General features: G+C 43.7%; 8 protein-coding genes and 1 long non-coding RNA gene across 16 annotated transcripts in view; 6 read left to right on the top strand and 3 right to left on the bottom strand.

The window, feature by feature from the left end:
• LOC127008987 (hydroxylysine kinase-like) overlaps window positions 1-9,003 on the top strand; it is a 9,741-nt gene extending 738 nt beyond the window's left edge. Inside the window, exons 1-7 of one of the 3 annotated variants that reach the window (XM_050881547.1) lie at window positions 310-407; window positions 1,733-1,908; window positions 5,485-5,701; window positions 5,946-6,082; window positions 7,060-7,231; window positions 7,388-7,644; window positions 7,841-9,003. In XM_050881547.1, the coding sequence (XP_050737504.1) occupies window positions 1,747-1,908; window positions 5,485-5,701; window positions 5,946-6,082; window positions 7,060-7,231; window positions 7,388-7,644; window positions 7,841-8,026 (1,131 nt within the window). In that variant the 5' untranslated portion in view covers window positions 310-407; window positions 1,733-1,746 and the 3' untranslated portion in view covers window positions 8,027-9,003. Of the gene's footprint in view, window positions 1-309; window positions 408-1,732; window positions 1,909-5,484; window positions 5,702-5,945; window positions 6,083-7,059; window positions 7,232-7,387; window positions 7,645-7,840 lie in introns of those variants that run through there. The other 2 variants (XM_050881549.1, XM_050881546.1) reach the window with 2 other exon arrangements.
• Window positions 8,993-17,318, bottom strand: LOC127008986 (UDP-N-acetylglucosamine--dolichyl-phosphate N-acetylglucosaminephosphotransferase-like). 4 transcript variants are annotated; one of them, XM_050881544.1, is made up of 8 exons: window positions 16,882-16,927; window positions 16,548-16,647; window positions 14,871-15,018; window positions 13,688-13,891; window positions 13,335-13,462; window positions 12,725-12,956; window positions 12,241-12,429; window positions 8,993-9,541 (listed from the first exon to the last, which is right to left on the bottom strand). In XM_050881544.1, the coding sequence occupies exons 2-8, from the start codon at window positions 16,588-16,590 to the stop codon at window positions 9,238-9,240; spliced, it is 1,248 nt and encodes a 415-aa protein (XP_050737501.1). In that variant the 5' UTR covers window positions 16,591-16,647; window positions 16,882-16,927; the 3' UTR covers window positions 8,993-9,237. The 4 variants fall into 4 exon arrangements, with proteins under 4 accessions (XP_050737501.1, XP_050737500.1, XP_050737499.1 ...); XM_050881543.1 differs by lacking the exon at window positions 16,548-16,647 and adding an exon at window positions 15,788-15,878 and having other exon boundaries at window positions 16,882-16,899; XM_050881542.1 differs by lacking the exon at window positions 16,548-16,647 and having other exon boundaries at window positions 16,882-17,315.
• Window positions 17,319-26,134: 8,816 nt separating this feature from the next.
• On the top strand, window positions 26,135-35,969 carry LOC127008985 (peroxisomal sarcosine oxidase-like). Of its 2 annotated transcripts, none has more exons than XM_050881540.1 (10): window positions 26,135-26,200; window positions 29,549-29,646; window positions 30,444-30,595; window positions 31,884-32,006; window positions 32,365-32,449; window positions 32,766-32,950; window positions 33,167-33,290; window positions 34,542-34,688; window positions 35,204-35,279; window positions 35,532-35,969. In XM_050881540.1, the coding sequence occupies exons 1-10, from the start codon at window positions 26,167-26,169 to the stop codon at window positions 35,675-35,677; spliced, it is 1,170 nt and encodes a 389-aa protein (XP_050737497.1). In that variant the 5' UTR covers window positions 26,135-26,166; the 3' UTR covers window positions 35,678-35,969. The 2 variants fall into 2 exon arrangements, with proteins under 2 accessions (XP_050737497.1, XP_050737498.1); XM_050881541.1 differs by lacking the exon at window positions 26,135-26,200 and adding an exon at window positions 26,275-26,428.
• A 1,067-nt stretch (window positions 35,970-37,036) lies between these two features.
• On the top strand, window positions 37,037-53,215 carry LOC127008983 (separin-like). The gene is made up of 13 exons (XM_050881538.1): window positions 37,037-37,088; window positions 39,452-39,554; window positions 40,168-40,294; window positions 41,025-41,140; window positions 42,354-42,487; window positions 44,606-44,743; window positions 45,826-45,987; window positions 47,992-48,180; window positions 48,678-48,773; window positions 50,576-50,781; window positions 51,064-51,231; window positions 52,100-52,354; window positions 53,067-53,215. The coding sequence occupies exons 2-12, from the start codon at window positions 39,452-39,454 to the stop codon at window positions 52,347-52,349; spliced, it is 1,689 nt and encodes a 562-aa protein (XP_050737495.1). The 5' UTR covers window positions 37,037-37,088; the 3' UTR covers window positions 52,350-52,354; window positions 53,067-53,215.
• Window positions 50,645-55,749, bottom strand: LOC127008984 (uncharacterized). Its single transcript, XR_007761498.1, has 6 exons — window positions 55,732-55,749; window positions 53,463-53,546; window positions 53,097-53,206; window positions 52,157-52,338; window positions 51,022-51,195; window positions 50,645-50,792 (listed from the first exon to the last, which is right to left on the bottom strand). It is a non-coding gene; the product is annotated as an uncharacterized LOC127008984 (long non-coding RNA).
• Window positions 55,750-64,281: 8,532 nt separating this feature from the next.
• On the top strand, window positions 64,282-87,801 carry LOC127008982 (nose resistant to fluoxetine protein 6-like). 2 transcript variants are annotated; one of them, XM_050881536.1, is made up of 22 exons: window positions 64,282-64,630; window positions 65,150-65,412; window positions 66,218-66,378; window positions 68,377-68,548; window positions 69,230-69,404; window positions 69,885-69,991; window positions 70,954-71,045; window positions 73,398-73,506; window positions 74,383-74,467; window positions 75,546-75,706; window positions 76,614-76,776; window positions 77,794-77,890; window positions 78,244-78,340; window positions 79,754-79,883; window positions 81,115-81,316; window positions 82,808-82,950; window positions 83,494-83,605; window positions 85,435-85,987; window positions 86,436-86,879; window positions 86,954-87,027; window positions 87,250-87,323; window positions 87,398-87,801. In XM_050881536.1, exons 1-18 carry the CDS (start codon window positions 64,556-64,558, stop codon window positions 85,485-85,487), a joined length of 2,397 nt encoding a protein of 798 aa, XP_050737493.1. In that variant the 5' UTR covers window positions 64,282-64,555; the 3' UTR covers window positions 85,488-85,987; window positions 86,436-86,879; window positions 86,954-87,027; window positions 87,250-87,323; window positions 87,398-87,801. The 2 variants fall into 2 exon arrangements, with proteins under 2 accessions (XP_050737493.1, XP_050737494.1); XM_050881537.1 differs by having other exon boundaries at window positions 64,547-64,781.
• Window positions 87,802-94,061: 6,260 nt separating this feature from the next.
• On the top strand, window positions 94,062-118,174 carry LOC127009124 (uncharacterized). Its single transcript, XM_050881911.1, has 19 exons — window positions 94,062-94,154; window positions 95,855-96,053; window positions 96,915-97,067; window positions 97,803-98,060; window positions 98,517-98,642; window positions 99,132-99,224; window positions 99,899-100,057; window positions 101,196-101,324; window positions 101,915-101,940; window positions 111,873-112,032; window positions 112,334-112,486; window positions 112,957-113,083; window positions 113,589-113,716; window positions 113,967-114,092; window positions 114,257-114,340; window positions 114,992-115,141; window positions 115,527-115,667; window positions 116,589-116,759; window positions 117,499-118,174. Exons 1-18 carry the CDS (start codon window positions 94,149-94,151, stop codon window positions 116,693-116,695), a joined length of 2,325 nt encoding a protein of 774 aa, XP_050737868.1. The 5' UTR covers window positions 94,062-94,148; the 3' UTR covers window positions 116,696-116,759; window positions 117,499-118,174.
• An 8,949-nt stretch (window positions 118,175-127,123) lies between these two features.
• LOC127008981 (uncharacterized) lies at window positions 127,124-131,919 on the bottom strand. Its single transcript, XM_050881535.1, has 3 exons — window positions 131,561-131,919; window positions 129,398-129,592; window positions 127,124-128,906 (listed from the first exon to the last, which is right to left on the bottom strand). Exons 1-3 carry the CDS (start codon window positions 131,810-131,812, stop codon window positions 128,109-128,111), a joined length of 1,245 nt encoding a protein of 414 aa, XP_050737492.1. The 5' UTR covers window positions 131,813-131,919; the 3' UTR covers window positions 127,124-128,108.
• A 3,983-nt stretch (window positions 131,920-135,902) lies between these two features.
• LOC127008980 (choline transporter-like 1) overlaps window positions 135,903-141,614 on the top strand; it is a 17,177-nt gene continuing 11,465 nt past the window's right edge. Inside the window, exons 1-5 of the mRNA XM_050881534.1 lie at window positions 135,903-136,047; window positions 137,648-137,765; window positions 138,481-138,638; window positions 138,948-139,082; window positions 140,915-141,025. Coding sequence (XP_050737491.1) covers window positions 137,664-137,765; window positions 138,481-138,638; window positions 138,948-139,082; window positions 140,915-141,025 — 506 coding nt within the window. The 5' untranslated portion in view covers window positions 135,903-136,047; window positions 137,648-137,663. The remainder of the gene's footprint in view (window positions 136,048-137,647; window positions 137,766-138,480; window positions 138,639-138,947; window positions 139,083-140,914; window positions 141,026-141,614) is intronic.

Here is a 141,614-nt window from a genome sequence, read left to right as displayed (position 1 = left end):
ATCGCTCACACACTTCCTTCTCAGCGGGAGGGCGTGAGGCAGTAGGGGAGGGAAGACCGGGGCGGGAAGGAGGAGTTATGGATGAGACGAACTAAAAAAAGACTAGCCTACAACAGATAATAAATATAAGACAACACGCAGTCAGGGAAGCAGATCGAAACATATAAGAGAAGAGAGGAAAAAGTGCAAAGAAACGGAGGTGAAAAGGAAGAAGAAGCAAAGTAAGCGAGATGACGGTAGGCACAGAAGGGAGGCGAGTGAGAGGAGCGAGTGAGGGGAGGATGCTGTTAATGGAAGGGAGAGGGCGGACGGAGGAAGAGGCAGATGACAAGGTTAGCGTGAGGATTGTGGCTGGAGGGAGTGATTATTGTCGTGTTCTGAACCTCTGTAGACTTGCTGGTGCTGGTGTGAGTATGCTGTAGTAGTAGTAGTAGTAGTAGTAGTAGTAGTAGTAGTAGTAGTGGTGGCGCTATTCGTAGTCGTAATAGTAGTAGTAGTAGTAGTGTAGGAAGAGAAGGATAAGTGGTAGTATGTAGGTAAGTAGTAGAGGTTATTTTTCCACATACGAGGCGCCTCAAGGGCAAAACACATACATAAGAAAAGCCTGTCGTTGTTGCTGTTGTAAGAGTTGATAAAGCGCTCAAGATATATAAGCCTGCACTGCGCTATCTATTCAGTGGCGATAATGGCACTAATAAGGTGTGTGTGGGTAGTTTATGAGTAGCTATAAGTAGCAGACTAACGTGTGATAAGGGTTGATACGTGAGTACGAAATCCATAACCACCAATTCCGTTAAATTTACTAAGGGCCCTACTTTTTTTTTACTTATTAACTTTTATTTTACATCTCGTGAATATATTGTAACTATCAGCATATATTTTTCTTATGCTTTTCATCGGTACGGTTTTTTTTCTTCTTTTTTTTTGCGAGTTTTCCATATCTTACTGGAACTGTTTATTTTCAGAGTGCTGTATCAGGATTTAGAATTATCTTACCTTTACTTTCATTTCTTTCCCCTATCTCCAAACCCTGTCAAGGACTCTTCATTATCTAAAACCCTTTGCCCCACAACCCATCCCTCCCGCAAATACATCAACGCCTCTCATGAAGGTATTATAAGATCACAAGTCTTTCCCTTTTCTACGGATTGGTCTCCATTATATAAAATCCTCTGGCGCCTTCCCTCCCTCTCAAATACGTCAACAGATTTTTTTGTACTTTTTTATTGACCTATTATGAAATCACAAGTCATTCCTGCTGATCCTGCTTGACATTGCCTACATTTCGCCTTTATTACAAGCACTTCATCCACCTTGACCCTATTTTGTATGACCCTTTTCTCTTCTATTCTGGAAATTTTACATTACGAGGTTCTCCTATGCGCATGATGTAACTAATAATGCCCTCATGTCATCCATCGCAAGTGCTCCATTAATTTGTGCATGAGTAGACCACTTGTAAACCTTCTTGGCCGGTCACTCTATTACGTACACAACCCTTTCATACTTTTTGGATCTTCTACATCATTACGAGACCTTCGATCGTATACCACAATTATTACCTATTTACGTTCCTGTTCTAAATTTTGTACGATCTTTTTCTCTCCTTCGTCGGATCTTCTGCAACATTACGAGGCTTTCCTATAATCCTCTTTTCTTCCCGGTGTTTCGCCCGTGTATGTTCTTGGCCAGTCGCTCTCGTAAGTATCCCCTCCCTTTTCCTCCTATACAGATAAGTCAGCAACCATGTCACAGGAGGAGGCCCCAGGTGTGCTTCAGCCCGGCCAGGTGATCAAGCCCGTGATGGAGGAGGAAAACGCCAAGGCCTTGGCCCTCAAGCTTTTCGGCCTCACCGTCACCTCCATCAAGGAACTCAACAGCTATGACGACAGAAATTTCCTTATACAGGCAAGTTTTGTTGCGTATGTCTTGTTGTGTTCATATGTGCTGTAGTGTTGCTGGTGGTTGATAAGGTTTTTCTTTCTTTTAGGAGAATATATATATATATATATATATATATATATATATATATATATATATATATATATATATATATATATATATATATATATATATATATATATATATATATATATATATATATATATATATATATATATATATATATATATATATATATATATATATATATATATATATATATATATATATATATATACACACACACACACACACACACACACACACACCTAGATTTACCCATAAAACTTTATCAGGAGTTTTCCTATGAACTTGCTACCCCCCTTGCCTCCATCATAAATGCCTCCCACACTCAGAGTAAATGCCCCACAGATTGGAAAACCTCATTCGTCACTCCCATCCCCAAAGTCACCAACCCCACCTCACTTAATGAACTAAGACCCATTGCCATCACTCCAATCCCGAGCCTGCTTTGTGAAGACTTTGTATTTAGCTGGGCATATGATACTATTCATTACAAAATTGATCAGAGGCAGTTCGGCAACGTTAGAGCCTCCTCCACAACACATTGCCTCATTAGTTTCCTTGATTTCATTCTTAAAAACCTGGAAACCAGAAAAACTTCCTCTGCCCTCGCCTTTATTGACTTTCGGAAAGCCTTCGACCTGGTTGACCACACCACTGTCATCACCAAGGCCATAAACATCGACCTGCCCTCCCACCTGACATCCTGGCTGGCGGACTTCCTGACGCACCGGCACCAAGCTGTGCGTCATCAGGGCTGCACCTCCACCCTCCAGCCCCTATCTGCTGGGGTGCCACAAGGGACGCGCATGGGTCCTCTTTACTTCCTTATTCTGATCAACAGTGCACTGTTAGACGCCCCTCATCGTTGGAAGTACGTAGATGATTCTACAGTGGGCATCTCCATCAACAACACAGCCCCTGACTACACGCCCCTACAACACATTCTGGACCGACTGCAGAGCTGCACGCAAGACAACCACGTCACCATCAGCACCAACAAGACGGTGGTGATGCATTTTCACACCTCCACCACTGCCATCCCACTGCCAGCCCTGGAGGTTGGCCCTCACCAGCTGCAGGTGGTTGAATCCACCAAACTACTTGGAGTCACCCTAGACAGCAAGCTGAGCTGGGGCAAGCACGCCACCAACATCATCAGGGCGGCTTCCTACAAACTTTTCATGTTGAGGCGCATGAAAGCACTGGGAGCCCCCCAAAGGTCGCTCAAGGACCTGTATACCACCTTCATCCTTCCCAGACTCCTTTACGCCTCTCCTGCTTGGGCTTCCTCCATCAACAAGACCCAGCAACGCCAATTAGAGTGTGCAAAGGCGTGCATGCAGACAGATTCTGGGCAATTCTTACACTAACTACGAGCATGCACTCACCCAGCTGAATATGCCCACCCTACTGGACCGATACCAGACAAACCTAACCAAATTCGGCAAGTCCCTCCTCCACAACCCCCGGTCAAAACTCGCACGGACAGATATCGGCGATACCGACACTTGTGAGGGTCATTAACACTTCCAGGACCACATGACCCCTCCACTCCAACACACACACACACACACACACACACACACACACACACACACACACATCACCCTTCCCCACTTCCCCCATTACTCACCACATGAAACTCATTGTATGGTATTTTTGTGTATTTTCAGCCTTATGGCTGCCTACAAATGAATAAACCATTTCTTATTATTATAATTATGATTAAAGTTTAATTGAGATTTAATTTTACTCCAGATTCTGAATTAAAAAATCTATATACTGATGATCTGTTCATAAATAGTAGTATTTTAGCACGTAAACTGAAATGCAATTAAGTAAAACGATTTTAATTATCTGGAGAAATTGTAGTGACTAAAATATTATATATATATATATATATATATATATATATATATATATATATATATATATATATATATATATATATATATATATATATATATATATGCTTGTCCACGTTGTCTGTATAGCCGCACTTGGCGATGGACTGAGTGGCACCGAGGCCTCCAGGTTGGCAGTTTGGCCCTGCTGGGGGGCCGTATTGTTAAGGGTATAGGTAAAATTGCGCCCATCTCGCACAGGTAGACGAAAGTTTCTTTTTTTTTGTAGTTTTCGGGGTGTTATGAAATAATCTAACTTTCTGTCACAAACCATTGAATGATTGACTTTTCAATGCCTGTTGTACACCCGCCGCAGCCCGCAGCTGTGTCGCAAAATAACTCGAAGAGAGTTTGATTGATTGATTGATTGATAGTTTATTGTTGCAGGTAAACAACAAAGGAGAAGGGAAGAACATGCCGTCCCAACCCCCAGGCAAAACATAATGTGATTATAGAACTAGTAATACATGTGGAGATAACACACTCTCTCTCTCTCTCTCTGTGTGTACTGAACTGCGTAGCGCCGATTACCCCACCTCCCTCCCTCGTTCTCTCTCTCTCTCTCTCTCTCTCTCTCTCTCTCTCTCTCTCTCTCTCTCTCTCTCTCTCTCAGTAATATCAATAGCCCAGCCTCAGCACCAGATCATAGGATGCACTAACCCTACCATAAGTTTGGGTGCAGAAACTTGATACTTGGGCATTGTGAATGCTGGAGGGACTACCATCCTGACACCTCAAACAAGCTGATTGGTGACAGACTCACTAACAAGGGATCTAAGTCTACTCTTAACATAATTATAGGTGTACTCAACACCTGGGTGTACAGTGAGATCATCAGAGGCAGCAAGAGCAAGTCTGTCTGCCTTTTCATTATGGGGCAGCCCAACATGGGAGGTCACCCAGATGAAGTGTGCAGTAGCACCACAGCGCTCTAGCAGGCTAAGGGCACTAAGGCACTTATTGACTATATCACAGTCAGAGGGGGAGGAAGTTAAAAGTGCATACAAGGCACACTGGCTGTCAACAAATAGGTAGGCTACACAGTTTTCCTTAGAGCACAGTGATGTTCAACTTGCTTACAGTTTCTACATTTCACTCACCGTTTACAAAGATCACAAGTGGACAGACTAGAACAAATCCAGGCAAATTAACGTTTTTTTTCCTGAAGTGTATCCCCCTATTGCGCATTCATGATGGACAGCAGAGCGACTTATTTCTGCGAGGAGGTATTTCTCGTAACACCAGCCGGTGAACTGGCCCACACACACCGCTGCAATGTACCCGTCCTGCGCTGCGTATTTCCGCGCCCCACACCAAGTGCCGAATAAACCAAACATTATATAACACAACCTACCTAACTGGGGGGCTTAGCCCCCTCGACCCCCATAAGCTGTGTCAGTACCGACACTAACAAACACTTGGCCATTTTTTATTATAATTACGTCCTGGATTGATGCATAAGACTTTTTTGTGGTATAAATACGTTCTTCATTTGAATGGAAAAAAAAAAATATATATATATATATATATATATATATATATATATATATATATATATATATATATATATATATATATATTTGACTTTTCGTTATTCTTTCCTAACTTCAAGGTTGAGTCTGACAGCACCAACCCTCACATCACGGCGGGTCGTGCAGATGGCTACGTCTTGAAGGTAACCAACACTCTCGACTCCAAAAACGCAGGGGTGATGGCTGCACAGAACGAGATGATGCTCTTCCTCCACGCCAGAGGCATCAGGGTTCCGAAACCAGAGAGAAATGTGACCGGCTCTCATTTGATTTTTGCAGAAATCAGTGGTGACAAAGGTACGCACCTATCTACGGTATTGGGAGGGTTTTAATAATTTGCTACTTGTGGTATCTTTTATGTAGTAATATTTCCATTAATGTACACATCTCATCGATCAGGTGTGTAAAATCTGCCTCTATTGGCTGATACTACATTGTATATAACTATAATGGAAAGGAAATGACGTCAGTTTTCAAGAAGTGATTGCGCCGAAGTAGAGGACAGCACCGTCACCTTCTTTCTTCCCTGTGGTATGAGCAGCAGGCGAGGCGGGCGGGGAGAATATCGTGAGACTGCTGACCTTCCTCCCCGGCAAGATCCTCTACCAGGTGCCGTACACCGCCCAGCTCTTCTTCGAGGGAGGAGCCTTTGTGGCGAGGATGGACAACGAGCTCAAGGTAGAGTGGAGGCAGGGCCGATGCTGTCCAGGGGGTTCAGCTCTGCTTCAGCCAGAGCTTCTGTCCAGTTTTACTCTTTATTGCCAAGTAGAACATAAGGTGTGTTCACCAAATTTGTAGTCCCTTACATTTTGGTATTTTTCGTTAATTATATAACCCAATGGAGGAAGGCGGAGCATGCCGCGCAACCCCCCAGACGGCTGGTAAGTTGATGGGAAAAAAATACTCAATCAATCAATCAATCTACTAAAGCATAAAAAATAAACTGCAAAGTATTGCCAAAATAATATTTATGAGCAAGCATTCTTTTTATATTTTTTTTTATTTTTTTTTATATTTTCCTGAGTATAATTGTTTTTTTTCTGATACGGGCATTATGTGGAATGGTGCTGACGAATATTGGACGTTATTTATTTATTATTTATTTATTTATTTGTGTGTCTGTGTGCCCTTGACCACTGCATCTGCTGTAAAAAGAAAAAAAAAACGCTACCTCGATCATAGTTTTCAGCGGTGGTAAAAATGTATGTGTGCGTGTTCTCTCAAAGAAGCCACACATTAAGCTTGTATTTTCCAAGGCCTTTTGAAGAATATTTGCTTGCAGTTAGTATGGAAATTAAAATGCGGAGCTTTCCTTCCTGAACACACAGCTGTCTTATTCCATGGGATGTAATATTGGCTGCAGATTCCCTTTAATTCTTTGGTGTCTGGATGTGTTTGTCCCCGTATTACAATTTTGGGTATGTTTGCCAGACCATATGTGGTATTCCAATTAGTACTGACATCAAGAGAGTTATAGTCAAAGTGATGAAGGCTTACAAACCCTCAGCTTAGTATTCCAGAGTAATATTTTTCTCCTGACTACTCAATCAAATGGTATGTAGGAACTAGCGAACTTACTCTAAATTATTGAACCATGCCAGTTACCATTAATCAGAGTCATCATCACCTCCATAACGAGCCAAACACTTCCTCAGGACTTCACCAACGAGGCCCTGAGGCAGCGACGCTTCATCTGGAGCCTTGAGAGTGCTCCCGGGTTGTCCAAATTCCTGTTCGCCGTGAATGAAGGAAGGAGGCAGCTGGTAGAGGAGGTGCTGGAGGCGTGGCAGAAGATAGTTGTGCCGCTTCTGCCCACACTGGAGAGAGGTCAGTCACCTTACCGACAATGGCAAATTGGAAATTTTTCTATATAAATATAAAAAACATTCTCATTTTAATTGTTTAAGGTCTTGGAAGTTATTTCAACACTTAGTAGTAGTTAGAAGTCTTCCAAACATTCTAGCATTATGCCTTTGTTTCCAGGTTTTATTCACGGAGACCCCAATGAACAGAACATCATTGTCAGTGCCACTGATGAAGACCCTTCCACCTACCACATTGATGGCCTCATAGACTTTGGCGACATTCATCATTCTTGTTACGTCTTTGAACTGGCCATCATCATCATGTACCTAATGCTGGAGGTCAGAATAATGTCCCCAAATGAGGTTGCAGGACACATACTTGCTGGCTACATCACACAAAGAGCTGTCACAGAGGATGAATGGAGCATCTTAAAGGTGGGCTGTCATGGATGCTGTACTGCAATGCTGAATACCTTCACTTAGACTTGGATTAGATGCATCTCGTGGCTCCCTGCAATATAAAACTAGACTGGTACTTTGAATAATCAAATATAACAGCACTTATCATGTGATATCAGTAATTACTGAGTGAACTTTTTTTTTTTTTTTTTTTTTTTTCTCTCCTGCACAGGTGTGCATTGCTGCTCGCTTTGCCCAGAGCCTTGTTTTGGGCGCCTACAGCTACATGCAGGACCCGGGTAATGAGTATCTGCTGACATCAGCAGCACGAGGCTGGGAAGTGCTGGACTCTTTTTGGCAGACACCCGAAGACCAACTTCTTGCCCAGTGGAAGAGCACACTAAAGAGTTACCAATAGAAGGATACATGTCAGCTAGCTTCAGTCCAGTTTTCTACCCGGTGTGTATCATGGAGCGTTTCAGTATATCAAAATGGAACTTCAAAAACTGTTGTCTACTTTTCATCAGACATAATAATGGGGAATGTAAATCAGCAGTCCTGTTAACCAGGAAGTGGGAAGTATAATAAGAGCTCAGTAAACCTCATTTTGCTGAAAGTTTTTAGTATAAAATTGTCAGTTTTTATGGTATGACTGCCTTAAGTGCCTTAGGATTACCTAGTTGCATGAGTCTTTTCTAGACAATGGCACCAAGAACAGAGGCCACAAGCTTCCCAAGGTGCACGGTCAAGGTGAACATATTTATCTCCCATGTACTTGTAAAAAAGAAAGGTGAAAAGAATGTTTATAGACCTTATGACTTTTAAGTAAAAAATGAAAATTCCATATCCATTCATGTTGAGAAATCAAAATGCCTGGTTGCTATATTTTTTACTTGCATGCTGTTGACCATGTGTTTTATAGAAATTTTACTCAAGTGGAATATTAGGGTACAGACATACAGCATAGGTCAACCAGCATGAAATTTAACTAAACTACAAAAGTTGAGCCTCTGTCCCTACTGTGCTGATGCCAGTCCTCACTGCCCCTAAAGATGGCCTAAAGGGCATTGTGCAGAGTACCAGAATGGGGCATGGATGGCTTTGGTTGACACACAAGCTTTTCTTTAACTTGAGGAACAAAAAAAGGCCTTTATATCTCGCCTCAAAAAGCCTTGGCATGCATAACCACTCCAAGGCTACCCAGAATACAAAACTATGCCAACTTAATGGCATGGACATTTTCTTCCCTCTTATAATGCATCAAATCAGTATGTTCATTGTGTTTGACAGGACAAAATAACTTGGAAGTTTTATAATAGCTTAACAGCTACTTTTATCTCATTACATACTGATGCGATTCAAAACTGGATGGTAAACAATAAACCTATAAAAACACTTTTATTAACAAACCTATCACAAGTGCATACAGTGGTTCTCCACACACTACACATATATAATCCCTTAGTGCCAAGGGAAGTCCTAAATATGCTTCATATGAGCCCTACTCATATTTCCCATGTGCTCATTTAATTGCATATTAGTCATTTCTCTATAAAATGATAAGACGACATAGGTCAAGGTGTGATGATATGTGATGTCGGTGAGGTACAGAAGCTGCCCAGCTGTCTCCTAGAAGAACAGGTCTGCCAAAGGGTAACGGATGAACAGTGCCAGGCCTGAGCAGAGGGCCTGCAGCACCAGCAGCTTGGTGGTGAGGGAGCCTTCGTGCTGGGGACCCAGCAACACCAGCACTAGGTTGATTAGAGTCAGGTTGTTCATCTGACATAGCTCCCCATCCTCCCCTAACCCTTCCTGTAGGTCCACCAGCTTCAGCCACCTCAGCAACCTCAGGGCTGCCATGACCTGCCACCTGATGCTGCCACCCTTGAACTCCACCACACTGGGCTCCAGCTTGTCCACTTTCCTGTTGTACCTGAAGAGGCAGGAAAAGGAGCTTTAGCAGAAGTCATCTTGAATAATGCAAAGGACTAATCTGTATATATATGACTAAAAATACTCTTTTACCTGGATATCTTATCAATTTGTTCAACATTTGTGACCAGTTAGAAAAATTGTATCCCTGCATCTGGTGAACTTTTTGAATACTGACTATAACTATATAGTGCTAGAATGTTATGGGACTGTAAGGAATGCAAAAAATATAGTAGGTGCCTCCCCAAGAATGCAAAAAACAGCTGTGGGTGTCTCCCCAAGAATGCAAAAAACAGCTGTGGGTGCCTCCCCAAGAATGCAAAAAACAGCTATTTTTAAAGTTTATTTTTTGTAAGAGCTTGTCTAATAAAAGTTTTACAGAAATTCAATCAAGTTCTTATGGTATAAACAGGTAATAAATTATTCCAATAAAAAGTGTGGAATTATGGTAAACTGAAAATAAGTTGAATTTGCAAATTCATTTTGACAAAAAATTTCATAGAACAAAAGTTGTTTATCAAAGATACAAACACAAATACAGTATGTAAAATTTGGTGAAAAAATCCATTTATGGAAGTGGATGACTGAAGAGAGGGTGGGGCCATGTGTCCTCCATCCATCAAACTTGCCCTGTGACTAAGCTCAGCTGCAAGGCATATGACTGTGTGTATCTTGGCCTAAGATTGCCAATTAGTGTATTTCCAATGCAGGAAAATAAAGTAACGAGGAAAGAATGGAAATAAAATAAAAAAAGAGGTGTCTGCACACGGCACACTTGTCATTTTACAGAACCCACCAATATTTCTGTCTGCAGGTCACTCGTTCTTTAACCCGTGCAGTGTTTTGTACGTATACAGGTACTTAAGGAAGTGTTTAACGCATACTTATACCTTTGCCCTTTTGAACAGTTAAGCTGGTGTCATTTATGTTTTTTATCTTTAATTCGTTACTCCAGGAGTATTAAGGAAGATACTGGAAACTCATAAAGGCAATGTTTTTCATATATATGCATAGTTATTGAGAAAATTCATGCAGGTTGCAAATTTCAAGCATATTTTGTGAGTGCTTTATTCCTATTTCCACATATATGGTTTTACTATTTGAAAAAATATTGAGTAAAGCCTACGAATAGAGGTTAGATTTCAAAATAATCGGAAATGAGAACTGGTGATTGGAGACAGCATTGTGTTATTTCACCTTTGTGGTGTCGTAAACTCCACCTTGCACCGTCTGCTGTTGCTGACTGACCATCCAGCCATTTTATGTTACGTTTTTTCCCATATATTTCTATGAATTTGTTATGTAAAGAGTTATGTATTAATCATATTTACTATATGCTTGAAGAAAGTGTGTAAAAGAAGCATAATACAGGTAACTCTCGATTTACGCGAGTTTGATTTACGCATTTTTAAAATAACGCAGGGTCCAAAATCCAAATAAATGTTTAATTTACACATTTTTTCACTTATACGCGATATTTTATGGAGTGGCCACCAGATGTCTCACGCAACTGGACTCACACTGCACCGCGGCCACACAGCTGAGCTCAGTTCTTCCCGTGCGCCAGTTGAACAACAATACAGTACCCACGCTGCCACGCTACACAACAATAGGGGAGTGCAGGTACCAGCTATACAGTACAGTACTGGTACCAGACTGCTCGGTACCAGTACCAATACTAGCCAGTCGCTCATGGTGTCCCTCATTTCCTCACACGAGTGAGGCTGAGACTGCGTGCCTGAGTGGATATCTCGGTGATATGGATATTCTCTCTCTCTCTCTCTCTCCACTGAATGAAGTGAATATTTATTTTTCGATAGAAGCCTACCTCTTGTTTGATTTACATTGTTTTTGATTTACGCGACCTCTTCAAGGACACAATACTCGCGTAAATCGAGAGTTACCTGTAACAGCGTACAAAACTCTATACATAAATTTCACAGTTTTTTGTGTGACATCTTGACCTCCGAAACGGGGAAATAATGCAAATAAGAAGCGCTGGGAAGCAACACTTTGAGTTATCACATGATATTAACCACATCAACACAAGGACGCGTATACTTCGTCCTTGCGTTCCCCATACCATATCCAAGGACACGCATACTGCGTCCTGGCTTGCTTTTGCCAATATACGAGTTATTTTATCTCTATATTTATGCTTATATCTCAAAATTATCAATTAATTTATGTTTCATTTAATTCTGCATGTTTTCATATATAATAAATGATGATTATGTTGAGTTTATGGCTGAAAACTTGTTATATTCAATAGCGACATTTGAAATTTGGTGCGTGTGGCGATCTCAGACACGGCGCGGGGCGCTGTTTTGGCCCGGCCGTAGGGAAGGGGTTAATATATAAACATCAATGAATTTGTAATTTTCTGGAAATTTTTTAGGAAAAAAAATAATGCAAAAAAAAATTAACCTGACATGACCCATTTCCATACCCAAAGTCAACACTCTGTGGGTTAAGGGTTGATGTCCTCACAAGAAAAAACTACAAAAATCAATAAATCCTAATGGGGATGGGATTGTTCTCTTGAAGTGGAACACAATGAATTATTGCAGATTCTCTTTATCAAGAAAAATTTAACCTGGTGATGAGAAGTAGCCCCCTTTTGAGTTACTTAAGGATAACCATATGCTGAAAACTGAAAATTATCTATAGTGTTAAAATATACTGTGTGTAGACACCTACAGTGGAAGGCGATGTCTTGGGCACGGCACAAGGTGGAAGAGCTGAGGGACTGAGTACAGGAAGTTGAAGATCTGTGGGATGAAGAAGAGCAGCACAGTCTTGCTGAAGTGTCCAATGATGGCAACTACAGCAAAGGTCATGCCAGCAAAGTAGGTGAAGGTGTCTCCCACAAAGGCTCTGGCAGGATAACTGTGTGGATAATATGAACTGTAAGCTATACTGGACAGCAGGCAGCACTGTACATGCTGACAGGATGGTAAAAATGCTTTCCATATCATACATTGGACAAGGAAAACTGAGCCTTTTTACCTTGAAATTTTTTTTTTCAATGCTTCAAGAAGAAATAAAATATATGATGAAAAACTGCATCAAGTTTGTGATTTCACGTTTTTGTTAATAACTAAGTTAATAGTCAATACTAAAAAATCTACAGGGATGATGCCAACACATTAACCAATGCAAGTAATGCAGCGGTCATGCTCACCGGTTGTAGTAGAAGAGGCCCAGTGAGGTGGTGATGAAGGGAATGATGACACATACAGAGAAGAAATGGGACCTGGCCTGGAAGCCCCCTAATTCCATGATGTTAAACACTGCCACAGATGCACCCACTACCACAGCCTGCCCACTCTCTAGGCCATTGATACCAGCATAGATGTTGATGGCATTGGTGCAAAACACAGCCAACATTGACATGTAAATGTAGTACAGCACACCTGAAGAAGGGGCAATCTATGAGAATGCCATTTCAATGTATCATATGTATGTTACAAACAAACTGGACCAAAGTGTTTTGTTTTACAGTGTTCCAACAAAAAAAATTCAGTCACCATGAGCTTAATAATCTAACAGTTAAAAAAAAAAAAAAAAAATAAATAAATAAATAAAAAAATAAATTTGGTTCTATGCATATACATACATAAAATAACAATTAAACCGTTCTCTTGCAGTGACATGAAAAAAAAAAGTGAAATGAACCAAGCAAATAAGCTTGACAGCAGAAGAATAGGGAGTATATATTTGTCAATCAACAGATTATATTTCATTCTACACTATGTACAATGCTTCATAGCAATACCAGGTATGGAACTCACCTATGTTGAGTGTCCCACCCATCCAGGCACGCAGCAGGCGGGGCACAACAACAGTGGTGGAGCCCTGGTTGATGTAGTACACCATGAGGAGTGGCAGAGAGGCAAGTGTGGGCAGCACCAGCTTGTATCTGAAACATGACAAACACTGATACAAACTTTGCATGTGTTAAAATTACCGAGTCATCAGATGCAGTTCGTTTTATTGCAATTAAATGTGATTACAGTAACAATATGCCATTAGTCTGCCTGCAGAGCTATCTACAAATAACAATGTCAATTGAATATCATGTATTTACACTTACAAATCTAACTTTGGCAAAAACCTGTAAGATAAACAATCCCAACATTCTCACCTCCATTTGAGATTGAGAACATCATCAGCAAATCCAAGGAACAACATGCAGCAGATGGAGAGCAAGGAGGTGAGGTACTCGGAGAAGGCTGCATGTGGGAAGGGCTTGGATGAATTTATGAAGTGTTGGCCGAATGGAACACCCAGGAACAGAAACATGATCACCAGGAACACTGACCCACTGACCATCCCCATGGATTCGGGTCTGCCAAGAAGATAAAACATTATTATTATAACATTTCCCTTCCTTCTGAGGTTGGATGGATTACTACATGAACTACACTTGTTTACCTAGTTTTGATGAAAATGAACCTGATCCTATGGCTCCAGCAACTTACCATAAATGAAAAGCTAATAGCTAACAATTGAAATAAAAATATGTTAGCTCATAGTAAAACCTTGTTACTAAAGTCATCCTGTTCATTATCAAAACAAAATTCTCATTACTTAATAATATTAACCCTTTCACGCACCACAACGTGAGTCGCGGCAAAATGGAATTGTCTACATGAGCTTTTGACTCGAATCGCATCAAAAACTTTTAAAAATTCACCAAAAATAGTTTTTTTCAGAATCGCGTCAAAAATTTTTGCGTCGAAGATCCTAGCTAGCCCTATAAAATAAAATAATTGTCAACTCTTGCATGCCGTTGGATTTGAAGTCATAATTGTCCATGGTTTAGTTGCCTCTCAGCAGGCAGCCTGTGAGCGCGACTGTCGTCATTTAAATTGTTTTTTTCAGAGTCAATAAACTTCTCTATTTATTTGCATTTCTTGATATTTTTTTCTTTCATAAGGCAGAATAATCTCTTCCAAAACCAAAGATCTATAATAATGCCAGGAAAAAAGAATACTCGTGGGTGAAATCGATAAAATTTTCGGCACACGGTCAGGCCATTCCGTGAGGCCTCCGAGGGAGCCCCAGACGGATGTCGCAGTGGAAAGAGAAACTTATTAAACTTTTGGTGCATGAAAGGGTTCATGTTGTCTCATACATATTTGGAAAATTCCTTGGGATGTGTTCAAAGCAGTGACATTACCTTTTATTTTTATGTATGTAAGGTCCATTTTACTAAAAAAAAAAAAAAGGTATTGTTTTGTATCGGGAACACTAGATCTAGGCCAGGCTCTTTCAGACCTTTAATTACACCTATAGCTTGAGTGTACTGAGAGAATGTGACTTACATTTTCTTGGTGCGGTCTGCCTTGCAGAGGTCGCGGCCAAAAAGTCCTGCATCAATGAACATGGAGGAGAGTGCAGGGATGGCCCTCAGAACCACCCCAACCCCCACCGCTGACAGCACTACATTTATGCACAGTGGCACCAGCATTTCTGAGGTGAGATAATTTTGGTTAATGTTCAGTGTTTCTCTTTCTCATTCAAGTTTACCTCCACATCTTTGTTGCAGGAAACCCTTTCATACTATTATAAATTTTGTATGTAGTTTCCTACCCATTTTTCAATTCTTTTCTGTAAATAAAGGTAAAACTTCAGAATAACACCCAGATCAGGGTAGGCCACCACTGAATCAACTTTGGATGTGCCACACTGCATTTTCTTAAGCTAACAGCACCCCAAGAGATAGTAACCTATCACCACAAAAATAGTAACCTATTGTCACTAAGGGTAGTAACCAACTGCTGGAAGAGTAGAAACCTATCACCAAAACTTATAAACCTATTGCCACTCAACAAGTTACTTATATCTATTAAATTAGTAATTTGTGATGGAAACAATGATCAAAATGGTGATGAGCACATTAAAATCCATTTAAAAAATTGTGTCAACCACCTGAGTAAGTTTAATGAAAGGTATACGGTATATATCTATATTTACACCCTTCACAGCCCAGAGTTTGACACTTTTTTGATAGATCTTATACTATTGATCTTTCTTTTAACAGTCTCTTGCAGAAATAGCTAAATGAGGGTGCTGAAGGAGGCTGAAGCCTCCCCTCATAGGTTTTGTTGGGTTTGGTTGGGGAGGGGGGGTCAATGCGGAAAGCTTGCCCCGTTAGGTAAGGTTAGGTTTGTCTGGATTTGTTGAGTTTATATATTTTCAATAAATATACAATTGATACACTTTGCAACGCAGTTTTCACCATGGCAGTTGAAGCGGTGGCTCATTTCAGTAGTGGCTGGGTCCGCCTTCCCCATGACCTTGTGAGGGCTCGTGCTTATTTTTCCTTGTTCCTGCATAATGTGAGGACAAAGTTGTTGCATTTCTGGTGAGTGCTGATGTTTGTTACTGATTTGCATGTTTTCACAAAAATCCAAAGTTGGGGAGGGAACAGGGAGATTCATGAAAAAAATTACTTCTGCAGGGAATAATTAGCAGATTAATCAAAACACGTCAAGACTTACCTAAATATCAAGTTTTGCCTGTCCTTGAAAGACATGCGAACTAAAGATATTTACCGGGTGTAATTCTAGTAACACCAATATAATATATAAGTATGTAGTGCCACGGCAACTAAGCCTGATGGGCGAGCCTCCCATAACTCCCTCTGCCAGGGGGGTACCTCTTTGGCCAACTGATTAAGGAGTGGCTCTCCCGTTATGCTGGTCGCTGGTTCGATCCCCGGCGCCAGCAAACCTTTCCTTGTCTGGATTAATTTCTCAGGTGTTTTGTTACGTGCAGGTGGTCGTTTGAGTGTAGAAAAGATAAAATTCTGGTATTTCAAGTAGACATGGCAATACACTCTGAGCCAAGACTTATGTGAAAACTACAAGCAATTTCTGTGTAGGAGACCATTCTGTTACTCTGAATATTAGCCAATGCTTTAAGTAAACATTTTATTGCTATGTTTTCTGTAATCTTTCCCCTTAGAATATCCGAAAGAGAGATTAAGTAAACCTAACCTTGCCAGGGTATACAATTGATCTTCTCTTCTCTGAATGCCATTGAGCTGCTTATTCACAGTGGTCTGGTTCCTCCGGGCCACTCTTGCTTCCATGTAATCTGAGTGATGGAGGTGCTCAACTGTTTGGCGTGTGTTGCATAATGAGTCAAGTGACAGCTCTTATCTGCCGACCACCTGAGTCAGCGAAGAGCACAACCAATATCGATGTGGAGATAGTGTTGGTGAAGACTATAATCCATGACAGTGAGGTAATGTGTTTCAAAAGGTGCTATACAAGTAAACAGCATCCAGTGGGTAGTCAAAGGCAAGTACCCGAGTCAGCCTGTGCTCACCATAGTCTGAGGGTCGGTGCCACGCGGAGGCCAGCCAGGCGCCGAGCAGTGCCACTCCCCCCCCGCCCCCGGACTTATCGGCACTGTGGCCCATCTCTCCTCCAGTCACAGCCTCAGACGTGTCCACTGGCCCATCTCAGGCACTGCGCACCCCCTCCACTTCCTCGCTGGTCAGGGCTGAGGGTTTGTTTACATCATGCCCAGTGTTGCCAGATGCGCTTCTTCTTCTTGACATCTCCCCTCTATACGCATTCTTTTTTGGTCCCACTTTATAGTAGGCGTGGGATTGCCTTTGTAACGGCTCCCACTTATGGTCCTAGTTCTTGATTCTTGATTATTGATTGGCGTTGTTGTGATAGGCCGCTTTCACAGTCACTTTGTTTATATTGATCGTTACCAATGGCGGCGATCGGCTCTATAGTTTTCCACGTGAAACTGGCCGATGGGGTAGTGGCGGCTGCAGGAAGGGAGAGGTGTTGAGAGTGTGTGGCAAGGTGCGGGGCTAGGCTAACCCCCGCACCGCCACCTACCCATCATTGTGGAAATACTATAGCGGCGATAACAGCCATTGGTAACGATCGAAGCAAACAAAACGACTGTGAACGCGGCCCGTAGTCTTGGTGAATTTTCTTTTTTCTTCTGATCCAGATTTTTGTGATATTTTTTTTCTGTCTTCAATTAATATCTTCTAGTGTTAATGGTTGGAACACTAATATATTGACTATTAGTAGGTAGTCTCTGCTTTGGTTTTCTGGTGTTCTACATAAAGTTTTGGTTTTGTCTTATTTCTTTCTTTATTTTTGGGGGGTATTGATCGTTGGGGATATACCCCAAGGGAGGAAGGCGGTGCATGCCGCGCAACCACCCAGACGGCTGGTAGAGAGATGCCCAATTCTTTCAAGGAGGAGGCCCAACAACCTTCCACTCCCATGGCACCGGGCAGGTCTCGAACCCATACGTTCCAGCACCCCGCCGGAACGCAATGCGCAGACTCTACCACGGGAGCCCCCCCATTATGATGTCAAAATGCAGATCGATCGAGGGTGTGTTGACATTATGATTAGAGTCCCTTGATAGAGAGAGTCCCGACAACTGAAAATTTGGTCGCCATTATTGACCCTGTTTTCTCCGCGCTTTTCAAACGCTAGCACACGCTCTCTCTTTGTATTTATGTTTCACAGCAATAAGGATCGTCCACTGAAACTGAGCGCACTTGTGTCAGACCTGCACGCTTCCCCCTAACAGCCAGCAGCCAGCGATCGAGCTGAGTCAAAGTAAATAAGAGACAATTTTGTGTCTGCATCAACAGGTGTCGCCAACACACCATTGCGCCCTTATACTTTACCATAATTTGGTCACCAGCCGTTGGAATGTGCCGTAAGGTGACAGGAGATTATTATTAGCCTTACGATCAGCCACTGTCTCAGTGTTGGCACTCAGTAACCCGTGCAGCCTGCGATACAGGCGCGTCACGGCGGGTTGCTGACGACCTTGAGAAGCGGCAGCGCTCCGAGGACCCCTGCCTGCAGCCTGCAGGTAGGGACGCTGCCTCCTGAACGTCATGAGCCGTGATATACTTGTCATGGGCCACGTGGCTGACACACTACCCAACCTCCATCAATGCAAAGGCTTTTGCTTCCTTTCCGATACCCGCTTGCAGTAAATTTTATCATATGGAGAGAAAATGAGTGTAAACTAATTATCTAGGGGTGGAGGGGTCCCTGATTCCATTACTCCCCGTGCTGCTCTCTTTATTGTATTAATACACACACACACACACACACACACACACACACACACACACACACACTAGGAAGTAGTTGCTGCAATATCTTCTGTGCGATTCCAAGGTATTGTGAAGATAAGTCATCAATGAGTTCAATAACATTTAATTTAATTTAATTTAATTGAAATACTTATTTTTTATCAAGAAATAATACAGTAAAATACTAAGGCCATGTAAACGTGTTTCATTTTGCTTGAAGGTCAAAATAGATTTAGAGAATATTGTAGGAAAATGTCTTCAGCATATCATAATGACAGTGGTACCAGTGAAAATGAGGACTGTGCAACCTTACACTTTAGGGTATTAAATAAAGATGGACTTATAACCCAACCTAGAGGAGTTCCTAGCTGAAGAGCCTTCACATGAGCAAATAGTAATCTAACCGATCACCGCTGAAATAGTAATATTTCCCCGTATTTTGAAATCTCAGAAACGAGTAATAATAATGGAAACAGTTACCAGAGTGATGAATAGCAAATACAGTCTAAAAAACTAATTTGTTAATTTTTAGAGTGAGTTGTGTGTAATGCTTAGTTTTAAAACAGGTATGGCTCACCAAAAGCTAGCTTCTGTTCATCTAAATTCTTGTAACACGTCCAGTCTATTAGACTGTGGCCTTGATGAGACTGTGAAATATCCATTGTGAGTCTGTTATAACAGCTAGGGCCCTGTGGGAGAGATCACATCCAATAATTTTGGCTGTAAGGGCGGCAGCTTCCCTCATCAGGATCGATGTCTGGACCTGAGGTGAACGATTGTTTCAGTCCGTATAGATGTGCCTCTCTCACAATGATTTCCATTGACAGTACAAAGGGAGGGCGGTTATTACAGTAAGACACACACAATGGCAGTATGTGTGTCTTGCTGTCATAACCGATGGTAAATGACCCGCGAGACACCGTGCTTTGAAGTCGGCGCGGTGCTCGAAGGGTCAATAATGTCCCAACACAACACAGGGCCGCCTATGTCGGGACTCTATTAAGGGACCCTAATTATGATGGGCCAGAGCTGTAAAAATAAACGCCTTATCAAGGATTTGTTTACATTATCATGACCAAGCGTTTCCAAAATACCTGCAGGGTCAGGGTTTGTTTATGTTTTGGCCCAGCATTGTCGAAATATCTGGCGCACCTAAAATTAATGAACTCGAGCAGTAGTTCTCAACCTTTTATGTTCAATGCACCCTTTTCACTCTTTGATAGTGGAACGTATTACAAGTCAAACCCGAAAAGTTTCGGGTCCCTACAAAGGTCGGTTTAGGGGCCAAACTGTAGGGACCAGAAACTTTTCAGATTGGACTTGTAAGGCCCCTAAACCGACCTTTGCAAGGAGTCGAAACTTCTCGGGTTTGACTTGTAATACGGCCCAGTGCCGTTCTCCCTTTTCAAGACTGACTTTCGGCACAACACGAGCATGAATCGCGCCTCCCCTGCAGGAGGGGGTACAGCGGCGTCACTTCATCGGAGGGGGCGGGGTGGGGTATATAGCTACTCGTTGCAGTTAGACCTGACATTTTAAGTTTCTGGGGTTCATGATTATGTTCCCTCGAGTTCCCTTAAGTCCCGCATGCAAACACTTTGGACGCGCCGCGCTTTTCAAACACTCAGCACACGGTCAAAACGGGGAAGACAGGCCGCTAACAATTCAGAAAAATCAGCTTGCTCTACTTTGCTATCACCCAAGGACTCTGAAGATAAGCCTATATAAGGAAAGCGTAAGTTCCACAGTGTTTGCACCTGAACTATAACCTACGTATGTCTATTCATTACGGTCATAAATTTTTCTACATAACACTAGATAATAAGTAGATTTCCTATTTAGTGTCATCTAACTCCTTACTTTCCATGTGAGTAACAAACAATGTATAAGGACTATATATTTGTTGTATTTCGCGTACGGCTTCCAAGCTTACAAACCCGTTGAGTTGAACTGTAGAGCTGGAGGTGGTTAGAACTTGATACCTCCATGGTGTCACATATGTTCTTGCGGAGAGCAGGTGGACGGGCTGTCCTTGGCATTTCCCAGGCAGGGGATAGGTGGGTTATCGATGCATCATGCCAGAGTTATTCCGCTCCCACCTACCATCTCGCTTATTGGACTCGCTATCAATCCAGTGTCGCCGTTTTTGGTACCAATGTACCAGATTTGGTACTTTTGGGTCTTCAAAGTACGACTTCCACTAAATAGAGATGGTATTTTTGTTCTATACATTGTGGAAATAAAATAAATAGCAGCCCAAGAAGAGTTTTTGTTTAAGACTTTACATTTTTGTTGGTATGTAGACCAGTAAATAATCGGCCGTACCATAAGGCAGCCTCCTCGACTATAGAAGCTCTTCGGCCAACATCTCGTACCATAATCTTCGAGGGGCCCTCTCCGTAAGCGAAGGAAAGGTGTTGAGGGGCGAAATTGTTGGAATCTGGCAAGGGGTCGAGATAGGCACATCTTCGTCAGCCCCTTCGCATATTTAAGCGTCAATTCTGCATTTCTCTCATTAATTGATATGGTAATAAATGATCCAGGAATTATAATAAAACGTATTTGATCTAATATGAATCTGCAAAAGTTTTTTAAATAAATGATTTAAAATTTTGTTTAAGACTTTAGGGTTGTATCATGATTTTTAACCCTTGCCGAGTTGCCGTGTCAACACGCCTCCTTGGTCAACTCAAGGAGCTAGGTAGTCTTTTCCTATAGCTCCGATGGGGCTCGAGTACTTTTCTAACGTGCCCTTGCTTGACGGGATGGTAGCGAGGGGCAGAGAAGTGATAACGCCGGGCACATGTGGACTCCCTGGCTGTGTGCGTGGAGAGAGGTGGAAATCATGAGGTGCTGACGTCACTTCCCACCCCCTATAGGCCTCCCCTCTCGTAGGCCTCGTGGAAACACGGGCCGCGCAGGGATGCCAACCCTATCACTCACGCTATGTTCCCAATTATACCTATATTTGCCTTTCAATCAACCATTTTCTTCGTGATTATACATTGAAAAATATGTATGATTACACTAATATATGTAAAATGCTTCAATTATCAATATTTCCGTGTAGAGATGTTTACAGAGGCTACCAACCCAACTCGGAAGGAGCTCTAGCGGAGGAAGGGGCCGAGATCACCTTATAGCATCCCGCAGAAAGGGGACACCGTTTAACCCTATACGTTCCGACCCCTTGATTTCGCTATACGTTCCGACCCCCTGAGAGCCACCTCGTATAGCCAGCATCGTATTGATTTTTCTGAACAACAATAACGCTCGTGAACCTAATCAATGGTGTAAAGCAATAGTGAATAATGAGTGAAAAAACTCCTCAAGAAATAAAATTCTTTCTCCCTCCTCCTTCTATCCTTCCTTTGAGTGAAAAGAACTCTCAGAAAAAAATCCTTTCTTCCTCTCTTCCTCCTATTCTTCCTTCTTTCTTCTTCTTCCTCCTCTTTCCTCTTCCTCTGCTTCCTACTTTTCCTCCTCTTCCTAGCTTCTCGTCCTACTCTTCTTCCTCATTCTTCCTCTCACTCTTCCTTTTCTTCTTCCTTCTCATCTTCTTCTTCCTTTTTCTTGATTTTGCTATTCTTCTTCCTCCTCTTCCTCTTTCTCTTCTTCCTCCTCTCCCACCTCTTCCTCTATTTCCTCCTCTTCTTCCTCTTCCTCTTCTTCATCCTCTTCCTCCTTTTCTTCCTCTTCTTCCTACTCTTCCTAGTCTTCCTCTTCTTCCTTCTTCCTCTTCTTCCTCCTTATTGTCCCCTTCACTCTTTTCCTCCTCTTCTTCGTCTTCTTCTCCTTCTATACTTTTCCTCCTCTTCCTAGCTTCTCGTCCTCTTCTTCTTCCTCTTCTAGCTTCTTCCTCCTTTTCCTCCCCTACCTCTTCTTCTTCCTCCTCTCCCTCCTCTTCCTCTATTTCCTCCTCTTCTTCCTCTTCCTCTTCTTCATCCTCTTCTTCCTCCTTTTTGGTGATGATGGTGATGGTGGTGATGATGATGGTGGTGATGATGGTGATGATGGTGATGATGGTGGTGATGATGATGGTGGTGATGATGATGGTGATGATGGTGGTGATGATGATGGTGGTGATGATGATGGTGGTGATGATGGTGGTGGTGATGATGGTGGTGATGATGGTGGTGATGATGATGGTGGTGATGATGATGGTGGTGATGGTGATGGTGGTGATGATGATGGTGGTGATGGTGATGATGGTGATGGTGGTGATGATGATGATGGTGGTGATGATGATGGTGATGATGATGGTGATGATGGTGATGATGATGATGATGGTGGTGATGATGGTGGTGATGATGATGGTGATGATGATGGTGATGATGATGGTGATGATGGTGATGGTGGTGATGATTATGGTGGTGATGATGGTGGTGGTGATGGTGGTGGTGATGATGATGGTGGTGATGATGATGGTGGTGATGATGATGGTGGTGATGATGGTGGTGGTGATGATGGTGGTGATGATGGTGGTGATGATGGTGGTGATGATGATGGTGGTGATGGTGATGGTGGTGATGATGATGGTGGTGATGGTGATGATGATGGTGGTGATGATGATGGTGATGATGATGGTGATGATGGTGATGGTGGTGATGATGGTGGTGGTGATGATGGTGGTGGTGATGATGATGGTGGTGATGATGATGGTGGTGATGATGATGGTGGTGATGATGGTGGTGATGGTGATGGTGGTGATGATGGTGGTGATGATGGTGATGATGGTGATGATGGTGGTGATGATGATGGTGGTGATGATGGTGATGATGGTGATGGTGGTGATGATTATGGTGGTGATGATGGTGGTGGTGATGATGGTGGTGGTGATGATGGTGGTGATGATGATGGTGGTGATAATGATGTTGGTGATGGTGGTGTTGATTATGGTGGTGATGATGGTGGTGGTGATGATGGTGGTGGTGATGATGATGGTGGTGATGATGGTGATGATGATGGTGATGATGGTGATGATGATGATGATGGTGGTGATGATGGTGGTGATGATGATGGTGGTGATGATGATGGTGATGATGATGGTGATGATGGTGATGGTGGTGATGATTATGGTGGTGATGATGGTGGTGGTGATGATGGTGGTGGTGATGATGGTGGTGATGATGATGGTGGTGATGATGATGGTGGTGATGATGGTGGTGATGATTATGGTGGTGATGGTGATGGTGGTGATGATGATGGTGGTGATGATGGTGATGATGGTGGTGATGATGATGGTGGTGATGATCGTGATGATGGTGATGGTGGTGATGATTATGGTGGTGATGATGGTGGTGGTGATGATGGTGGTGGTGATGATGATGGTGGTGATGATGATGGTGGTGATGATGATGGTGATGATGATGGTGATGATGGTGATGGTGGTGATGATTATGGTGGTGATGATGGTGGTGGTGATGATGGTGGTGGTGATGATGATGGTGGTGATGATGATGGTGGTGATGATGGTGGTGATGATTATGGTGGTGATGGTGATGGTGGTGATGATGATGGTGGTGATGATGGTGATGATGGTGATGATGGTGGTGATGATGATGGTGGTGATGATGGTGATGATGGTGATGATGATGGTGATGATGATGATGTTGGTGAAGATGATGATGGTGATGATGGTGATGGTGGTGATGATGGTGGTGATGATGATGGTGATGATGATGATGGTGATGATGGTGATGGTGGTGATGATGATGGTGGTGATGATGATGGTGGTGATGATGATGGTGGTGATGATGGTGGTCGTGATGGTGGCGTTGATGATAAGTGTCAGAGAGAGAGAGAGAGAGAGAGAGAGGCCAGTCATAGGCTATTTGACCGTTTGAACCTAGCTCCCCTCTCTTCCATCTTTCATAGTATTTTTTTTATTACGCTAAATTTCACTTATTCGTCTTGATATCCCAAAATAATCTCTCTCTCTCTCTCTCTCTCTCTCTCTCTCTCTCTCACCCTCTCTCTCTCTCTCTCTCTCTCTCTCTCTCTCAATGCATCCAGGTCCCCCCCAAAATAAACCATACGAGGCCAGTGATTTATAGAAAGTAATTTTTTTTTTTTGCCGATAAGAGTATATTTGCTTATATTGAAAGGAACTGAATATGAATGACATGAATATTTCGCAGCAAGTGACACTGGCATTGATATTATTTTGGGTATTATCATTGTTGCCTGGTTAATATGTATATATATATATATATATATATATATATATATATATATATATATATATATATATATATATATATATATATATATATATAGAGAGAGAGAGAGAGAGAGAGAGAGAGAGAGAGAGGTCATAGGCTATTTGACCGTTTGAACCTAGCTCCCTCTCTTCCATCTTTCATAGTATTTTTATATATATATATATATATATATATATATATATATATATATATATAGAGAGAGAGAGAGGCCAGTCATAGGCTATTTGACCGTTTTGAACCTAGCTCCTCTCTTCCATCTTTCATAGTATTTTTATATATATATATATATATATATATATATATATATATATAGGCTATTTGACCGTTTGAACCTAGCTCCCTCTCTTCCATCTTTCATAGTATTTTTTTTATTACGCTAAAAAAATTTTTTGCCGATTAGAGTATATTTGCTTATATTGAAAGGAACTGAATATGAATGACATGAATATTTCGCAGCAAGTGACACTGGCACTGATATTATTTTGGGTATTATCATTGTTGCCTGGTTATATATATATATATATATATATATATATATATATATATATATATATATATATATATATATATATATCTATGAAAGATGGAAGAGAGGAGCTAGGTTCAAACGGTCAAATAGCCTATGACTGGCCTTCTCCAAGCACGTACGTTTTTTCTTTATTAGCTATATATAGGAATTGTCTGGCCAAAGTACAAGAAATTAACATATGTACGAGACACAGTTATCACCTTATGGTAGTGTCAAAATAAGTATTGTATGTGCCATAATTCGTCATCGCCTCGCCGCAATCACAAGCTCGTGTCGCCAACTGCCGTTGAATAACTCTCGTACACAGCGGGCTGTGTACGTTTTATTATGTTTTTATTACAGCTAGCTTGTTTGTTGGTCTGTTTAGTGTATCAGCTAAAGCTTTGTTAACATAAAAGATGCAGAACATGCAGTATAGCACTATACAATACAGGTATATTAATACTTATAACAGTAATAATATCGTCATCCGGAGGCGTTTGAACGTTGGGTTTTTTTTCACAGCGTATCGCCGTGCTTCAAAATGATTCGCGTCGGTGTTTCTAAATATTCGTGTTTAGCAAGATAACGGGCTATGGTTATTTTTGATATCGCATCTTAATCTACGGTATTTTCTACGTTTATCAGTAGGTCTGTTTTTCTTTTAAACTTGGTAATAAAAAAAAAATGATCGTTTTGACAAAAATCCTCAGGGGGGGGCAAATGTGGCCCGGGTCGGAACGAATAGGGTTAAGGGAAGAGGAGGAGGAAGGTTTAGAGGCTGCCTAATGGTACGGCCGAATGTTATATTTACTCAATCTGGTACGTTTTGTCCTCATTTGGTACTTTTTACTGGTGCAGTCTGGTTTAAAACTGAGTGGCAACCAAAGAGATTATATAATATAGTCTCCTTGGTGGCAACCAAAGAGACTATATACTATAGTCTCCTTGGTGGCAACTGTGTATCAGTCATTCCTGCTGGGTACCCTGTCACGCGCGCATCTCGTTGCTATTATCTCCGCCAATAAGAGACAGTTATCATGGATAAAGGTATGTGCGGTTATATTTGCTTACAACCTTGATTTTCAGTAAGAAAAAAAGTCAGTTTAATTAATCGCTTCTCCATTAGGGCTTTTCCATGCTGGCCTTTTTCTTGAAAAGGTTTGTTAGTAGCAATCGGTCTGTCAGGACGTGTCTTTAGTTATAAACAGTTTGGTTTGATCCACATTCGTAAAGCTATTCAGGTGTGACTCAGAGTTTTACCGCTTACTTTAATACTGTAGGTGTGATACAACTGTTGGACAACTAATGCCTCGATTTCATATGACATTAGATTGTGATTAGAGATAGCAAGCTGTCCTGAATACTGATTATTTAATCAATATTATATATATATATATATATATATATATATATATATATATATATATATATATATATATATATATATATATATATATATATATATATATATATATATATATATATATATATATATATATATATATATATATCATAATCCTCTTTTGTTCTCTCTTTTATCTTAGTTTCATCCTATAAAGTTTATCTCAACTGTTGACTCGTTTAATTGGCTAATTCCTCCTTTGTCCTACAACATGCAAGGCTTCTCTCCCCACTTTCTTTTCCCCATCCCCTCCCCTCTTCTGGACATTGACGCATATAAATTGCATGTATTAGGAAATAAATAAATCCTTAAAACAATAAATATATCAACATGACCGAGTAGCCCGACCAGAGCTATGGAGAAAAAAAAAGTCCCAGGATTAGGCTGCTACGTACTCTGAGAAGGCAACTCAAATGTTTACGTTAAAATTGAGTCATTCAAATTATACTCATTTCTTGCTCGCTAGTTCAGTTGAGGTGTGTTTGGTTATCACAGTAAAGAGTGCAGTGTAGTATGCAACAGTGGCCAGGTGGGTAGAGGCATGTCGGGCGCCATCAAGGAGTCTATAGTCTATCTTTGGGCAGCGTTGGACCGAGACTGGCGCCGCCCACCGCGAGACAGGAACATAGATAACTACTCACTGTTGTCTGTTGCTAAGTCAGTTTACGAAATATTCATGGACTTTAACTTCAACAGAGAGAGAGAGAGAGAGAGAGAGAGAGAGAGAGACCAAACACTTGTGGCGTTACACTACATAAAAAAAATCTGATCACTCTACAGCAGTTGTTCTTAACCTGGGGTAACCTGTACCTCCAAGGGGTACGAAACCTAAAACCTGGGGGTACGAGACGATAGCCAGTGCAATGGTATTGTATATTTACCACGATGATGTAAAACATATATTTTCCTATTTTTCCTTTTACTATAATTGTCTCAGTTACTTTTTTGAAGTCAAATGACATTATCAATTCAAGGATTAATTATATGAGTCGAGATATCTTGCAGCAGGTGATAACAGACCTGAAAGCTAGTCCTGTCAAAGTGAGTATTCAGCTGGATGAGTCAACTGACGTTAGTTTTTGCAGTCAGTTGATGGCATTTGTTTGGAATGTGAAGGAGAAAGAACTGGTGGAAGAATTCTTATTTTGTAAATCTCTGAAAACTACTGCAAAAGCAATCGATGTGTTCAATCTTGTGAAAGAGTTCTTCTTGGAACATGAAATGACTCTCAACATGTGTGGGTCAGTTTGCACTGATGGAGCCCCTGTCATGCTTGGAAATAAATCAGACCTTGCTACCCTGGTGAAAGAAGAGGCTCCCATGTAACTGTCACTCACTGTGTGTTGCGTTGTCATGCACTTGCTACAAAGACACTGCCAGAAAAATTGAAGACTGTTTTATCAGTTGTTGTGCGTGCCGTAAATTTCATCAGAGGACGGGGAGTGAATCACCGTCCTTTTGCATCTTTTTGTGAAGAAATTGGAGCTGAGCACAGTGTTCTTCTTTACCACACAGAAATGAGTTGGCTTTCCCGTGGCAGGGTGCTAACACGTGTCTTTGAACTTCATGAAGAAATTATGTAGTTTCTTAGAAATCAAGGAAGTGAAATTGCTGACCATTTTGAAAACAGGGGGTCCATTTTGTCTCTGGCATATCTGGCAGATGTATTCACGCACCTCAATTAACTGCATGTCTCTATGCAAGGAACAGGGATGAATATGATAACTGCCAGAGAAAAGTTATCTGCCCTCACCAAGAAGCTTCCAATGTGGACAAAGCGAATTTAAAGTGGAAATTTTGCTAACTTCCCTTCTCTTGATGAAGCTGCTAGTGCTGAAGAAGAGCTGCCCATCGTGAATGAAGTAAAAGACATTTGCACATTCAGTCCTTCCAACGGTAATTTCACCTTGAAGAAGTTTCTGTGGTACAAAGATGGACGTGGGATCCATTTCTTTTCAACCTTGATTCCATTGATGATAATGATATGATGAAAGATGATCTTGCAAACCAATGACAAAATCCGAATGGAGTTTGAAAAAAAATGCAACTGGATATGTTTTGGTGTGCACAATTCAAAACATTCCCAGTTAGCAGGGAGAGCTTTGGAGGTCCTCGTGCCATTTTCAACTACATAGTTATGCGAGAGAGGTTTTCAACGCTCCTACACATCAAGACAAAGCCAGAAACCGTTTGGATGCTAGTGATGACATGCGCCTGGAACTTTCAAAGAAAGAACCTCGTTTGAACATCATCATTAATGAGAAACAACAACAAAAGACCCACTAAAATGTGTTGGTGTGCATTATGTAGTATTACTAATAATTACTGTTATATTATAATGTGCATTGATTGTATCCTACTAATTGACACTTTTCATTTGAAATAAAAAGTACCTTTGTTCAGTAATTGGATACATCTAATAATTTTTCAGCAAGGTTTGTATCACTAATCCTTTTTATATGTTTGTATTGTATTTATATTGGATGGGGGTACGAGAAAATATTCTGAGATTTCAAGGGCACTGAAAAAGGTTAAGAACCACTGCTCTACATTAGCAAGAGTCAAGATTCATCACAAGTGGCGTTGTTTGGTCAGCTTTCATGCTACTCACTGGCGTATTCTTGTATTATGACGTTTTTATTTAGGTTTTGGACAATGTGTGTGTGTGTGTGTGTGTGTGTGTGTGTGTGTGTGTGTGTGTGTGTGTGTGTGTGTGTGTGTGTGTGTGCGTGAGTGTGTGTAACCTTGTTCCTTATCTTCCCCAGACATAGTAGACGTGGTGGTGCTGGGGGCGGGGGTCATCGGCTCGTGTGCTGCCCTCAGTCTTCGCCGGGCAGGCCAGAACACGCTCCTCATTGAGCAGGTACAGCCCATAAAACAGCGACCGCGGGATATGAAAGACAGAAAAGGAAGTGAACGATAACTTGTGAAACCAATAACAGCTAAATGTATACATGGATAGCGTACATTTGTCATGTTTTGCATTAGTAATTTCGTGTTTTGTGGTAGCATTAACTTTCTTGATTGACTGTCCTAAGTATTGCTAACGTTGCCTCCGTACATAATACCAAAGGATAAGTCTGATTGGATATACATATACTATGAAAAATATGGTGGTGCAAATATATGTGAGAGGTGTGCGTGGGGGTGGGGAGAGAACCCAAGTGTAACCTCTTTTTATTATGACTCGTGCTAATAGTCAAGATTTTCCATCTACTACAGGTGTGCCATAAGCATGCACATATTTTTTTCACAGTGGTATGATATCTGGTGAGTTGGTGGTCATCTGGCAGAATATAAAGTAGTACAAATAAGAAATATACTGTACGCTTACAATTTTTTAATTTTATTTTGAGAGGTTCCTAGAGTTATTATCAAAGTCATTATTATTATTTTATTATTATGATTTCATTATTATTATTATTATTATTATTATTATTATTATTATTATTATTATTATTATTATTATTATTATTATTATTATTATTATTATTGTTATTATTATTATTACGGAAAGACGGTACATGATCATGGCCCTGTCCTTGAAACCACAATCGGTGTTGAATATTCTAGGTGGGTAATAATCCCGGCAAGCAGCATTCACTTCAAAGACTGTTCTCTTATCCCTCGCCCCTCACTCGATCCCCTCGCCCTCGCCAGTACCGCCTGCCTCATGGACGCGGCAGCAGCGGTGGGCTGGCGAGAATCATCCGCCTCGCCAACACGGGGCCGCCGCAGCTCACGCCCATCATGGACGACGCGTACAGGCAGTGGATGAAGTTATCTGACATTGTCAAGGAGGAGCTCATAAGGTGAGGAGCCGGAGCCGCACAGTAAATCGTGTTGGGCTACATTTATTCCCTGAATCTATAGTTGTTTGTATTTGTCATGAAAAAGACCACTAAATGTGATATTGCGTCAAGTTTATTATATATATATATATATATATATATATATATATATATATATATATATATATATATACATATATATATATATATATATATATATATATATATATATATATATATATATATATATATATATATATATATATATATATATATATATATATATATATATATATATATATATATATATATATATATATATATATATATATTTATATATTTTTTTTTACAACAAAGGAGGCAGCTCAAGGGCACAAAAAAACAATAATAAAAAAAAGCCCGCTAATCGCTGCTCCCATAAAAGAATCAGAAGAGGTGGCCAAAAGCAAGGTCAGATTCGGGAGGAGAGGTGTCCTGATACCCTCCTCTTGAAAGAGTTCAAGTCGTAGGCAGGAGGAAATACAGATGAAGAAAGATTGTTCCAGAGTTTAACAGCGTGAGGGATGAAAGAGTGAAGATGCTGGTTAACTCTTGCATAAGGGGTTTGGACAGCATAGGGATGAGCATGAGTAGAAAGTCGTGTGCAGCGGGGCCGCGGGAGGGGGGGAGGCATGCAGTTAGCAAGTTCAGAAGAGCAGTCAGCGTGGAAATATCGATAGAAGATAGAAAGAGAGGCAACATCGCTGCGGAATTTAAGAGGTAGAAGACTATCAGTAGGAGGAGGAGAGCTGATGAGACGAAGAGCCTTACACTCTGTCCAGAAGAGCTGTGTGGGTGGAGCCCCCCCTACACGTGAGATGCATACTCCATACATATATATATATATATATATATATATATATATATATATATATATATATATATATATATATATATATATATATATATATATATATACATATATACATATATATATATATATATATATATATATATATATATATATATATATATATATATATATATATATTTTTTTTTTTTTATGCATCTATTATTTTCATCCTCCTAATTATTATTATTATTATTATTATTATTATTATTATTATTATTATTATTATTATTATTATTATTATTATTATTATTATTATTATTATTATTATTATTATTACAACTACTACTACTACAATTCTTGCTGTTGTTCTTGTTGTTGTTATTGATATCACAGTTAGTATTTTATTGTCTAATATTACTGGTTTTTAAACTCATGTTATAAGGGTCATCGTTTTCCTTTCCCGGCGGTGCGTGTCAGCCCCGCCCCCTTCCTGGTGGTGAGCCAGAGGGAGGAGTCCATCAGGAAGGCGGCGGCCTCCGTGGAGTTGGGCGGGAAGGTCCCGATCTGGCTCACCCCCGCCCAGGCCAACGCCAAGTACTCGTGAGTGGTCCATATCGTTATCCTTTTCCATACTGAATATTTGTGGTGTGTCAGATGAATTAACATTAGAATAATCAATAGATAATTGTCATGTGTAATGAGACTATACTTGTTTTTGCTATGGAAAAGTAAAGAGTGGGTATACAACAATGATTACTTAGTGTGTGGTTATGATCGAATGCTAATTGTTGAGTCTGAGGGTGAAATAATGCCTTTTGATTGCTGGGTGGTGTGTGTGTGTGTGTGTGTGTGCCGTGGCCTGCAGTGTGCGCGCAGAGTGCAAGGCAGTTATGGGACGTTGAGTGCCGAATGTCAGCAGTGACGTGACGGCGTAATGTAGTGTGATGCTGCACCGCAGAACGCGCTTCACGGATGACTTCAGGATCTTCGAGGACACAATGGCCGGCGTCATACGGGCGGACCGCTGCGTCGCCGCCGTGCAGGTGGGTCAGCCCGGCTGCACTGATTGTAGGATTCACAGGTTGCCAGTCTGAATGCCTGGACGGCCAGTCCGGTAACAGCTGGCACCGCATTGTTGTCTGTGCTGAATATGATTAAATGAAGTGACAATACGCCAGGAGGTGAGGGACCAGGAAAAGTGTAAAAAAAATACTCTTATTGAATGTATATTTCTGTTTTGTTCTTAAACTGTTGGAAGGCTGTAACGGTCGTATAGGTGTGGTAGCATATGACTCATGAAGTCAACGATCTTGATTCCCATGCACGCACGCCATGAACAGCTGTGTCTGTCCCCCTCAGAGGCTCTACCGCGAGGCCGGGGGCCGAGTGCTGGACGACTGGCCGGTGACGGAGGTCCGGGGCGGGCAGCCACTGCTCACACTCAAGGGCCCTCGCGGCGATGTTCAGGCCCGCGCCCTCGTCCTCTGCGCTGGGCCGTGGACTGCCTCGTTGTTGGAGCCCCTCGGCGTGCATCTTCCTCTTAGGTGAGGCATCTCTTTTGTTCTATTGATGCAAGACATGACTTGTAATACTGAGTAGCTTTTGTATTCAGCTTCAGGGTCATGTGTTGCCAACAAAAATTTATCCATTGAAAGTTTATCAAGTATTAAACTACTCTCTCTCTCTCTCTCTCTCTCTCTCTCTCTCTCTCTCTCTCTCTCTCTCTCTGTGTGTGTGTGTGTGTGTGTGTGTTCTCTCAGGCCGGTGAGGACCAAGGCTATGATTTGGAAGAACAAAACCTTCCCCCACGCCTGCTTCGTCGACCTCACTGACCCCAACTACTTCTACGTCCTCCCCGCCCTGGACGCCGCCGGTCGATGCAAGGTGGGAACTGAAGCTACTGAAGGGGAAAAGGGAGGAGGAACAGAGGGAGGGGAGGAGAGGGGATTAGGAGAACGAAAGAAAAACATATGCAAAGTAACAGAGGGAAAGGAGGAAGGGAAAAGAAAAAATATGCAGGGAAGCAGGGGGAAGAGTGGAGAAAGAAGGAAAGGAAGAGCATATGCAGTGAAACAGCAACATAGGATGAATAAGTTATATAAAGACTTGGCTTGTAATAGACTGCAAACTTAAGCAATTGTGTGTATCATATTAAGTTATCACCAATATAAGTTTCAGAAATGTAGAGAGAAATGAGGTACTATACTTACATGAGTTAAACAATAAAGAGTGAGATTTGGTATATATTCACATTCTCTACAATAACACACACACTCACACACACCACTCCATGGCGCATCTGGTTAGAGCGCTGCGCTGCCAGGTTTCACAGCCCAACAGGACGGCGGTTCGAGCCTGGAGCCTGCACTGGCCGGATTCTTTCCGTTGACTATAGTCTATTCATTTGGGCAAGGCCACTCACAGTACCTTAGTCCCCGCGACTCCACTTCCCCCTTCTGGCTGGGTAGCTCCGAGCTGGATGATGTAACCTATTTGTCATGTTAAGTAGTCAACATAGTAAAATGGTAAGTAGTAATGATAAAATGTTAAGTAGTCAATAAAATGCATATCTAACACAAACTGTTAATTTATGTTCAAGCACTGCCCAAGGTGATTTAATCTAATTATGCATTTTATGTTGACTACTTAACAGTTTATAATTACTACTTACCATTTTACTATGTTGATTACTTAACATGACAAGTAGGTTACATCATCCAGCTCTGAGCTACCCAGCCAGAAGGGGGAAGTGGAGTCGCTGGGACTAAGCTACCGTGAGTGGCCTTGCCCAAATGAATAGACTATAGGAGTGGTTACTGTCTCCCTTTGGGCAAGGGGGATGGGGTGTGTGGTGTGTGAGGTCCTGGCAGTACCCATAGAACGACTATAAAAGAGCACTTGCTGGCGATTACGAGTCCAACTCGTGATCTGGCCGTGATGAATTACACACACACACACACACACACACACACACACACACCAAGGGTTAAGAGATAAATAAGGAAGAGAGAGGGGAATGGACCATCTTCAGGAGCTGCTATGAGTTTAGGCCGTCTGGCATCTTGTAGTTTCCTAGCTTATATCCTTGTGCATCCTTGTGTGTGTGTCTTTGTGTATATCTTCGTGTTCCCTCAGGTCGGTCACCACGGAGGCATCGTCACTTCCCCTGGAGGCGCCGAGCCTGACTTGAGTCATCTGACGAAGGACTCTATCGTTTACTTCAACAAGTTCTTCCCCTTTGAAGAAGCTAAGCCGGAGGAAGAGGAGCTGTGCTGGTACACGGTAAGGGAAGCTTGTGTTCTGATGCTCGGCTGAAGAGGAGGACGAGCAAGTAAGGGAGGGAGGAGGAGAAGGGACGAGTAGGAGCTTTATATTTCTGAGTGAAGAGGGTGAGGAGAAGGAAGTGTTCCCATCCGGCAAAAGGAGGCAAGAAGGAGGAGGAGGTGTCTTCAAAAGGAAAGGGAGACGAGATGGAGAAGTTTTCCTAATACACGATAATGAGTAAGAAGGAGGTAAAGGAGGAGGAGGAGGAAGTGGGCCGAGAATGAGGAGCTTTAGTGATACACAAGAATGAATGAAGAAGAGACAAGGAAGAACGGTAATGATACAGTAAGGAGGAGGAGGAGGAGGAGGAGGAGGAGAAGAAGCTTTACAGGTATTTGCTGAGAATAATAGGAACAGTAGTAGGAATTTTAACAGGAAGAATAAGTGGGATAAAATAGCTTCATTTAAGAGGCGCTGGAATAACTTTTTTTTCTGGAACCCTGACCCAATAATCTTTTTCTCCGCTCCTGAAGGTGACGCCGGACAAGGAGTGCATTCTAGACCGCTGCCCGCGCCACTCCAATATCGTCTACGCCGCGGGCTTCACAGGTGGGAGGCGTGGGCGATAACGACTCATTAATTCATCGTAATTCACGTTTATACTTGTGGTGGATGTAAATAATCGCTTCTCCACCTTTTTATTTTGCACAGTTGTTCGTCCACAACTATTATTATTCCTCCTCTTCCTCCTCCTCTTCCTCCTCCTCCTCCTACTACTACTACTACTTCTACTACTACTACTACTACTACTACTACTACTACTACTACTACTTCTATATACTACTACTACTACTATTGCAGGCACGGGGTTCAAGCTGGCCCCCACCGTGGGTAATATCTTGACTGGCATGGTACTTGGACATGATCACGGGTTCGATATCTCGCCCTTCGCAGCCCAGCGCTTCGCCCACTTCAAGAACCCCCTTCCCCTCAACAGCAAATACTGATGCCTCAAGCCTTGAAGCAATCTTATCTTGCCCCTTGATCATTTTTGGTTTCGTTTCATTATTTTCAATTTTAGATGTTAACTTAAGACCCACGACCGTCCGTTCCGCTCCTGTTTGCGCCAGAAAATTTGCAATCAAACGAGTAGTAATTTTTTTTTTATCCTGATGGGTTTATTTTACTGATAGATGAGTTAACTACCGTCTTCGCTTCTGGTTACTTTTGATAGCTAAACTTTTCAGCTCTCAGTGTTTTTTTCTCTTTTTTTCTTAATAAAGAGGATAGCGAAGATCATGTCCGCTGTGTTATTAACTTTTGCTGTATTCTTTAAGTTTTGCCATTTATGAAACATCACTTGTGTGTGAAAAAGGTTCAGTACCATCTTCTCTGTGATTCCACGGGGTTAGGATAACATTCACAGGATAGAAACTCTCTGATTAAAATTGAGGACGACAACGACTCAGTGAATTTAAACGAAAGGTAAAATTAAACAACAACTTTAAAACATTTGAAAACATGAAGGGGTTCTAGAGTTGCCAATATGAGTATAAAAGGATACATTGTCTAGACGATTTTCTGCCGACGACCAAATCTTCGCTTAGGTTTTTAAGATGCTATCGAGGATTAACGTATTTTCTTGTATAGTTATTTATTTAGTAAAAGGAGAGAGAGAGAGAGAGAGAGAGAGAGAGAGAGAGAGAGAGAGAGAGAGAAATATAAACAAGCAGAGACGGAAAAAAGACAGACAGAGAAAGACAGATAGAGACAGAGAAACAGATAAAGAAACAGACACAGAAGAGGCACAGAGAGACAGACAGAAACACACACACACAGAGAGAGAGAGAGAGAGAGAGAGAGAGAGAGAGAGAGAGAGAGAGACTGAGGGAGAAAGATAACGAGGGAGGGGTTTACATAGAAAAACAGAATACACAGACCCCATGGTTCAGACTAAGGTGATTCTACATTAATCAGATGGCCCCAAAACGTTGCATTTCAACTCTAGTTAATATTAAGTTGAAGGAAGTGACGGTCGAGCTTGTTTTTAAAGGAGTCAATCGTGTAACACTGGACCACTGTCGTACTCTGCCCCTTATATTTTCCGGTTTCTGACCCAAAAACTACTTTCATCACCAAAATAACTGCCTTCATATATGGTTATCGTTTAGATGGTTAATTATTGGTGCTTCTTGGCAACAGAAATAGGCCAGAAACCGGTAAATACGGGGCTCTGAGTACGACAATTTGGCAACGGTGATCCTATACACACGATCCCTTCCGCCTCCCGCCATGACGTCACGGCCAGCTGGTGGGGGCGTGCAACTTCAAAGGCGTGCAAGGGGGTGCCATGGACTCTGATTAGCGGCACTGGCCCTACTGTGTGCCGCTCGTCGCCTGGTGCCGGCCCTCGTAAAGGTGAGGCGTTGCTGGTGCCTGTGTGCTGGTGGGGGGCGGGACATCATAAGGAAATCCGGGGAACATTTTATTTTTATTTATTTATTTTTTTACATCAAGGGAGACCGCTCATGGACAACAAAGAGTGCAGAAAAAAGCCCATTCCTCACCGCTGTTATACTTTTTCTGACGATTTTGTGCTATTAATTTTTTCTTTATACTTGAAAATGAGTAAAGGGGGAGGGTTCAAAGCCTGCCTGTTACGTCTGCCTTCATGGTTGTGTGAGGGCCAAAGAGCTTATTTTTCACTGTTTAAGATTTGGGTAATTATCCAGTAGAGGTCAGTGTGTTTTATTAACCCGTTAGCTGCGGGGATCATGTTTCTTAAAGGTCCCTCTAAGCGAGAAAAAAAGAAAAAATCATCACTCACGCAAACCATTTCATAATATACATTAACGCATTTGTGATCAATTTAAGCATCATCTGTTTTCGGGGGAGGTTTATATCATGGCAAAAATTTGGCCCGTCGCTGGTACACGGTAAAGCCACAAATTCGGCCCATCGCTGCTACCGGGTTAATGAATTGGCCTACTTAACCAACTACTCTATTGTTCTCCTTATGGCTTCTACTAATCTTCAGACTTCCTGGAAAACCAAAGGATAGTGTTTAAAAATATAGGTAACAAACTATGAAAATGGCCATGGAATGTTCGTGGGAACCTGTGCAGCTGTGGGTGTCACAATAGTTTGGTGCGATGAAATGTGGCACGGTGGGTTGAGGGGGGCAAAGCTCCCCTGTTTGGAGTTTGTTTTAATCTTCTTTGTTGCTGTGCATGGGGATGAAGCAAGTTCTTACTTCTGGTGAGCTTTGATGTTTAATATAGATTTACATATTCTTTTCATGAAAGTCACTAATTTTGTGGGAGGGAAATTTGGGAAACTAGTAATTTTTGCAGGGAATATTTAGTAGATCATTAGTAAATGTGTGGTTTAGACCACCACCTCAAAATTCCATATTATATTATGGCTGAAGGGCAAAAATAAATGTTCTTTAACCATAATGTAATCTCTATTTATCTATAATGTATAAGTATAACTAATATGAAGGTACACATGGCTAGAAACTTTTAACCTAAGCAAACCTAACATAATCTTTGCCGATGTGTGGGAGACAGTCCGGGAAGTGGCTGATCTCCAGGGTGCATTGGTTAACTTTTTTTTTTGTTAGTTTTGCATAGTTTGGCTTTCAACCATCTGCAACCTCACATTATGGTTAAAAGGCATGTATTTTTGCACTTTAACCATACTATGAAGGTGCATTTGGTATTTTGAGGTGGTGAAGCTTAACTCAATGTGAAAAAGAATGCAAAATAATTTTGAATGGTGAAGAAATGAAGGAGGTAAATAAGTTTAAGTACCTTGGATCAGTTATGTGTAAGCATGGTGGTACAGAAGGAGAGACAAGAGAAGGGCATTGCAAGGAAGAAAAGTGGTGGGGTATTTGGGACATATCATGAATGGCAGAAGTGTGAGCATAGAGGTAAAGAGGGATTTGAGAAATACAGTATTTATTTATTTATTTATTATTTTTTTTTTTTACGTTGCTGCCTATTGCACCGGTAGGCTTCTTCCAGGTGGGGCCTGGTGGTCGGCCCAGCCCGTTCTGGCACAGGCGAGTGTTTATAGTGGCACCATCTTGCATAATAGTAATAGTACCAACCCTCACATATGCAAGTGAAACATTGGCCTGGAATGAAAGTCAGAGGTCTATAGTGCAGGCAGTGGAAATGAGTTACCGTATTTGAGGAGTGCATGTGGTGTGAGTAGAATGGATGAAATGAGTAATGAAAGTGTGTATGAGAGTTTTGGAAAGTGTCACGTTGGTGAAGGAAAGAAGTGTGGAGCGGTGGAGGAAGTGAAGCGACAGACTTTAAAGTGGTTTGGCCACATGGAGCGAATGGGGGAGAGTAAGATGACCAGGAGGGTGTGTGTGAGTGAGATAGAGGGAGGGAATGTTAGAGGACGACCTCCAGTGAAATGGAGAGATAGGGTACAGGAGTATGTCAGAGAGAGGGGTGATAGATCCTTGAGAAACTTTGAACAGGCAAGGAGGGAGTATTTGGATAGAAAAAGATGGAAACTTTCTGCCGTGGCCATCCCCTGGTGGGAGCTCCTAGGAGCAGGCGTCAAAGATGAATGAATGAAGCTTAACTACACATTTACCTGCTTAAAAAGTACACATCAAAACTTACTAGAAATAAACTGTTTTGTACACCTGTGTGAAACAAAAGTTACAATTATTTGCTGTTAGGGCAGGATCCATCATCCATTATGCAATATGTTTAGCATTTACCTTAAAATGTATTCATTTGATAAATTCACAGATGCCACAGACAGTGAAGAGCTTGACGGATGAGGTCCTTGCTAAACTGGGGGCCACCTCCCTCACACAAGTGGTGTCCACCTTGCCCAGCGCACTCACCACAAGTCTGTCACAGATTCGTTGCACCATATTGTGTCTTATATTATTTCTGTTTTTAGTAGTAAGCTGTAGATATGATCTGAATTTGTAACAATTGAAAGTTGTTTGATTATGATATATATATCTTTGAAAATAAGGTGTAGTATAAATTTTCCCTATGCTTTTTCCTCAGTAGAGTTTCAATAGGTTCTGACTGAATAACCTTATAGGTACTACCAGTATACTATATTTATTCTTTGTCAATGTCTAGTGAGTTTTCATTGTTATTGCTTATTTTTTTTTTTATCATTTGTCTCTTCTGTTCCATGTTGTTTTGATGTTTGTTTTACTTTGTCATGAGTTTATGTAGATATAGAATGTGTTTTTGAATGTAGTACATAATAATTGGATATGTAGTTTGTGGAAGATGCTAATTTTAGTACACATGATGTTAGTTATTTTTCTAAGTTGTTTAAAATATCCGTAACTTAAGAGTAGGACACTGATCTTGTTGATGAAAGGATGGATAGGCAAGGTAGTGAGGATTAAAAAAATAAATAAATAAATAAATAAATAAATAAATAAATAAAAAATAAAAGTAAGGTCAATGGATGCACCAATGATGGAAACATCTTTCAGGCGCACATGTGAGTGATGCAGAGGCAGCCCTCGCAGCAGGCAGGGAGAAGGAGGCCTTCCACCTGCTTTCCCTCACTCATTCCACGCTCCTCCACCACCGATTGGCACAGAGACTCTACAAACCAAAGTAAAAGTTTTGCAGTTGTTTCTTTCTTGTTTTCCTCCTAACCTTTTGTATGTAACATGATGACTGACAGTATATTCACATATGTGACATTGTATTGTATTGTGCCATAACTTTTGGATAGCATGACCAGTTACTCATTTGAATATGATAATTAACTTCTCTGTAGAATTGTGTATAACTACAAAATTCTGGGAATGAATTTTGAGATACCATCATAGATGGATTTGTTAGTCTTCACTGAGGCCCCAGCAATTTGCCTGCCCACTGCTCCTCTTCATACACTTCCTTGGAATATCAGTATCTCTTCTTGTTATATGTATTCCTTAACTTTATCAGTGTATATCTTATTTATTACTTCCCAACAATTCTGCTTGACTACATTCCCCTCAAACATTTTGCTTTCTTGTCACATATTCTTACCCAGTGGTGGACTTCACCTATACTGCCATTCCATACTCAACACCAATTTGCATTTTGATGTAGAGCATTACATATATTTATCGGTGCCTTGCTACCTCTTCTTGCAAAGTAGCTCTTCTTTGCATATAACAGCATGTCTTTCAGTCCATGTTCATGTCTCATGAGACATGGGATACAATACCTCCCATGAATCTCCCCTTTTACACTCCTTTCTTTTAGTTCATGATATTCAGAGTCTGCCATCCAATATTAACATTTCTTCATTCATAATCTTTTTTATTAATTATATACTTCAAATTTCACTTTGCAGACAGTCAGAAGAAGATATTTTGGATGGCCTAGCAGAGATGCATGAAGGGAAGAAGAACATCCTGTCCACCACCAGCATGGAGGAGACCATGAAACTTCTCCAGAAACTGCCTCCAGGTGAAGACACTCATGCACTGTGTCACTCCATCTGACTGGTGGGCTACTTCAGTCTCCCATGCTGCACAAACCTTTACTTTGCTCCTGTCAACTTACACTCTGATTTTCCTTTTGTAACCTCTTTTCTCATTTTTGGGAAACTAGCTGCATCCACACATTCTTTTTTAACCCATTGGCTGTGATTGGCACGGATTTGGCTTTCACTGTTAGCCTGGCAACATATACTCCCAGATCTTTCTCTGCCTCTGTGTTGGATAATGGAGTGTTTCTCATGTGGTATTGGTATGTTGGATATCCCCTCCGAAGGTCCATGACTTTACATTTTTCTTCAGTGAATTGTAGCAGCCACTTTTTGTTCCATTCCTGTAGGTTGGTGATGTCTTATTGTAGGAAATCCACAGTCAAGGGGTTAATTATGATTTGCCTTATATTTTGTATTTGTATATGGTAGAACTGAAGGGTAGGGTGGGTGCAAATCCTTTGTTCAATCAGCACATCCACAGTCTTCTTCATGCTATTCCACTTTTTATATACTCTCAGAAATTATTGCATTCCCTCCCATGGCCATTTTTGCTGCTTTGATGAAATTGAATTGAATACTAAATACATACACTAATTTCACTACTTATTAAATGAAAGTGTCATCTAGCATCATCTTTTTCTCTTTATAAAAAAACACTTCACTACTGGTCTCACTTTTCTCTTTTCTTTGCTTGTTTTAAAGTTTCATTAGTTCACATATATATATATTGGGCAAAAGCCTTTGGCAAATCTGTTAAAGCACTTCCATTGAGGAGAGACTGGGATTTTAGAGATCTTGTTTGAAGAAGTACAGTAAGTAAGGAAACAGAATGTGTGTGGAGTTGGGAAGGTTAGATTTTTTTTGGTCAAAAGTGGAAGATGGAGTCGTAAAAATAATCTGATAGATATGTTTACGGTGTGTGTGATGGTGTGGTGTGATGTGTGTGGGTGGGTGTGAAGGGTGAGTTTGATTTCCGGACCTGGAGTTAGGAGTCAAGGGGGGAAGGAGGGTGGAAGGAGAGGAGAGTTGCCTCAGGATTTCCTTTTTTTGAAGTCAAATTTAATATACACCCAAATGGTTATACACCCAAAATTATCCTTTTTCTGCTATAGAGAGTCCTGTATCTGTTAAGTCAATGTGGATTTTTCTTTAGATTAAACATTACATGCTAATGACCAAATGTTTCACTAGAGTGGACAGTGGTTCAGCTCACATCTCAGAGGGACGGCACGGAGCTGTTCAGAGTAGTGGGCAGCACAGCCACCACACCCAGTCTCTACCTGTCCCGCTGCGTGTGTGGACCTGACCCCAAGGTCTTGGTGCAGGTACTGTACCCTTCTTCTTTATCCCTTTTTTATTGTTTGTTATTTGCAGCATCTAAGCTCAGGACTTCTGTCCTGTAGTTTATGCTTAAATATTTCTTCATAATAAAAATTAAATATTCTCTTTATACATGGTTCATATAAATTTGTATAATGTACAGAATTTGACTGACTATTTATGCAGTATGTCCTTTTTTATGATATTTTTTTTGTAAGTCAAGGTCTTGTATTATTATTGCCATGTTTTGCATGCATTTTTTATTCCTATTCTTTCCTTAATATTATCAGATTAAAATTAAATTTTGTGCATTGGTAGTATGTAGGGCTTTACCAATATGTTGGTACTTCTCTGTTCACTCTCCTAGCAACAGAGGTGAAGTTGCTGCATCTCTGAATAGGGACTTGGCAATGATCACCGCTTGGTGTCAACTTTGGGGCATGAAGCTTAATAGTAATAAAACGCATTCCATTACCATCAGTAGATCCCGTACCTTGGATCCACCTCATCCTTGTTTGCATTTTTTGGTGAACAGATTAAGGATGTTTCTAGTATTTGTTTGTTGGGAGTCACTCTTGATTCTAAACTGACATTTGAGAAGCACATTCGTTCCATGTCTTCCACTATTGCACAGAAGACAGACTTACTTGGCAAATGCTTCAAAATATTTGCTTGTGACTCAACTGTAATCAAATCTTTTTATGCATTCATTTTTCCCTACTTTGAGTATTGTGCTCCTGTTTGGATGTCTACTGCCAATTGCCATCCAAAACAGTATCGTACATGCAGCATTTATTTTGTTAGCATGCCACCCGAATGCCCTGCACCGATGCTGACACATGTCAGTCTTTATTGCCCTGGACTTGGCAGTTTTGCCTGTAATGGATGCCCAGCCCTTCCAAAACTGGCCAAAAGTTTGCCCAGCTGGCCATCCCAAGGATGATGTGCTGCAATTTCTCTGGGGAAAACATAGAGGTAGCAGCAGATGGTATTGAGGGCCTGGAGTCATCACAAAAAGACAAGTAAAACAAAATATTGTTTTGAAGCAAATGGAGAGAATTATATATCAAAGAAATATGAAGTAAAAATTATTTATGAGAAAATCGATGGTTGAATTGGACAATAATAAATAAAATGAGGGTCATACACTTGCTTGACCCAGGAGTTTAAGGTAAAGAAATGTTTGTGTGGCAGCAAGCAATTGCCAGAAGCAAGTGAGGTTGATTCTCCTGGGCTCAGCATCCAAGAAACAGAACATGAGAATGGAGAACTACATGAGGATCTTATGAGGCAATAGTCTTGTGGAGAAAGTACAGGTCATGACATTGGTGGTATATAGGGCCATATTACAAGTCACACCAGAGAAGTTTTGGGTCCCTACAAAGGTCGGTTTAGGGGCTGTACTATAAGTCCAATCCTAGAAGTTTCGGGTCCCTGGGATGAATAACTCTGCAGGGACCCGAAACTTCTCGGATTGGACTTGTAATATGGCCCATAATTTTTTATAATATACTTAGGGCAGCGTTGTGGTGTCAGTTTGATTTTTTTTTGTAGGAGCAGTGAGTAGCAGGCTTTTTTTTATTATTGTTTCCTCTTTTTGTGCCCTTGAGCTGTCTCCTTTGTTGTAAAACAAAAAGAAGAAGAAAAAAGAAAAAAAAAAGAAAGTTGGTATGGGATGATACTTAAAGACAGTGTTGAAATATGATGGCATGAAATTGTTCATATGAAAAAGTGATTGTGGGGTGACTATATAATGTGTATGAATATCACATGATGGTGGGGATAACTATGTGAGTTTGTATTTCCTCATGTGATGGTAGTGATGAGTATAAGTATATGTCAATGTTATCAATGTATCAGTGTATCAGTATTGATATCAGTTCATAAACAAGTATGGGTATCAGTATCACTTCACAAATGAGTAAAGGTGTCATTATTGGTATTGGTACAGCCCTTGTAGGATGGATAGCTGAGTTAAAGAAAACAAGAAAATGGTTAGCCAAGAGACCTCACCACCATTCAATTGTTATTTTTGTTTAATGCTGCTCAAGCATATTTTTATAATATGTAGTTTGCTATTATTGGGATGCTGTGAAAGCTTAATTTTGATAATCTTCTCCCAGCCTGTGGCAGCTCCCCTGGATGCAAACGTTAGCAGCATCCTTCAGGAAATGACCAACATCAGAAATGAGATTAAGAGTACGTTTGTTGCTAAGCAGAGAGCCAGTGATAGGAAGGAGGCCTTGAATAGCAGGATGAGGGTGAGTTGGGACTGGAATGTCATATTTATTCTTATACTACAGTTTTCATCTTTGTATGCTGCAGTTCTCAAGCTGTTACTCATCCTCACTCATAAGTACTTTCAGATAATCTTGGAATTCTTCAAAGATTATGCTTAGTCTAGTGATTATAACAGTAGGGACAGATGTTATTGTAATATTCTTTATCTAAAAGTATTTAGATCTGGTTACTTTTTCCAATATTCATTTTTCACTATTCTCTTAACACCCTGTCAAACTCATCCACTATCTTCTGTAGCTCCCCTTCATTCTCTGCCAATAATACTGTATCATCTGCAAACAGGTCTGTCACCAATGCCTCCTCTACCTCTCACTTTCAACCTTGGATCTAGCTCCCCCATTCTTGCTTTCATTTCTCTCATACAACTGTCCAATGTCCATGTACACATTAAAAAGCCATGGCAACATCACACACCCCTGTCTGACACCCACACCCCTGTCTGACACCCACACCAACAGCAAAACTCGCACTCAACTTACCATTCATGCACAAAGAGGTACTAGCATCCTTATAGAAGGATCTGATTCCCTTCACTGAATACCCTACCACACCATACATCCTTAGAACATCCCATAAACCTTTCCTGTCAACCCTGTCATATGCCTTCTCTAGGTCCATAAAAGCAGCAAACAATTTCCTATCCTTCTCTAGGTACTTTTTAACCAGTTTTTAACTAGCATTTTCAGTGCAAATATTTGATCTACACAACCCCTCCCTTTCCTAAAACCACTTTGTTCATTGCCAACACTTTTTCCTTTATTTTCTTCATCCTCTCCTTTAAAACCCTCCATACACTTTTCCTTCTTTACTGAATAGACTTATTCCCCTGTAACTATTGCAATCACCTCTGCTTCATTTCCCTTTGTACAGCAGCACAACAATAGCCTTTCTCCAGTTCTCTGGCACCTCACTCTGTTCCCATGATAGGTTACATATCCATAATATCCATTCTAAAACTACATTTCCTCCATACCTCAGCATTTCTGCTGTTTTGTCATCAGCTCCAGGGGCCTTTCCTACTTTTAACTTAGACTTCTTACAGAACTTGGTGAGAAGCATGGAAGTGGCTTGGCTGCGCCATTGGGGCTGCCTCTTAGTAGGGTCACTACACCCTAATGAAGAAAAGGTACTGGAGGAGGTCACCTTACGCATACTGTCAGCCCACCACCTCTCCCTCACAGACTCGCAGAAACAGTGCTTGAAGGTTGGTGTATTTTTAAGGTTTGATAGGTTAACTTAGGTAAGGCCAGGGTGTCATGTATAAGCTTGTCACTCAGTTTGTATCTAAGATTGAATTTCACAATACATTGAAGCCTCTGTGCATCTGTCAGGGTTTTTCATTATTTTTGTATTCATGATTTGGTGAGAGTAGGTCATACACCATCACTTCCATGTGTATTCAGCAAGAAATTATTAATATTAAACTGATTTGTGGGTAAGGTGGAATATCTTTCAATCCACTGTATACTTCTATCTCTATTTTTGTGAAGAAACTTGAAATATAGTCTGCCTTATCAATGTGTATTTACCAAGCAGTATCAGTGGACATTATTACCACCCTCCGTGGTTGACAGCGAAACTGATAAATTTACATCTTTTGTCTGCCAGTGTGGGTTTTATTCACTTCAAGAGGTCACATAAGTTTGATTTACCCTCCTCCATCAGAAAAATAAAAATATGAAAGGATTGACAAGAAACTAGTCAGAAACAGATGGAGGTTATATAGGCTGGCCCATTGCATGTTGTAGCTCATGTTTATTTAGAAGGAAACCAGTACAGATGTTAGTTGGGTTGTAATTTTGTTCTCTAGAAAACTGAGCTGCAGTTACAATGCAGCTTGCATGTCAGGAGTTGATACTTCTGGCTTGCAGGGATGCACTTAGGCCCTGTCCACATTAGGGAAGGGGAGCTTTGCTCTTCATACTTTACTCACTGTGATGCCAGAAATGGAGAAACCGGGAGCAGAGCTCCGTGAAAGTTTACCAACATACTGAGGCTTTGCTTGTTGGTGGTCAAGGTTGGGTGGTGGGTTTGGGGTGAAGGTGCTGTATATTCTCATGTAGTTGTCAAAATCTACTTCTGGTTCATGTTTCAATTTCCCATAATATTGTTACATGACTCCATGTCTGCTCTTCTATGTAGCCACTCTTAACACCATATCTTCTGCCTTGTCTTTTTTATCTTTGTGCACATTGCTTTAATGATACACAGTGCAATTCTCTTCTTGTGTGTCCTGTGATCCATGTTATCGTGCAGCACTTGATCTTACTCTTGTCACGGCCAGCCTCTGACTGTCCAACCAACATCATTTGGACAGCAGCAAAAATATGCACGACAGGCATCACCCATTAAAGCCTCGTCCACACAGCATGGAGACATGTTTTGAAGCATGTTCGAAACATTGCTTCAGCCATGTTCGGATTCATGTTCAACATGTCTCGTTTGGACGTTCAAACCCCGAACATGTTTCGAGACTGCAGTGTGGACGTTTCGTGGCCGGAAACAAATGTGCGGACAACCACTCGTGTGAAACATTCCCCCCGTGATCGAATGTACACTGCAGTATACTGCGTTGCCATAGAGTGGCTATGTTAGTAGCACCTCAAAATCTGATGCACACATACATAGAAAATTTCTAAATGACCCACTGTCACTGATGTGTTGAGGCAATAGTCCGTCATCGTCAAACACCATCTCCTTATATAACCTCTCCCTGTGTTCATTTCCCAGCCTTAACGAGGGACGCACCCAGTATCGGTGATGCCGTTTGTGTCTGTAACCACATATAATAACTGTAGCAGCCGCTGCTAGTAACAGATCCTCCTTGTCTGACATGTCGACAGTAACTGCCAGCTGTGCCCTCGTGTGGACTGTCATAATGTTTTGAACACGTTTGAAGCTGTGTTCGCACTATTTTGAAACTAACACTGGACGGCATGTTTACCATCATGTTTATGGCTTGTTCACACTCATGTATGCAGCATGTTCCAGGCATACTACCAGTCATGTTTTGTGCAGTGTTTTGGGCATAGTGTGGCCGAGCAAAGCCTGCCCGTGTGGACAGGACATTAGAGATTTATGATGGAAGAGATTCTAGTATCATCCAATATCTATGAAATCATGAGTTAGTTTAGTTTAAACAAGAGGAGGAATGAAGGAAGTAATAGAGAGATTGCAGGATGATGATGATCAAACTTTTCTCTTTCAGTGTGCCATCAGCTGTCCAGTGGCTGGCCTGGAGCATGAGGTGGAGGACCAATTGCATGCTGGAGTAGCAGCAGTACTAAAGGGAAGCAGCATCGTGAAGGACGTCTGCGCCTCCATTAGAAAAGAGAGCGATGTCCTGAGTCCCATAAGGAAGGCTACCAGAAACCCACTAATTCTGGTGCTTGATAAGGTGACTACTTTTCTCTGCTTTACATAATATTTTTTCTCATTACATTTTTACAGTAACACCAGAAAGAAGGCCATCAGAAACCCTTGATCTTGGTGTAAGATAAAATGATATTGTGTTTGTTTGGGGGTCTAAAATCCTGAATGACTATTTTTTTATTTTATGTTTTCTGGTATTTAATTTTTTGAGCATAAAAGGGCATGGGAACACCCTTCTAAAGGTGGTCTCTGTTGATTCAGACATGAATCATTAAGGCAAACTTGCATTTTTAATTATGCTTAACCTGAAATAGATGACACTGTTCAGAATTTTGTAGTTGATTAGGGTTGTAAATACATTTGGTTGAGTGGTTAGCATTGTTCATCACTTGTCATTACCCTAATCACTTAAACTACTCTCTGCCAGACCTCTCATGGTAGATGAATGTTTACATGTATCAGGTTAATGTAAGTGTGTAAAAGAATTTCATTATTGTCTTAAGTGAACGTATTGTCCAATAGAGCACAGTGGCACTTCCATGGGAGATGATGGGTGTGTTCAAGAACCAGCCTGTCACCAGAATGCCAAGTCTCTGTATGCTGGCACTGCTGTATGAGGTGAGCTTTATTGAGTCACACCAAGAGGGAAGAGTAACTAGATGACATCTTCATCTCTGTCCTTATACTTAAGATTGACATTCGCTATTGTCTTCATTATAGTATTGATTAGTACATTATTTTTTATACACCACATGTTCAGTTAATTTTGTCACCATTTCTTCAGTTGCATTTTTGTGCCATTTAGTTGTGCACAGATTGTATTTAGGCAGTCCTCTGCTGACACATTTTTTGGCTTCATAAAACTGCCATAATATTGTCACTTAAGCATTTCACTTTAATTGCTTGCCAACCCCAGACAAATCAGTTCAACGTATTTAGAAGACCAAGAAGAATCATGATGGCTTGGAAATGTATTGATAGTGACTAGTGATGAAATGGCAAGGCAAGCTCAAGCTGTTATTGAGATGTTATAAAATGTGTTCTTGGGTAGGCAACACCAATAAATCCTATTTACATGTATTTTAATATTACACAACATTTTTGCTACTATGGTGTTTTCATTCACTCACTAACTATTATTGGGAAAAACCTACTGGGTGTACAAGACGTGTTACAGTGATGAGGGTGCTATTCAATAGTTCAAATAGATAGCCAATTCAATTACACACTGGTTCCTGCTATTCACATTGATTGTGTTCAGATACAGTCACCTCTTGATTAACATGAGTTTAAATAATGCGTTTTTGATTTAACACGAGTTGATATTTAAGGAGATAAGTTTAACTAACGCGATATGTTCGATTGAACACGAGTTTCATCGATGATGTCATCAAGAGTGACATCATCAATGAAACATTATTAATACATTGGTGGGTCATGGAAACAACAAAAACACACACTCCCACTCTACTCAAATTTGCTCCTCACCCGCGCCGGCCACCTCCCCTCCCCGCCCCGCGACCCCGCCAATGGCTGTTCCCCTCACCTCTGCCTCCCTGCCTCCTCTTCCCCCGACCACCCATGCTATTGGTGACAAAGACAACTCCCCCAAGTTAAAGTTTCCTAAGAAAGAATTGCTACGCCACACTTGCAAGTCAGTGACACAACAAAAACGTGTCCCCACACTCACTATCACTGCCCTGTTGATGCGTCGCCAGTCGGTGCCGCCGTCCACTGAACCCCCGCCCCGCCCTCCCCCCTCCCTCCCCACCCCGTTCTTCCACCTCCTCACAGGAGGTGGAAGGGCAGGGTGGGGAGGGGGGAGGGAGAGCGGAGCGGACGACAGCAGCGACCGGCGATGCATCAACAGGGCGGTGGTGGTGATTGCGAGGACGCGTCTTTGTTGTGTCAGCGACTCACAAATGCAATGCAGCAATTCTTTCTTTAGAAAACTCAAACTCAAAGGAGTCATCCTTGTCCCCAACAGCATGGGCAGTCAAAGGAAGAGGAGGGAGGCAGGCGAGGCGGGGTGGAGGGGGTGGGGGCGGGGAAGGGCCGTGGCCGGCGCGGGTGAGGAACAAATTTAAACAAAATGAGAATGTGCGCCCTTGCTGTTTCTGTGACCCATTAATGTATTTTTTTTTTTTTTTTTAAGGTTAGAGTAACAAAATCCCCAAAACAGGCAGACTTTCCCAGTATCCAGGAATGTAACCCCCCCTATTACCATTGTTTCCTATGGGGAAATTATGTTTAAATAACATGATTTTAAATAATGCGACATCTCCAGGAACGTAACCCTCATGTCAATCGAGAGGTGACTGTACAACAAAATCTTATCAGTTTTCCACACTGTTACAGCATCATATCACAAACAACATTTAAGAAAAATTTCAATAATTGTGGGGAAATTGTCATTTCAGCACCACTCCAAAATGGCAGACAGTGTGCTGGTGCAAGGAGTGGACGTGAGGAAAGGCTTCTACCTGCTGGATCCAGAGGGAAACTTGCCCAGGACTCAGGAGCGTCTTGGTGGGGTGTTGGAGGGCACAGGCTGGCAGGGGATCACTGCACGTGTCCCCTCACACCAGGAGTTCTCTTCAGCTCTCACCAGCAATGATGTGTTTCTGTGAGTAATGTCTGAACAGATGGGGAGGGTCTCTGCTAAACAATGGATGCCAACAGATTAGTAATTATAAATATTTGAGTAAAGAACATTATAGAAGCATTAAAATGCAAGACATATGGATCTAATATCCCTCACTATATAATTGGGTTTTGTTCCTCAAAAAATCAGTCTTTTACTGATAACATATACTTAAGTTTATATTGTGCATTAATCTAGTTAATGAACTGGAAGTATAGGTACTCAGAATTGATTCCCATTTTGTTGAACATTCCTCTTCATCAGGTATGCTGGTCATGGGTCAGGCAGTCAATACCTGCCGGGGGATCTGGTGGAGAAGGTGCTGTGCCGTGCGCTGGTGCTGCTGTATGGCTGCAGCTCGGCTCGTCTGGCACCACGCGGCAGAATCCCCGACCCCTGGGGAATAGTGATGCACTACTTCATTGCTTCCTGGTGAGATGGTTGTTCTGGATCATGCTACCATTTTCCTTCAATCAGTTATATTTTACATTTTCAGATATATATTAATTGATATTTAGTTTTTCAGATATTGTACAGGTTAAAGAATTTATATTGGGTAAATCGATAAGGCAGTACTGAAAAAGGGGTTGAGGAGTGGTAAAAAAAAAAATTGAGATTGGGCATTTTCTATCATAATCCTAAGTTCTTTTCCCTCATAAATGTTAACTGAATACAAAGGCCTTGTATGTATGCCCCTGTATGGAGTATACGACCCTGAGAATATAGCTAAAGGCTTTTCACCTCATCAGCTCCCCTCCTCTTTACACTCATCCTGTAACTGACACACTAGACCACCTTCCTTTTTAGTTTGCAGGAATCAGTTGACAGGATGTGATAGTGTGAACTGTTAAAGTGGTAGCTTCAACAATATTTCAGAGGATGGCACAGCTGACAAGAGATGGAAGTGGAATATGTATTTATGATTTATTGTGAATTGATGTTGTCATCTTGCTTACTGTGAGGGCCTAAAAAGACGAGAGTAGTTTGGTGATGGTATGAATGTAGAGGTATGAGTGTTAAATCCAAGTAAGAGTGATGTATGTGGGAAAAGTAAAGAATTTTTACATAAAAAAATTCAAGGAAGAAAATTTTGTTTTAGGTTGTATTCATGGATTTGGAGAAAGCATGCAATAGTGTAGATGGGAATCTTGTAGGATGTTTTCAGACTTTATAGAAAAGACTATGTCTTCTCTTGAACTACAGCCTAATTGTTAAATGGGGCTTTGACTGATTATTTAGCAACTAATTTCACTTGTACAATGCCTGGAGAGCAAAACTAACACACGTCATCTGATAACAGTCCATGTGTGGTGGGGATGCTGTGGGAGGTAACAGACCGTGATACTGACCACCTCACGTCTGAAATGGTCCAAGTTCTGCGAGGCACCGCCAAAGACCCTGCGTCACCGCTGGCCAGCCAGCCCTCAGACGTGGCTCTCTTGGTGGCCCAGTCTCGGGCCCTCCCCAAGCACTCTGTGATGGCCTCAGCCCTCTGTGTGTATGGTCTCCCACTTCACCTAGTTCACAGTGGGGAGTCTGCTGAAGATTGATCAAGGTAAACTTCTTTTCAATAATGAGATTTCTTGAAAGACATTAGGAAATTTTGAATCTTGGAATACTATAGGTAACAGTGTAAGGATCAAAACAAGTGTGAAAATAAGAATGAAATGTGCAAACACATGGAAGTAGAGAATATCAGAGCCCCTTGAAAAAGGTAAAGGTGGGTGCATGTGCTAAAGCTTCACATGGCCTCGGTTTTCCAGTCCATCACATTGCCCTTCTTAACTTGTGGGAAGAATCTATTTCCCCGGGACACGGGCCATTGTGAAGTCTGGGATTGACATAGTTTCTGTTGCAAAGGTTTCCCCAGGTACCCAATTATTGACCAGCCCAAAAGGGAGGACATACAGCTGGGTGAGCTGCACACTGACTGCCTGGGCTGGGATTCAAAGCCAGGCCTGTGGAGGGTTGAGGGGAAAGATCTCCCTTGTAGGAAACTTAACACTTTATCTTTTTCTTCTGCTCCCTGGTTTTAGATGGAAATCAATACAACGAAATATTGTCTTGTCCTTACTGATTTGAACATCCCTGTGCAACACAATACTATACCATTTTCACTGTACATCCTTGTATGGAGTATACCACTTTATCACAATATGCAATTTCATGAAATAAGAACACATGAAATGCAAGTGAACACTGAACATAGATACATTTTCTTATTCAACTATCAACTCAGTACCTTACATTATCCCTTATCTTTACAGGCATGTTGCTCACTCCATGCATAAGGTTACCTGTTTGTGGCCAGATCTTCATGGAGCAAGGACACGCTGGAGAACTGCCCACCTTCAATTATTTGTGGTCTGGTTTGAGTTTTCCCTTTCCTTGGATGGAATTCTCAAGCCTGTAAATGTTCAAAATAGATGATGTACAATGTATATATAGTTGATCTATCTGATCACAAACAGACTCATGTCCAACAATATTAATATTTTATTGAATTTTTACATATTTTTTATGAAGAGTACTTTATGAATATAGATTGGTATGGAAAATGGGTATTTTTCTCCCTTGCAGTTTATATTATTCAAAGCTATGTGGGAAGAAGACCAGTAATTTGTAATCATCAAACTGTATAAACATATCATTCAAGAAACTACTTGCTTCTCCAACACAAACTAGTGTTTTGGACATAACTTGACACCCATCCCACGATGTGTCGATGGGTCTGCATAGATGTGAACCTGCAACAGGGTATGAAGCATTAATCAAAGCAAGGAGATAATTTTCTGTAATGGCTGCTGCTTGGGTTCATGATTTTTAAGGAGTCAGTTTTACAAAAAAAAAAAAAAAAAAAATTAGCATGACAGGTATCAAGGCCCTTGCCATTACTCAGTTGAAAGGTTTACAGTCAAATACATCACAGACTCAAATATCTACTTGGGGGTAAAGCACTTGTATGGCAAAAGCAAGACGTTAAAGAACTTGCATAAGGAATTGTTGGACAGTATAAGGATGAGCCTGAGTAGAAAGTTGAGTGCGGTAGTGCCACGGGAGGGGGGGAGGCATGCAGTTAGCAAATTCAGAAGAGCAGTCAGCATGAAAATATTGATAAAAGATAGGAGATGCAACATTGCAGTGGAATCTAAGAAATAAAAGCCTGTCAATAAGAGGAGGAGAGTTGATGAGACAAAGAGCCCTCTGTCCGAGAGTGCTGTGTGTGTGGAGCACCCCCACACATGAAATGCATATTCCATATGAGGGTGGATGAGGCCCTTGTATATGGGGAAAAGAACTGGTGGAGATGATGAAGAATGCCCAACTTTGAGAAAGCTGATATACTAAGAAAAGAAATATGAGATTTCCAGTTGAGATTTTGATTTAAGGATAGACTCAGATAGATAGGATGCTTATTGTAGAAGGTGACAGCTGAGTGTTATTGAAAAATAAGGGACAGGTGTTTGGAAGATTGTGTCGAGTTGACAGGTGGAGAAATTGAGTTTGAGATGTTGAAGAACGGCAAGTTCCTCGTGCCCCATCCAGAAATGATAGCAAGGTCTGAGGTTAAGCATTCTGCAGCCTCCAGCCTAGAATCATGTAGTTCCTGTTGGGAGGGTCTTTTGTCAAAAGATGTTGAGTAAGGCAAAGTAGAGTCATCGGCATAAGAGTGGGTAGGACAGTTTGTTTTGGAAAGATCATCAATGAACAACAGAGTGGGAGACAGGACAGAGCCCTGAGGGACACCATTGTTGATAGGTTTAGGGGTAGAACAGGGACCATCTACCACAACAGAGATAGATTGGCCAAAATGGAAACTGGAGGTAAAAATACAGATAGAGGGATAGAAATAGTAAGAGAGTAGTTTGGAAACCAAAGATTTGTACCAGACTGTTATCAAAAGCTTTCAAGGTGTCTAAGGCAACAACAAAAGTTTCACCGAAATGGCTAAGAGAGGATGGATGACTAGAAGTTCGTTAAGAAAGAAAAAATCACCAGTAGAATAGCCCTTGCAGAGCCTAGTGATCAGAACGAAAGTCAGAAGTAAATAGATGCTTAAGAACTTTACTGTTAAAGATTGTTTCAAAAGCTTTAGAAAAACAGGAAAGTAAAGCTATTGGGTGGTAGTTTGAAGGATTAGAGTGGTCACCCCTCTTAGGCACAGGCTATATGTAGGCATACTTCTAGCAGGAAGGAAAAGTAGATGTAAAGAGGCAAAGATGAAAGAGTTTGACCATGCAGGGTGTCAGCATGGAAGTACAGTTTTAAGGACAATAGGAGGCACTCCATCAGGTCCATAAGCCTTCTGAGGATTGAGGCCAGAGAGGGCATGGAAAACATCATTCTTAACCCCTTGACTGGAGTTTCTACAAGAAAACATCACCAAGCTACAAAAATGGAACAAAAGTGGCTGTTACAATTCAATGAAAAAATGTAAAGTTATTCACCTTGGAAGGGGATATCCAGCATACCAATACCACATTGGAAATACTTCACTATCAACCACAGAGTCAGAAAGTGACCTGGGAGTATATGTTGCCAGGGTACCATTGAAAGACAAATTCATCCCAATTGCAGCAGAAGGGTTAAGAATCTTAATAACAGGCATAGTGGAGTCAGAGGGAGGATGAGTAGGAGGGATATGCCCTGAATCATCCAGAGCAGAGTTTTTAGAGAAAGTTTGAGTGAAGGGTTTAGCCTTAGAGATAGGTGTGACATCTGTGCTGCTATCAGGATTAAAGAGAGGTGGGAAAGATGAAGGTGAATTTGTTAGAGATTTTTTTGGCAAAGTGCCAGGAGTGTGATGACTGGTACCTTTTGTGAGCTGCCTCTCTATCTTTGATAGCATGAGAGCAAGTGTGGTTGAACCAAAGCTTTTTAACAGGAGTATAGAAAAAATGTAATATGTGCCTCCATTCCAGTAACAATCACCTCAGTGATGAGCTTGGCACACACAGAGGGGTCTCTCTCCTGGAAGCAGTAATCAATCCATAGGAAATCAGGAAAGTACATTCTCAGGTCGTCCCACTGAACTGAAACAAAGTGCCAGAAGTACTGCCTCTTTGTTCGGTCTAGAGGCTGTACAGGAGTGATAGGACAAAATGCAGAAATAAGGTTCTCTCCATTGGGCTAATGGAGAGAACAGGTTGATAGAATATGCTGAAGGATTAGAGGATAGGAAAAGGTCTAGAATGTTGGATGTATCTCCAAGGTGGTTAGGAATATGAGTAGGGTGCTGAACCAACTGCTCTAGATCACTGAGGAGAGCATAGTTGTAGGCTTGTTCACCAGGCTGGTTGGTGAAAGAGGATGAAAGCCAAAACTGGTGGTGAACATTGAAATCCCCTAAGATGGAGATTTCAGCATGGAAGAGTGAGTCAAGATGTGCTCCACATTAGAGTTCAAATAATCAAAGCATTTTACGTGGTTGGTAGAGTCAGGTTAGAGATAAACAACAAAGACATGTTTAGTAATAGAATAACAATTAAGTCTTAGCCAGATGGTGTAAAAGTCTAAAGAATCAAGGTCTTGGGCATGAAAGCAAGTGACACATTAAAATTTAGGATAGAGATAGTAGGAGGGAACAGAGTAGAGATTATTGTCAGCAGCCTCCGAGACCTGTGTTTCAGTGAGGAAGAGAAGGTGAGGTTCAGAGGAGGGGAGAGAAAGGAGAGATGGTGCTCCACAGAAGGGAAATCAAAATGAAGAGCATGAATGTTGCAAAAGTTGATTTAGAAAAAATGGAAGAGCTATCACGACACCTCTTGGGTCTTAAGTGAAAAGGGGAGTCTGCTCTGGGGGCATAATAATGTTGAATAATTATGTTGAAAATGTGAAGCAAAGCCGCACAGTAGATTATATTGTTGTGCTCCACTTGTCTACCCCTCACACAGGCAGACAGGTGCTCTCCCAATTACTTAAACTGGGCTCGCTATGGAAAACACAGTGCTCCCACGAGGCGGACAGCAGACACAAAGACACTCCGGCGGACACACTCGCACACACCCACAGAGCACACAGCGAGGCACAATTAAATACAGGGCGGACTTTCTTGGGGTTTACTAAGCAATAGCACGTTGTACAATCCTTATAGTCCAAGGGGGAGGCAGTCAAGGCACAAATCACAGGCGATTAAGTCCTAAGGCACAGAGCACAGGCGAGCGCGTCCTTTCCTTTCTCTCCGTCTCCACTCTTCCTCGCCGCATGGCGTCCCTCTCCAGCCCGCCCCCTCAACGGGGCCGCAGGGAACCCTCATTACGTCACGTGGCGCCAATTACAATTTAAACTAAGCTAAGCCTTGGCGTAACACTACCCCCCCCTTAAGCGCAGGCGACCCGCCTCGCCAACTTAACAAAACAAATAAAACATAACTGGGGAACTAAACAAATCATTCTGTATCAAAATCTGTAAGCCATCCTGGCCTCCTCCTCTCACGTCTTGGTCGTCGCGGTGGAGGTGAGGGCGAGGGAGAGGCAGCGGGCTGGTCCAGGTCACCAGCAGAGCCGGCCTCCAGGTCGGCGTCTCCACCTGCCTCCTCCTCCACATCATCCGCGACCTCGACGTCCACCGGGTCAAGTTCTGCCCGGTCCTCCTCGTCACTACTGGGGTAGTCAGGGTCCTCCTCAGCGCCAGTACCCCAGGAGTAACGGCCCGGCCCATGGTAGCGCCAGAGCCGGTCAACGTGGACGACAGAGGAGCGTTTGCGGCCCCTCCTGATGCGGTAGGTGACAGCGGACAGGACTGCAATCACCGTGTAGGGCCCCTCCCAGGGACTCTGCAGCTTCGGTGATAACCCTTTCTTCCGGCGAGGGTTATGCAGCCACACTCTGTCACCCACCGCATACTTCACGTCCCGCATGCGGCGATCGTAGTAGTCCTTCATCGCCTGGCCTGCCACTCTGAGCTTGCCGCGCACCTGGTGATGGACCTCGACCAGGTTCTCCTGCAGCGCGGCAGCGAAGCCAGAGGTGACAGTCGGCAGGCCCACGTCCGGCCGCCCCGTCGCCAGATCCACGGGGAGTCTGAGCTCGCGGCCAAACATAAGACGTGCGGGTGTATAGTCAGTGGCCTCGTGCACAGCGGACCGGTACGCCATCAGCATTGCGGGCAACTTGACGTCCCAGTCCTCCTGGTTTGCCCCGCAATACTTGGCCAACTGCTGTGCGAGTGTCCGGTTGAACCGCTCCACCATCCCGTCCGACTGCGGGTGGAGTGGCGTCGTTCTGCTCTTCCGCACTCCCAGCAAGTCGCAGCACTCACGGAACACACGGGACTCGAACTCACGGCCCTGGTCTGAGTGCAGTTCTGACGGCACACCGAACCGGGTGAAGCACTCGTTTACTAGGACACTCGCCACTGTTTCAGCCTCGTGGTTCGGGAGCGCATACGCCTCAGGCCACTTCGTGAAGTAGTCCATCACGACGCATACGAAACGATTGCCCCGGGGCGTCATGGGCAGCGGGCCAGCAATATCTACAGCAACCCGCTCCATTGGCGCCCCACGCTGTACAACTGAAGCGGAGCCCGATTCCGGCGTGTGGGGCCCTTTGTCGCACTACAAACGTCACAGGCCCGACACCACTCGGAAACGTCGTTCCGCATACCGACCCAGTAGAAGCGCTGGCGGAGACGTTTAAGGGTCTTTTTCTCGCCCAAGTGGCCACTAGTAACACCGGCGTGCAACTCCCGTAACACCTCAGCACGCTTTGCACGGGTACCACCACTACCCAGGCGTCTCTGCCCACTCCGCCTAACACCTCCCAGCGCTTTACTAGCACTCCCCACCGGTCCAACCGCAGCGTCTCCCACTGGTCGACGAGGCACTTAGTGGCAGGACTCTCCGCCGACACTTCCTCCCACCGGGGTCGCTCCCCGCTGGCCCTGAGCCAACGCACTACAGGAGCAAGAGCGGGGTCTGCGCTCTGTGCCTCACGCCACCGGTCGTTGCCTTCAGTGGCGTTGGCAGGCACTGTTAAGCGTCGGCAAACAGGGTCAGGGTCCCGACGCGCCTGGTGTGAGTAGCTTGCCTCACACGGGCTCTGACTCACGGCGTCAGGTCCTTCAGGGACGGAATGTGAGATACCTGCCTCCCACGGGCGTCGAGTCACAGGGTCGGGGTCCTTGCTAGCACAGTGAGAGCAACCTGCCTCACACGGGCGCCGGCTCAAACTATCGGCGTTGCTGTGCACACGACCCGGGCGGTGAACAATCCGGTAGTTGAACTGCTCGAGCCTTCCCAACCACCTCGCCAGCTGACCCTCCGGCGCCTTCAGTGTTTTCAACCACTGCAGGGCAGCGTGGTCGGTCCGGACGGTGAACTCAGCGCCGTAGAGGTACGGCTGGAAGTGCTCGAGACTTTTTACTACTGCCAGCAGCTCCTTCCTGGTCACGCAGTAGTTGCGTTCAGGCCTACTGAACTTGGCGCTGTAGTAGGCCACCACGTGCTCCCTTCCATCCTTCACCTGCGACAAGACAGCCCCGATGCCCTCCGCACTGGCGTCGGTGTCAAGCAGGTAAGAGCTTCGGGTTGGGGTACGGCAGGACCGGCGCCTCCACTAGGGCCCTCTTCAGGCCGTCGAACGCAGCCTGGCACGCCTCGTCCCACTCGAAAGGCACTCCTTTACGAGTGAGGCGGTGTAGGGGCGCCGCGATGGTGGCGAAGTCCTGCACGAAGCGACGGTAGTAGGTGCACAGACCCAAGTAGCTCCTGACCTCAGCTACGTTAGTGGGCCGAGGCCAGTCTGCTACTGCTGCCACTTTCTGCGGGTCTGTGCGCACGCCGTCCTTGCTGACGACATGCCCCAGGAACGGCACCTCGTACTGGAAGAGGGAGCACTTCTTGGGGCTGAGCTTGAGGTTAGCCTTCCTCAGGCGTTGCAGGACCTCCTCCAGCCTCCCCAGCTCCTCCTCGAAGGTGCCTCCGTAGACGATGACGTCGTCGAGGTAGATGAGGGCCGTCCTCCACTGCAGGCCGTCCAGCACCCGCTCCATCAGACGTTCAAAACCGCCAGGGGCGTTGCAGAGGCCGAAGGGCATGACATTAAACTGCCACAAGCCCTGCCCGAAGGAAAAGGCTGTCTTCGGCTTGTCCTCTTCGGCCATCTCCACCTGGTGGTAGCCCGACTTCAGGTCGAGCGTGGAGAACCACCTCGCCCCTACCAGCGCGTCCAAGGTGTCGTCGATCCTCGGCAGGGGGTAGGAATCCTTCACAGTCACGTCATTCAGTGCCCGGTAGTCCACACAGAAGCGTTGTGTGCCGTCCTTCTTTTTAACCAGGACTACCGCTGAAGACCACGGACTGTCGGACTTCTCGATCACCCCCTGATTTGCCAGGTCGTTGACGGTGCGCTGCATCTCCTCTCGTCGGGCAGGTGCGATACGTCGAGGGGGACACTTGATGGGCGCGCTGGTTCCAGTGTTGATGCTGTGTTTCACCAGCGACGTGCGGCCCAAGTCCAAGTCGCCCCGGCTGAACACGTCTGAGTACTGCGTCAGGTGTGGCGCACCCTCTCCGCCTGCGACTCCGTCAGGTTAGCGGAGCCCCTGAGCGCCAGGTCTTCAAGGAAGTCAGGCAGCACTCCCTCCGCAGGCGTAGACGCACTCTTCGACGGCTGTTCAGTTCGCTCCACCTCTTCACATGTGCCTAGTCTGGCACCAGCGGGTAGTCGCCGAGCCTCGTCAGAGAAGTTAGCAACGAGTACTGTCACTAACTCCTCCCCCGCTCCCACGAGGCTCCTCCCGACTGCCACACCGTCAGTCAGGTGCAGGTTTTCTGAGGGTTCTACTATGCCTTCCGCGTCGTGCATCACCCTCGACAGTCGACACTGGACTCGTCGCTCCGTCCTGGGGGCAAGGTGCAGTCGCTCGGCCGTCACTACCTCGGCACAACCGACTTCCGGAAGCCAGGGCACCTCTTGTCCGTGCACCCTCATCCGCTTCCGTCCAAAGTCGATACATGCGCCAGTCTGCACCAGGTAGTCAAAACCGAGCAAGCCCTCTTCATCCAGGTCGGCGGCGTACACTGGCAGCCGCTCTTCTGCGCCGCCCACGCCGACACGAGCCACTACAGGCCCCTGGAGTGCCACGCAATGCCCGTCACGCCGCACAATCTCTGCGGGGCGTCTGGGAGCCGCTCAGCGTCCAGCAACTCGGGGCGCACCAGGGTCTTTTCAGCCCCGGTGTCGACTGTCAGGCGGCAAGACTTACCGTCTACGTTGCCCTCCACCTGCACCGAACTAGTGGTATGGCGGCATCTTACACAAGTGGGGGCGTGTCGACCTTGGCAGGCTGGGTAGTCGCCCCCTTGTCCAGCCCGCTGCTGTTTCCCGCCTGCGCCACTTGCTTCGGCTTGGGGCAGGCGCTGGAGCGGTGATCAGACTTGCCGCAGTCCTTGCAGCAAGTCTGGAAGCCCCAGACTTCGGCCGGTCGAGGAACGCGTCTTTCGCCCCTCGGACACCGGTCGCGTCTGGCCCTTCTCACCGCAGCCCCAGCAACGGCCACCAAACTCGGGGCTCGTCTCCCTCGACGCCGCCTTACGCTCGAACTTCGCCTTCCGGCCTCGCACGTCGTTCCGAGGCTTGGCGTAGTCAGCGAGGCGGCTTGACGTCTTGAGAAACGCCTCGAACTCCATGGCCCTCGCCAAAGCCACCTGCAGGTCACCAGGGTGGGCTTGCTTTACGTAGATCTGCAGCTGGTGGTCCTGCAGAGCATCTACGAAGGCGTCACGGGCGAGGACGGTCGTCATGTCTTCACCAGCAGCCGGATAAGCCCGCCTCACAAGGGCCTCCACATCTTGCGCCAGTTGTGACAGCGTCTCGCCCTTCTGCCTCGCCCTCTTCTTCAGCTGAGCCCTGTACACCTCAGCCTGGTGACTGTGCCCAAAGCGGCGCTGCAAGGCTTCCGACAGGCTGGTAAAGGAAGCTTGCTTGGTGGCTGGAAGGTGGCTGAGAATCTCGAGTGCCGGGCCTTGCCAGCTGCAGCGCCTTTTCTTCCTCAGTCCACCCTTGAGCTGTTGCGAGCATGACGAACTGAGCAACGTAGGCCTCCCAAGCTACCTTGCCGTCATACTCAGCCGGCTTACGCCTGCGGTGGTCGTGGGAAGGAAACGAACGAGCAGGGTAGAAGGCAGGCACTCGGGGCAAGAAAGGAGGCAGGGTAGGGTTTAGGTGAGGAGGCGAGGGTGGCGGGCTGGTTGGCAACAGTGGCGGGGCCGCCGCTGCCGCAGCCCACGCCAGCCGCTGAACCCCGACCGTGACCCCCGGCCGGACACGCCAGGCCCAGGCTCAGAGAATGCACTGCGTGGCCTCAGCGAGGCTTGACACTGCCCCAATCACACAAAGGCTCACTCTGCACTTCCTCTGGGGCAGCACACGGCAGCCTGCCTCGCCTCAAACCTTACCTCCTGCACCTCACCTCTCAGTGCCTCTAGGCCCCTCTGTAGCTCACCCCGGACCTCCTCACAGGCCTGATCGGTATACTGCCGTGCCTCCTGCCGCACAGAAGCCAAGCTTGCTTGTAGTGCCTCCTCAAGCCTGCTGGCCTGTGCCTCCAAGCCTGCTGGCCTGTGCCTCGGAGCGCTCGGCCTGCTCACGGGCCTGCTCCTCAAGCCTGCTGGCCTGTGCCTCGGAGCGCTCGGCCTGCTGTGCCTGCTTTTGACCTTGAAGCGTTATTTCTTGCCTCAAGCCAGCCAACATTGAGGCAATTAACTCCAGCTGGCCAGGCTTAGCGTCTTCATCAGCCTCAAGGTCACCACTACCCCACCACTCGCTCCGCCAGCCGCACCGTGCTCGCCGAGCTCCATTGTGCCCGAGGCGTCACTCTTTGTCTGCCCGTCCACTCACAGCACAATTTCCATCCCACTCCTGACACCACTGTTGTGCTCCACTTGTCTACCCCTCACACAGGCAGACAGGTGCTCTCCCAATTACTTAAACTGGGCTCGCTATGGAAAACACAGTGCTCCCACGAGGCGGACAGCAGACACAAAGACACTCCGGCGGACACACTCGCACACACCCACAGAGCACACAGCGAGGCACAATTAAATACAGGGCGGACTTTCTTGGGGTTTACTAAGCAATAGCACGTTGTACAATCCTTATAGTCCAAGGGGGAGGCAGTCAAGGCACAAATCACAGGCGATTAAGTCCTAAGGCACAGAGCACAGGCGAGCGCGTCCTTTGTCTTCTCTCCGTCTCCACTCTTCCTCGCCGCATGGCGTCCCTCTCCAGCCCGCCCCCTCAACGGGGCCGCAGGGAACCCTCATTACGTCACGTGGCGCCAATTACAATTTAAACTAAGCTAAGCCTTGGCGTAACAATATGTACATGCATGATTAGAAGGTGGTGTAGGAAAGGTTAAGAATGCAGGAGTCATGTGACAGGTTCATAAAAATGTATGTTGAGGTTGATTTTGGCCACATTAAGATCTTCCTGTAAGTAGAACTCTTTTACTATATATATTTTTTGGAGGGGTTTCGTCACAGCCCGCGATAGACACAGACGCCGATTACAGTCTGTCAATGAGCACATGACGAGATAAAGTGTTGGTGACGCAGCTACAGGAGGGTGAGGAGGAGGAGCAGGGATATGGGGCGAAGGTGAAGAGGCGGCCACTTGTATCGCCTCGAGGTGTGGTGATGCAAGACGTGTGTGTGACCATAAGATTAACAACTACAGCAGGGGTGTTACTGTCGCTGCTGCTGTTCATGATGGTAAACTGCAACTACTCTAATTAATACTACCACTATTACATCAGCTATTACTGCTGCACGCCTCAACAAAACAACTATTACAACTTTTGCTGTTTTCGCTGTTGTTCCTGCTGCTACCACTACATAACCACTACTAACATTAATACTTTTGTCACCACTGCGATACTGCTACTGCTGCTGGACTGGTGATATCCCTTTCACTGCTGCCTGATAGGATAGCCGTCACCACCACCATGACCTGCACACACTGAAAGCCTTTGAACACCTTAGGGTAGAGTGCCGCGCCGCGCTGGGACAAGCGGGCGGGACACAATCTGAGCCTCACCAAGCAGCTCATTCGGCGTCCCCACGTGCACGCGGACACGAGTGACAAGAGGTTCCGGAGTATAGACGTACTTATCACTGCTCGGCTGTAATCTGGATTCTTCTTGCAGCGATCTCCTTATCCAGCAACTGATATTACTTTTTCATCTAGCTGGGCGTTCCCCTGGCCACATCTGACACGATAGGTGTTTCCGACGAAGTGACTCAATGACTTGTCTTCCGTTACTGATTCGTTATCTATTTCTTGTAAAAGTGTCCAGGTTTCATGTGTTCTGATGATAAAGGATTCTCTCTGGGTAGAAGAGTTACGCAAGGTTACTGTTATGATAAACACAAGGTTGTGCAAGGGAGGGGAGAAAGGGATAGATATGGCAGACTGATTTACTAACTAACTAACTAATGGGGAGCATACGTCCGGGGGGCATCGCTTCACTCACTCGCCGTCCATACTCCCGGCGGTCACCCCGAGCAAGCTCCCACGCAGCTGCCCTATCCATCCCAAGTCCCTCCCGGCAATATCGGCTGACTTGCCTCAGCCATGTGGGCAAGTCATGAAGGTTGTCTCGCACAGAAACAACCCTGTGAGCAGGTTCGACGTACGGGAGACGCTCCGCGTGCCCATATAGCCGGAGTTAACGTTCACGGGCTTAGCTTTAACAGGGCTCGATTCAGTTTCACGGAGTAGTCGCTGGTTCTACAAGGTCATTCCAGCGATACTCCATGATCGTGCGAAGGCACTTGGTACCAAAGGAATCGACACACCTCTCCCAGGTCTCCATGTCTCACAGCCATACAGTAAGACAGGGAGCACAGGCGACTTAGATTCGAAACTTTGTCCGCCTGCATAGACATCGACAACGCCGTATACTCGTATCGAGCAATTAGGCCAGTTCAATCCGTCGAGTGACTTCTAAGACTCGCCATTGTTATGCACTACGCTACCAAGGTATGTGAAGGTTTTGGTGACTTCGACTTCCTCATCACGTGCATGAACAGACTGAAATGTGTCATCCAGCAAGCCTCCAAACGGCTGGACCTCGGTTTTGGTCCAAGAGACCTTCAGTCTCAATGAGGCATGATAAGGATAAATAGATAGAAAGGGATATATGGAGGTAAGGAAGGAGGGATGGAGGTAGCTAGCTAGATGAATAGGCTATACTGTATATTGATGAAAGAGAGAGAGAGAGAGAGAGAGAGAGAGAGAGAGAGAGAGAGAGAGAGAGAGAGAGAGAGAGAGAGAGAGAGAGAGAGAGAGAGAGATTGTCACTGATACAGAAACCTCACCTTTCTTCCACTTTGGTCTTCTCGCCGCAGCTCAGACGGCCAAAGACAGGCTCAGGGGGCGCGAGGATGAAGGAGCGGTGGTGCCGAGGAGCGACAGGGACGGCGGCAGCGATGGTGGTGATGGTGGGGCTGACGGCGGGGGTGATGGCGGAGGGGGACGGGAACACCACGAGATCCTTCTGGCCCCTACCAAAGAACCCGGAGGTGAATCTTGAGGACATGTTTCGTGCGTCAGCTTACAAGGCGTCGCAAGGAATGTCGAAGCTCCTGCTGGGGAAAGAGAATACGAGAGCGTGAGTATGATATGTTATTTTAATTTGTTTCAGTAGACCCATGGACTTTGTATTTAGTAGAGGATGTAACTTTGGATTAGAGAAAAAACATCTATCTATGTATCCATCTATCTTTCAATCAATCTATCTATCTATCTGTTTCTATATTTCTAACCGTTTTGTATGGTTACGACTAGCTATGAATTCGCTGACCTATATTAGTAGATTCTTGACCCCTTTGCCCACTTGCCCACCTCCTCCTCCTCCTCCTCCTCCTCCTCCTCCTCCTCCTCCTCACCTACTTGATCAACCTCGTAACATCTAAGTCAATATCCTTTAATGACGGCCATGTTCCCCTCTCACAATCTCATCCTTCCCAACGTATATTATACCTTCTATTTCATACACTTAGCTTAAAATTCCTCACCCTTCGGTCCTTTACTCACGTGCCATTCTTCCTTTTACATAATTTCCTCAAACCATAATACTTGCACATTCTCCCTCAACATGATGTCAAGAGGGTTTCGGGACGCCTTCCTATCCTGTCATCTCTTCCATCCCTTTCTTATCAATCCCTCTCGTCCTGTCCACCCGTAACCTCTCCCTCCCTTATGAGTTTTCTCGTTTTGACTGCTCACCACCGGCCTTCTGCAGACTCCTTATGCTCTTTTGGCCTCTGTGTGTTGTGTGTCGCAGAGGCATGGAAAGTGTCTTTGGCCTGTTCTTTATGTTCTTATGGCCTCTGTGTGTTGTGTTGCAGAGGCATGGAAAGTGTCTTCGGCGAGTACCTTATGTTCTTATGGCCTCTGTGTGTTGTGTGTTGCAGAGGCATAGAAAGTGTCTTCGGCGTGTACCTCCCCACCCCTGTGCCCGGCGTGGTGAGCAACAGGGAGTGTCGGAGGGATGTGCTGAGTCTCATTCGGACCTGGATCAACCCTAACATACTGGAGGCGGTGTTTGCTAAAGGAAGGTTCTGGCCGTCCACGAGTGAGTTCAGTTATTATTATTATTGTTATTATTATTGTTTGACATAGTGGGTGGGGTTGTAATCGTTGTTGTTTGCAGGTTTGTTTGTTTATTCGTTTATTTATTCATATTTTTAGCTTCGTTTTTGTTTTGTCATTTTTCAATCGTCGTCATTTTTATTTTTATTTTTTCATTTGTTTTTTTTTCTGTATATTTCTTTCACCTCTCGGTTTTAATATATTCTTTTAACTTATTTTTCCTATTGTTACTGTTTTTCTGCACATTTTTCGCTTATTTGTCAAGCACCATTACCAAAAACACACACACACACGCACACACACATACACCCACAACAAGCACACACACACACATTTCTTATCAGTTCAGGTCGCCTCTTTGTCTAGTATCAACCAAACCTCTAAAGAAAGGCACAACACTGAGATGAGCCGCGTGCTTACGAAACCCACAAACATCTCCTACACGAAATAGATGTGTGTGTGTGTGTGTGTGTGTGTGTGTGTGTGTGTGTGTGTGTGTGTCAATGGAAGTCAAGTGAAGTGGAAGTAAAGATATTTTAGCTTAAAGAAAACTAAAAAAAAAAAAAAGCGAGCATGACATTCTATAATATGAGCGGGGAGAGCGTAAACATAGAAACAGTTATCAGTCGCTTATGACACCCCCCCCACACACACCCCCACACACCCCCACACCCACACCCACACACACACACACACACACACACTCAAAGTACGAACGTAGTTTATCAAGATGGTGGCTGATTACTTTGACAAACCGAGTGGCGTGGATCGAGTGACCGCTGATTGCTGATTCATCGCATTACAAAAATCCTCTCAAAGCTTCTCACGTTTACTTTTAGTCTCTTTTCTTGTTTGTCTTCATAACGGTGGTGGTTCTTTTTCTTCGCTCAGCTTCGTTTTTTATATTTTTGTTCGTCCATGCATTTTATTCTTCGCTGTATGAGAGGAGCCAGTTCAAAGAGTAATAATGACATGATGAAAGCGCTCGTAACATGCTTCTCCCATAGTGTACATCAGTCTCTGTCCGTTTGTCATCGTGAAGGTGGTGGTGATTCTTTTCCCTTGCGTAGTTTTCCTTAGCTTTAATCACGTTTTATTTTTTTCAAGTTAAGTGGAGGCAGCTCAAGGCCTAAAAAATATGTAATAATAAAAGCGCTCGTAACATGCTTCTCCCATAGTGTACATCAGTCTCTGTCCGTTTGTCATCGTGAAGGTTGTGGTGATTCTTTTCCCTTGCGTAGTTTTCCTTAGCTTTAATCACGTTTTATTTTTTTCAAGTTAAGTGGAGGCAGCTCAAGGCCTAAAAAATGTGTAATAACAAAAGCGTTCGCAATATGCTTCTCCCACAAAGAAAACACTGAGATCCTCCCTCGGAATCGTTCCTCACAGTAAAATACGTAACTCAACTAAACTATGACCATCATCTTTATCTTATTAACTGCACCACCTCCACACACACGTGCCGTCCCCATCACCACCGCCTCAGTCCTCACCAGCACCAGAGCCATCTATCGGGAGAGTCTGGCCAGCTTGATCACAGGCGCCATGTTACCAAAAGAAATAAAATAAAATAAAAAAAATGCCGCACGTAATACAAACTGATGCTGAGATTTTTTTTTTTTTGCTGCTGTTACCAAAAGAGACACGCGATATTAAAAGTGACAAAAAAAGTAAAAGAAAAAAAATACCGCAAGTAATACAAATTGATGCAGATTTTTGTTTTTGTTTTTTTGCTGTTGTTACCAAAATAGACACGCGATAATAAAAGTGATGCTGTTAATACAAGTGTTTTTTTGTGCTTTGGGTATCGTCAGGATCTCGTAGAAGTACCTGAAGCACAAACGCACACACAAAAAAACACTATCTCATCATCATTTTGAATTTCTTTTTTTTGATATGGCGCTTATGATAGTTCACCAAATTCTCTTAATCTGCGGCTCTCACCAGCGCCACCCTCAGGCTCCTTCGTCTCCCTCTGCAGTGCCTGACTCCTGGGGGAAGGTGCCGGACGGGATACTCTACGGGAACGTCATGCCGTGGGGGTTACAGGAGGAGTGTACCCACATAGTGGCCGACGAACACATTGGCTCCCCGGTCGCCGTGCCGCCCTTCAACGTGATCTTCCGCGGCCGCTACTGTCTCGTCTCCGTTGAGTGAGTTTATCGTAGACGCCGCGTGTTTTATTATTATTTTTTTAAACAGGGAAGGCAACTCAGGGGGAAAAAACAAAAACCAACAAAAAAAGAAGCTAAACTGAGCCTCTTTCTTGCCCTCGCTACCAGGGTGATATATATATTTTTTTAAACAAGGAAGGCAACTCAAGGGCAAAAAACAAAGACAGCAACAAGAAAGGAAGCTAAACTGAGCCTCTTTCTTGGCCTCGCTGCCAGGGTGATATATTTTTCCCCATTGTTTTCTCACTCTTAATGAATCGCCCTTCTCCTCACGCTCGCTCTGTGCCTCGATCTATCTGCTGTGCTTTTTCCACCATTTCAAGACTTTTTAAAAATATTTTCATATGTATTCTTCGATTGCTGCTATTTTTTTTTTTTTTGTGTGTGTGTGCCATAATCATCGACTGCATAGCACTCTTATTTAATTACAGATACCTTTTAGTTGAGGGGAATTTATCATAACGAACATCAACAGGAAAACGAATTCAAATGTAGCAATACCACAACCAATAAAAATATAATAAACCCACCAACTACAACGCTGCATTTCTCAAATATGTTAATTAATTTATTCATTACTATTATACGTATGGATGTATGATTTTACTAACGACAAAAGCTTCTGATCTTCCTCTTCCTGCTTTCCTTCCGTCAACGCAGAGAGTTCAAGCAGTCGCCGAAGTCCGATGAGGCAATGGACGAGAGCGCTGGCATATGGAAGGCCCTGGGCATGCACGACCCCAGAGTGGGCGTGGCGATGGTCAACAAGGAGGTGCCGCCGATCTTTACCTATGGAACCTGCATGCCGTCCTCCTGCACCGCTGAGGACCTGAGGGTGAGGCGGGAGGGGGTGAAGGTTGTAGGGGGATGAAGTGTGAGGGGTGTCGGGGTGATGGAGTGAGGGAGGGGATGAAGGTTGTAGGGGGATGAAGTGTGAGGGGTGTCGGGGTGATGGAGTGAGGGAAGGGTTGAGGAATAGAGGAAGGGAGAGAGGGATAAGTTGATCGAGTAAGAGAAGGGGTGAGGAAAGGAGGGAGTGAGGGGTGGAGGGGTCGGGGAGTGAAGTTAGGGAGGGGCGTGGGGAGGATGAAGTCATGGAAGGAGTGAGGGAAGGAGGGAAGGGAGGAAGGTGGTGGGATTAAGTAACTGCCTGATATACTTAATTTAACCAGTCTTAAAATTCCTCATCCTCTTCCTCCTTCTCAACCTCCTCCTCTTCCTCTTCCCCCTCAATCTTCTCATTTTCCTCCTCCTTTATCCCTCTCCTCTCTGGTTAAAACACTATAGACCTAAAAAAGTAACCCCTCTGTCTCAGGCGAGCATTGACGACGCCCTGCAGCCGGTGGGGAAGACAGCTAAGTTCGTGGACTGTCACTTGGAGGACGAACCCATCGAATTCACTAACGGAGACATCTTCTTTATGTGAGTCTAATGTCTGATGGTGGTGGTGGGGGTGGCGGTGAAGGGAAGGGGGTTAGAAAGAGAGAGGAAGGGGTTTATTTGAAGGGCTTGGTTGTTGGAGGCGTGTCTGATTCGCTTTATAGTAGACAATAGATTCTTTTAACAGAGGAGCGTCAAGAATCCCTCCTTCCGAAATTGACCTCTCTTCTGGCCGCTCTATTCTACTTTCCCTTCAATACTTGGTGGGTTCTTTGTCTATTTTGGTTTTGCCCTTTAGCTATTCCTTTGCTATAAGGAAAAAAAAAGTAGACAGGTAGATTACTAGATGTACGAATGGATGGATGGGAACGAGGAGAGGACAGTGAGTGAATAAGCAATAGATTGAGTGATGAATAAATGGAAACCTGCGTATCTCTCCTTTCCTTCTTCCTTTCTCCTTTACCTTTCTTTTCCACCCCTCTGTCTGTTAGGTAGATGGATGGCTGAATGAATGGGAAAGAGGGGAGAATAGTGAATGAATAGGCGATATAATATGGTTGGTAGGACTGGTTGAACAGCTAAATGGATGAATATATGGGAGCCTGTCTCTTTTCCTTCTTCCTTTCCCCTCTTCTTTCTCTTTTCCATCCTTCTTTCTGTCTGTTTGTCCGTCTCTCCCTATCTTCACAGCCTCTAAGTTCCTCCCCTCTCCCTCTCCCCCTCCACAGTTCCTTCCTCTCCATGCTATCCGTCCTGTCTGTCTTCCTTTCTCCTTTCCCTCCTCTCTTCCATCATTCTTTCTTTCTGTCTGTCCGTCTCTCCTCATCTCAACAACCTCAGATTTCCTCCCCTCTCTCACCGTTCCTTCCTCTCCATTCTCTCCTTTTTTCCCCTTCTAGTGTTCCCCTTTTCCTCTTTTTTTCCATCCTTCTTTCTCTCTATTTGTCCGTCTCTCCCCATCTCAACAACCTCAAGTTCCTCCCCTCTCCCTCCTCCCCACACAGTTCCTTCCTCTCCGTTCTCTTCGCCGTCCTGCTCGCCGCTGCTGTCGTCGACCTGTGCATCAACCACCTCGAGAAACATGAGCTACGGAAAGGTAAAAACTATCATTTGTCTTCTTAGCGCGTCCAATTCTTCTCGCGGTCTTCTGTATCTTCCTTTTCCTCTTGATCACCCTTTTCTTTTTAACCCCGTCTTTCATCTTAGTCCACTTGTTCCTCTTACCGTCTCCGTTCACCTCTTATCGCAGCCATTTGTATCTTCCTTTTCCTTTTAATCACATTCTTCATCGTAGTCCACTTCTTTTTCTTCTTCATAACCCATTTCCTTTCTATCTTCCTCTTCCTCTTGGCAGCTGAGTGACGACGTGCTGGATTCTTTATAAGTTTTTTCTTCCTCTCATGCAAGTTCACTATCGTCTTTGTATCCATTTGCTATCAACACTAAAGACAAAAAACATGTTATCTTGTTCCTGCATTTAAGTTTAATCTTTTGTTTTTTTGTTTCGTTATTCTTTGGCGCGAACTGCTTTGATCTGTTAAAAAGGGTTTCGTTCAAGCACTCTGGAAGGTTTTGATTCGGAATTCATGACTGATCAAAATTTCCCGTTTCCTTTATGTCTTTACTCACACGAAAACAAACAAACAAACAAACAAACAAACAAAAAATCCCGCTTTCTTTTATGAGTGCTAATTCATTTGTATTTTTACTCACACGGAAACAAACAACAACAAACAAATCCCACTTTCTTTTGTGAGGCCAAGTAAGTAATTAATTTCTGTCTTCATTTACACAGAAACAAACAAACAAACAAACAAAAATCACTCGCACATAATCTTATTTCTTTCATTTTCTCCGCGCACTGCAAAATATAGTTTCCTTTTCTCTTTTCTGCACACAAGCGCTAACTTTTTTTCCCTCATGCAAATATTGTGATTTTTGTACCTTTGCATATAGGTAGCATTCATTTTTTATCCGCACAGTCAATGGCATTTTCTTTTCTTTTTGCATTCATACACACACACTTGTTTCATGAGAGTTTGTGTGTCCAAGAATAGACGCAATGGCCTCCTTGTTTTCTTCTTCCCGGGATCATTCATGTTTGTATTTTTATTTCTCATCGCCCTCAAGTTCCAGCTGGTGTTCATGTTTATTGTTTTTCTTCTCATCACTAGGACCCCTCAAGTTCCTGCTGGTGTTCATGTTTATTGTTTTTCTTCTCATCACTAGGACCCCTCAAGTTCCTGCTGGTGTTCATGTTTATTGTTTTTCTTCTCATCGCCAGGGCCCCTCAAGTTCCTGCTGGTGTTCATGTTTATTTATTTACTTCTCATCGCCAGGGCCCCTCAAGTTCCTGCTGGTGTTCATGTTTATTTATTTACTTCTCATCACTAGGACCCCTCAAGTTCCTGCTGGTGTTCATGTTTATTTATTTACTTCTCATCGCCAGGGCCCCTCAAGTTCCTGCTGGTGTTCATGTTTATTTATTTACTTCTCATCGCCAGGGCCCCTCAAGTTCCTGCTGGTGTTCATGTTTATTTATTTACTTCTCATCGCCAGGGCCCCTCAAGTTCCTGCTGGTGTTCATGTTTATTTATTTACTTCTCATCGCCAGGGCCCCTCAAGTTCCTGCTGGTGGTCATGTTTATTTATCTACTTCTCGTCACCAGGGCCCCTCAAGTTCCTGCTGGTGTTCATGTTTATTTTTTCTTCTTCTCATCACCAGGGCCCCTCAAGTTCCTGCTGGTGTTCATGTTTATTTATTTACTTCTCATCACTAGGGCCCCTCAAGTTCCTGCTGGTGTTCATGTTTATTTATTTACTTCTCATCGCCAGGGCCCCTCAAGTTCCTGCTGGTGGTCATGTTTATTTTTTCTTCTTCTCATCACCAGGGCCCCTCAAGTTCCTGCTGGTGTTCATGTTTATTTATTTACTTCTCATCGCCAGGGCCCCTCAAGTTCCTGCTGGTGGTCATGTTTATTTTTTCTTCTTCTCATCACCAGGGCCCCTCAAGTTCCTGCTGGTGGTCATGTTTATTGTTTTTCTTCTCATCACCAGGGCCCCTCAAGTTCCTGCTGGTGGTCATGTTTATTTTTTCTTCTTCTCATCACCAGGGCCCCTCAAGTTCCTGCTGGTGTTCATGTTTATTGTTTTTCTTCTCATCGCCAGGGCCCCTCAAGTTCCTGCTGGTGTTCATGTTTATTTTTTCTTCTTCTCATCACCAGGGCCCCTCAAGTTCCTGCTGGTGGTCATGTTTATTTTTTCTTCTTCTCATCACCAGGGCCCCTCAAGTTCCTGCTGGTGTTCATGTTTATTTTTTCTTCTTCTCATCACTAGGACCCCTCAAGTTCCTGCTGGTGGTCATGTTTATTTTTTCTTCTTCTCATCGCCAGGGCCCCTCAAGTTCCTGCTGGTGGTCATGTTTATTTATTCTTCTTCTCATCGCCAGGGCCCCTCAAGTTCCTGCTGGTGTTCTCGGCGTACAGCAACATGAGGAGCACATTCACCATCAGGCCCAAGGAACACCCGGACGTCATTTCGTGTCTGCACGGCTTGAGGTAAAGACACGACCGTCCAGCCTTGTACTCCTGAGAGGCCAATTCCTAACCTTTGCCTCGAGGAATCTCACTCATTTGCTCTTAATTCATAAAGACACCCAATACTCTGCCCTTGTGTTTCCTAAGAGGTTGAAGTTCTTTATCTTTCTATTCCCGAAATTTGAAGCATAGGCGTAATACGAGGGAGAGCTGAATGGATCGCTAAGTCACAGAGGGATAGATAGATACTTCAGCATTCTCGTTTCTATGGACAACGCACCATCTTATTAGCTCTTGCAGACTCAAAGGGGTAATGGGACGGAGATGAGACCGCTGCCACGCGTAACTATTGTGTACACTCCCAATTATGCTCATTATTACTGGATCTTTAATTAACAACAACAATTTACTCCATACTCCATTCTCTTCTCATCTACATCCACCTCTTCTAGCAGCCTCTCATTGTATTCTCATTTTCCTCTTGATAATCATTCCTTTTCTTTCTCCTGCTCATCCTCTTCCTTTTATTCCCATTCTCCATTTCAGTTTACCTGTTTCTCTTCACTCACATTGTCATCTACATCCAATTCTTCTCGCGGTCTTCTGTATCTTCCTTTTCCTCATGATCAGCCTTTTCTTTTTAACTCCATCATTCATCTTTCTTCTTCTCCCTTTCCTCTTACTCTATGCACTTACTAGTAATGGGTTCTTATGAATGACCAAGAATCAGTTTAGTGTCCTCTGTTTGCTTTTGCAGGAGGAGTGATTAGCGGGCCTTACTGTTTTATCTTCGTTTGTTGCCCTTGAGCTATTTCCTTTACCGTAAAAACACTTGTTCGCTGATCCTATTACTCTCTCTCTCTCTCCCTCTCTCTCTCGCCATCCTTCCGCCTGTAGGGTCTTCTCCATGGGCTGGGTTGTGTTGGGTCACGGCTACATGTTCCTCGCCAGTGTCACCAGCAACGTCGTTCACTACACAGAGGTAAGTGATGAAGGTCTTTCTGTTGTTTCTCTCTCCCGCTCTACCCATGATCCTCCTCCTTCGTCTCCTTCTCCCTATAAGTTTCCTCTTCACGGCATCCAATCGTTTCTCGCCGTATCCTCCGTTCTTGTCTCTTGTTTCGTTCTTCCAGAGTGCTCCCGTGTTTTCTGAACCTTCCTCAGAATTCTACACCTTCTTCTTTTAATCTAAATCCTCTTGCTTCGTCTCTTCCCTAATAGTCTCTTATGAATCTTCCTTCCTCTGCATCGGATTCCACATAAGCTTCCTCAGACCAGATTTTTAGTCCTCTGAATTTAACTTGCTACCCCTGATTCACTTTCCTGCTGAACCGACTTTTTTCTCTATAATACTCGTAGTCCAATGAATTCTTCTCTTCCTTTTCCTCCACCTCTTCTCTTGTAGTCTTGTGAATTGTCTTTGCCTGTATCCTGTTCTTCCTCTTGATCAACCTCTTTCTTTCAATCCCATGTTCCATCTTTGTCCAAACGTTCCTCTTCATTCGCCTCTCATTAGTTAATCTACTTCTTGTCGCAGCCTTTGTATAATCACTTTCCTCTTGATGATCCTCTTTCTTTTAATTGTATCCTCCTCTTTTTCTTGATCAATTTCTTCCTTTTAACCTTATCTTCCATCTTAGTTCACCTGCTCCTCTTCATTCTCTTCTTATCTACATCCACCTCTTCAAGCAGCCTTCTGTATCCTCCCTTTCCTCTTGATCCTCCTCTTTCTTTTGATTATATGTTTCTCTTCTTCTTGCTCATCCTCTTCCTCTTATTCACACTCTCCATTTTAGTTTAGTTGTTTCTCTTCACTCACATTATCAGCTGCGTCCAATTCTTCTCGCGGTTTTCTGTATCTTCCTTTTCCTCTTGATCACCCATTTCTTTTTAACCCCGTCTTTCATCTTAGCCCACTTGTTCCTCTTACCATCTCCATTCACTTCTTCTCGCAACCATTTGTATCCTCCTCTTCCTTTTAATCACATTCTTCATCGTAGTCCACCTCTTTTGCTTCTTCATAACCCACTTCCTTTCTTTCTTCCTCTTCCTCTTGGCAGCTGAGTGACGACGTGCTGGACCAGATCGTCGTGAACGCCTCCTTCTCGGTGGACACGTTCCTCTTCATGAGCGGCCTCGTCGTCGCCTACACGCTGCTGCTTGAGAACGAGAAGAACAAACGCGTCAACTGGCTCATTTATTACGTCCATCGCATCATCAGGTGAGGCGAGGGACCGGGGCGAGAGGAGTGGGTGCCTGGGTGGGGAGTGGGTGCCGGGGGGTGAATAGGTTATAGCGGAGTAACGAACGACACAAGTACTGATTAAAGTAACTGATTAAGTACTGATAATGATGACTAACTTTTTTCTGAGTGCTGTCCATTGCGTCGGTAGGCTCTATTGAGGGACCTATTGGATGACCCCAGCCCAAATGTGGCGAAGGCGAATTGTATTTATAGTGACTGCCATGATGTATGACTCTGGCTGACTGACTGACTGACTGACTGATTAAGGTAACTAAGCAATCGATTCACTAAACTAAGACTAGGCAAAGACGGAGAGACTGCCACAAACAACAAAGACGACGCACAAGACACAAGACTGGCAGGACTGATTAAGATAACTAATTAAAGACTGATTTAGGTAATTGATTAAGGACTGATTTAGGTAACTGACCCCAGCCCGTTAGTGACGCAGGCGAAATCTATTTACAGTGGCTTCCGTGACTTATGATTTTTTTCAGACTAATCGGCTGACCAACTAACCAACTGTCATCTATGTAACTGTAGCAATCGATTCATTAAACTAAGGGTCATATTCTTAAACATTTCGGCGCACAAACACACATTTGACACGGCTTTCGTAGGAGTTTTGAGCATTTCCAGAGGTAGTTTTTTGACCCTGGTGGTAGTTCGATCCTTTTTCTGCACCCTGAACCAAAAAGAATTCGCATAAGAACCCGATCAATCTCCTTTTTTGGACTTTGGAAATTGTCGATGTGAGAGGCGGATGCGTCTAAGAATACGAACCAGACTAAGATGGAGAGACGACCACAAATAACGAAGGTGACACAAAATAACGATAACAACACAGACTGATCAAGATGGTGACGGCGCCCTTCCCCCTCAGGTTGTCGCCGCCCATCATCATCACCGGCGCCGCCATGGCCACAGTGTTCCGCTTCGCCATGGTGGGCCCCTACTCGGCCAACATCGAGAGGTCCTACGTGGAGAACTGCCGCAGCAACTGGTGGGTGGACGCGCTCTTCATCGGGAACTTCGTCAGCCCTCCAGTGAGTACCTTCGCGCGGCAAGGGTTTGGTGTTGTCTGTTTTTTTTTTTTTTTTGCCTGTGTTTGTTGTGGTTATTCATTCTTTATTGCTGTTCTGTTTCTTTCTCCTTTTTCTTTTTGTTTCATATTTTTTCCATTTTTTTCTTTTAAATTTTTTTTTCTATTTAATTTTCTCTTTTCTTTTTGCTATTTTTCATTTCTCTTCTTGTCCTTTTCTTTTTAATTTTCTTCTCATTATCTTTTTCAGTTTTTATTTATATTATTTCATCTTACGTGTCCATTTTTATTTCATTTTCTTTCTTTCTTCATTTTCACGTCCGTTTGACCAAGTGATTGTCGCCATCATCACTGAGCTATCATGACTAAGCTCAGACTTACACGAGAGCTGGTAGAGGAACTGTGAAGCCTCGTGTGCACCGAATCTGTGTTATCAATCTTAAACTTGCGTTGTTACTTTCGAGTCACCTTTCCATCTGAAACTGATCCTTCCTCTGGCCACTCGTACCGACTTCTTTTTGCTGCAACATCGCTTAACGGGCTATTTTGTTTCCTGTTTTTGTTGCCTTGAGCTGCTTCCATTGCCGTAAACGTAATGCAACGGAGCGTGGAGCGGGTGCCATATTATTGCTTCCTACAGTGTGACTCTCCATTCATTCCCCCATCCCAGTCCTGGTTGCATCTGTCCAGGTCTGACGCACGCACGCACATACTCAGTGTCTATCTTCCATCATCAGGTTTTCTTCCTTAGTTTAAATTCCTTCCCTCCACTCTTTTCCTTCTCTCCTTTTCTTAGTCTTTTCTTTCATTAACTTTACCGTTTTTCTACCTGGTGTGTCTGACCAGGCTAGCGCACGCACACACATACTGTCTTTCCTTTTAACTTTTTTTTCTTTAGTTTCCTTTCCCTTACTCTCTCTTCCTTCTCTTTCCTCAGTTTCTCCTCACCTTTCTCTCTCTGTAACTTACTTTACCTTTTCCTGCAGCCTCAACACCTTCTCCCTTCTTTTCCCTCCCACAGTGCCTGCCCCAGTGCTGGTACACGGCCGTAGACTTCCAATTGTACGCAGTGGCCCCGCTGGTCCTCGCGCCGCTGCTCACGAAGAAGAGACTGAGTGGTAAGTGCTATTCACCCACGATCTGAGCACGTGCTGGATTCGTGAAAGCCTTTAGCTATATGCCTTCCCATAATGTGTGTGTGTGTGTGTGTGTGTGTGTGTGTGTGTGTGTGTGTGTGTGTGTGTGCGCGCTATACAAAGCTTTCTGCAAGACAAATAGAAAACGAAGCAGCTGCAACAGGAGATAGATTTCCTTTACTACCTGTGTGTGCGTGTGTGTGTGTGTGTGTGTGCGTGTGTGCGCGTATGTGTGCGTATGTGTGTACGTGTGTGTGTGTGTGTGTGTGTGTGTGTGTGTGTGTGTCAGACCTTCAATTACAGAACAGTGTGACCCCTTGACCACCCTCCCTCAGGTCTGGTGTGGCTGGCCGTTGTAACCCTCGTGTCTGTGGCCGTCCCCATGATCACCATAGCCGTCAACGACCTCAACCCGCCCGGCGTTCCCTTCGTGTGAGTGTTATCTTTACGCCAGCTGAATAATTGTCTCTCCGGCCTCCCGTTACTTCTCGTCTCCTCGCCATTCTACCATTCACCTTTTCATCTTTCTATTCTCTGTCTATTTCCAGTTCCGTCCACACTGCCTTCATTTCGAGATTACTTTTCACTTCACTCATATTTTACAGTTCTTTCTCGTCTCCTCGTCATTCCACCAATTCACCTTTTCATCTTTCTATTCTCTGTCTATTTCCAGTCTTCTTCACTTTGCATGTTCCGTCCACACTGCCTTCATTTCGGTATTACTTTTCACTCAGTCATATTTTACAGTTCTTTCTCGTCTCGTCTTTCTAACTTTTTATCTTTCTACTCTTCATCTGTTCAAGGGTTAAAAGAGTCCGTTCCTCTGTCTTCACCTTATCGTATATCCCGTCCAATCTGCGTCCTTATCGAGATTACTCTTCATTCAAAGTAATGGAAATCAGCCATATCTTACGGTCCCTTCTTCTCCTCTCCTCGTTTTCTCAACCTTTCACTTTTCTACTTAAGATATCCATTTCTTTGAGGGTTTTATTACAGCAAAGGACAGCACAAGGGCACACAAAAAAAGGAAACAACAATAAAAAAGCCCGCTACTCGCTGCTCCTGTAAAGAATCCAAAGAGGTGGCCGAAAGAGATGATCTAGAATCCCTATCGCAAGTGCTCTCCTTCCCATTCTCCTACTTTTTTCTCTCCCTCTTCCTTTCCTGTGTGTTCCCGGCATTTTGGTGAACCTAACCATTCGCCTCTTAACTTTCCATTTCCCCGACTCCAAGCCTCACTGATACCCCCCCCTACCTGTACTATCCTTTAATACTAAAACGCCTATTTTCTTCCTCTATCTCCTCGACTTTTTTCCTTCCCAGTCACTCTCCTTCCCGTCTGGCTGTGAAGGATAGTTATCACTCCAATGTTTCCTTCTTGATAAACCCTCGCCTTTCCCTCCAAATCCCTTATCTATCCGTCATCTTCTTGTACTCTCCCCTTCTACGTGTTCATTTTTAATCGTTTCTTTTACTTGCAAGAACATCCAGCAGGGTTTTCCTTTGCTATCTGAACCTTTATCCGAGTTCCTTCATCCGAGTTCATGAATCTAAAACCCTCTGTTGCAGTGTTCCGCTCCGTGTCGTCCTTTTTTGTCGCTTCTTTTACTTGCAAGCATATCCAGAGGTTGTTCCTTTGCCATCTGAACCTTTACCGGAGTTCCTGAGTCTGAAATTCTCTGTTGCATAATTCCTCCCCGTGTCCTCCTTTTTATCACTTCTTTTACCTGTAAGAATATCCAACAATGTTATTCCTTTGGCCTCTGATCCTTTGCCATGAGCTTAGAATTATGTGTTGCGCTGTTAGCCTGTCCCTCTCTTAGCTCACTAACGGACCGCATACAGGCAGGGCGAGCCGAAGAAGACTGTGGACCTGTACGGGACTCCCTGGGCGCGCGCCAGCCCCTACCTCATGGGGATCTGGACCGGCTGGCTGCTGATGGAGGTGCGCGGCAAGAAGTTTAAGTTACACCCGGTGAGTTGATGGTATTGTCTCCACTGTCTACGATGGCTAAAACTGAAGTTCCATCTATCACCTCTTCCACTATTTTTTTCTCATTCTCTTCCTGTACTTCCTTCTCTTCTCCCTCTCCCATCTCTTTCACATCCCAGACTTTCGTAAGCTTTCCATTTTTAGTCAGCAAAGATTAAGATAATTCTTATACCTCTAATCTTCATCTCTTGTTTATGTTCATGTTCTGGGTTTTGTTCTTTTTCCTCCACTTCTTCCTCCTTTTCCTCTTCCTCCTCTTCCTCCTCCTCCTCCTCTCTTTTACGTTGAAAAAGAGACGACTGCGAGGGGATCTGATACAGGTCTTCAAATACTTTAAGAAGTTCAGTTAATGTCGATCACTCCAAGCTTTTTGCGCTTGCTTCTAACTCGAGAACTAGAAACAAAAAAATGGTCAAACAATTCAAGCAAGGCGATGCAGTATAGATATCTGCAGGATCTATTTCTCAAGCAGTTATCAACCACTGGAACAACCTTCTTGCTTAAACTGTTAGTGAGAAAACAATCAAACCTTTTAGAATCGCATTGATCGCCACTATGCTTCGTCAGGGGTGTCTAGGTTTTACAGGAGCTGCCTCTTGCTGATCTTTTTCTCATGTTCCAAGTGTCCGTCTCTTCTTGGCTCAATTCCACCTCATCCTCCACTGAACACCATTCTTCCCCCTCTCCCTTAATACCCCCTCCTTGTTTTCGCTCTTTTCCTTGTCCCTCCTCTTAACGTCCTCCTCCAGCACTCGACATGTAAGTTTTCTCTTCCAAGTTTCCATCAAATTTTCATGTTAGTCATTCCCTCCGTGCATCCTTAACACGCAAAGCATTATCATCCACATCCTTTCCCTGAACGACATCCTTAACTCCCTCAACGAAAGCACCAACGTCTTATCTTCTTGTTTTTTCCTCTCATTTTCACGCCACCCTTTTTCCCTTCCAACATTTTCTCCAATCCTCCACCTCCGCTTCCTTTTCTCTATCATGCTCTTCTTCCTCCATACACCAAAACACACTGCTTTTTTTCTGTTTCCTCCACCTCCCTGCAGATCTTCATCGTCTTCAATCCATTCTCTTCCTATCCCTTTCATTCTGCCTCCCTCACCTCCCTTCACATCTTCCTCTTAACAACATTGTCTCTCTCTCTCTTTCCTCCCTTCCTATTATCTGCTCCTAAATTAACTCCCTCCCCATTCTCCTTCCCCAGGTGGCCGTGGCTGTAGGATGGATGGTCTCCGCCGCTATCGCCCTCGCCGTTCTCTTTGGCATGGCAGACTACAACGTTTTTACCTTCGAGAAAGATAACTCCATCCCCCAAGCCGCCAGCATCCTCTACGGAGGCCTCAGCAGACTGGCGTGGGGCGTGTCCCTCCTGTGGGTGGTGTTTGCCTGTCACACGGGATACGGGGGTGAGTGAGTGAGAGATTGAATGTGTGTGGGGGAGTTTGTGTAGGAAGTTGTGTTGTGGTGTGGTGTGGTTGTGTGTTTTGTGTGTGTGTGTGTGTGTGTGTGTGTGTGTGTGTGTGTGTGTGTGTGTGTGTGTGATTTTGAAATTCAAATATAAATAGAGACACGGAGACCATTCCTACTTTCAATTTTGATAGTGAATAATTCATTCTTCCGTTCATCTATATTATCAATAGTTATTTTCACCTGTGAGAAATGGAAGTATACAAAGACAATGTTTATCTTTATCACAAAGATTGCAAACTCGATTAAGATGCCATCTATCGGAATGCAGTTCAGTCACACCGACACGCTGTTGCTCTGAAGGGCGGTGAAGTCCTCCTCCCAAATCGGGCTCAAGATGAACTCTCTAATTTTTAAAGAGGATCAGAAAATGGGCTCCGGGAAGCAACATGAGCCAAGCAAGATGGCGCCACTTGAAACACTTGCCTGCGCCATAGTGGATTGGGGTTGACCAGTCCCCATCAATAAAAAGAAAAAAAGCGTTCGCCGGTTCGTGCACACCATCCCAATCAAACATTCCATTTCTAGCCCTCAACTTAGCTTATGAGAGTGCCTTTTTATTGCTATGGCCGCTGAATGGATGCTCCGTACGAACTATACTCCGACTCAGTTATGGAGTCAATTGAGACGGGGCCAGCTCGGGGAATTCCCTGGCCACAGCTCTCCCAAATCTTATTCAACCCGGTAGCAGTGACGGACCAAATTTGTGGCTTTACCGTATAGCAGCGACGGGCCAAATTTGTGCCATGATATAACCCCCCAAAATAGATGGTGCATAAACTGATCACAAATGCTTTGATATCTATTATGAAATGGTTTGTGTGAGTGAGGATTTTTTCTCATTTTTCTCGCTTAGAGGGACCATTAAGAAATATGATCCCCGCAGCCACCAGGTTAATGTATACCGAATATTTGATACACAATTTCAAATAGTACGTAGATGATATATGAGGGAGACAGTGACGTATTGGGCAGCGCTGTGAAGAGGTTCGAGCCTCACCTAAACTGACCATATTTGTGGCGGACTATAGCAAACATTCACGGGATGGTTCTCTCTCCCTCTAGTCATCGCTAACTCAAACTTGGCGCAAACATTTATTTTGTATTCCTCACTTCAGTTTTAAGGAGTACTTTTCTTATGTCATGAGTACTAAATGGATGCTGCGTACGAACAGGCGAACATGATGTTTTAAAAGTTGATATTCTCAGACGCTTCCGCCTCTTATACCATCTCCAAAGGCCAGAAAGGGCATCAAAGGCGTTCTTATGAGTTTTTTTTCCACGTTCATGCTACAGAAGCCTTGTCAAACTATCACCAGGCTCATAAAACTTCCACTAAGAAAGGTCCAAAACTCCTACGAAAGCCTTGTCAAATATGGGTGCCAGGGCGCCGAGATGTTTAAGAATCTGGAACATTTTTCTCCCTCTAGGTATCGCCAACTCGATCTTAGCGCACCCGAGTCTACAGCCCGTCAGCCGCCTCACCTACAGCCTCTACCTCGTCACCATCTGCATCCAGATCGTCTACTCGGGCACAACCTACGTCCCCCTCTACGTGAACCATCTCAACAAGGTTAGTACTGTTCGTGGAGTGTTCGTAGAAGCATACCAACACACTCTGTCTCTTTGTTTCCGTGTGTTTCTCTCTCCTCCTTCTCCTCCTCTTCCTTTCTTTATTTTTTTCTCCTTCCTTAAATTAAACCCTCTAACTCTAAATTCTTTCTATTTCTATGTCACTCATTGTTCCCTTGTATTCCTCCTCCTCCTCCTCCTCCTCCTCCTCCTCCTCTTTTACTGCTTCCTCTTCTTCTTCCTCTTCCTCTTCCTATCAGCTACTTTTCCTCTTCATGGTCATATTTTTTTTGTTCATGTTCTTGGTTTTGTTCTTCTTGTTTTTCTTCTTGCCCTTGTTTTTTGTTGTTTTTTGTTCTTGTTCTTCTCCTCCTCCTCCTCCTCCTCCTTCTCCTATCACGGCTCTACACCAGACAACCTCGAAATGAACCAGTAGGCTTTCTGTTGTCTGTCTTTCCATGTTTCCATGTATTTATGTTTCCTTCTCCTCCTCCTCCTCCTCGATCTCCTCCTCCTCCCTCACCAGCTCCTTTGCTTCCCTCAGGCCATCGAGACGTGTGGTTACCTCTTCCTGGGCGGCCTCGTGGCCATCCCCCTGAACCTGGCGGTGGAGCGGCCCATCCTCGGCCTCGAAAAGCTGCTCCTTCCGCGTCCTGGTAAGTCTTCGGGCGCGTGACCTCAACTTATCTCGAGATTAGCGCTTGGCATTAAGAGAGTTACGCGTATAGGGTGTTTTGAAGAGATGAAGAGTGATGGAGCTGCAGAAAGAGGAAGGGGAAACATGGGACAGAGGGAAAAGTGAGGAAAGAGAAAGGGAGGACAGGAGGAAAAAGTGAGGAAAAACGGGAAGGAATGGAAAATGAAGAGCTGGGAGGAAAGAGGAGCAAGGGGAAACGACGAAACAGGAGGACAATGGGAAGGAAGAGAAACGAATAGATAGAAGGAAAAAAGGAAGCAAGGGAAGAGGAAGAGACAGGACGAAAAAGGAAAGGAAGGGAAAACGAAGAAACAAGGTAATAAAGGGAAGGAAAGGGAAACAAAGAGGCAGGAGGGAAAAGGGAAGGAAGGAAAACGGAGTGAGGAGGATAAGGAGAAGGAAGGGAAAACGAAGAGAGAAGAGGAAAAAAAAGGAATGGGTAAGGAAGAGACATAAAGGAAAGGGAAGGGAGGGAAAACGAAGAAGCAGGAAGAAGGAAAACGAAGAGAGTGGAGGATAAAGAGAAGACAAGAGGAAAAAGGAAGGAATGGGAAAGGGAGAGACATAAGGGAAAGGAAGGGAGGGAAAACGAAGAAGCAGGAGGAATAAGGGAAGGAAGGTCAAACGAAGAGAGAGAAGTGGTAAAGGAAAAGACATTAGGAAAAAGCGAAGGAAAAGTAACGAACATGACTTAGTACTGGTTCAAGGGTAAATTTAAGAGGTGACTAAAGGGATTCCCGATTTAGAGATTAAGGAAGGCAAAATCTGGACTGACTTTGAAGGGAGTGAGATGGCTTCCGTTTTTTTTTAAAGTTAGAGAGGACTAATTTCGGCTGACTAACGGATGAATTATGGATGCTTTAAGAGTAACATAAGGGTTGAGAACAGCTGATAAAGACTACTGAACGACTGAAGAAGGATGGAGAAGTGGCAAAGTGACTCTCTGTTTGGAACTAAGAAATGAGAAGTTGAAAAATGTGGAATGTTGAAGGATGTGGATGGATGGAGGAGGAGGAGGAGGAGGAGGAGGAGGAGGAGGAGTTACAGGTGGAGGAGGAGTTACAGGAGGAGGAAGTGTTACAGGAGGAGGAAGAGTTACAGAAGGAGGAAGAGTTACAGGAGGAGGAAGAGTTACAGGAGGAGGGGGAATTACAGGAGGAGGAAGAGTTACAGGAGGAGGAGGAGTTACAGGAGGAGGAAGAGTTACAGGAGGAGGAGGAGTTATAGGAGGAGGAAGAGTTACAGGAGGAGGAAGAGTTACAGGAGGAGGAAGAGTTACAGGAGGAGGAAGAGTTACAGGAAGAGGAGGAGTTAGAGGAGGAGGAAGAGTTACAGGAGGAGGAGTTACAGGAGGAGGAAGAGTTACAGGAGGAGGAAGAGTTACAGGAGGAGGGGGAATTACAGGAGGAGGAAGAGTTACAGGAAGAGGAGGAGTTAGAGGAGGAGGAGGAGTTACAGGAGGAGGAAGAGTTACAGGAGCAGGAAGAGTGGCAGGAGGAGGAGGAAGAGTTACAGGAAGAGGAGGAGTTACAGGAAGAGGAAGAGCTACAGGAAGAGGAGAAGTTACAGGAGGAGGAAGAGTTACAGAAAGAGGAAAACAATTACATTCAATCATCATTCAATCCTACTACACCTTATCATAACGCAACAGGAAGACAAAGAGTTACATGATAAGGAAGATATATATACCCTCAGTCATCACAGCTTATCGTGACGCCCCAAACAAAAACTACAACGCCAATGATAACGTGTGAATTTTACCACTTTGCTTCTTTCCTTCCTTTACAGGCCGATCCGTAACCGAACAGCAGCAGGAACAGGAGGAGAAGAAGGAGGAATAAGAAGGAAGATGGAGGAAGGAAAGTATGGAGAGCAGGAACAGAGGAGAAAAGGAGGAATAAGAAGAAAGGAAAGTGTGGAAGGGAAGGAGTAAGGAAGAAGAGCAGGAACAGGAGGAGAAAAGGAGAAATAAGAAGGAAGATGGAGGAATTAAAGCATGGAAGAAAAGGAGTAAGGAACAAGAGCAGGAACAGGAGGATAAAAAGAAGAAACAGTAAGGAAGATGACGGAAAGAAAATAGGGAAGGGGAGGAGTAAGGAGGGGAAGCAAAGAACACACAAAAAAAAGGATGCAAGTTGAGAATGAAAATCACGAAAATGCAAAGAAGATGGAATGAAGAGGGAAGGAAGATGAAAGAAAGACAGCAAAGTAGAAAATAAAAAAAATGAATGTAAACGAGAAAGTAAGTATTGAATGTAGGATAATAAAAAGGTAAATATTAATAGTGAATGTTAGGTATAAAAGCAGGTAAGGAAGGGACGAAAGTAGGAGAGTAAGAAAGGTGAATGTTGATGATGGATGTTAATTAAGAGTGGAAAGAAGAAAGGAAATAAGGAAAGTAGAAGAGTAAGAAAGATAAATGTTGATGATGGATGTTAATTAAGAATGGAAAGAAGGAAGGAAGGAAATAAGGAAAGTAGGAGAGTAAGAAAGATGAATGTTGATGATGGATGTTAATTAAGAACGGAAAGAAGGAAGGAAATAAGAAAAGTAGGAGAGTAAGAAAAATGAATGTTGATGATGGATGTTAATTAAGAACGGAAAGAAGGAAGGAAATAAGAAAAGTAGGAGAGTAAGAAAGATGAATGTTGATGATGGATGTTAATTAAGAACGGAAAGAAGGAAGGAAATAAGAAAAGTAGGAGAGTAAGAAAAATGAATGTTGATGATGGATGTTAATTAAGAATGGAAAGAAGGAAGGAAATAAGAAAAGTAGGAGAGTAAGAAAGATGAATGTTGATGATGGATGTTAATTAAGAATGGAAAGAAGGAAGGAAATAAGGAAAGTAGGAGAGTAAGAAAGATGAATGTTGATGATGGATGTTAATTAAGAATGGAAAGAAGGAAGGAAATAAGGAAAGTAGGAGAGTAAGAAAGATGAATGTTGATGATGGATGTTAATTAAGAATGGAAAGAAGGAAGGAAATAAGGAAAGTAGGAGAGTAAGAAAGATGAATGTTGATGATGGATGTTAATTAAGAATGGAAAGAAGGAAGGAAATAAGGAAAGTAGGAGAGTAAGAAAGATGAATGTTGATGATGGATGTTAATTAAGAATGGAAAGAAGGAAGGAAATAAGGAAAGTAGGAGAGTAAGAAAGATGAATGTTGATGATGGATGTTAATTAAGAATGGAAAGAAGGAAGGAAATAAGAAAAGTAGGAGAGTAAGAAAGGTGAATGTTGATGATGGATGTTAATTAAGAATGGAAAGAAGGAAGGAAATAAGAAAAGTAGGAGAGTAAGAAAGATGAATGTTGATGATGGATGTTAATTAAGAACGGAAAGAAGGAAGGAAATAAGAAAAGTAGGAGAGTAAGAAAGGTGAATGTTGATGATGGATGTTAATTAAGAATGGAAAGAAGGAAGGAAATAAGAAAAGTAGGAGAGTAAGAAAGGTGAATGTTGATGATGGATGTTAATTAAGAACGGAAAGAAGGAAGGAAATAAGAAAAGTAGGAGAGTAAGAAAGGTGAATGTTGATGATGGATGTTATTTAAGAACGGAAAGAAGGAAGGAAATAAGAAAAGTAGGAGAGTAAGAAAGATGAATGTTGATGATGGATGTTAATTAAGAACGGAAAGAAGGAAGGAAATAAGGAAAGTAGGAGAGTAAGAAAGGTGAATGTTGATGATGGATGTTAATTAAGAACGGAAAGAAGGAAGGAAATAAGAAAAGTAGGAGAGTAAGAAAGATGAATGTTGATAATGGATGTTAATTAAGAATGGAAAGAAGGAAGGAAGGAAATAACGAAAGTAGGAGAGTAAGAAAGATAAATATTGATGATGGATGTTAAGGAAAAGTGGAAAGAAGGAAGGAAATAAGGAAAGTAAGGAAGACAGAAGGAAGGAAGGAATGGTAAGGAGCAACGATCAACAAGTTCAATCGACCATCGAACGCCACACCAAGTCGCCAGTTCGATTCCCTCCGCATGGTGATTCTAATTAGTGGCTTATTATCTCTCCCTTTTTTTTCTGTTCTGTCCTATTCGTGCGCGCAAGACAAAATCCGCCCTCTCTTCCTTTACTGTGTGTGTGTATGTGTGTGTGTGTGTGTGGTGTCGCTGTGAACAATGATAATAAACTGGTTAAGAACTCATTTATGGCAAACGATAGGCCTATGTTTTCCTTCCATCCCCCTCCCCCCATCTCTCTCTCTCTCTCTCTCTCTCTCTCTCTCTCTCTCTCTCTCTCTCTCAAGGCGGAAGTAAAATATAGGTTACGACTCTTCTGGCTCTCGAATTCCGATCCTCTTTTGTCTTAGTTCTGCAGCGTCACGGGGGCCCACGACGACTTTCTTTCTCCTTATTATATTTCTTTATCCGTCTCCAGCCTTATATTTTTGCTTATTTTGAAGAGAGAGAGAGAGAGAGAGAGAGAGAGAGAGAGAGAGAGAGAGAGAGAGAGAGAGAGAGAGAGAACCCTTGAATAGCTACCGGGCAAGCCATAAAGGAAAACGACAAGATAAAATGCAAGAAAACGAGAAAGACAATGACGATACGAAAGAGAGAAAGACAAGAGGAAAAGAAACAATAAGAAAAGAGGAACTGGAAAAGAAAGACGAAGAGGAGGAGAAGGAGGAGGAGGAGGAGGAGGAGGAGGAGGAGGAGGTTCAAGGGGTGACTCAACAATCTTTAGTGTGTGTCGAGCAAACCGTTAGTGGGAATCAGCTTCTCGCCATCTGTCTGTCTGGCTTTCTGTGTCTGTGGCCATCTAGCCGTCTGTCTCTCTGTCTGTGTGTCTGTCTGTATCTCTAACCGTGTGTATGTGTCTTTGTTAGTTTGTCTGTTTTTTCTCATATGGCTTTTTTTTGTATCGCTAACCGTGTGTAAATGTCTGTTAGTTTGTCTGTCTCCTCATCTGCCTCTTTGTCTATTATTCCGTTCGCTCGTCTATTCGTCTGTCTGTCTGGGCGTGTGTCTGTCTGTCTGTCTTTGTTTTAACTCCTCAGATTTCACAGCCAACACTAACTCTGTTTAACTCAGTCGCATCTTACCTTTAAATGAAAAAAGAAAAAAAAAAAAACGGGAAAAATTGAAAACTGTATAGTGCCTCAATTTTTTCTTGTCACATTTTATCTTTTTTTCCTACTTTTTTGTTTTTGCTTTAATAGCCACCTCCTGCTGCGATATATTTCCTCCTTCTGGTAACCTTCTCTAAGTCTTGAAGCCAGCTCATCGTGTATCCAAGACTGGGGAATGTAAATTGTGGAAATCCGGATGTTACACCTGCCCTGTGTTCCGTGGTGACGAGTTCTCAATTTCTTAGGTTCCCTTCACACTGTTCCGACTCTGGCCCACGACAACCCACGACTGCAGGGTACACGAAATCTTGGGTGTGAAATGTTGATGTGAAAAGGTCGCGCATGGTCGGAAAGAGGTCTAGAAAACGATCGCCGGATGCTGATTCGACACAGTGTGATGGGGGCCTAAGAGTCGCTGGGTTGTCGTGGCCCACAGTCGGCACAGTGTGATGGGGGCCTTACCCACCACAGGTTCAAGAGCTAAAGAGATTTTGATGAGCACCGACACCACGTGCAGCTTAACGTATGGTTCCCACTTTACTTTTCACCTCGACTTGCCGCAAACAGGGCAGACGTGATAGTCAACAAACAGCAGAGAAGAGTGCACTAGGCCGGTCAAGGCAGCAAACGGTGAATGGATAGAAAGCTTACACTCGATCTGCTCGATTTACTCGTGAGAAAACTGTTCCAAAACAAACCACTCACGTATGTAAAGTTGAGCAAGATACATTAGTCACGACATCTCAACGAAGAGCTGTGATAATTTCGGATGTGAAAGCAAGCTAAACAAAGATTTTTCCACGCATATAACGCTCCAGAAAGCAACTGTGCAACACTCTTTGAATGAATAATTAATAATATACGAATAACAACTTTTTCAAGGGCAGCTGAGGGTACGGGGTGGCTGAGTAATAGCGTGCTGGGCCCACATTCATCGCGCGATGGACGACGCGAGTTCGAATCCCCACGCTACCACCTCGGATTCTTCAGTCACCGCCGAGTGGCTTAAAACTACCCACATGCTGTCCTGAAAACCACCCATCAACCCGGACTTAAGAGGAAGCCGTCCAAGTGAATCAAGAACGAGTTCCGGGGAGCAGCATGAGCCAAGAGAAGATGGCGCCACTATAAACACTTGCTTGCCTGCGCCAATACGGGCTGGGTTCGGCTACCATCCAGGCCCCTCAAGCAAGCCTACAGGCGCTATAGGCGTAGACGTTAAAAAAAAAAAGGCAACGACAACAACAGTGTAGGGTAGGTAGAAGATTAGGGCAAGAGAACTTGAAGGAGAGAAGAAAAAAAAGTAGATTCAATATTTACTCTTTCTCCTCTTCAATTACTTTCTCCCCACCAACTTTCTAACATTCTTCTACCACTTTCTTATCCTTCTTTCGCTGCTCCTCCGCCTCGGTCATGCGCCTCCCACATTCTCACTCCATCGTCCACAACGCGGAACCGAAGGAAAACAATAAAAGGACTTGGCATAGACTACGAACTTTCCCACGAGCGCAAGGAAAGAAAAATCCACCCAAAAAGGACACAAAAAACTATTCTGAATATTATAAAAAAAAATCCGTATTCGCACAAACATAAGAAGCCAAAACTGAACGCAGAGTTAACTTCAGCCTGCTTTACATGCACTCGAAAAAAAATGATAAAGTGCGCCGTGGGTATATCTGCGGCAGGCTCATCCTCATCCCTACCTGTTTTGTATTTTACCCCATCCATACCGTAATCCATTTTACTTGCAAGGGAAAAGTAACAGCTTGACCGATATTCTTATTTACTCCCTTCTATCTGGGACTTCACACTACGGTCTAAATTACCTAAGATCCATCTACGACGTGAAGTTTTTCAGAAGGGTAGTATCAGGACACCTCATCATCCGAAATTGACCTCTCCTCTGCCCACTCGTATTGATTTCTTTTTGTTGCTCTTACGTTTTTTTTTTTTTACAACAAAGGAGACAGCTCAAGGGCACAAAAAAAGGAAACAATAATAAAAAAAACCCGTTACTCGCTGCTCCTAAAAAAAGAATCAAAAGAGGTGGCCGAAAGAGAGGTCAATTTCGGGTTGCTTCCATTGCTGCAAAAAAACACCCGAAGTTGTTTCCTTGCTATGATTCGAGTAACTGTCCAAATTCCTTATGCAAGTGTTAACCAGCATCTTCTTTCTTTCATCCCTATCACTGGTAAACTCTCCACCCGAAACTGACCTCTCTTTGGGTCACTCTTCTGAACATTTTTTTTAATAAGGGCAGTGTTTAAAGGGCTTTTTTTCTCTAATTTTTGTTTGCCCTTGAGCTGCTTCCTTTACCGTAAGAAAAAAAAAAAAAAAAAAACCCCGACTACACAAACACTCCTCAGAAAGACAGGCGGTAAAAACACTAACAAAAATCCTAATACTGTTGATTTATCTCATTACTGTTAGTCATCGCACCGGGAGGAGGAGGGTCGGGACGCGTAGGTAAGTAGGGTGCAGCGGCGGCGCGGCCTAAACCGTCGGCGGAGGGGAGATGTAGGTCGGCTAATCATTATTTGGGGTCAGGCGAGTTGCTTCACAGAGGAGAGAAGCTCGAGTCCGCGTCTTGTGTTTGCCCGCCACACTTTTCGGCTCTCAGGGAAAGCGGCGATTCGAGGGGGGGAGGGGGGAGGAGGGGAGGAGGGGTTGAGAGAGAGAGAGAGAGAGAGAGAGAGAGAGAGAGAGAGAGAGAGAGAGAGAGAGAGAGAGAGAGAGAGAGAGAGAGAGAGAGAGAGAGAGAGAGAGAGAGAGAGAGAGAGAGAGAGAGAGAGAGAGAGAGAGAGAGAGAGAGAGAGAGAGAGACTAATCAACTTTCCCCACTAAAGACCTGCTACACACCCAAGTCAAACGAAAACTTTCTTCTTTGCTAACTTCCTTTTTCAAACTTTCATTCATCTCTTCGACACCACCACGACGTGACGAGGAAAAAGTTATGCAAATGTGTCCCCCTCGAGTGTCTTTCAGCGGGAGGACGAGGGTCAGGTCAGCCTTCTATGTAAACACACCGGAAAGTTTGTTATTGTAGTTTTCTGTCAGGCACTCGTAATGAAAGAGCAAAAGTTAAAGAGAAAAAAAATCGTGAATGTTCCCTAAACGACACTGTAAAATGTTAAAAAATATAAAAGTTTTCGATATAAGCTCTTGATGTTGAAATCCGAAAAAAATAATTGGGGACTATTTTATGATAATTATTTTCACCTATATTTTCCTGGATTTTTTTCTCCAGTCACGACGAAATTCTCATCAGTCATTGTTTATGTTGTTCTATATACGGGTTGCCTGTCATTTATATCACCTATTTTTTATACGAAAATAAAAAAAGAATAATCGTGTGTTCGAATCTTATCTGAAAGAGAAACAAAATATTGAAAAACAATTGTTAATAGCACAAAAATTGTGCTAGATCGGCGTCGCATGACCCTCCAACACACCCCAAACAATTTATATTATGCAACTAGGGGCCTAAAATGGAAAATGCTGAAAAGTAAAGATGGCGCCACTATAAACACTTGCCTGCGCCACAACGGGCTGGGGCCGACCGTCAGGCCCTACTATGAAGGCCTACCGGCGCCACAAGCCAAGACGTAAAAATAAAAAATAAAAACAGCTGACTTTGTTTGTAATGACATGTTGTAGGGTTCATCAGGGCTAACAAATGTTATTATACAATGTCATGTCCATGGGTAGGCCAGGAAAACAGCTTGAAGAGAACAACAACAGGATGGGCAATCTGTTGATCGGCGTCTGTGACGCCGATAAAAATTGATTGTGACTTGATTTATTTACTTAGCCGCACAGAAAATTTCACCATTCCACTTGTTGGGCGTCGCTGCATCAGTTTACCGGGAAGGGAACAACCGAGACACACTTTGTGACGTTTTATCTTTAAGTTTGGCATCCTTGAGTTTATCAATACTTCTCCTTCAATAATTCCTCCTATTTCCATTCCTCTATTTACATTCTCTGATCTCACCTCCTCCTCCTTCTCCTCCTCTTCCTCCTCCTCTGACTCCTCTTCCTCCTCCTCCTCCAGTTAATACTATTTAAGCAGAGGGTATGAGGACATCCTCCCTTCACTACCTCACCTTTTCGCCGCTGATGGCCACCACGAAAGACTGATTCATATCGCCTCGTCTGGGTCGTTGAGGCACACACACTACACTCGGGACTCGTTTAAGAAATTATATTGGCGCACATTCAGGTAACGTTTACGACTGTACTTCTTGCGCCCTAATAAATTTATGGCAATAGTAAATCGTGCTATCTTTCACATATAGAGCAGTGGTTCCCAACCAGGGGTTCATGGACCCATGGAAGAATTTCAAGGGGTCCAGAGAGATTCTATTATTTTTTAAATTTATTATACTGGAATTAGGTGACATGAGGCTCGGAATAAAATTCATACTACTGTGCGCAATCCTTAAAACTGAATGCTTAACTGCTAGAATTGCTTTACATTAGCTAACGGTACTAGGGGTGTCAAACTCACGGCCCACGTGACAAATTTGACCATTGAGATGGTCATGAGTGGCCCGCGAGATGTAGGGCTCCACAGGTGAAAAAGTGACTGGAAAATGGGGAACGGTACAAAAAAGGTTGAGAACCACTGACCTAGAGTGCGTTGTCTATTTTTATTTATCTTTATATTTATAAGTTCTTTTTTTTTCGTTGCTACACCAAAGGCAATTGTCTCCTTGGCCCAAGAGATACAGCGACATGTTGGGTGACGAGGCGCAACGCTGATCAAGACTCATCGGATACAATGAAAATGGCTGGGCTAATAGAACAGTACAGGGCATTGTCCCTTTTGTATGCCGACACAGTATTGTTGTTTGTGTTTACGGCCCTTGTGGCATGTTTACCATCTATATTTCACCTCCTCGTCTCCCCATTTCTCGGGCCCTTCCTCGCGCTGGTCAAGGGTGTTGTTGCCTCGGTAGCGTGCCATTGTGTCGGGTACTTGAGAGCCGCGATGATGACAGGCACGGCACGGAGGAGGTGACTTGCCATTCCTCGCGACTCATCCGCCATTGAAACCTTTTGTGCCACGTACGATACCATTTTGCCTTTACTCAGGACGCTCGCTTATTGAAATTCACTTTAATATATAACAATTACGTATTTCTGAGCTTCTCCTGCGCCCGTCTGCCTGAAGAGTGTCGTTTCGTCCCTCCTCGTTTCAGTGTGATGACGATGACGGGTCGGCGTACGGGTGTCAGGGCTTAGTGGACTCCAAACGCCTGATGAGCTGCTATTGTTAAGCCGCACCGGAGGCGAGGAAAGGGTAGGCATAAGGAAGGCGAGGGAGGTGAGAGAGGGATTTAAAAGCGCCACACACTCGCCCTTCCTTGAGCAGTGTTGGTAAGCGGTGAGCTGGAGGAGCAGAGGAGCTTCTCGTCGCCATGAAGGTAATGTGAGGGCGTGTGAGGGGAGTGGCGCCGCAACATGAAAGCCGTGACATTTGAACATTTCGGAAATCAGAGGGAAATAAGACCACTTTTTTTTTTTTTTTTTTTTTTTTTACGTTTGGCCTGTAGCGCCGATTGGGTTTCTTGATAGGGCCCGCTGGTTGGCCCAAGCCCCAAGTGGCGCTGGTAAGTTTTTTACAGTGGCGCCATCTTGTTTGACTCATGCTTCCCTTGGAACTTCAGTTAATCCTCTTTTGAGGGTTTTGCAAGAGCCCGGTGGTCATCAGAGCGTGTGGGTAGTCTTAGGCCACTCGACGATGACTAAAAATTGTCAGCTTGGACTTCAACCCGGGTCCTCCATGACACCGCTCCCACACGCTGGCCACTCAGCCACTACCTACCATAGTTTGAAATGCCATTCCCAGACACAGACAAACAGGAGAGAAAAGCCGTGTAAGATGTCGACCGACCTAAATTGAAACAATAATCCAGTTCTTCTTTCATTTGAACGAAAAAAAGTACTACACGATAACGAACGAGAGGAGTGTAGGGTGTTTGAGGTGTCATAAGGCGTGGAAATGATCCAAAACGTGTCCTTATGAGACTCAAAAAGACTCGTTGTGTGTCGAAGACCTTTATGCTTCACTTTATGCTTTATGCTTCACAGGTGCATGTTAGTATACTTATTCTTTTATCGCTCTTTCGCACACACACACACACACACACACACACACACACACACACACACACACACACACACACACACACACACAAACAAAAAAAAGCATTTGGTGACTATATAAAGAAAAAAAAGCGAACGGTGAATATTATCTGGTAGAAATAAAAGCAGTTTGGGCCCCAGATAAGCGCATACGCGAGGCCTTGCCTTGGTCCGCTGCGTTATCTCTGCTCTGACCTTGCGGCTCTACGTTATCTGTATTTACATAACATTACCGTTGTCACACACACACACACACACACACACACGTCTTCGTAATGCGCGTCCAAATACACTTCCGTCCACATTAACATTGTGTTATACGATTTGGTTTATTTCCCCAACGCTTTTCTCACGCATACGGGACCAAGGATGGCTGAACAACAGTTTTTTCGTTTTTTCCTACTCTTGAATGAGAAACAATCTCCACAAACACTTAGGGACGTTAACCAAAATATTTAGACCATTCTGAATTGTGCATAAAATTAACTGCACATATTACTCTGAAGGACATATTAAAAGACGCATACATACAAACAATGAACGCTCACTTACCCCCCCCCCCCCACACACACACACATTCAAACACACACATAAACACACACGAGGACGGAACAGGCTGTGAGGGGAGCTGGACAGTTATTAACGTACGGCAGACTAAGCACTGAGCGCGTCAAAGGCCTTGTAAGTAGATTGAGGCAGTGAGGGCCATTGCCATTTGTAGGTACGTTTGTAAACCTACTTGGCTGGTGGTTTGGCTGGCTAGTGTGTGTGACAGGCGCTGGTGGTTGTGAGGGTGGTTGTGGTGTTGGTGTTCTTTGTGTTGTCTCGTACTGTTTTGTTGATACCGTTAATGTATGGAGATCAAGTGTTGCCTCATCCCGTACGGTTGAGTGCTGCATCATCCCATATGGTTGAGTGCTGCATCATCACGTATGGTTACCAGTCAGGCTAAGATTAACCTTTATTTGTTTGTCCTCAGATAACAGCGATAAGAGGCGGCCTGGCGTGGGCGTTGCTGCTGGTGGGCGTGGCAGCGGCGGCGCCCTCGATACCTGAAGGCGTGGAGGGGCTGCCGGGGAAGGTGGAGGGCGTGGAGGAGCTGCAAGTGGTGGAGGAGGAGCAGGAGGAGGAGGGGGGGCGATACAAGCGCATAACCGCGACCGACAGGGAAGGGAAAAGTAAGTCTTAAAATATGGCACGGCCGCTTCCTCGAGGCCCTGACACACTTCCATCAGATGCTCAGGATTACTACGACTCACTCAGTTTCTTTACATTTAGCCTATGGCACTGGTAAGCTTTCTTGATGAGGCCTGATGGCTGGCCCTAGCCCGTAATGGTGGCGCAGGCAAGTGTTTTATAGTGGCACCATTTCACTTGGCTCAGGCTACCCCCGGAGCTCAACTGATCCTCTTTGGAGAGATACTGACACTCATGACTTAAGTAATAATTAGACAGCTCCTTAAAACAACATCCTCACTGCACGCACGCTGACACTCACGATTTACATCACAACATAATTATATGCGTATGTGCACACACTTACTATCATTTTGCTATATTTTTTTCCCTTTATTTATTAATCTGATGAGAAACAGAGGCCTGCATTGGTAGCTAGGTTGACACCCAAGAAACTTATTAACGCTGTCAATCATGCCCTCGAATATCTTACTTTTTTTCTAATCGGTACTCAGCGACTTCCACCCAAGATATGATTCTAAGCAAGGCTCAGAGGAGATCGATCTAGATTCTAAAGTTGGCATTAGGAGACACTTTCAGTTCTCACATCAGCTATTTCTAAAGGTCAAAGAGAGGGTCAGTCTGGTTCTAATAGGTGTTTCTTTAGGTTCATTGTACAGAAGGGTCAAACTATACCACCGGGCCATAAAACTACTCTTGGAAATGCCCACAACTCCTACGAAACCCTTGTCAAATATGTGTTCTTGAGCGATGAAATGTCTTATGATACGACCCTAAGAACACAGTCCGACAAACGTAACACAACACACCCTCTCATAAGCCTCCTACATCGCCCTCTGCAGTGTTCGTCCTGAGGTGGCAGATCCGGCAGATGGCGTGCACCACCCAGAACACCACGCAGTCGGAGGGCACGTGTCTGCCCTTCAACGACTGCGACCTCAACGGCGGCATCACCTCGGGGACGTGCTCCAGCGGGTTCGCATCCTGTTGCCTGCGTGAGTGTTCTTCGAGTTTTCATCCGATTCGACTTAGAACTTTAGTGATGAATAATCCTGGTCAGCTGGTTGTTCTTTTTTTCATTAGCCACAACATTTATAACTAATCAATGACTATAGGGTCCGTATTCTCAAACGCTTCCGCCGTTAACATAATTTCCAAAGGTCGAAAAAGAGATTAATCAGGTTTTCATGTGTTATTTTTACGTTCATGATACAGAAGCTTTGTCTAATTACCATCAAGGTCATATAATTACTTATGGAAATGCCCACAACATCCTTCGAAAGCATTCTGAAACCTCTGCACATCCTTCGAAAGCATTCTGAATCCTCTGCACATCCTTCGAAAGCATTCTGAATCCTCTGATCATCTTTCTAAATCATTCTGAAACCTCTGATCATCCTTCGAAAGCATTCTGAAACCTCTGAACATCCTTCGAAAGCATTCTGAAACCTCTGATCATCTTTCTAAATCATTCTGAAACATCTGAACATCCTTCGAAAGCATTCTGAAACCTCTCATGTGCATGCATAGGCGCCAAAATGCTTGAAAATATGCCCCTATAATCATCTAAGGCGAATCATTAGCATCCAAACATTTCTTTTCCTCTGTTTTCATTACCGTATAACTAAGACAGTCGCCATAAGCTACTGGCAGTATCAATTTTTTTCTTTCAAAACTCACGTTCCACCTCGCCTGAATGATGGTTCCTCTCGCTTTGCCTCGCCATATAGTTCAGCGGACCTGCGGAGGATCGACGAGGTACAACAACACCTACTTCGTGAACCCCGGCTTCTCGGACGCTGACACGGGGACAGGCTCGTGCACACTCAACGTCAACCGGATCAACAATGACATCTGCCAGCTCCGCCTCGATTTCCTGGACTTCGAACTCGAGCAACCAGACGCGGCCGGGAACTGCATCACCGATTACCTCTCCGTGAGCCCTTCCCCCGCCCCTCAGATCTGCGGCACTAACAGTGGCCAACATAGTGAGTGCCTTAGAGGGGGAACGGCGTGCTTTATGGTGGAGTAAGACGGTGGAAGAATGGGAAAGGGACAAGAGAGACGGGAAGATGGCGGAAAGTTGTAGAGTAAAGGTATAGAAAGGAGCTGTTGAACGTCGAATGGGGAATATATATAGATATATATATATATATATATATATATATATATATATATATATATATATATATATATATATATATATATATATATTTATATGATAAGCAGCGAGAAACAGCCCGGAATGGCCCCAGGAGGAGGAGGAGGAGGAGGAGGAGGAAGAAGAGGAAGAAAGGGAGGTAAAGTAGGAAGGCAAGTAGGTAGGTGTGGATGAAGAGAGAGAGGGAAGAGGAGGAGGTCGGTAAAGGAATACCTTAGAAGAGAAGGAAGAGGAAAATAAATCCAGCTTCTGAGGAGACTGATCACCTTCTTCGTCCCCGCAGTGTACATCAACGTGCAGTCCATGAGCGGCCCCGTGCAGCTGATGGTGGACCGCTCGGCCGCCTCCACGGCGCAGCGGCGGTGGAACATCAAGGTGGCGCAGATCCCGTGCAGCTCCCAGTTCAGAGGTGTGTGTGTGTGTGTGGGAGGGGGAGGGGGGGGGGGGCGTTGCGTGTGCATGTGCGTGTGTGTGTGCGTTTACGTTCTGCCTATGGCGCCGGTAGGCTTTTTTGGTGGAGCCTGATAGCCGGCCCCAGCCTGTTATGGCGCAGGCAAATGTTTATAGTGGCGCCATCCTGCTTGGCTCATGCTGGCCCCCGGAGATCATCTTTGATCCTCTTTTTAGAGAAATAATCTAGAGTCTGGGCTGATAGATGGTCTTCAAGATAGCATGTGGGTAGTCTCAGGCCACTCGGCGGTGACTGAAAAATCCCAGCTTGTGGCGGCGAGCGGGATATATGTTATGTGTCATTATCATTATCATCTTCGTCATTATATACATTACTAAACCCCAAAACGTTAAGACAAGCTTTTATCTCGGTATAACAATTTTCATGGCACCACTACCGGCGCCTCCATCGCCTTCGCCGCCGCCACCGCCGCCACCGCCGCCACAGCCCCGAACGGATGTCTGCAGTACTTCACGGGCACGTCAGGCAACGTCCGCAGCTTCAACTACGACGAGTCGCCTTCAGCACGAGACGCCGGCGGTGAGATCCTATTTCAGCCTTGTGTCCATGTCCTACTTTCCTTCCCCTCCACTTCCTCCTCCTCCTCCCCATTCTCCTCTTTTTCTTCTTCCCCTCATTCCTCTTTTCTTCTTTCCCTCTTTCTTTTTCTTCTTTCCTTCCTTCTTCTACTCATTTTCCCCTTTTTCTCCTTTCTCCCATTCTACTTTTTCTCCCTTCCTCCTCCTCCTCCTCCCCATTCTCCTCTTTTTCTTCTTTCCCTCATTCCTCTTTTCTTTTTTCCCTCCTTCTTCTCCTTCTTTCCCTCCTTCTGCTACTCATTTTCCCCTTTTTCTCCTTTCTTCCATTCCACTTTTTCTTCCTTCCTCCTCCTCCTCCTTCCCTTTTTCCTTCTCCTCCTCGTCTTCTTCGCATCCTTTTACTCTTGCTTCACTGCATCCACCACCCCCTTTTCCTCCTCCTCCTTTTCCTTCTCTGTTCTTCACTATCTTTTCCTGCCATAAACGCATCTAATCATTCCTGCGTCCCTTCCCTCACCATTTATCTGGCACTTTTTTCATCTTCATCACTTTTTCCTATTTCTTTTTCCTTTCTCTTAGTGATCTTGCTCATGTGTTTATTCTTGTTTTCGATACTTCCTCCTTCTTACTACTTCTCCTCCGTTAACAACACCTTCCTTCCTCCCTCACCCACAGGCGTTACAGGTACCCGCCAGATTGCCAACAATGACTACGGCGTCTGCGTGGAGATGGCGGAGGACAACTGCGGTATCGTCTGGACACGCAACACCTCGGGCGGCCAGTACGGCTACTCGGTCTCGGGCAACGCCAATATGGTTCTCAGGAGCATCATAGGTAATCGTGGGAGGCTGTTGTTTTGTTCAGGTATGGGAATCGTAACAGGTTTTAAATGTGGAGTTCGTTGCAGGAGGGAAATGATAAGGGGTCGGATGCAATATGAGTTTAGTCTGGTATGAATGCACCTTTTCCTTTCCTTTCCATTCTTTTCTTTTCCAGTCCTTTATTTCCTTCCCTTTCCTTTCCTTTCCTTTCCTCTCCTCTCCTTTTCTCTCCTTTCCTTTCCTTTCCTGTCCATTCCTTTCCTTTCTTTTCATTTCCTCTCCTTTCCTTTCCTTTCCTTTCCTTTCCTTTCCATTCCTTTCCTTTCCTTTCCTTTCCTCTCCTTTTCTCTCCTTTCCTTTCCTGTCCATTCCTTTCTATTCCTTTCCTTTCCTTTCCTTTCCTTTCCTCTCCTTTTCTCTCCTTTCCTTTCCTGTTCATTCCTTTCCTTTCCAATCCGTTCATTTCCTCTCCCACTATTATACTTTTCTTTCCTTTCCCTTCCTTTCCTTTCCTTTCTTTTCCTTTCCATTCCTCTCCCACTTCTCTACATTCCTTACCTTTCCCTTCCCTTCCTTTCCTTTCCTTTCTTTTCCTTTCCTCTCCCACTACTACTACTTTCCTTTCTTTTCCTTTCCTTTTTTCTTTTCTTTTCCTTTCCTTTTCTTTTCTTCCCTTTCCTTCAGTGTAGCGCAGGGGTTTGTTTGCGAGTAAGGGTATGCAGGAAAGAAATATTGTTTCCAGAGAGTTCTTCCACTTATTCCCAGATGGGTGGAAATAAAAGGGTATGCAGGAAAGAAAGACTGTTTACAGAGAGTTCTTCCACTTATTCCCAGATGGGTGGAAATAAAGAGTTACTTGTTACCTTACAAAATGGAAACAAAAGAACGAGGTTTGTCTCTTCAAAACTCATGACAAGCTATCCTAAAGACTAACAGATAAATAAACTCACCCACCCACTCACCCACACCCACAAACCCGCCCACCCACCAAACCTCACACCCACCCCACACACCCACACAGACACAAAATCACGAACACCAAACAGTCAAGTCACTTTCGTACTCACTCGCTGATGGACCGATGCAAGAAGATACGGGCGTGACCTCGAGGGCTCTCCAAGCGTTCTCCTCATGCCTTCTTTCCCTCGCAGGCACCAGGGACGCGTCTTCCATTGGGGACCAGTGCACCACCGACTACGTGCTCATCCCAGGTGGAAAGACCGACACGGGGGAGCAGGTGGATAGACTGTGCGGCCTTGGCTTCCCCGACGCTGTAGTCTGTAAGAACCTCGAGTTACCGTTGATTCTCTGTTAGTGTTTATTAGTGGTGGTAGTGGTTATGGTGGTAGTAGGGGATGTAGGAGGAACTGTGGTGGTAATTGTAGTAGTTGTGATGGTAGCAATAGTAGTAGTAGTGGTGGTAGGAGGAAAAGTGATGGTAATTGTAGTAGTTGTAGTGATAGTAACATTAGTTGTAGTAGTAGGAATGGTGGTAGTAAGAGCAGTTAGTAGTTGTGATGGTAGTAATAGTTGTAGTAGTTGTGGTGGTAGGAGGAATAGTGATGGTTATAGTAATAGCAGTGGTAGTAGTAGGAATGGTGGTAGTAAGAGCAGTTAGTAGTTGTGGTGGTAGTAATAGTAGTAGTAGCAGTGGTGGTAGGAGAAATAGTGATGGTTATAGTAATAGTAGTGGTAGTAGTAGGAATGGTGGTAGTAACAGCAGTCAGAAGTTGTGGTGGTAGTGGAAGTAGAAGTTATGGCGATGGAAATGGCAAGGGTAGTTTCGAGGACATGCTCCTCAACTGATTAAAATTCGCCTTAAATGTAAATAGAAGATATATTTAACACTCCCCCCCTTCCCATCCTCCAGCCACCACCAAGCCCTTCGCCATCAGCGTGAAGACAGACGCCAGCGAGGAGGGAAGCGGGAAGGATGGGCGCAACGACCTCGGAAACAGAGGCTTCAACCTGAACTATCGGCAGATCACCAACTGTTAGCCGCTGACTGACGCTGAGCCGGCGACTCCTACATCCAACAGCCACATCAGCGCCCCCCCACCTCCGAGACTCGCACACATACATAAAGACACATGCAAAAAAATAGAACATTGTTAGGACAGGAGGTTATTTTTTTTATATATTTAACTTGGGTGGTTATGTGTATGGTAAAAGGGAAGGAATTGCTGTCGTACATGAGATTAACACACACACACACACACACACACACACACACACACACACACACACACACACACACACGCACTCACACACACACACACACACACACACACACACGCACACAGTCTATTGTAGTTTATTTATTTACATTCTTAAGACTTAAAATTCGTGTCGTTTGGTTGATTTCTCGCACTAATTGACAGGTGCGGGATAAGGTAAACTTCGGTCACACACAAAAAGCTAACCGTAAATATTATTCGTTCAGTACAAATGTTTCAGTGTACCCTCTCTTCTCCTTCCCTTCATCCCTCCTCTCTCTCCTCCTTTCCTTCGGTCAATAGTTCCTCTTCTATTTTCCTTCCTTCCTCTCCTCCTCTCACATCCACATTGCTTTTTCTTTCTCTCGTTTTTTCTCTCCATATTTTCCTTCCTCCCTCTCTTCCTCCCACTCTGTGTCTCGTTTCTTCCCAATTTTCCTTCTCCTCTTCCTTCCACAGTCATTTCCTTTTCCTTTCCTTCTTCTCTACCTCCTCATCCTCGTTTCTTTCTATTGCCTCTCCGTTGTGTTCCCTAAATTCAGAAAAGCGGCTCGTGTCAATGATTCATAGAGATAAGATAAGGAATTGTATGTTTTATTTATTATCACCATTATTTTTATCATTATCGTTGTTGTTATTGTTGTTGTTGTTAATGTTGTTGTTATTACTAAGATAAGCTTTTGGTATATGAATAATTATACGTCAGAGAAATTTAGTTTATTATCGGTAGGAAATATAAGATGACTTTTAGTATTTAGTTAATAAAAACGGAAGTAGACGTTTTTGTATGTTATCGATGAACACGAAGAAGCTTTCCATAGGGGTTAAACTTTTAGGAAGATGCAACACTTATTAATGTTAAGATGTGCAGAAGCTTCGTATAATAATAAAACTTGTCCCAATATTGCCATGTTTATATAGGCCCAAGAGCGCATATTTGACAAGGCTTTCGTAGGTGTTGTGGTCCTTTCCATGGGTATCTTTTCTGGCCCTTATGGTAGTTTGACCCTTCTTCTGTATCGTGAACATAAAAACACACTCATTCCAACACGACTGGTCTCCCTTTTGGTCCTTGGATATAGTGGATGTGAGGGATGGAAACAGCTAACAAAACCAACCTCTGTCTCCCTCATCACTGGTACTGTTTGGGGAGACGAGAGCCAACCCGTGTATCGGTGACGTTAACCCCATGACTTCGAATTTCCTACAAGAAGACATCACCAAGCAAAAGGAATGGAACAAAAAGTGTCTGCTACAATTCAATGAAGAAAAATGTAGAGTCATGCACCTTGGGAGGGGATACCCAGCATACCAATACCACGTGGGAAACACTCCACTATCCATCACAGAGGCACAGAAAGACCTGGGACTATTTTTTACCAGGCTACCAGTGAAGGGCCGTATTTTAAGACACCATCGCTTCTCACATCAACTATTTATAAAGGTCAAAGAGGGGATCAATCGGGGTTTTTTTTTTTGTTTTTTTTTTTCTGCACAACAGCACACAAGTCAAACCACCACCAGGGTCATACTACTCTCTCTACAGCTGCTACACGCATGCGAAAGCTGTCCATCAAATGTAACTTAAGGACGAGGTGTTTTAAAATTAAAAAAAAAATCCAAATCAATCGCAGCGGACGGGTTTATCCAGTGCGCGACAGGAAATAATAATATGCTCATGGTGTTGACTGAAGGATGTTACTGTTATTAATACTCCACCACCACCATCATCACATTTCCCTCCCCATATCACCATTTGATGGCACCATTAATTAATTATTATTTATTATTAAATAATAAAATAATAATAAATGATAAAAATCACCACAAACACCACAACTCTACAGCCACCTACAGCCACCACTACTACTACTACTACTACCTCTATTACTACTTCTACTACCGAAAATAATAAAAATAATGACTGATAAACGGCCATGATCGCTACCGCCACCACCACCACCATCTCCGCCACCATTACTACAGCTACTACTACGACGCTCATTACTACTTCTACCACTAATACTTATAACACTAATAACAGTAACACTAATAACAGTAACAATGATAAAGCTCCTCCCGAAATTGACCTCTCTTTCGGCCACCTCTTTTGATTCTTTTTTTGTAGGAGCAGCGAGTAGCGGGCTTTTTTTTTATTATTGTTTCCTTTTTTTGTGCCCTTGAGCTGTCTCCTTTGTTGTTAAAAAAAAACCGAACTCCACGACAACCACCACCACTACCATCACTAACACCACCACCACGCACGCCGATTCGTCTTTCCTCAACGGTGTTTTCAAAACGGTCCAGCGTGTTGTTCCTCCCTCGCCTCGTGTTTGCTGGCTATACGTTACGTGTTTGGTTTCTCACAGTTGAGGCCCTGCACGTATAGGTAAATCCATGCATACATTTATCTCTGTCTGTGTCTTTATGTGTCTCTGTCTGTCGATGTGTTTGTCTTTGTGTACCTTTCTGTGTCTCCTTCTGTGTGTCTGTGTGTTTTTGTGACTGTCTTTGTCTTTGCCTGTGTCTTTGTCTGTATGTGTGTGTCTGTGTGTGTCTCTGTTTGTCTATCTTTTCATCTATTTGTCTACCTATCTACCTTTCTATTTATCTATCTGTCTATCTATCTATCCCTCTTCTTACGGTTCAGTAACTCTTTTGATCTCCTTAGAAAAAAAAATCATCGTGAACGCTCCAAAAATATTATCCTCAACTGCCCAAATATCATCCTTCGTGCTTGAAAACATACCGCAGTGGGGATTCAAAACAAATGGATTACTTAGGAACCCTGACTGCGTTGTTTCCGGCTCAGGCAAACACTCAGGAAGTCATTTGGAGGAGACAGCGAACGATCGGTAAACCTTTTAGATTCTTCAGAGCAGCTGCGTTGACCATACGGTAATCTTTTCATGTCTGCCCAGCCTTGAGAAAGACTTTGATTTTAAAAGAAACTGCACAGATATAGATAGATAGATTGATGGATAGATATAGATATATATATTTACAGATATATAGAGATGGGTAGGTAGGTTAATACAGATAAATAGATATAAAGATAGATAGATAGATGGATAGATAGACAAATAGAGGGAGAGTTTCATGCTGCTGAAAATTTTATCTAAAACATGAATATTCGAAATACCAAAAAAGATTAATATTGAAGGAAACGTGAAAGAATTAATAAAATGAATGAACGAAGTGTGTGTGTGTGTGTGTGTGTGTGTGTGTAATTCACCACGGCCTGATCACGAGTTGGACTCGCTTTCGCCAGCAGGTACCCTCCCGACGTGAGCAAGCGCTCATTATCGTCGATCTCTGGGTACTGCCAGGACCTCACACACCACACACCCCATCCCTCTTGCTCACAGGGGGACAGTAACCACTCCTAGTCAGCGGAAAGAATCCGGCCTGAGCGGGGCTCGATCCGCCGCCTGTTTGGCCGTGAAGCCTTGCAGAGCGGCGCTCTAACCGACTGAGCTACTGGAGAGGTGTGTGTGTGTGTGTGTGTGTGTGTGTGTAATTCACCTCTTGGTCTGCTGCGGGTCTCTCGCGACAGCCAGCCGTTCCCCTACGGAAGAGCACAGAGCTCATAGTACCGATCTTTGGGTAGGAGTGAGACCACTCACACACAACACACCGTGACAACGAGGTCACAACTCCTCGCCTTACGTCGCGTACCTGCTCACTGCTAGGTGAACAGGGGCTACACGTGAAAGAAAATAAACCCAACTTATCTTCACCGGCCGGGAATCGAACCCGGTCCTTCTGGTTGTGAGGCAGACGCTCTATCCACTGAGCTACCGTGTGTGTGTGTGTGTGTGTGTGTGTGTCAACGCCTCTCCTTGGTTCTACAACCGTGTGGGCGGCGCGTACACACATCCGCCTCACCTGGTTTTCGTGTGTCGTGGCATCGGAGCCGTGGGGAGAATTTTTCCCTCCACACCATCCTGACGTCACCGAGGGCCGCAAATGGGTGTTGGCGAGCGTTATGGTGGGGATCTTCTGAACCTCTGATTGATTTCCCCACTACCTTTCGTATCTTCACCATTGATATCATTCACTTCTTGTTAATGCAAATACTACAATGACATTCTCTCTATAGTGGTGGTGGAAGGGGTTGGTAACAGTGGTAACAATAAGATAATGGTAGTAGTAGTAGTAGTGATAGCAGAAATTTGGGATAACGTTCTTAGTAAGCTTCCAAACCAATACCAAAGACTTCGAAAATTCCTTATATAGTGTTTCATGTTCAAATTTATGTTAAGAAATTTGAAGAAACCATACGGACGGTCTCTTGTGTATCTGGTCTTGCATCGGAAACCTCACCATTACGGAGTGCGGAAGACTGAATAGTTTGGTCCTGGCGATTACAAAACCACTGTGATGGACTGTGAAATCGGCTCTCAGTGTGGGAAAGATTAGGACAGTTTTATGCTCGAAAAATAATCGGATAGTATATTTTGGTTTTGAATGATTACGATCAGTTACGGAACTATGAGAATAATGTCTTGAATAACGTCTCTAGTTTTGGAAATATTGATGACGTCTTTAGTTTTCGAATAAAATACGATAACGTCTTTAGTTTTGGATATATTAGGATAACAGCTAGCTTGGGAAATATTAGGAAAAAGTATTGAATTTTGGAGAGATTACGATGACGTCATTAGTTTAGTTTTTTCTTTATTACGACATCTTTTTTGGATATCCTATATAACATAGTATTAATTAAAAAAAAATAAAAAATAAGATAAAAAAAAAAAAAAAAAAAAAAAAAAAATTTAAATTGAAAAAAATCTCAACATTGTCTTATTTTTGAAAAAAATATTAAATTCTGTTGTTTTGAAGATTTGTTTTTTTTTAATTTAAGTTTAATTTGAGTTTTTTTTTAATTTATTTTTAATTTAATTTAGGAAAGATAAGGATGACGCCTTTAGCTTTGGAAAGATTAGGATAACGATTTTTGGCTTGGAAAAGATAATGTTTTTAATTTTGGAAAGATTAGGATAACCTATTTCGTTTAGGAAAGATTAGTTAACTCGAACAAGGTAATGAGTTTAATTTCAAAGAGCGTAAGCAAAAAGAGCGCTGAATTCATCCTCAAACTTTACTTAGCACTGTATATTTGGACCACATCTTGACTATGCGGTTCAGTTCTTGTCACCCAACTATGGAATGGATATCAAGATGTTAGAATCTCTACAGAGGAGGATGACAAAAATGATTCAAGTAGTGTGAAACTTGCCATATGAGGATAGACTTAAGCAATTAACCTGCATTCTCTAGAAATGCGGAGGTTACGAGGAGACTTGATTTAAGATTATAAATGAATGAAGGGCTTTAATAAGGGGATGTTAATAGGGTTTGGGTTGAAAAAGAGCCGGGTAGGGCACATAACAATGGTTTTAAGTTAGATTAATTCAGATTCAACAGAGACACAGGCAGGAATTGGTTTACCAATAGTCATGGATGAGTGGAACGGGCTTGACAATCATGTTGTGAGTGCCAATACAATAAATATGTTCAAGAAGAGGTTGGATAAATTTCATGCATAGTGAGGTTAGGTGGGGTTGGGCTTACAGGAGCTGCCTTGTATAGGCCAATCGGCCTCTTGCAGACTCCTTACATCTTTATGTTCCTTTCATTTATGAAAGTTTAGGATAACGTCGTAGTAGTGGCAACAACAGTGACAGTTATGAAGGTACTAGATCATGATGATAATCCCTCTCATTCATCCCCCCCTCAAAAAAAATCAAGGCACATGACGCTGATCCTGTACCAGCCCAGGGCACTGCTGCAAGATTAGGAGTGTTCGTGCTGCTGCGTGCATGGAATGAATAAAAAAATGTACAATGAAATAATAAGTAGGCAAACACGACAGAAAAAAAAAATCTTTCTCAGAATATCAGGATCTTCACAGTCCGGCAGGTTCTTTTCCCAAAAATTTATTCCAAGGTCAGCTCGATTATTTATGCGAGGTCACTAGAGGTCCTCCTACGTGTAGGGTTTCCCATTCCAAACAGATGTCCGCCCTCAGTTCACTGGGGCTGAGCGTCTGTCGATAGTAACTGGATAGCTCATCTGTTGTTTTATAATGAAAGATGAACAGGGTATTGGACAATGGACATCAAGACACGTCGCTCCAACACTGACGCTGACACCGTACCCTGAACCCCAGGACTACTCACCACTCCTGGACGGGGCTACGAGTGCAAATGATGCGGAGGACACGAGAGTCAACAATCAAGGCACGGTCATACAAGTCTTCCACCCTTCCTTCCTGCAGAGAACTGTGAAGACCGACACAGCTGCTGCTCAGTGGATGATTTTACGCATCGAAAGGCATTCAGCAGAGAGACAGGGCATGGAGGCATCGTGACTTACATTACAGGTCTCTCATAGACAGTTTGTGGTAATTTTTTAGTTAAGAAATCATTTACTCCCAAGAAGCCATATCACTTCAAACAAACATTAGTATTTTTTACAAATAAATTAAAGACCTCATCGGCCTTAACAAACACACACCTTTCTCTTTAACCTGTGCCGAGGAGCACCACAGCAAGGTGACCGCCCCAAGTTCCTTACAAGCCCTCATCTGCCTCCCATGAGCGGAATAATGTGATGTCAAACGCTTCCAATATCTTAAAGTTAAGCGATTCACCACACCCGCACGTACATATTCGATTATGCAGGAAGTTATCTTCTGAATATTCCAGACTAATTTTCGCCATCATCAGTTTCTCCCTGAAACAAGTTAAATATTTCGTAGCTTGGAAAGCCTTGCATGTGTCCCCACCCCCGACTTATGTGACACTCATCACAATGAGCAAATTTAGCATGCAGGATGTTTATTTTATATGCGTTCAAAGTCCTGTGCTTATTTCTTTCAACCGACCTTCTGCAGGCGGCAGGAAATGTAGCATTTGAAGAGAGAAACAAACAGAAAGGAGTTAAAAAGACGCGAGCCGCTTTCAGCAAACAACGGCTCCCGCAGAGAAACAACGACCCACTTGGAGGCTTTGCAGGCGAGGACATAAAAGGGTTGGACCTCGACGCTGGACTCCAGTTCACCTTCGGTTCGCGTGGCGTTAACTTCTCGGTCTCTCGTTCTTTCGTAAACAAAGGTAAGGCATGGACACGAGAAACCATTGGCGCTGTTCAGCAAAGGATCCGTTAGAAGATAAATATACAGGCGGAAAAACGAAAAGGGGACGAAGAATGAAATCTAGAAATACAGCCTTGGAGAGGAAGATATTGAAGGTGCCCCATAACCATAATGAAAGGTACAGCTGCTTCCTTTTCTGCGTAACACAACCGTGACATCACTCCAAGAAAGAAGAACGAAAGAAATAAACACAGGATTTCGAACTTCTACAAGATATAGTTCCCTATGCTTCCCTACTCCAAAGGAAAAAAATAGTGAATATACTAACCAATGAAACAATAGACTGAGACTAAACAGGCGCAATGTAGGACTAAAGCTGCCACTTGTCGGACAATGAGAAGGAAAAGTGAGTCCAAGATAATATTTGTCGAAGCAAAAACAAATTCGCCTGGAAAATGTCGAACCATTGAAAACGCGAATCCCTTGCATATCCGCGTGATGCTTTACACTCATAGCGGCATAAAGGAACGACAGAACATGAAACGAGAGAAAGGACAAAGAAATACCAAAAAACACATGAAAACAAACAAAACAAAACAAAAAAAAAAACATCAAGGACAAACAACCATAAAACATAAAACAAGAAATATCAAACCCACATGAAAAAAATATATAGGAAAACGACAGTTCGCGCTTCTAGACGTAAGTGAAGCGGATCAGAAACCGTTATAGTGCTTGCATGCGTGATCAGGGAGGTAAACGGAAGGTGTGTTGAATAGTGACCCCGTTAAAGAGAGTGACGCTGGTGAGGGTGCGAGGAAGGGGGTGGGGGCGATGATGGTGGAGAGGGAAGAACCGTGTGTGTGTGTGTGTGTGTGTGTGTGTGTGTGTGTGTGTGTGTGTGTGTGCAGAACAAACACGTAAGACAGGCAGGCAGTGTGTTCTTGACCGTTCGAGAGTCACGAGAAGGAAAAGAATAAGAAAGATAAAAGAAAGAAAAAAAGAGGAGACGAGATACAAGACGAGATGATAAAATAGAAAAATAAATGAATACGAAAAAGAAGAGATAAAAGAAGAAGAAAAGGAGGTATAATATGAAGTGATGAATGAAGAAGACAAAGGAAAAAGGAGATAAAATAATGAGATACAAGGAAATGGAGGAAATAAAGAGATAGAGAAGGAGATAAGAGCAAAGGAAGAAGAAAACGAAGGGGGAAAAGAATAATAAAGAAGAGGAAGAAGAGAGATAAAAAGAAGAACAAGAGGAGGAAGAAGAGGGATAAAAAGAAGAAAAAGAGGAGGAAGAAGCGGGATGAAAAGAAGAAAAAGAGGAGGAAGAAGCGGGATGAAAAGAAGAAAAGGAAGAGGAAGAAGGGGAGTAAAAAGAAGAAAAAGAAAAGAAGATGTCGGAAAAATATTTGAAGAGGGAGCAAGGAAGATGAGCGAAGCAGTAGAAGAGAGGAGAAAAGATAAGAGGAAGAAGAAAATAAAAGGGAAAAAAAAGAAAAAGGAAGAAAAGGGGTATAAAGAAGAAAAAGAAGAGAAAGAAGAGGGGTAAAAGAAACAGAAGAAAAGAAGAGGAAGAAGAGAAAGAAGAGGGGTATAAAGAAGAAAAAGAAGAGGAAGAAGAGGGGTAAAAGAAACAGAAGAAAAGAAGAGGAAGAAGAGAAAGAAGAGGGGTATAAAGAAGAAAAAGAAGAGGAAGAAGAGGGGTAAAAAGAAATAGAAGAAAAGAAGAGGAAGAACAGGAAGAAGAGGGGCAAGAGAAGAAAAGAAGAAGAGGGATTAAATGAAGAAAAAAGAAAGAAAATGGGATGTCGGAAAATATATTTGGGCGGGGAGCGAGGAAAATAGGAAATACAACAGCTGAAGAGAAATAACTTGCATGAGATCAAGGAAAGGAAAATCACTATACATCACGCCTGCAAATAGCCAAATCTTCACTGCAATCAGCTATAGTGACGGAGTGCTGTGTCTGGCAAGCAAATCGACCCTTTCACGTCATAGCCTGTCAAATCAACGTCAAGCAGAGGACCAGAAAAAAAAAATCTGACTAACGGGGAAAGAAATATATGGGATTCGATCATTGCTTTTGGTTTCCTTACTGTGAAATATCAGTCAGAGAATGTTATTTGTGCCTCCTTTAGCATTCTTTATTTCCTCCTCCTCCTCCTCCTCTTCCTACTCCTCCTTTTCATTTACCTCTTTTTCTTCTTTTGTCTCTTCTTTTTCACATTCTTTTTTTTTTTTGTTTTATTATCTCTTCCTTTTCTTTCTCCTTTTCGTAATGACTCCCCACTTCTAATTTTTTTTTTTAACTCTCCCCTCTCTTCCTCCTATTCTTCAGCCATTACTACACTGTCAATCTCACTACACGTAGAATTCGATACGGCCGTGAAATAATCTCGTATTCGTCAGTGTTTTACCGATTTAAATGTTTTTTTGACCTAATGTTTTGCTGCGTGTTTCGTCTGTGTAATGGTTGGTTATTTCCCCCCGTGACCGGACAGATGGGCGGCAACTGGCGCGGGCTGCTGGTGGTGTGGGCGGTGGTGATAGGCAGCGCTTTGTCTTTCAGCGTCATCAGCCAGGAGGATGAGGGACAAGAACTACTACAGCAGCAGGCGAAGGGCGAGGGACTAATACCAGAGAGTCATCGTGAAGACAAAGGTAACGAAGAGTGGAGGTGGTGGCGGGGAGAGCCTTGTAGTACTCCTTGTCAACGTTCTCACTGCTCTACACTTTCCTTAGCGAAGAGGGTTGTCTATTGCTTGTCTATTTTCTATCACCATACTTCAGAGTCTAACATTCAGGTTCCTCCATTCCTTCACCAGCATATTCACTCTCCTCTCATCTTTGCATTATCAGTAAGACTATATTCCCTCCAAACCAGCACTGTTTTCATATCTGTATTCCCCAACAATTTATTACTCAACTCACCAACATTCCCTTACTCTCTTCGCCCCTGCAGTGTTGTTCGTCTTCGCACAAGTCCAGGCCGTCGAGTGCAACACCAATGGCTCCTCGGTCTCGACGGGGACCTGCCTCACCTCCGGCGACTGCGCCGACCGGGGCGGCACAGCGTCGGGCTCCTGCTCCGACGGCTTCGGCGTCTGCTGCGTCGGTAAGCACCTCACGCCACGCCCGCCGCGCTCCTTCACCATGCCTCCATGTCCTTGTTCGACCTTTGTTGTTCTTATTTTACTGAGAACTCGAACACTTCCGTTAGAAATACTGTTTTGTCGAGGAGTCAAACATCTAGGTTAGGGAAGGAAGCTTTTGGACAGAAATCATGGTAGCAATTTGTTCCTTTTCTTAACTGTTGTACTATCCCTATTTCACATGATAGTGCTATTTCATCAAGTAAATATAAAGGACTATCAAGTAATAACAGATGAATCTAAAACGGGCCAACGAGTATGTAGCAAGTTTCTCCCCTTGAAGTTTGTCGGGTCTCCCGCTTCTAGTCATTAGGACGCAAGGTTAATTGAAATAACGCTGGAAGGCGCGTCCTTTGCACCACTCAGGAGATGAAGCTTGACGTGTTGTATTTTGGTTAGTTAAGAAATTAAAATATTCCTTTTCTCGCCTCAGTTACGAGGTCGTGCAACCAGGAGACGACGATCAACAACACGTACTTCCAGGAGCCGGACACCGTCAGCACGCTGGGCGCCTGCTCCCTCACCGTCAACAGAATCAACAAAAACATTTGCCAGATCAGGTTTGTGTCCCAGGCACACTCACGCAAATGAACTTTATCTGTTTCGAAATGTCAGTCACTCCATATTGTTTGAGCTCCAAAATGACCTACAGTCTGGAGTAACTGCAGGCCAAATCAAGTGAGGCGATGCAGTGCACACATTGGCTAGATTATTTTTCTCAGATCGAAAAATTGTTGTTTTGAAAATGATCAATGCAATATAGTATCGCATTGATCGTTACTTCTCGTTAAGTAATTTAATTGAACCTTCTCGTATCGACGCACAGTTGTTTTAATCTGCTCTGTTAGTCACAGTGGTGCCTCATTATATAAGCCAACTGTTTCTGCTAACCATTTGCTGCCTTCACCACCTCTAATCTGATCTTTTCACCTCTAACATCCAGCAGGCCATCTGTATCTTCCTCTTACACTTGCTCATCTTCCGCCGCCTTCTCTTTCATTAATACAATTTTCCTGTTCCTCCTCACCCTCGCCGCCAACACGCTGCCTCCCCTCCTCGCCGCAGGCTGGACTTCCTGCAGCACGACCTTTCTCAACCGGACGCCGACGGTACCTGCACGAAGGACTTCATGTTACTCTCGGGCGGCATATCGAACCTCCCGAAGGTCTGCGGGACCATCACCGGCCAGCACAGTAAGTGGATAGAAGACAAAAGGTCATAATTTATTCTTAATGGCCTTTGGAAAGTCTTTGTGAGAGCCGCGAGCGTCTGAGAGTACGGACCAAAGCATCCACTCGAAGACATTCATCCACACATCCCGCCTCGACCTTGCTGCTACTCAGTGGTTGCATACACTCGCTCCTTGCACTACAGTTTTAGTGGATACACGCTTTTATTTATTCCTTCGCCGTATCGGGTATCTCAATAGGGCTTTCTTTGCAGTGTACTACGATCTGGACCCGAATGGCGGCGCCGTGAAGGTGACCGTGGACCGGGCCTCGACGGCGTCCCTCACCACCGCCTGGAACATTAAAATCTCCCAGATACCCTGCGACTCCAAGTACCGGGGTGAGACAGGCAGACAGAAAAAAGTGTGTGTGTTTGTGTGTGTGTGTGTGTGTGTGTGTGTCGACTATTAGATTAATCCCAAACATCTAAATTTCCTCTTTTTTTTCCCCTTCTACCAAATCATCTTGCCTCGCCGAATCAACCACTACCACCACCGCCACCAGCGCCCGTCGGTTGCCTCCAGTACTACACCGAAACTACCAACGTCGTCAAAAGCTTCAACTACGACGGCGTACCCGAAACACACGGTTAGTACTCCTGAAACTCTTCGTTTGATTAACTTTCTTCTGGTTACTTGGAGCCGTTTTGTTTCGCCCTATTTTTAAATCGTCTCCTTTCTCTTCTCCTGTTTCCGTTATCCCTTATCCTCCTCTTCCTGACCCCCCCCCCCCCCGCCACCCTCTTCTTTCTCCTGTTCCCCTTACCCTCCTCCTCCTCCATTTTTATTTCCTCCTCCTCCGAGTTGTCTGCCACTGGAACAGCCTTCCTGCATGAGTGGAGTGAAAGGAACGTATTCCTGAGCACGTACAGAAGTGCTTTTAATCCTTTTCACAGTCCACTCCCGTGACTGATTATATCACTGGCAGGCAGCATCGCAATGAGCCAGTAGGCTTTCTGCTGCCTGCTCGTCCATGCTTCCATATTTCATCCTGTTCTTCTTCCTTTTCGTTGTATATCCTTCTACTCGTTTATCTAAGCAGCTGAACTCAATCCGTGACAGTTTACCGTCTACCAGGTCCATTATATTCCCTTCTTATTTATTTTTCAATTATTTTGTCACTCTCCAGCACGCCACAATCTCCTTGCCTTGTCTTTACCTACACCTCTCATTTTCTTTTGTATTATATTGACGCTTTCCAACCCCTCACAACCTTTCTCACCTCCCACACTCCCTCCAGGCACGCAGCAGCTGGCCGGGATGGAGTACGCCGTGTGCATCAGACGCGCCGACAACTACTGCGGCATCACGTGGGTCGCCAACACGGACTCCGACCCTTACTCCTTCACCATGACCGATAACGCGAAGGTGGTGGAGGAGTCAACTCTCGGTACGTGCGTTAAAAGTGAAAACAGATGGACAACCGAAGTGACAGTGGCGATCCAAGAGTAATAATTGTAGGAGATGCGGAGCTATAGCGTATGCCCTAGACTTTACCTTTACCTAGGAGAGACAGAGGACCAGGTAGAAAAACTTTAATTAGAGCATTTGCCGGAGCAGGATGGATTATACGAACACCAGACGGAAACGCTGAATTTGTTGGGAAGGGACGATTTTCTTGTAGCGAACCTGTAATGGGTGATGACTGATATTACTATACGACAATATCTTAGCTAGACGGGTTTTAGTTCTTTATTAACCTACGGAATTTCACTCCTTTCCCACTACACACACACACACACACACACACACACACCGCCACCACCATCACACAGGCACTCGCTACGTCTCTACGCGGGGCAACAAGTGCATCTCGGACTTCGTGGTCATCCCCGGCGGCCTGTACACCACCGACGGCAACGTGATGACGCACAGTGACCGCTACTGTGGCCTCGGCTTCCCGAATTCTGTGTCCTGTGAGTGCTGATGGGTTGAAAAGTTAAATAGTTTTGTTTAGCCGGCGCAACATCTGTGGTCATATGCCGGAGAGAGACAGAAGGGGAAGGAATTATAGGAGAAGGGAACAGATCCTAGGAGACGGGACACAACCCCCGATTAATACCTGGTACCCATTCACTGCTGGGTGATGGGTTGATAGATAGATAGATATAGACAGATATAGATAGAGACAGGTAGAGAGAGATAGAGCAAGAGATATGAAGATAAAGATAGAAATAGAGATAGAGAAAGATACATTGAGAAAGATAGATAGATAGTTATATATAGACAGATATAGATAGAGACAGGTAGAGAGAGATAGAGCAAGAGATATAAAGATAAAGATAGAAATAGAGATAGATACATTGATAAAGATAGATATTTAGATAGCTATAGATAGATACTAAGGCTGGGAGAGATGGAGCAAGAGATAGAAAAATAGAAAGATGTAAAGAGAGAGAGAGAGAGAGAGAGAGAGAGAGAGAGAGAGAGAGAGAGAGAGAGAGAGAGAGAGAGAGAGAGAGAGAGAGAGAGAGAGAGAGAGAGAGAGAGAGAGAGAGAGAGAGAGAGAGAGAGAGAGAGAGAGAGAGAGAGTGTGATTGATTGTGTGAGTGGGTAATGAGTGAGTGAGTGAGTGAGTGAATGGGTTGCCCTGCCCTAGAAAAAAAAATGGAAACTGCTGATATTCACTAAAATCCATTCACTTCCCTTCTACCTCTTCTTTCCCTCTACTTCTCCTTGATCTTCCTTACTCCTCTTCCTTACTCTTCCCACCGCATCTACGCCTTTCCAATCACACTTTTTGCATCCCATTTTTCTCAACCCCTAACCTTCCTCAATCTTCCTTGCATGCTATCCCCCCTTCGCTTCGCTCACTACCTTGCCCCTTCCTCCCCCAGCCACCTCGAAGCCCTTCGCCCTCTACGTCAAGAGTGATACCAACGAGAGCACGGATTTGTACAACCGCGGGTTCAGCCTCACCTACCGCCAGACGTCCTGTAGCTAAGACCTCCCTGCACACACCTCGCGGCAGTCACCTCCGAACCAAGACCAAGACCAAGACGCCTCAGGTAAGCATGAATGTAAACTTCTAAGCTTATGGAGCAACGGTGCCAGATTATCGTACTCAGAGCATCGTATTTACCGGTTTCTGATCCTTAACTATTGCAAAGAAACAGAAATAATTAACCATTTTAATGTTGAGTATATATGAAGGCAGTTATTGTGGTCGAGGAGACAGTTTTTGGGGTCGGAAATCGGCAAACATTGGAGGCAGAGTACGACAATCTGGCAGCGTTGTTATGGAGACACAGGACTTCATTGTGGTAAAATTTTCGAAGTGGCAAAGACTCGTTGTAAAGAAATGTAACCCGAGGGAATTGTATTGCTGTGTCGTTTCGAATATAAGAAAATATCGGTATAACTAAACACACTTCTGACAAAAATTGATAAGTAGTGGAATGTTATTGTATTGAAACTCGAATGGTAAGGAGCTGCACGGTAAAAACGTTGCTCTAAAACTATACGTCATCATTGCACATTATCGACAAAAAAAAAAAAAAAAAAAAAAAACGAAAAAAAACCCACTTCATAAAAAACAAACATGCAAGAACAATTAGAATAACCACCATCTTACTCGGTACAATAAGACTCCTCTGCTTTAACTGTTTTTTTTCTTCTATTTCTCGTGCAAGTTTTCCACACCATAAAGTATAAACAACATCTCCATTTCCTGCCTCTATTTTAATCAACATTATTTTCACGCACGACTTCCTGCAGGTAAATAATTTGACGCATGATTTACTTCAGGTGACGGGCGGCAGGTGGCAACGCACGGCTCTGGCACTCACCATCACGTGGCTAGGAGCTTCCCGGGCCGAACATGACCCCCGACTAGAAACTGTGCATCTCCCCAAATTCCTTCCTTCTTGATACTCCCGTTATCTCATTGTGTGTGTTTTGTTTCGTGCAGTTTTCTTTATATTTGCTAATTCATTTGTCTATAATTCAGAGCACGTTTCTTTGTTGATTTCATACTTTTTTTTTTTTCGTGGTTATTCGGTATGTTTTCTTGTCTTTGTTTTCCATGTTACATCCATTGTTTGTCATCGTGTTGTTTTGTAGAGTTTACTAAGTTATTTTGCTGTTTTTTTTTGTCGCTACGTTCCTATCTTATTCACATTAGTTTCATTTTATTACTTTCTTACGTCCTTATCTTCTTATCATTAGTTTCTTTGTATTATTGCGTTGTTCATTTTTCCTTATTTTTTACGTTATTTATGTTGTCTTCTTTTGCTTTAACTATATTCGTCACGTGATCGGGTTGTTGGTGTGTTGTAAATCAATAGAATGTGTCATGTAAGCTATTTGCATAACTATTTATTTGTCAACCTTTTACTCTTTACTACTAGCTACACTTCCTCCCTCGTTCGATCACGTGGCCCAAATGTTGTTATGTGCTGTAAATTAATAAACTGTTGTTATACACCGTCATTTCAATCCTGCAGGCATGACTTTGGTATCGTCAGGCTTTGGTATCGTCAGACTTTGGTATTGTCAGGCTTTGGTATCGTCAGACTTTGGTATTGTCAGACTTTGGTATTGTCAGGCTTTGGTATCGTCAGACTTTGGTATTGTCAGGCTTTGGTATCGTCAGACTTTGGTATTGTCAGGCTTTGGTATCGTCAGACTTTGGTATTGTCAGACTTTGGTATTGTCAGGCTTTGGTATTGTCAGACTTTGGTATTGTCAGGCTTTGGTATCGTCAGACTTTGGTATTGTCAGGCTTTGGTATTGTCAGGCTTTGGTATCGTCAGACTTTGGTATCGTCAGACTTTGGTATTGTCAGACTTTGGTATTGTCAGACTTTGGTATCGTCAGACTTTGGTGTTGTCAGACTTTGGTGTTGTCAGACTTTGGTGTTGTCAGACTTTGGTATCGTCAGACTTTGGTGTTGTCAGACTTTGGTATCGTCAGACTTTGGTGTTGTCAGACTTTGGGATTGTCAGACTTTGGTATTGTCAGACTTTGGTATTGTCAGACTTTGGGATTGTCAGACTTTGGGATTGTCAGACTTTGGGATTGTCAGACTTTGGGATTGTCAGACTTTGGGATTGTCAGACTTTGGGATTGTCAGACACTTCCACCCCTCACACCAACTGTTTCCAAAGGGCAGAAAAGAAGATTAATTGCATGCTGATGAGTGTTTTCTTAGGTTCATGGTATACAAGAAGGGTCAAACTACTACCAGGGTCATAACACTACCCCTGAAAACGCCCGAAACCCCTACGAAAGCCTTGTCAAATATACGTGCTTGGGCGCCGAAATGCTTAAGAATATAGCCCTTACTTTTTTATCACGTATTAGGTTATGCGGAAGAGGATACAATGAGGCCAAAAAACAGAAGGCTATTTCCATCTATAATCGCGTGACAATATCCTCAGTCCGCCGTAAACAGAGCCATTGGGGTTTGGCTCTCTCAGCGTGTCGGGTTGAGGCGTACAGCGGGCAACAGGTGAGCCAGGGGAGCCAGAGAATGCACGAGCCCGCGACCTAATTGTTTGTTTATTTATGAAACTTGGCACACGGCTTGCTCCTTCCTCCCTCACCTCGCCCTTCCTTCCCTCCACCACCCACCCACCCTCCCGGCACTTCCTCTTCCTCCCCTTACTCATAATGCTGCCTCCTCCTCCTCCTCCTCCTCCTCCTTCTCGATAGTTTTTTCCTCCCATATTTCCTTTCCTCTAATCGTGTGAGTCGTATGTTTCACCCTCCACTTCTCAGTCTTCTTACTCATCAAGTTTTATCAGTCTCTCTAACCACTGAACTATCCACACCCACTCAATCCGTCTCCATTAACAACTTCAATTCCTTACAATCTATATTATTCCTTTTACCATATGCTCAGATATTCGATAGAACTCTCCTCACCCTCTCAACTTGTCCCCATTAACAACTACTTTCTCATCTCCTCTATAATCTTCTTTCCCTCATCCCATACAATCACGCGCGAGACAACTCATTCTTTACTCGCTAAGTTCTCTATACCTCTTAAGATTATTTGTTCTTCGCTCGCTAATTTCCTCTCACTCACTCCTGCATTTGCCCATAGATTAATTGTATTTCATATGTTCAGTCCCCTATGTCTACTCCCCTGATTAACTCGAGGCTTTGATTTTTTTAGCACTTGTCCCCTACCGTTGTATCTTTTTAGTTTCCTGGTGCTACTTCCACATGTATCCTTAGTTGTATAATCACACTGTACTGCCTGGGGGTTGGGATGGCATGTTCCTCCTTTCTCCTTTGTTGTTTACTTGCAACAATAAACAATCAATCAATCATGCCTCAGCCACATCGACATAACAACCCACTTGCCATTCCTCAGCACCATCTATCCTCACTTATTTATGTTTCCAGTAGATTTGATCCGCCCTCCCTTCCCTATAGTTTCTGAATATACGTAACCTGGCCTAACTAACGCTAAATAGAGTCTGAGAATGACCTCTGCACTCCTGTTGGTTACCGTCCTGTTAATAAAGCCTAATACCCTGTTAGCCCTATTCCTCGCACTAATACATTGCTTCCTTAGTTTTAGGTCAGGTTGGTATCATATCATGCTTGCCCCACCCATTCCCTACTCCCCTTCCACCGTGTCTGTTTCTTTCCCTCCCACCCGTCATACTCCCTTCCCCTCTCCCTCCACTCTCACCCAAAGTGCCATTATAACCGCGACTGCTCTTCATCTCACCCGAGCTCGGTTACTATGCCGCGAGAAGGTTAAATTGAGCATGCAGTAAAGTAATAACAAATGTGGGATGAACAAGTGACAATGCTCAGCGACAGATTCTATAGGGTTAACCCACTGGATGCGGATTGCCTACAAGAAAACTTTATCAAGCTACAGGAGTGGAACAAAAAGTGGCTGCTCCAATTTAGTGAAGAAAATGTAAGGTCCTGCATCTTGGGAGGGGAAATCTAACATACCAATACCACATGGGAAACACTCCACTACCCACCACAGAGACACAGAAAAACCTGGGAGCATATGTTACCAGGCTACCAGTGAAGGCGAAATCCGTGCCAGTCGCAGCGGACGGGTTAAAACGATGAGGCCAACAGGCAGATCAAACGGTTGGAGGAATAGAAAGCCTCGTTAGGTGTTTGTGGTGATATGTGATTGTTGAAAGATGATGAACGGATGACAGTACCTTTTTTGGGGGGAATTAACACTCGAACGGAACACACTAACACTATAACTAAGCCTCTCAGATAAATGAATGTAAATATGGACAACGGTCGTTTCCTTTCATCGATGAGAGAGAAAAAAAAAAGAATTACGTTGCCAATAACAAGCTAGTCTTCAAAATCTAAATATGGAGTATGTTGACAAAAAAAATCACATTCAAGATTTAAACAGAACTCGGAGAAAACAACAAACACAACTTATTATTGCACAACATAAAAGAAGGAAAATTAAAGACGAAGGTTCTCTGATGAAATATCCTGAAAGCGAGACAGAGCAATAACCTACTGATAACAAGCAACAGGAAAAAAGAAGAGGAGAGACGAACGTTCACTCTGCAAAATAATATCCTGAGAAAAGAAAACGATAAAACATTACTTATAAAGGACATCCCCTTCCTTCGAATTATCAAAGTGGGGCAGTGTTACCAGATTATCGTTCTCGGCACATTATATATATTACCCAGTTTGACCCACAACCAAGGCAAAAAACATCAATAATTAACGATCTCAACAATAACTCGAGTTCAGTATCATAATTTGTATGCGTACGACAGTTTTGGGTCTGAAACTAATAATTTATATGCAATGTTCTGAGTACGATATTTTGGTAACGCTGGTGTGTGGACGGCGGGGAGGGAGAGAGAAGGGACGGGACGAGCCTGGTGGTCAGTCCTGCAAATAACACATAACACACGCGCCTATGACTCACCCTGGCCTGCTCACTATAACCAGCCGCCGCCCGTCGCCCGCCCGCCAGCCATCACGCCCAACAGCACCGGCCCGACCGCCTCCACGCGTCCCCGGGCACCGCGGCAGACTAGAAACGTCGGTTGATTCACTGTTTCTGATGCTGGAATGAACCTGACTGAAGCTGATTCACCCGTGACGTCATCCTTGTCTCGCGAGCCACGACGGAGGAATGCAAGTGAGTCACGATGATTAAATTAAGTTGCTGTGTAAGATTCTGTTTACTATCTGAGTGAATGAGTGCGCGTGTTTTTATATAACGTGTCTTGGCTGAAGGAATGGTGCTAAGAAACAGAGACGGAAAAAATGTATAAAAAGTAGCGAGACAAGGTTCTGAGTTGGATCTTTGCCCGCTCGAGATAACGCCATCTGTGGGTGTAAAGGGGAATCAAACCTTCACAACACCATAATTATTCTGTTTCTATATCAATACATAGAGTACACAAACCTAAACACAAACATGGATCATTTAGGAGTAGATCATAACACTGAGAGCTGCAAAGAACGACCTGAAATCTAAACTATTTACAGTACCGGTATTTTCGGGGGGAGATTATGACCTTGAAAGCTCTAGAAAGCCACCTGACACCTGCCTGAGTCACTTGTTCATTAGTTAGCGCCATGTCTCTCATTAAGGATCATTCATCAGTGACACACATAGCCTAATAGTGAAGACAAGCCGCGAACACCACAGCCACAACAAAGCAACTCCCTCTGTATTGAATTGGGTCGAGTTCGTGGAGAATAAAAAGTCGGTATAATCAAGCGTTTCCTACTCTCACACCGAATATTTCCAAAGGTCAACGAGGGGATCAATCGGGCTCTAATGTGCTTTTCTTTAGGTTCATGCGACAGAAGAAGGGTCAAACTACCACCAGGGTCACAAAACTGCCTCTGGAAATGCCCCGAACTCCGACGAAAGCCTTGTCAATTAGGTGCATGTGCTTGGGCGCCGAAACGTTTTAGGATACGACACGAAAAGTCACGGCGCCCCAACAGACAGACACGTCATAATACTTCGCCGTACGTAGATTTTAGATCGAGTTAGATGTGACTTATAAACACCAACACCTCGGTTCGCTTGGACGGAAGGCGGAAAACGGAAGGGGGGGAATCGATGTTCGCCCTGATATATACATTCCATCTGAAGTTATAAAACAGTATAGAGGTAAAATTATAAAACAGTATAGAGGTAAAATTATAAAACAGTATAGAGGTAAAATTATAAAACAGTATAGAGGTAAAATTATAAAACAGTATAGAGGTAAAATTCAAGAAGCCACAGCCGCCTTCAGGTTATGTAGCGGCGCATGTAAACTGATAAAGCACAACAAAACTCACGGAAAGCAAGGGAATTTCAACACGAGGAGGGGAGGAAGGCGGTGGAAGTGGAGGAAGAGGCAAGAATTAAGTGGAGCGGGTTTAGTCTTCACGAGGAAAAATATAAAACTAAAAAAATAAACATACGGGCAACACGGAAGAGGTGGAGGGGGAATTTGCCTGCGGAAGTGTTTTTGGGAGGAACAAAAGTGGAGCGAGTTTAGTTCAATTGGACCGCTTTCTTGCATTTCGGCGGCCAAGCGCACATATTTGACAAGGCTTTCGTAGGCGTTTTTGGGCATTTCCAGGGGTATTTTTACAACCCTGGCGATAGTTTGACTCTTCATCTGTACCATGATAGTGAAAAAAAACACTCATAAAAAACATTATTATCCTTATCGCCCTTTAGAAATATTTGACGTGGGAGGCGGAAGGGTCTAAAATACCACGCGGGAAAGTTTAAAACGAAATGTAACTTATACGGACAAAACGGAAACATTAATTTGAGGAGAAGAGGTGGAGGTGGAGGGCTGGGTGGTGGAGGTGGAGAAAGGAGCAACTAGTGGATCGAGAGCGAGTTTAGGATCTATTCTTAAACGTATCGGTCTCCCAATTTCCCAAGGCCACATAAAAAATAGTAATTAACCGGGTTCTCATTGGTGATTTTCTCGTTGAAGGTGCAGAAGTCGTGTAAATCTATATCTAGCATCGAAAAGCTCCATGAAAATCCCAGCTACTTTTACGAGAGGCATTACAAACAGGTCAACTAAGGTGCTGATGGGTTTCTCGGATTGGACTTGTAATACGGCTCTGTGTCATAGCTCATATTCCTTAACGCATCGGTACCTCAGTTCGCCTGTTTGGAAAGCCTCTCGTAGAAGTTGCTGGGATTTCCATGGACTGTTTTGTGACGCTATATAGTGATAACACGACTGCAAGATCCTAAACCTGTAAATTATCTATGAAAACCCGGTTAGTCTTCTCTGTGGCCTTGGGAAACAGTCGTAAAGGGAGCCCGATACGTTTAAGGATATGGACCTTCGACCTAACTTATTAGTCTCCACAAGGGAAGTGTTGGTAAGTGACTAGCAACTACAAACGTGACATGCAGGGCCGATGAAGTGGGTGGGAGGGGCAGGAGCCAGGAGGTTCATCCACTCCCTGGCGCCTCGGCCCTTGAATGTTTAGTCCTGGACGTGAATATTAATAAACAATGATGAATCACTTTATTTTTCTTCCTGTATTGCCTCTGCTGAATCCATGGCTGAGGACGAGACGCACTGACGAACGAAATAAAATGATAAGCATAACGAATCAGCTTTTTATTTATTTTATTGTCTCTGCAGCATCCATTACTTCCTCCTCCTCCTTCTCCTCCAAAGATTGCTCCCTCCATATCCATTACCGAGGTTGACTATGACTTAAATACTTACTGACTTATAAAAACATGTACGTCGGTATTGGCAGACATTTCAACCACTCACATCAACTATTTCCACAGGTCGAAGGGGAGCTCAATCGTGTTCTAATGAGTTTTTTTTTTTTGTAGATTCAGGGCACAAAAGAATGATCAAACTACCAAAAGGATCATAATACTACCCCTGCAAATGCCCCAAACTTATTTTTTTTACAGCAAAGGAGACAGCACAAGGGCACACAAAAAAGGAAACAATAATAATGAAAAAAAGCCCGCTACTCGCTGCTCCTGTAAAGAATCCGGAGAGGTGGCCGAAAGGGGGGTCAGTTACGGGAGGAGAGGTGTCCTGATACCTTCCTCAAAAGCCTTGTCAAATGTCTGTTCTTGGGCTCCGGATGTTTAATAATAATGTCCTGTAGACTTAAATCTTTATATAGATCCATTAGCAAGCGAAAAAAAATGGAGTATATGTTGGTACTGAAATATTATGCGAAAATATCATAGTTATTTAAGGGATTTGATTAATAAAGGTTGATAATATCCATATCTACAATATCATACTAGCAGACCACAAATATCTGAAGACAAAAATATAAACATAGAAAGTACGCCTATATACTTCGTTCAATCATTCAAATATTCATTCAGGTAGGAAGGAGAAGAAGGAGGAGGAGGAGGAGGAGGAAGAGTGAGCTATGTGAGTCTTCTGGGTGTGAGCGGCGTGTGGTTAATGTTTCAGAGCAATACAACGCCGCTAAATATACCCGTGACCTTGGTTCTAATAGTGGTGAGGAGGCGAAGAAGGGTGGAGAGAAGGGAGAGGAGAAGAGTACAAACATCAGTGGTGGAAGCGGTGATGTTTTAAGAGGCCACGAGTACACACACACACACACACACACACACACACACACACACACACACACGTCGGTCTACATACTCCCCCTTCCTTGACAAGCTCGTTCTAGATAAGAGGGAGAACAAAATATAACTAGTCGGTATTTCCTTACCTGCCATGCATGAGTGAGATTGCTGTAGCTCGAAATACTTTAAGCGGAAAATCAAGCGTTTGTGTGATTTATTCTTACTGCGAAGGGAACTCGGCAAGGCAAGGCAGGAGAGGAAGGAGAGGGGGAGAAGCGTGCAGAAGGAAGCAGGATTGGAAAATTAATGTTTGGGAAGAGAAGAAGATGTGGGAGAAGAAACGAATACGGGAGAATTATGAGGAAGGAAACAGCAGTATTATAAAAGTATGGACTGGGATAGAAAAAGAAGAGAAGGAGAAGATGTGGGAGAAGAAACGAAAACGGGAGAATTATGAAGAAGGAAACAGCAGTATTATAAAAGTAGGGACTGGGATAGAAAAAGAAGAGAAGGAGAAAGGGATGTGTGGAAAAGGAATCCGATTAACTTAAGACCCACATTCGTAAACATCTCGGGGCTTGCATACCCACATTCGATAAGGCTTTTGTAGTGGTTGTGGGTATTTCCAAGGGTAGTTTTATGCGCTTAGGGATAGTTTGACAAGACTTCTGCACCATGGACGTGAAAGACCGCTCATTGGAACCCGACTAATCTCTTTTTTGTGGCTTTAGAAATTATTTGTTGTGAGAGCCGAAAGAAAGAGGAAGACGAATACGGGAATCAGAAAAGAGGAATGGCGTTACGGTGTGCAGCAAGAAATGGTCGGGGTCTGCGATTTTTTTTTTTTTACAGCAGAGGAGACAGTGCAAGGGCGTAAAAAAACAAAGAAAACAATAATGAAAAAAACCCGAAAAGCCCGCTACTTACTGCTCCAAATACATAAAACTACAGTAATACATCAAATACATGAAACTGCTGTAAAGGCGTCACGAAGATATCCTGAGCTCGATAATACAGTAAAAGGATGATTCTGAAGGCGACGAAGGGAGAAAGCAAGTGGAGTGAGGGTGGAAGAGAGGCCAGGAGGGATCTTTTTTTTTACAGCAAAAGGAGACAGCATAAGGGCACAAAAAAAGGAAACAACAATAAAAAAATGCCCGCTACTCGCTGCTCCTGAGATATATAAAAATGCTGTAAATTTGTCACGATGATTTCCTGAACCCGCTAATACAGTAAAAGGATGAATCTGAAGGCGACGAAGGGAGGAAGCAATACATGGAGGGAGGGTGGAAGGGAGGCCAGGAGGGGGATGGAACAAGCGACTGCAATATTTTTTTTCCTTACGGTTTTACAAGCAGACGGATTATTTATGCTGAGACGTCACGGGGATTTTATTTACTTTTTCTTGGCATGCCACACAAAAGGCGTCTGTTGGCAGGGCTGCACGTCTGCTATAAAAGGGAAAGACGGATGTTTGCAGCTTGCTATGTGTTGTTTTCGTCACTAGAGATGGCAGCACGCACGCAGATGATGCCAAAATACCGTTCGCGTCTTGAGAGAACTACAATTATTCTATTATGCAGATATATATTCTCTCTCTCTCTCTCTCTCTCAAAAAAAAGTCAGAACATGTCATTGGCTCGTGGGAAAAAAAATTTGAGTTGCACAGAATGATGAGGGAGGTGTGAGTGTTACCCCTTGTAGGCCAAAAACAACATAAAAAAGATACCCTCCAAAACAACCCTTTAAGTCCCCAGTCCCGCCCCTTCACCCTCGCCCACGCAGCCTTTCAGCCCACCATTCATGCCCAAGACGCCAACAAGGAAGGACATGTCATAGGCGTGGAAAAATTCAGACTTTATTGACCGATACAAAAGTCTATGATACACGATATACACCTTACACAGTGCGAGAGGTGGCACTCTTATAACCTATTGATATTATATACTTAAATGTAGATCGGATTTTTCATGTACATTCTTAACTCATCAAAAACAAAACTAAATGAAAAGCAAAGAAAGAAAATGAGATTATATCCATACAAGAATATACGTATACTTCTCCAACGTCTGCAACACGGAGGGCGGCAAGGACTGAACTCACCGAGGCTTCCACACACAGGAGGGAGTTTTGTTGTCTCGGTGCGTTCAATCCTACACATACAAGCTGGGGGCGTGGAGGGCAGTCAATGCTCTCTTCTCGCTACTCAACGGGATGATGAGATAATGCATTACGGTATGTCAAAGGAAACCGGTTCTCTTCACACACACACACACACACACACACACACACAAGGTAAAATAAAATGTTTCCCTTTAATGAAGACAGACATGCAGGAAGCCACGTGGAGGGTGACACAGGGAGGGGCCGTGAGCCGTGTTGCTCTTGGCAGGCTTGGCGGCGGGGAGCAAGGCCGCATTGTCAACCGGACGGGCACAAACTTGGACGATCTTTTGCATGGAGATGAAACATTTAAAGCTTCCAAAGGCTGACTAGACACTCCTTAGCAAAAGTGGAACATGAACCGCATTTCTCTTACTATAGTCATATCTTTAGCGTTTAGAGAGCGTCGGAAACTGATGAGACAGTCGCCAAGAAGATTTATGTACAGATCATATTTATGGGCTGCTAACTTCTTGAAAGGGACAGACACAAGTACTTAAACAGATAAACGGAGACGAATTTTATAGAGACGTCGTTTGGGGCAAGGCGGTGATGGTTCGAACCCCGTCAGCAGAACGAGCAGCCAACAACTTCAAGGGGGACGGACACACGTACTTAGGCAGACAAACGGAGAGGATTCATACACAGAGAGGCGTCGTTTGAGAGTTTAGAGCGGAGCAGTGATGGTCAGAACGCCGTCAGCAGAGAGAGCAGCCGCCACCTTCTCCGGCTCCGACAGTCCCGGGATGGAGAACCGCCGCTCAAAACTGTTGGTTCCCTTCTGACCCTTGACCACGATGGAGCCCTCGAGCGCCTTCACGTCCAGAACAGCGTCCGCGAAGTCCTTCACATCCATGACGATCTTGTACCCATCCTCCTCCTTCGTGACCGTCGCCGCCTGGTTGTCCTCCTCCTTGATCACCTTCCGGAGGTTCATGTAGCTCTGGATCTGGTCGTCGTCCTTCTGATCCTCCTCCGTCTCAGAGCCTTTCTTCGTCACCAGGTCGTCCACGGCATTTTCGAAGTCGTCCCAAACTCTCTCAAAGGTAGAGTCTTGGAAGAACCTCCCTCGCCGCTTGATGGGGAGAACTCTGCTTTGGAAGGAAGAGTACTGCATCGAGCTCCTTCTATGGCCGTTAGCGGGAACATCCCCTTCTCTTATTGTTGGAATGACCCTCTCGAAGGACCCCGTCATCTCGCTGCTCTGTGATGTGGAGGAGGCGGAGGTGGAGGAAGGAGTGGGAGTGTCATTGCTCTCAGTGTCGTCTTCAAACCTAAGGGGAATGATTCTGCTGCTTGAACCCTTACGACAAGAGGACGCAGACGAGTGGATTTCTTGGGTTCTCTGAGTGGCTGGGGCGGCGGTGGGGATGATTCGCTCCTCCGCAGAGATTGTGGAGACGTTGTTGAAGCTTCCTTCCTTCCCTGATGGCGTTGCGGGGCCCTTCGATCCGTCACCTTTCACCTGCCGAGGGATATAGATGCGTGTAGTAGAAGAGAAAGGCTGAGGGAGTCTGTCAACGCGTTCATGCATGCAAGGGTACTATAGAGAGTAGGGTTTGAGTGACTGACGTTTTTTTTTTTTACACTTTAATGATAAGTAAGAGTATATTTATTTATTTTTCTTCGGAATTGTGTTTTATTTGACTATACGTTCGTTTTGGCTTATCTTGTAATGTGATAAGCTTGACATTTACCCCTAATCTTCATCACAAATACCACTGCATCCTTCCTGTCATCCTCCTTCTTCTCCTTCTCCATCAACATCAACAAAACAACAACTACGACTACAACAAATACAACACCACCAACAACAACTACAACACATGTTACTACTACAACTACTACTACCACTACTACTACAACTATTACTACCACTACTATCACCACCGCCACTACCACCACTACTTCTACTACTACTACCACTCCTTCCTCTTCACCCCCATCCCTTCTCACCTTCCGCGGGGCACTGACGGTAAGAATGCTCTCGTGTGACAGGTCCGCCACCACCCGATCCGTGTTGGTGTCCTTCGGCAGAGGGAAGCGACGCTGGTACTTGAGATTGCCCGCCTCGCCCTTCACCACCGCCGAGTAGCCCTGGGTCTCCACGGTGATTTGCCCTCCGCTGTACTTCCCCATGTCCAGCACGATCTGTAGAAGGGAGGATTGTGGTATACGGGAGGGACTGTTAGACGCTTCCACCCCTCACATCAACTATTTCTATAAGCCAAAAAGGAGATCAATCGGGGTTCTTAGGAGTGTGTTTTCACGTTCTTGGTACAGAAGGAGTGTCAAACTACTACCAGAGTCATCAAACTACCCTTGGAAATGCCCCAAACGCCTACGAAACCCTTGTCAAATGCGTGTACTTGGGGACCGAAATTCACTTGCTATGTGGTACTCCCTTCACTCATTCACTACTCCTTTCAATCTCCTCTCTCTATCTCGTTCTTCCTTCCCTCACTTAGTCATTCATTCCCTCACTAAGTCATTCAGTCCTTTAATAATATGACCGAAAGGCGTGAAGGAAGGGGTTGTGATGGTTGTGGTAGATTCCTTCCTCTAAGCGTTGTTAGGAATGGTGTTTGAGGGTGAACTAGGGTATATAAGGGAAGGTTTTGATGGTCCTCCTTCCTTTCTATACTGCTAAAAAGATGATTAAAAGGGAATAAGGGGGTATGAGGGATAATTTTGGTACGTCTTCTCCCTTTTTAGGTGAACGAGAGAGTAGAGGGAAGAGTTTGGGCAATTCTTCTTCATCTCTGTGCTGTTAAAAGTGAATAAGGGCGTAAAGGGAGGTAAAAAGAAGGGGATTTGATGTTTTTTCTCCCTTTTTTGAGGTGTTAGAAGTAAAGTGTAAATGAGGAAAGAGGTAAGGAAGAAAAGAGGCAGAAAGAACGAAAGAAAAGAAATGTAAAGAACCAAGAAGTTAGAAAAAAAGAGTAAAAAGTAAAAATGTGGGTTTGACGTTTTCTCCCTTACTGGCAATGTTAAGAAGTAAATATTTAATGTACAAGAAGAGAGAAGTTAAGAGGAAAGAAAACAAAAGAAAATAAGAAGTAAGAAGAAAAGTAAAAGAGTAAAATGTAGGTTTGATGTTTACTCTGTCTGTTTTTCCCTCTGTCTCTGTCTCTGTCTCTCTCTGTGGCTGTCTCTGTGTCTGTCTCTGTCTCTGTCTCTGTATCTGTCTCTGTCTGTATTTGTCTCTGTGTCTGTGTCTCTCTGTCTCTGTGGCTGTGTTTCTGTATCTGTCTCTGTCTCTGTGTCTGTATTTGTCTCTGTGTCTGTGTCTCTCTGTCTCTGTGGCTGTGTCTCTGTCTATGTGTCTGTGTCTCTCTCTGTCTCTGTCCGTGTCTCTCTCTGTCTCTGTGTCTGTGTCTCTGTCTGTCTGTGTCTCTCTGTCGCTGTATGAATAGTGTTTTTAGGGTGAACAGGGGCGATAAAGGGAGTGTTTTGAGGGTTCTGTTTCCTATCTGTTTTGCTAAGAATGGGGATCAAGGGTGGAGAAGGTCGCAAAGGAGAACAGGTTAGAAAGGATGATCGCTATAGCTGTTGGTTTAGTAATGTTGTATAGTGATGGTTTATTAATAACTGTCTTCATGGTCTTCGGTGAATGTGTTAAGGCTGTTTTTCGTTTTAGGTTCACAGCAACAGGATACAGGCAAACGTTTAGTAGGAAAACAAACATGGTGGAGATGAGAGCCGTCTGTCTCTGCACAAGGAGAAGATTCGTAATGGGAAAGAATCAGCTGCGCAATGCTTCCATACGTGATCGGGTTATACGCAGCAGATTCTGCCATGCGAAGATTATAAGTCCGGATATATCTGCACCATATTACTTCATCGGTCCGGAAGAGGGGCTGGCAATCATTTCCTTTGAATTCTCCGTCATCTATGCGATATTTTTAGACTAATAACAAATATCAAATTTTAATGATAATAATATGGATGATACAAAAACAGAACCTTATCTGACAGGGCATTGCTGCTCCATATGTCAATAAGTGATTATTTCTATTGTTGAAAAAGATGTAACAAAGGAGAAGGTAGCTGCTGCATCTCTCTCTCTCTCTCTCTCTCTCTCTCTCTCAGTCCGGCGGAAGGCTGTCACACACTCACCACATAGTTGTCGGGCGTCTCAGAAATGGTCGCCGCCTGGCTGTCCTCGGACGTGTCTTGCTCTCTCAACTTCCTGTAGGAGGCGAAGCGGTCAGCGGCTGAGGAGCGGGAGCGCCAGCGATCCAACACGTCCTCCACTGCGTTTTTGTAGTCGTCCTGGAACCCGCTGAAGAAATCATCCTTGGAGAACAGTCCTCGGCGGGAGATGGGCAGCCGAATACCCTCGCTTAGCAGAGAGCTCGCCAGTGACATCTTGAAGACGTTTTAACTCGACCAGCACAAAACACTCGCTCGCTCCGTGCCCCGTCTGGGTGCCACTTGCTTCTCCTGACTGGCTGCAAACACCTCACACCGCTTCTTATGAGACCTCGGACTCTCCTCACCTGGCACCGTGCCCGTGACGAGGCTGTGACGTCACGACGGGAAGCAGACGTGCGTTGTCAACATTCCCCGCCATGCGGCTTCAAGACTTATTGGCTAAACTTAGCGCCGCGTCGCCATCGAGTCACTAATTCAGAAGAAAACATGATCGCTGTTTACAATTTATTTGCTACCCTTTGCCAGCTCATTCGAGGAACAATTTTAAGGTACATGCTGGGGGGTTCCGCGCCGGCTGAGTCACATCCGACACAGCCACAGCGACTCACGTGCTTAAAATAACATAACAGACCGTAGCCAGTGGCCAAGTTTCGCCTCGGTCCCTCCTCACTCACATCTACCTTTACGAGCCCCTGGAACACTCGCACAGCCACACCGTCAGAAAGGTCTCAGAGTCTCGTGTGACCCCAGGGCCCTGGTGTGACCGGCACCCTGCCCCTGTGTCACCGCGGCCGTGGGGCACTGGGGGGGCCCGCATGAGCCTGACAACATCGTCAACACACCACCTGCCGTGCCGCCTCGGTATATAGCTGTGCGTTCCCCGTAAATTTCGTGACACTGGCAATAAATGGGTCAGTAGAACATAAGGGGATGAAGTAGATTCTGCTTAAGAGGCACAACAAATATAATAGGTATATAACTTTACGATGAAGAGGCGCTTTTGCTAATCCCAACAATCCAAGGATACCCTTTTTTTTATAGTACTAGCGTCGATAACATACTTCTGGATAGATGGAGGATTTCTCGGGTACGCTGACGAAGTATGATAATGGTAATGTCGCATTCAGGATGTGCTTGACTGAAATTACTCAACGTCAGCTCCTGTCAGCAGCTGCTCCACGAGATATGTATGGAGGGAAAAAAGAGGGAGGCCTATTAATAAATGTTCTTATTTGCATCAAGTTTTACACAAGACCACACCACCTACACTGTTGCACACTCGACTGGGCTAAAGAAACCTTAGCATGCACACACCTACATCCAAAGGGACCTTCTGGTAACACCGTAGCAACATGTCTTTGTCTGAGTAATGAAGTCGATTCAGACAAAAAATATAAATTTTATGGGAAGCTAATGTTGCCTAACCCCTCTGGACATCTCTAAATAATGGGTTCATCCTGTTACTTACACACACACACACACACACACACACACACACACCTAGGGCCCGTTGATTGAAAATTCTTATGACATGGCGTGGGGATGGGGGAGGGTATACTCTTGGGTCAGGCTACTACTAATATGCTTTAATTGTTTTGCTATACTTTTAATGTAATACGAAATGCATAATAGCTGTTACTGAAATATACCACTCAAGGGTAGGATTTGGCTCACGAGCCGCCAGTTCAGTAGTCCTGTTATGCTGCTACGATGGCTGCCCGAAAAATCTTTGTTCTCAAATCTGGGGGGACTGCAGCACCCCTACCCCCGGCTCGTACGCCTGCGCTTCCGCTTCTCGCATCAACTATTTTTAAAGGCCGGAAAGAAGATAAATTAGGTTCTAATGAGTGTTTTTAGGTTCATGGTAGAGATAGGAGAAGGGTCAGACGACCACCAGGGTCATGAAAATATTCAAGGAAATATCCTGATATCGCACGAAAGTCTTGTCAAATATGTAGCTGACCTTGGCCCCGAGACGATTAAGAATACTGACCTCACAGCACAGGCCTGTGCATCACGTCAAGGTGTTGCCCTATGAACAGGAGTGTGTGTGTATGTATTTATCCATATCTCTATAATACTTGGGCTCAACAATCTTTTAGTCGTAATAAATAATCTTGATAAGAAAAAAGCAATCGACTTGTCCTTCTCAAAAAAAAAAAAAAGGAAAACTCTTCTCCACACGAAATTGATCTCTCTTTTGGCCTCTCATCTATGCTTGCTTTCATAGGAGCAATGATTATCGGGCTCTTTTTCTCGTTTATTTTTGTCCGTTTATCCTTTACTGTAAAAAAAAAAATCATCCATACAAGTACAGGTATTGTAATGTGTATATTTACAGAAATACAATAGCAAGCTCATCTAGAGAAAAGTAGTGCGCTCGAGACCCTGCCATACGTACGAGGAATTAAATACCTCAGTTATTTATATATACTGCATGTCATACCTCAGTTGTTGCATGCTTCTGTGTCGGTGCCAATATCCTGACTTTTAATTGTTTCTATGAGAGAGAGAGAGAGAGAGAGAGAGAGAGAGAGAGAGAGAGAGAGAGAGAGAGAGAGAGAGAGAGAGAGAGAGATTGGGGTAACGTTTCTCATATAATACTTCCTGCCCACGGATCGAGTAATATGTATGACCGAGAGAGTATAGCAACCAGAGATCAGACACCATATGTTAACGTGTGACCCATATCAGAGGCTTCCCCTGCCAAAGTGATGTAGCCTGCTGATTAGCGAGAGATAAGCGCCTACTTAATTAGCATCCTCATACACGTCAAATGCTATCACGCAGTATCACCAACACAAGCGCGCGAGGAATGCTGGGCGTAGAAACACTCCTTTAGTAATAGGTTAAGTGTCGTCAGATGCGTTAGTCACTGCCGGTGGGGGAAGGGGAGCATCATTTGTGTGTGGGTTGTTTGCTTATAACTGCTAAAGAAAACTCCTGCTTCTGTTGCGTACTTTCAAAAACATATATTTCTCTTTTCCTCGTTTATAGATCGATTTCCATTATATGTATTCAATCACCTGGTCCATACGTCTCCTGTTGTTGTAGCAGAGAGAAAAAATGAAAATAAAGTGTGTGGGAGACGCGTTGACAGTGTTGCCAATAGTCCACTGGTGGTTTGTTGTAGACACTTTTTTGCTACTTTAGAGATACACTGATTTATGGCTTCTTCAAACTTGAGTAACATCCATGAATCCATGCCTTACATATACCGTTTTGTTTTGATTTAGTGTATTATTGGAGCCCTCATTAAAATCGGGTAGCATTTTCTGTTTGAGTCAGATGTATATAATTTTTATAGCCTACGGTACAAGTTATAGCTACCATTCGGTCGTTAGGTGGATTCTTAAAAGGACTATGGTACGGTAGTATTCGTTAGTATGCTTTTAATTGATACCTGTTAATTACATTTCAAATAATATAATATCTATTAAAAAAAAGTAACTGCGCTGATCGAGTGCTCAACATTCACGAAAAATTGAATATCAGTGTTAGATATAGTTATAATGCATCATTCTAGCAACTCGGAAGATTCCCCGTACCTTGCCATGGTAGCGTAGTTCATAACAATGGTGAGTCTCGTCTGGAAGTCTTACGGCGGATTGGTTTGGCCGTACGATGATATGGACTCGCTCATCACGAGTATGCGGCGTTGTCGACACCTGTGCAGATCAGGACAAAGATCCGGATCACACTCTGTACTGCCTGGGGGTTGGGATGGCATGCTCCTCCCTTCTCCTTTGTTGTTTTACTTGCAACAATAAACTATCAATCAATCAATCAATCGGATCCTCAAGTCCCTCGTGCTCCCTGTCTTAATTACTCTATGGTTGTAAGACATGGACACTAATTCGATGCCTTTGGTGATTGTCTACGCAGAATCATGGAATATCGCTGGAATGACTTTGTACGTGTCAAACCGGCGACTACTTCGTGAAACTGAGTCGACATATATATAACCTGCATATAGTCTGTCCAGGCCTCTTTTAAGCCTAACACAACTGATATGTCTTTACTTAGTTTTTTTTCCTGGTCGCCCTATGACTCCCAATTACCCCACAGAAAAGACCAAATGGACAAATTGTGCTTTCTTTCCTACCATTGTATCTTTAGTTTCATGGTGCTACCTCCACATGTATTAATAGTTGTATAATCACACTCTGTCCTGCCTGGGGGTTGGGATGGCATGGTCCTCCCTTCTCTCTTGTTGTTTACCTGCAACAAGAAACTATCAATCAATCAATCAGTTTCACCCAACCAACGATTTTCTCACTAGGGTCAAGTTAGCATTTTTCCGCTATTCCCGAGCAGCGCCCCGCCCCGCCCCGCCCCGCCAGGCTGTCACCGCTGCTGCCCGACGCCCAAACAAACACGGCCGCCGCCTCCACACGCCTCTCCAGGAGCCTCCCGCGGGGTGTTCAGCTGTGCCGCGCCGTCCTGAGGTGTTTTGCGGCCCCTGCATTACCCTCCCCGTGCCTGTGTTGCCGTGTGTTGCCTGTGTTGCCTCCCGCGGGGTGCTGGAGTGCCTGGTGGCGGCGTCCCTCGCAGCCTCCGGGACTCCCTCTTTGGCACAGCTTTATTTTCGCCTCTATTCTGCCCTCACGGGTTTTTCTCTCCTCCAGAATCATTCAGAGTTCCCCCTCATCTTCCCGCTCTTCTTTACACAGCACCTTTTACTTACCAATTGTTCTTTATTTCTTGGTGTAAACTTGTCTCTGTAAAGTCATGACGGAGGGCCAGTCACACAGGTTTGGGGTTTTAAATAAAGCCCCGAAATATCCTCATATCTTTTTCATCCCAAGCCTTCTTTTTTTATTATCCTGCTTCCTTCTTTAAAGTTTTCTCCCTTCCTCCTTTCCTTCCTTGCTCTGCTGATTTCCCTTTGCAGTAAGAATGCATTTCTATAGACATATTATGTGGTTTATTCTTTGTATATTACCAAAGTGATGGATTTACTAACTGTGCTGAAACAATCTGATTCATTACTAGTAACTCAGGATGTGTTAGAAAGATGACAGGCTTCAGATACATTGATATTACTGTAATGGCTTTGCGAGAGGAAAGGTAAATGCTGCCTGCCTGTCATGCACCCTACACAAGGCATCACTATAGGCCCCCGTAGAGGACACAACTCTCAGATTCATTCTTAGTGATAGTAAGCAAATTCATCCACCTGAAGGGTTCCCGTGCAATCAAAGGACGACATAGTCTGTAGCGCTGGTAGGCTGTCTTGAGGGGTCTCGTGGACGACCTGAGCCCATTAATGGAACAGGTGAATTTTATTTATAGTGTCTGCTGTTTTGTACAACTCTTGCTTGGCCCATTCTGCCTCCTGGTTCTCCTCTTGAACAATGTCACTGAAGTTGGGTTGATTGAGAATCTGGGCAGCATTTGGGTAATCTGCTACTTTGTCGAAGGACGTTTCTCTATTGATGAGGTTTCAGGCCCCGCTCTGCAGGGCCATCAACAATATATGACGTTATCCCTAAAAAATAATCCTTGATGCACTTGTTCATAACGTTTTAGTGAAACCACCACAGTGCAACTGTATGATGGCTCCTGTTACAACTTCACCTGAATCAGACTAGTTTACTCCTTTAGCACATCAAAAGTTTTCCGAGCAGATGCCATGGTGAAATGAATTCACTTATATCATTATGCTCTAGACCTAAGAGGTTTTCTGCCCATGAACTATTTTTTTCTGTGACTTCAAAGCATTTGTTCATCTTTAGAATATCTGGTTTTAGTTTTATTCATATTTTGGATTTAGTTTTGTTATTAAAATTTATCAGTGAGTAGTACTTTAATGGGTTTGTCCCACATGTTTCAGGCTCCTTTGTGAGCAAACATTTATAGAATGAATGTTGAAAAATAGAGAAAATATTAACATTATATCATGAATATACAGAATGAAAGTTTGCTACATGTGAAGTGACAATAAGGAAACTGTAACCAGAGATTTATTAGTTGGTGTAGATGTAAGTTTACCTGATCATTTCCGTCCTGCCAACAAAAGATTATTTTTTTTTCTCTGGCGTGCAGGTGAAGGGTGGCAAAGATGGGCTGCTGCCGTAATAGTGAGGTGCCCGCCAAGGAGGAGGAGCGGCGGCTCACTGATGTTGTGTGGCTGGTGGCATTCTTCCTCTTCCTGGTGTTGATGGTAATTATTATTTACTTCATCCACAGTGTTGAGAGATAGACAGTGTGAACATTCTGAGATGGAAATTAGAAGGATTTGACAGGTCTTTTCTGATGTCTTCAAGGTTCAGTATAACATGCATTTAGGTCAGGTTTTTGACATGATCAGTTTTGGTGGGTAGGTCAAGTGTCAGTCAAGCACAGTGCAAAGTGATGTGTGTATTTTATGACAACCTAGCAAGAAACATGATGTGCAGTGTTCATGAGGGCTCAGAAAAGACTGAAAGGCCGATCATGATGTCTTCACTTTGTGAAAGGCAACTACTGGATGCAAATGATTGTCTCTTTGAGATCTGTGGTCTCTGCCCATGGCAGTGGTGATTGGGAGCTGCTGGGTTCTCATAAAAAGGGCATCTAAAGGCAAAAATGTAAGAAAGTAAAATTTGTTTTGTTTCTTTTCTAATGAGGCACAATAAAATGTCTTCCTTTAGGTATATAAGTGAAGTACAGTCCAACTCACAGCATTATGCAAGGGGCCTGAAACATGAGCTGTTTTGAGGACCATCACCAAAGAATGAGACCACAGATGAGTTGTGGAGCTTTGTTTGTATGTACACAAGTCTATCCATCTATGGACCTGTGATAAGAAGGTAGTTGCTGTACTGTAGACAGATAGGAGGAATTATAGTTTTCACTTAACTTATTAGAGTTGTCAATATGAATATTCTTTCCCTCAGATCTTCATAGCTGCTTTTGCCCTGGTGTTTGGCGATCCTCTGAGGGTTGTGAATGGCTATGACAGCTTTGGGAATGTCTGTGGGAGTGACAATGATGACATGAAAATGCATCAAGAGGCCCTGATAGTATTCTCAGGCCTTGATGTAACCGACTACAGGTAGGCACTTCATTCTCTTGTCACTGATGGCTTTGGTAGACTTTTGAAATATTTTTGTTCTCTGTCTCTGACACGTGTAGAGTGTAGGTGTTTTATGATTTTGTGCATATTGCAGTATCATCATAATAAGTTTTAAAAGAATTGCACCCATCTGTTGCAACCTGATCTTTATATTTTGACTGCATTTCTCTTATGATCAGTACCGCTTGTGTAGTATCATGGTATTTTTCAATCTCTTTTTGCCTCCAATATTGTATGATGCCTATTTATACACTAGCTGACATTATATTTGCTCCTCCTATGTTCCAGGTATGTTTTGTTCTTTGATGTCAACGACCTGGATGCCTCCCTCAAGACATGTGTCAAGAAGTGTCCTGACCAGACCTTGTACACTCTGCAGGACATACACGACTTCTACAACCGCACCGGATCTAAGCTTTGCAGGTGTGTTGTGGCCCCTGAAAAAGAGATAGGGAAAGAAGAGGAGAGATAGTCACTGCATTGTTGTTGTGATCTATCTTATTCATTTGCCAGCCATTACTAATCCACTGCAGGACAAAGGCTATTCCCAATATCATCCACCTCTGATGTTAGTGTACTCAATCCTGCTCTAGCAAATGATTCAATTTCACCTCTTTGCTTGGTCCTCTGTCTGCCCTGACTCCTATGATTTCTAATTTGTCACTCATTTGCATTAATATACATATGTATCACTATACGTTTGATGCTGGATGACTACGGAGGACCTGGAAGCAGCTTGTTTTTTCTATGTAAACAAAATGATGCCGCCACACAGGCTAGGTGCACAGGTGCCATTACCTGTGGGAAAATTAATTTTTACACAGAACCATTTCATATTTTATTTTTCTAATATAATTTGGAAATATTAGATTCACTTTTCTTTTAGACAATCCCTCCCCCTTTTAGTCTTTTAGACTCCCCTCCCTCTTTTAGTCTGAAAATTTAAGGGTTCACTGTACTTTTATATATATTATTAATGAATGAAGTGCAGCATTATAAGTTTTTTTCAATATAAAAAGTATTCGTGTTAATTCAGTGTCCAGTAACATCTCTTTGTTATACCTTTTGCAGAGGTGTTGGCAATTAATTGGAAAATTGTTCATTGATGTGAAAATATACTTTTTGTGATGTAAGTTGTCTGAGGACTATTGCTCAATACTTTAATGACAATATATTGTTTTAATGATATTTAATAATAATATATTGCTATTAATTTATCTTTTTCTCTCTCATATTTAAGAAACCTTATTTTGAACATGTCTTGCTTTCTTCCTCATTCTTACAAACTTACAAAGGGACAAGCAGTGCCTCAAAATAGGTAAGGTTTGACTAGTTATTATACCTCTCTCATGGTAGTTTATAGAGGTGGCAGAAGCAAATGTGCCTGCCTGGCAAGCATGATGATTCCAAACAGCTTCAGAAACTATCACAAAAAGAGACCAGGAAAGGAGACCAGTGTTTTCCGTCACTGATCGGGTGATGGCAATTTAGAGGGATTTCTTCTCATGCTAAAATATTGGATATGTATGTTACGAGTAATAACTTGATGTGCTTCATGTCAAAATGAGGAAATAGTGACACAATGGATGAAACAAGTGTGACAGATGAGGATACATATGCTCTGTGGGATACAGGGCCATATTACAAGTCGAATCCGAGAAGTTTTGGGTCCCTACAGAGTTCGGGATGATTAACTCTGCAGGGACCTGAAACTTCTCGGATTTGACTTCTAATACGGCCCACAGCCCTAATCTTCTTCCACCCAGAGCTTTTGTTGGTGCTTACTTTCCTCAACAGAAAATTAATGTAAGAGTATTTTAATGGTACTTGAATAGGCTTAAAAATATATTACAGGATAGAATACTTTAGTACAAATCTAACATATGAAGCGATCACAATAGAAGGCGCGAAATCATCACCAAAAGAAAGAGATTTTATGGACCACCATAAGCCTGCTTCTACTTTCTTCTATGCCAAGAGATAGTGAGTTTGCCTCTTTGTTAGTGAAAGAGCTGGTAAAGATGGCAAGTTAAATCCGGTTTACTAGGCCCTGGTGTGGTGTAGCACGTTCAGAAGCACTTTTTCTCAAAACTTACCTCTGACTAGTTCACCCTTTCTATGCTCGACACCTCACTAGGAAAAAAAAAGTTTTACACTTGGAACTACTCCACCAAAACATTTATTTTTAGAAATCAGGTATTACCTTTAAGTGTTGTGCTCTAATGGACATTTTACTAAGCTGCTTCCATCCACAGATATGACTATGACAAGTATGATGAGGATGTGAAGTGGGTGGATGAGCTGCGTCCTTCTTTCAATGCCAGCATGCTGCTTGACTTGTGCCCAAAGCTCCCCATCTTTCAGGGGTGAGAATGGAACTTGAGTTTTTTATTTAATGTGATTTTAATAACTTTTTAAATAAGGAGGCTCTACTCTCTTCAGATAACAGGTGATAGGCGGCATAGGTAGGCGGTGGCTGAGTGGTAGCGTGCTGGGTCCACATTCACTGCGTGATGGACGACGTGAGTTCGAATCCCCACGCTACCACCTCAGATTTTTCAGTCACCACCGAGTGGCTTAAAACTACCCACATGCTGTCCTGAAGACCACCCATCAACCCGGACTCTAGAGGAAACTGTCCCAGTTAATCAAGAACGAGTTCCGGGGGGCAGCATGACCCAAGAGAAGATGGCGCCACTATAAACACTCGCCTGCGCCATGACGGGCTGGGGCCGACTACCATCCAGGGCCCTCAAGCAAGCCTACCGGCGCTATAGGCGTAGACGTAAATTAGATCAAACATTCTGCTATAGTGCTACATTTGCAAACAGAGAATAGTAAAAGTAGCTGAAAGAAGGTGTCAAATTTGGTTAGAGGTGTCTTGATACTTCCCTTTTGAAAGCGTTCAAGTTTTAGGAAAGAGAAAATAGAAATGAAGGAAAGCTATTACAGAGT

Source organism: Eriocheir sinensis, chromosome 39, assembly GCF_024679095.1.
Source record: "Eriocheir sinensis breed Jianghai 21 chromosome 39, ASM2467909v1, whole genome shotgun sequence".
In the NCBI taxonomy this organism is placed as follows: domain Eukaryota; kingdom Metazoa; phylum Arthropoda; class Malacostraca; order Decapoda; family Varunidae; genus Eriocheir; species Eriocheir sinensis.
This window is presented reverse-complemented; position numbering and strand designations above follow the sequence as displayed.

Bases quoted from the DNA above. Each gene is read 5' to 3' on its own strand.
- LOC127008986 (XM_050881542.1), bottom strand. From the start codon at position 16,975: ATGGGCCACAGTGCCGATAAGTCCGGGGGCGGGGGGGGAGTGGCACTG. The intron at 12,957-13,334 runs GTGAGTTCCATA...CCCCTTCTTCAG, and splicing joins GGGTGGGACACTCAACATAG to GTGTGCTGTACTACATTTAC. The intron at 12,430-12,724 runs GTGAGCATGACC...TTATCCACACAG, and splicing joins GGCCTCTTCTACTACAACCG to TTATCCTGCCAGAGCCTTTG.
- LOC127008985 (XM_050881540.1), top strand. From the start codon at position 26,167: ATGGTACGGCCGAATGTTATATTTACTCAATCTG. The intron at 26,201-29,548 runs GTACGTTTTGTC...TATCTTCCCCAG, and splicing joins TGTTATATTTACTCAATCTG to ACATAGTAGACGTGGTGGTG. The intron at 35,280-35,531 runs GTGGGAGGCGTG...CTACTATTGCAG, and splicing joins CTACGCCGCGGGCTTCACAG to GCACGGGGTTCAAGCTGGCC.
- LOC127008983 (XM_050881538.1), top strand. From the start codon at position 39,452: ATGCCACAGACAGTGAAGAGCTTGACGGATGAGGTCCTTGCTAAACTG. The intron at 40,295-41,024 runs GTAAAAGTTTTG...TTCACTTTGCAG, and splicing joins CAGAGACTCTACAAACCAAA to ACAGTCAGAAGAAGATATTT. The intron at 48,181-48,677 runs GTGACTACTTTT...ATTGTCCAATAG, and splicing joins TAATTCTGGTGCTTGATAAG to AGCACAGTGGCACTTCCATG.
- LOC127008982 (XM_050881536.1), top strand. From the start codon at position 64,556: ATGATCGTGCGAAGGCACTTGGTACCAAAGGAATCGACACACCTCTCC. The intron at 69,405-69,884 runs GTGAGGCGGGAG...CCTCTGTCTCAG, and splicing joins GCACCGCTGAGGACCTGAGG to GCGAGCATTGACGACGCCCT. The intron at 81,317-82,807 runs GTGAGTGAGTGA...TTCTCCCTCTAG, and splicing joins CTGTCACACGGGATACGGGG to GTATCGCCAACTCGATCTTA.
- LOC127009124 (XM_050881911.1), top strand. The intron at 98,643-99,131 runs GTGTGTGTGTGT...CCGCCGCCACAG, and splicing joins GTGCAGCTCCCAGTTCAGAG to CCCCGAACGGATGTCTGCAG. The intron at 100,058-101,195 runs GTAATCGTGGGA...TTTCCCTCGCAG, and splicing joins GGTTCTCAGGAGCATCATAG to GCACCAGGGACGCGTCTTCC.
- LOC127008981 (XM_050881535.1), bottom strand. From the start codon at position 131,812: ATGTCACTGGCGAGCTCTCTGCTAAGCGAGGGTATTCGGCTGCCCATC. The intron at 129,593-131,560 runs GTGAGTGTGTGA...TCCCTTCTACAG, and splicing joins AGACGCCCGACAACTATGTG to ATCGTGCTGGACATGGGGAA. The intron at 128,907-129,397 runs GTGAGAAGGGAT...ATCCCTCGGCAG, and splicing joins CCGTCAGTGCCCCGCGGAAG to GTGAAAGGTGACGGATCGAA.